This window comes from Seriola aureovittata, chromosome 13 (genome assembly GCF_021018895.1).
Source record: "Seriola aureovittata isolate HTS-2021-v1 ecotype China chromosome 13, ASM2101889v1, whole genome shotgun sequence".
NCBI classification, from domain to species: Eukaryota; Metazoa; Chordata; class Actinopteri; order Carangiformes; family Carangidae; genus Seriola; species Seriola aureovittata.
The window spans coordinates 13200527-13323122 of record NC_079376.1 but is presented as its reverse complement, the minus strand read 5'-3'; the positions used below and the strand labels follow the sequence as shown (position 1 = coordinate 13323122).

Below are 122596 nucleotides of genomic sequence, written 5' to 3'. Positions count from 1 at the left end.
GTACACTTGTGAGCTGCCTGGCCTTCATTATGATTGAGTGCCAACCGCCAGTAACTCATCCACCATTCACATGCTGCTGCCGCCTTCTACATAGATGAGTGGAGGCTTTGTCTCTCCCTGCTCTTTTCTCACCGTCTCCTTTCTCTCCTCTAAAGCGGTACTCTATAGGTGGAGTACCGGTCTGTGAGAGAGAGGCGGTGAGGAAGGGGATGAGGTTGCCATGACAATGCCAACTTAACGAACTGTGTCCGTCTTCATGATTGCGGCTTTTAATTGGATATGATTCGGGAAGGACAAAAACGCATTTCAGTGGAGTGACGTGAATGCAATGAATCTCTGTCTAGCTGTCTGCCTGTCTTAATGTCATATTCTCTCCTCCCTTTGTGTAGTTATGAATGATTAATGGTGATTATATAAGAGCTGTAGTATGAGAAGTGCATGTAGTGATGTAGTCTACTGAGGGAGAGAGAAGAGCTTCCACAGGTGCTCTGCATTTAGATAGATCTTAATGAGAATAGTATTTATGTCATCTCACATGCTTTCAACTCCATGAAGTGTTTTATCTAATGACACATCATTATTCCTTTGTTTTACGCTCTCAAATGTAATCTTATGTAAGTTGCTTTGACTGGCAGTGTGTTTTTGCTGTTTTTTATTCAGCTTTTCTTTAACATTTGATGAAATCTTTTTGCATTTAATATGATGTGCAGCTTCAAAAAAGCTTTGTGATACACCAGCGATTGTTAAATAATTTAATATGCCCATCCCTCACAGGCAGATGCACACATACACACACACACGCACACACACACGCACACACACGCACACACACACACACACACACACACACACACGCACGCACACACACACACATATACACAATATGCGACGAGTCATTCTTCCACATAGAGACAAATTGCTGGGATTCAAAATCAGGTTCACCAAAATGTGTCACAGCTCAGGTTTAGCACTCAATAGCACGATTCAGAGACGCCAGTAAAAGTTCACTTTTATTAAGCCTCAGCAGGCAGAAGCAGACAAGAGCAAACAGCAGGTGTGGTCGAGGTGTGGGCAGTGGCCAGTAACAGGCGTGGCAGATAAACCAGGCAAAAGGAGCAGGCAAAGGCAAAAACAAGCAAAACAGGCAAGAAAAACTGGAAAGCTCCAGTGTGGAAAGCAATAGACAATCTGCCAGGGAAAGAGTGGAAAAGAGCCAGTGTAAATACTAAGAGCTGCTTAGGGAATAGGAAACAGGTGAGTAAGTGCGCGGGGTGGCTGAAGGGCGGGAAGGCGGTTGCATGGCAGGGTCTGAAATGACGAGAGAGTTAGTAATATGGAAAAGGCAGAGAATGAGTGCATGGATGAACTGCGACAAAGATGTATTGCTTCACAGCAAAATGCAGGCAGTTTTGACACAGAGACCTACTTGTTAAAAATAAAAGCTCAAACAAAAAGCAGATTGTTGGTGTGATGCACAATTACTAGTTCAAGTACCACTGGGACAGCAAGCACTAAAAATGCAAGAAACAAAATAAGGTGGGCTAATGTTGCAAAAGCGACGATTGTTAAAGCGAAAACATAAGCCCCACAAACAAGAACATTCCTGAGAGATACACAAACTTTATTGTGAAATGAAAAATGTTAACAATGGTGCATAAGCAGGTGAGTTATGTTTGATCTTGCCTGGTTGCCTGGATTGTTTTCTCTCCTCTAAGACACACAAAGTATTATTGGTGCACTTTGTCTTCCTGAGGTTTCAGGTTTTGTATTAGACTCATATATTTATATGTAAAAAAGTTTTTAAACAGAACTTTGCCTCACAAACAACAGAAACTCAACAAGCAGAAAGAGAGAACACAAGCATGAAACAAGGCCAAGGTGATTCCACAAAATCCTGCCCTTCCATCTTCATGCTTCTCTGCTGCGAAAACCCCTGATAAAATGAATGCAGTGACATGAATAATAAAATATAGTAGGAGTCTTTTTCCCTCATCATTAACTGTTGTTATCATATTTCTAAGGTCACATTCATGACACATCATTTACTGATGCATCTTCACACAGTTGGTCTTGCATTGATTTACATACATAATAAGTGTCACAGCATTTTATAATAGCTTTTATTACTTATTGAATTGCAGTAAAAGTAGTTGTAGTCTAATTTTTGTAGTTTTACCCTGAGAATAAAACATTTTATCAGGCAGTTAAGACATGGTGAATTCATATCCATGTCTACTCATGCTCATTTAACAGATAGACTAAGATTTGAATAATACCCAGAATAATTGAAGCCATGTAATATAATGTAATTTATTACTAATTAATAATTAGGTGCTTAATGTCTCGTTCCTCTCATTTATTATGGTGGAGTTCCACTTCCTCCTCTTTTTCCCCCTTCTTCTCCCTGCTCAGATGTTAAGTCGAGTTCCAACTTAATAACTGGAGCTTGTCCACCAGGACACCTGAAGGTCTTTACTGTTTATTGCTCCACTGCTTCGGTTCTTAATTCTTCATCCTCCCTTTATTCTTGCTTGTCCACTGCGCCCTGTCCCTGCAGTCATTCATTGGAGGTTATGTGTTATAAATTATGTTATATATCTTTCTTTTTTTTTTTTTTTTTTTTTTTTTTTTACAATGTGTCCCCAAAACTGAGTTGATGCTCTTTGTGATAAGCAATGAAAAGGTCAGTTACAGAGCTGTGATAACATTCCTAAGAGAGGAGAGAGAGAGAGAGAGAGAGAGGGAGGAAGTTTTATAGTGTATGGAGTCTGCTGCCAACTCTGTTCTATATAAGGTGAGGGGTATGCATCATCTGTGTCCCTTTTTGAACGAAAAACCTCATTGACTTTGCATGTATTTGGGTCAGAATATTTCCTGTCAGAATTTCCTTGTACCAGTGTCAATACGACAAATCCATCTATATTCATAGCTCTTTATGACGTGAGAGTCTCTCTCTGATCCAGTAATGACTTGGTGACAGCACAGCATGTGATGTAAATATTTCTGTCTTGATTCATTCAACCTCATATTATTAGTTTTTCATTCAGGCATTTTAAACCCCCAGGAAACTGTTGAATGAACAAAAACTGCAGTAAATTCAGATGAGCTGTTGTTGGTTAGTAAGTGCTGCCCTCTATTGGCTGCTGTGACCAGGTGCAAATAACAACCTCACTACTTCAAACAAAACATAAATAGATTATTTCAGTAAAAATAAAAAATAAAATTAAAAAAAGGAAGAAAGAAAGAAAGAAGAGGGTGATCTGTAATCACAAAATATGATGCCAACTTCAGGAAGAAATGTGCATTATCGTAAAACTTTAAACCTACAACATTAACAATTTGATCACTTATGAATACGATTTAAAATGTGTCTGTATATATCCTTAACTTTTAACCCTTTCTTATTGAAGTATTTGCTTCATAGGTGAGGAAATAAGGACATACAACACATGTATTTACTAAATGCAATCTACTGCATGTTGGGTTCTGGAAAAAAGGCTAAAAACCAGTAGGTGGTGCTAACAGACGGTGAAGACTGAAAGAAAAGAAGGGTGTTGCAGGCTACACTTCCACTGCTTATCTGACTGATCACAATTGTTTTTTCTTTTTTGTTTTTTTTACACAAACTTTAGTGCTCACTCTGTCCTGTCTTTGCACCAACTACATTTTCATACCTTTCATACCTTTCATACCTTTCGACAATCTTGTTTTCTGTTCAATGTTTCGGTGAACCTTTGACCTTTAGATGCATTCTTTTCATTGTAACTTCATGATGCAGTGCAGTCAATACTGTGCAGCGTAGGGCAACATACAGCTCCATATCTAGGGCCCTAGCACCAAAGGGCAGTGTTTATTATTATTATATCTTGTGCTTGTTTTGATCTTACAGCCAAACAAAACATAATATACATTTGACATACAGTTAATTCTGGTACATGTAGTGATATAAGATGTGAACAAATAGCCCTAACATTACATTTATAACAAACATATTCATTTGCTTTTTGAGGTATTTGAGGAATACATTTTGTCCTGTGCATGATTTAAAAAAATATCTGCACCATATCATTAAATATATTATCTTCATCGATGAGTATCACATCTTTCCAGATAGCGATGACATTTTTATGCAGATAATAAGATCGGTACAGCCAGTGCAGATCCAGGCCTTGCTGGCCTCATTGTGGTCGCCTTCTCAAACGCATGCCCCTCTCTCTCCTTCACACACACACACACACACACACACACACACACACACACACACACACACCTTACGTCACACTTTTTCTCCTTCACGTGTGGAATGCTATAAACATGTGTGTGTGAATGCGTGTGTGGGGTCATATAAAACAATAGTTTGGTTCAATTTGCCCTGACGTCAGTAATCCAAGACCCCCCCGCGATTCCATTTATAAAGAAGGATTGGTGATGGGTTTCACTTTCTCTACACGATAGGTCAAAATAGATGGTTATTACGGAGGGCTGGGTCGCCATCTCTCCACCCACACGAACACCATTTTTTGTTGTTTCCAAAGGTGCTCAGTTGTCAAGATAGTTCACGCCCTACTCAACCATAATAGTAACTATTGTGTCCGACGTGGGTGGTGTATATATATATAGGCCTAGTAAAAAAAAAAAAAAAAAGTGACCTAAATATAGGTTAGTTGGGTGAACGGCACATTTTCTCTTTCCATGTAAAAACCAGTGAGAATATTAATTTTTGACTCCACCAGACCTACCGCGCATGCTCACAACAGCAGCCACCGTGAACGAAAAAATATCATTTTTGTCGGTGGAGCAGGCTGCTAAGACCTAAAAAGAAATCCTCTTTAAGCTAGTTCAAATACACATATGTGCATACAGCAATATTTGTGAGGCACTCTAATAGACTCCTAGCTAAAAATGCGACTTCCTAACGGGCGTTCGGCGAAAGATGAGGTGGTCGGTAAAGCATCTCGCCTTGGTGTTGTACTCTTTGATTGATGTGTGCTGTGGATTACAACCATCCAGTTCGTCGCAACAGCAGCGGCAGCTGTAGTAGTGTATTTATCATCGCCGCGGCCGAGGGGAGTGAAGTGAACCGGAGGAAGGAGAGAGAAAGGATATAGGGATCCCGACCAAGCATGGCTACCCAAACGACAGCATCATGTACTGGATCCACTCTGTTGCAGCCAATCAGCGAAATTATCAATCTCCCTCTCGACCAGGTATGTTTTTGGATGGAAAAAATATGGATTCGTGAGTTGAAAATGTCCTTTAAGCAACATATTTATCGCAGTTAGCTAGCATTTGTGAGCATAACGTTAGCAGAGGCTGATGATGCGCATCGCTTTTCTTCCCAAACGTTAGCTTAGCCTGTATACATTGCGGACTTACTCAAAACGGCTACACAAAATCACTGTCGGCGTTTCACTATCACCGTGAGCCTGTACCCTGTCAAGCTGCACCACAGCTAATGCCTTTAGTCTCTTCCTTTCGATGCCCAGAGCCTAATCCAGTGGTTACCAAACGTGGGGTCCGAGGACCCTCAGAGATCCTTTGATCTGATTTCCATAGGATCACTAGTTTAATCTGGATTATTGAATTAAATTTCACTCAACATTCACTTGAAGTTAGCCATAAAGCAGAGTGTGAGGTGATTAATCTGCTTCTATTGTAACTGTATTCTCATTATCAACAAAATGTTGGTATGTGTTAGGAAAAAAATGGGCTGTAAATGGATTCTTAGAGTCTTAGGAACCTGTATTTTGATCCAGTTAGAATGAAATTAGATTTCGGATTTGTCATCATCCTAATATGGTTTTTCAGTGGTCCTTAAATTCACAGCCACCTCAGAACATCTAGTTTGGAGAAAGCCATGCAAGCCATATGTTACTATGACGCAAATTTTATATTTTAAAAGTAGGCTACATAACTGTAGGTGTCACAGCTCATGGAGTTTTACATTTATGAACCTAAACCAGGACAAAAGAAAGTCATAAAACATGTGTTTTGTGTTGTCCTTTCAGACACACATGACATTCCTTGACATCAGTGTTTCGTCCTCACTGAGAGAGGGCACCACACCTTCTCTGTCAGTTGGGAAGCTACTGTAGGTGTGGTTCATCTGCAGGATTATATTGGGGTTATATTATGCAGTTTATATTATACACTTTGCTGAAGGAATTCATTACAACTTGTAAATGTTTGCTTTGTAAACGATTACACCGTCAGATTCTCATGCACCACACCCACCAACACACACACATATATGCAAAGTACATTTCCATAGCAATGACTGAGGCTTATACGCTGGAGATGGCTTGTGGTTATGTGTGGAAGCTTCCGGTCCTGTCAGCATGGATCAGTGACTCAGGGTTTGTTTGACAGGCTTCTCTGGAGCCCAGGTACACCCAATCAACACTTCAGTTTCTCCTCTTTTACGCTATTGGCTCAACTGTTGATACTATGATTTCTTGAAGTGCAGCTGCGGTTTATGTGAGGAAAGAATTATCCCTTGTCAACCACAGTGGTTTCCTTCGAAGTACATTGTGATTTCAATGTTTTTACACGGTGGAGGCTGAAATTTCCCTCTGAGTTATAGTTCAAACAGCTAGCCTGTGTTAGGCACATAGTTACAGATATTGTCTTTGTTGGAAGAACATCAGGTGGTGTTCTGTTCTGTGAAAGCACATTGTGATCTCGAATTAAACTTGATTTCCAGGCTTTCCAGTTTATGTGTGGTCAAAACCACTGTCTTGTCCCTCGCCAAATGACAACATCAGTCTGAACAACCCTCTCTAGTAAAGAGCACAATCAGAGTTTTTTTCTATGCTGGTGTAGCCTTAATGTGCATTTTTCCCACATCATCGGCAGGAGAATCAATTGTTGTTATGTTTACTCTTTTCTTATCAGCATGGGGTCACATACAGATCAGCCTATTTCCTCCTACTGCCAAATACTTTTACATGCAAGGCAGAAGCTCCACACTTACTTTATTTTTCTGATTGGACCTAAGCAAAGCCTTTTTGTAGATACCTGAAATTACAAATTTGTGTATGGGAGGATATTTGTATCCTCGGCTCAGATGTTGTAAAGATTTCATGTTTGAAATAATATCAAAATACAGTAAACAACTCTCTACACCCACTTTTAAAAAAGATTTAGTTATCTTGTATACCCACTTGTCTTACAGGTGTGCATTATACTATTTACAATTTTAATGTTCAAAATCGTGGATTTGAAATTTTTCCAATGAACAGCTGTGTGCAAATATGAACTTGACTTCTTTATCAGCAGATCACGTCCACTGCTACCAAACCATGTGATGTACTTCCTTCTCTTGTTGTGGTTCAGGCCCAACAAGAGCTCCATCCTACCTGCATGTGCAGACTGGAATGTATCATTATGTCTCTGCTCTCCACCCTCAAGCGCTCCAACCTCCGACAGGAATGTTCCATGGCAAGAACTGAGCTTTTAAAAGGATCTGGTCTGAATCCTAGAAACAAATAATTCTCTGAACTTGGAAAGGAGTTCAAGTGTGTTCATACCATGCCTATAATAAGTGGAACAATGAGTTGCCTTCTGTTTGGATTTGTAATTGTAATAATAATAATAAAAAATGATGATAAATAGGTATTAGAAAAATCCTGATAATTATAATAATGTAATTTAGAATTGTTTTGTCCAAAACTGTATTAAAAGTTTCCTCTAATGAGGACATACAGTCCAAGCTTATATGAGATCAAACATGTGTTTTGATAAGGCTGCTGACTTTACTGTATCAAGATTGCTACAATTTAGTTGTTAGCTACGTTGCTAAATCTGATCATTTGCTTGACCACAGTGTCACAACTATCAATCATAAAAATATATATATATATTTTTTTTTTACAGTTTCCACAGCTAATTCTATGTCTTGACAGTTTCCAAACCCTTTGCCTTAGTGCCACTGCGGTGTAGACAGAGGATGTGCTTAACAGGAAATGAGAAGTCACCCGCTCTGTCATGTAATTGTCTACTGAAATATTGGTATTGACTCTTGGAGTCTTATGCCTCAGGCTATGCTTAGTTGATTCTCTCTATTTGAATAAATACTGGCTGAGAACGCAAGAATGGCATTGCACAAACAGGACACATAATCATGGGCTATCATGGCCCCCACTACTTTGTTGGACAGGTGTCACCCTTGTGACAATGTGGCTTGTTAGCTTCCTGCCAACTGGGAGTCCTACTGTGCCAGGGCTGCTGTCAACACCACAGAAATCAATACAGCCACTCGGATACAGTATGACCTGTGTGTACCACGGAAAATGACACTTATTTTTATGAAGCTATGATAATGTAGCACCTCACTGTATGTTGTTAGGATTGTAAGTAGCCCATGGGAGAGACAGTCCTCTGCACTAGCCTGTGTCAGAGCTATAATGGGAGCTGTGAAATCTCAACTGACACTATGCTTCTGCCTCTCTCTTTACTTTTCTTTCTCACTCTATCACACATGGCCTGTCCCCTCTTTGTAACAGGCTCTTACTACTTTAAAGAAAGCCTCCTACTATATTTTTGTGTGCCCACACACACACACACATACACACACACACACACACACACACACACACACACACACACACACACACACACACTATGTTCACCCACTCTGGTTGAGGGGGTCTGAAATGAAAACAATGTTTTATAGGCTCAAAATTCCACATCCTGACCCCCAGCTGCGTCTGCCCTGAAGTTGGTTGTATTTAGCCATGCTTGTCACAAACCTTGTGGAGCTAAGGTCATATACAGTATGAAGTGCTGCTCCTAGTCTTGTAGATGTTGACCTGACAGTATTCATCAGGAAAATCCTTGACATTTTATAGCATATTATATGCCCCCCCCCCCCCTTATAGTTTAAACAGCCACTTGTTCAGCTATTGCTTTATACCTTCTAATGCCTGCTGGAGTCCAGGCCTGATTTCAAGCTACCTTTTCTGTCAGCAACTATTTTCTTTATCTAAAAAAAGTTTAGTTGTCTTTTATTTCACCACATAACACACAGACTTACTTTTTGTTTTTTCTTTTTTTTAAATGTAAATGTTATACTGCTCTATCTCAGTCCCTTAAACCTTAGCATAACATTTGATATTAGGCAGCATTAACACTATTATTCATGGCAGATTATGGGCAATGTGCAACCAGTATGTTTTCCATGCTGACTTCATTTGTGGTGTGCCACAAGGTTTGATTTCGGGGTCCACTTTTGTGTTTTCCTTCATATCATCACAAAGCACAATATGCTGTTTCAAAAGGAAAATATCAACAGATATATGACTCAATGCCACAGACTTTGGTACTTTATTTAACTGCCAAAGCTGTGGTTTAAATACTAGCTTGAAAAACTTTAAAACAAGCCCTGGTTTGTCCACCTGAAACATCTAATTTAAGGCATCTCCTCTTTTTGCTGACCTTGGAGGAATTTTTTCCTCTGAGAAAGGACTTTTGTAACTGGCTTGTATTATCAGCTGTGAAGTCATTCTACAGCTGCAGCTGTTTCAATATGCAGCAGCTGGGCTCCTCCACTGGCTCCTTCACATACACAATGAACCTTCACAAAATACTGTTTGTTTGTTCATCTCCTCATTGTCTTGCATCCTAATATATTTCTGAGGGTTTGTGCCCTTACGGTACCAACAGGTCCCTGTGTTTTTGTATCATCATCATGTTATTTGTGTGCAGTCACATGTGTCCTTCAATATTTAGTTTGCATTTTGTAGCTCTTGTTCTTTGTATTAAATGTTCGAGGGAAAGGTGACTTCACTTGGTAAAGTTTTCTGATGCTTGCATTCTCTAGGTTTTCACCTGCATCTGCAGGACGTCTCTTAGGAGCGCTTAGAGTGCCTCTACTTACAGAGAAATGATAGCCAGAAGACGACATTGCTCTCTCTTGTGTCCCATACTTAAATCACACAACAAAAGAAAATGTCAGTTTTCCAGCTTTGCTTTTTTTTAATTTTTTTTTTTTATCTCAGAATAGCAGAACCGTAATGCTTCTAATGCCTCTATTGAGGAATATGCAGCCAACATGTTGGCTCTGTAGCTCATCAATCATTCCAGTGAGCCAGCAATGTTGAATATAATGATGCAGCCTCATAGGTACCAGCTCACAGTGCAGAGGTGGTGCTGCTGTGTGTCCTGCGGTCACAAAAGGCTCGCTGCCCAGCTGTACAATCAGTCTTCTGTTTATGTGACATATTGGATTGCAGTTTGTCAGTCGACAGCCACATCTTTTATCATGATAACAAGCCTTCTTTTGTTGTTGCTGCTGCATTTTCCACCAGGCTATTGTCCTGTAGGCCTGTGAGCCCACACAGTACTGAGGGTTTGACTCCTAGCTCTCCTTTTATCCACTGACAATTCCCTGCTATCAGTGATACAACTCTAATACTGTCATATAATGAATGGGTGGGTCACGTCACTCAAAGTTATTCATAAAATCTCTGGATCCTTGTAAAGCGATCACACTTTTAATCTCATTAGCCCTAATGTTAAAATTTCCATCTTTGAGTGGATTTTTGAAGGGTCGTAAGGTTTTTGGATAGCTGTGCCCGAAGAATCTCATGTTGGCTTCCCTCAAAGGTCTCTCGCCGCTTACTGAGTCCCCGAAGCCCTGAGCTCGGGACCACTTGTCTTACGTTTAAGCCCTCGGGTCTCGTCAGAGTTTCCCTACCTCCCCTTTGTCTTTAATTGGCTGCCCTCTGGGGAGTCTTATCCCTCCAATTGATTTCTTTCCCCTTGGCTCTCTCTAATGGAGTGCTGCTGACTGCTGCCGTTATTGTGGTGCACAATCAACAACACAAGCATGTGTGATTCCTCCTGGGGAATATGGAAAGACTTGGCTATGTTGTTAACATTACTGGATGGTTGACAACGCAGTAATGGTTACAAATAAGCAGTTCTTGATAAAGGTGGCTCAGACTTTATGATCTTGTGTTTAATGAAGGTTGTCTGTTGCGAAGTAGAAGGATTGAACCTTTGACAGTATGACTATGCCAGAGGGTCATGCAATTCCCATGTTTACCCAGTATAAATAACACTGTACAATATTTAATTTGGGATGAAGACAAATAATCTGTATTGATCTGATAATGGGTCATTATGTAATATTGAAGTAGATTTCTTTGTGTTTAGTGTGTGCCCTTAAACTCTCTGGACTTTTTATTCATTTATCTTTTTTTGCAGAGTTTAACACAATTTTATTTTATTAATGCCATATTGCCTCACTGAGCCTGTTTGATCATATTTACCGTGCTTTTGTCCTGTATTGTTAGGGTTAAAGCATTATTGTGACTTCCATGGGTGAGGGTTTATTGCCTGCAGTCATGGTGTTGCACAGCCATTATACTAAAAGCATCAATCACATGCGAAACAAGGCCCGTGTTATGTTATCAGAGATATAGGGAAAAATGTAGTTGATGTATCTTGTTTAGTGCCCTGTAATTGAGCAAAACACACAGGCTTGCTGTTTCACTAGATTTAGATAGGCTGGGAAATCTGTGCATCTGTCATCCCTCCTCACTCTGAAGTACTCACTGTGGCCACAAAAGTGGATGTCCACATGGCTCAGCCTACTAACTCATGAGTTCCATTGGTAATGGTGGGGTGTTTTCAGGGTGATTTGGGTTTCTGTGCCACAAAAAAAAAAAGCCTTGCACTGTTGGACTTGGAGTCCCAGGTTGTTTGCATGGTACAGTGTAGAAAAAGAGGGAATCATCTTAACTGCTGCAAATGACTGTACAGGCCAAGCAACTAGACATATTTGATGTTGCAAATTTGTAGATGAATAACAAGCAAGAGCAGCTTTGAAGACTTGCCTCTGGTTAGGGTCTCCACAGTTCACTTTGATATCTGATAGTCCGTTTCCAAGGCATTTCACAAATTTTGTTAGCTCTTCTATTCAATTTCAGGCCAGGCCAGCTAGCATCTATGTGACCATATTGCTGAGGTCAATGTGGTCTCTACAAAACTGTTAGATTATTTGCGACAGCTGCTCCTTTCTGGTTTATTCACTGTGCTTGGCCACGAGTCCAACAGGATGAAGGAGATGCATCCAGTATAAATGAAAGGACATGAATATTTATCAGTGTGACTTTGCACTGTCACTTGTAACTCCATTGAAATAAGTGAGTGAGGGCATTCAGCTAAATCGCCTTCATAGGAACAGATAAGACTCATTCACCAACCCTCCGTTTCATTATTTTTCAGTGGCTCTCTGCTCCACTAAATGGTCAGTCTGAGTATTGATCATCACTGACTACAAGTTGCGCTATCATCTGAAAAGTTCAGCCACTAAATGCGGAATTGATTAACAGTGTTTACTCCGCAGGGCCATCTGCTATTGATTTCCTTGACCCTGATCACCTGTGCCACAAGTGACCATATAATCCACGCGTAAAGGAGTATACCACTCAGTTTGATGATTACTTCTCTACCCAGATGTAAATTACAGACATCAATGGGACATGGCTTCAGATGAGAGATCTTCCAGTGAGAATTGGGCCTTAGTTGATGTCGTCAGTAGTGACATACAGTATCTGAGCAATAACATAGTAGAACAACCACAGAACATTCACTCAGCCAGCAAATGTCAGTTACTTAACATGCTTATGTAACAATTGCCAAGCATTTTCAGTCTTTTGTGACTTTTGTAAAAAAAAAAAAAACAAAAAAAAACAACTGCCTTTTGCCCCCTGTTCAGTTCTGATACTTGAACATTATTGTGAAGGTTTAAGGTTTTAAGTGGACTTTTATTGTGAATTGCACAGTCTTTATTAAGCCCCAACGCTCCACTCTCGATGTCAACACTTACAACTGGTCATTTGACTACTTGACTGCAGATTCCTGCCAGAGTGCTAAGTCACTTGTGAAGATCTGTTGTATAAAGGTTGTCTCGCCACTCTCAGCACACCACTGAGGACTCTTGGACTTTTGCATATATGCTGCTGTATCATAGCAACTGAGTGCTTTCTTTTTTCATCCAGTTAGTGGTTGCCAAAGCTAGGAATATTGTCTGGAGTCAGTGCCACTTCCCCTTCACTCACAACCTATTGTTAAAGAGTTGTAGGTTTAATTACACGGGCCTTACATTAACTGACGATATAAGTCAAATTTGGGAGCTGCTCTTACGGCTCATGTCTCTTAAGTCCATTTAACTCTTGAACAGTTGACTAACCTGATCTGGCATGTTTGTGTTCTTGAGGATTGGGGCTTCTGAAACACTAAGGTGCTCTGTGCTGCATGTTTTTTTTGTTTTTTTTTTCTTCTTTACTGCTTGTCTAAGTATCTTTCTTCTGTGTTTAGTGTCCTCTAAAAGTTACACACAGGCAGTTGTTTGTGTACTGGAATGTACTGTAATGGTTCTCAGGGAGGCTCAGTCTTCATTAATGATGGCTTATATATTTGTTGGGTGTTCTTGCCTCTGGGTTCAGACCTCAGAGCGACAGGACTGGTAGTCCAGCAGAGAGAGGACAAAATGTTCCGGGATGACCAATTTCCATTTTTAAGTAATGAGTTACAGTCTAGTAACTTTTTCAGAAACATGCAGACTGACGAGTGAAGCATGAATCAAAGACGAGAGATAGAGAGATACTGTATGCTGATTACAGCAAGTTGCACTGCATCATTATTCAAGCCGTTTCAAAGCCTATTTTTCTCCAAGCAAGACTGATCATGCACGGCAACATTTATACACACCATGTTGAGGATCTGCAGCTGTGGCCTCGTGTTCAAACATGAAGGTGGTGATTAAAGTTTGGTTGGAGGCTGTCTGAGATATTACAGGCATAGTCTCATGAGTAACAGGATTTGTGCTTCAGCAGCACTGTGTGAATGCAATGACGTGTGAAGTGACGAGCAGGCGGTAGCTTGGTGTTTTTGCCCCTTGATGAAGAATTTGACTCTGACTCACTTTTCTCTCAGCTGCATCGGCCCCACATGCCACATCCTGCATGAAATCAAAAATCTACACAACTTTTTTTTTTTTCTTTTTTTTTTTAAATGGAAAAATGGTTACTGACAAATTATCTTGCATTTCTGGCTCTGGTCAGTTTTGGTTTATTGGTTGGGGTTTTTTTTTGTTTTGCAAAATGTTAGCGCGTAGTGCTTTGCATAAGGGCCTTGACTCTCGCTTCTCAACTATAAAAACATGATTTAATATCATTCTCTATCAGCATTTACAGCCATCAGCGGGGTGCAGTACGTTCAGGCTCATTCTCTGCGGCCTGTCAAAAGCCTTTTTGGAAATGTAGCTGTAAAATCTGCTTGAATGTGCTAAATATTATGGATAAATAACAGCCACCTTGCTTCTCTGACTGTACAATATCCCTCTTTTACACTTGCATAGACTGCCGGAGTTCACTGTCATTCATTTTTACTGATGTCTGAAAACCAAGAAAATAACAGTAGCATCCACTGGCAAGTCTGTTTGCTCCAAAAATTGTCCACATTTCCTGTTGAGGGCTCTTTTTTAAAAGTCTCTTTCCCTGTGTCTATTTGTGCAAGTGAGTCATTTTATAAATCAAATGGCTGCACCACTGGCATTTGTTTGCTAAGAGTTATGTGCATATCAAAAGTAGATGTCAAACAATGCCACTTGTGTATATGTTAATGCGTTTACTTTATTCAGCACTGTGCTCGCGACATGCATCCACAGGCAGCAGGAATATATCTAAGGCGCGACAACAGTTTCATCAATTTATTGGTTTAGACCCTACAAAACATTCTGTGGAGCGTACTACATTTTTCATTCAGACATACTGCTGATCATTTCATATCTCTGTTTGTCTTGTATCTCTGTAATGGTGCCAACAAATATAAATACATATTTGATTATATACACTTAATGGTTGGCAGTTGTTTGCATGTATCTAAGGGGGTAAGCGGGGTCAAACAAAGCTCATTGAGAAATGTAAAGGGACAGCAGAAGAAGAAGAAGAAGACGCCCACATCGGACTTTTTCTATAAAGAATGTTGGTTAATTACTCTTACTCTGTCACTTACTCTCCTTCATTCTCCCCTTCCTCCTGTTCCTCGTTTGCTCTGTGTTTGTTTTTGCACTGACATGGTAACATACAGTATGCACATAAGCCAAAGTCACTCATCACTGTAATTGTATCCTGCTGCGATAACATTACTTCATCACGAAGCTCTCCCATTGAACCAGGATGACTGCTCAGAGCACATTTGACCAAAAGCAGCCCTATAATCTTTGTGTGGGTCTGTTTCGTGCATTTTTAAAGAAAGCACACACACACACACACACACACACACACACACACACACACACACACACACATATATATTGTGTGCTTGGTTCTGGCCCAGTGATGCTGGCTGCCTTGTGGGGAATGGCTGATTGTTTGGCTATTAATAGCCAGCTTGACCGTAGAGGCTGACTGGGATCTGTGGATCAGCTCAGAGAGGGAGAGTGCCACGCTGCAGGCTTTAACACTCCTGTGTGTGTGTGTGTGTGTGTGTATGTGTGTGTGTGTTTGTGTGTACGCACGCATCAGTGCATGCTTCCTTTGGGCTGCTTCTATCCCCCCTTGGCACTTTCCTCATGATTTCCAGCATCAACACAACCACATTTTAAGCTTTTTTTTAAGTATTGTAGTAAATCTATTGCTGCTTCCACGTAAACACAAAACAGTGCAACAAACTCATCATGCAAATAACAAGAATACTGCTGTTCCCATCCTCTCAGCATGATCTAGTTTCACTGTGCACGCGAACACATACACACATACACACACACACACACACACACACACACACACACACACACACACACACACACACACACACACACACACACACACACACATACACACAAAAGTCAGTTTGTCTTGAGGAGCCATGACCAGCTGTGCCAAATTTGTCAGCCAAGACTAAAGTAGTCATGACATTGCGTGTGTCTTTGTCTGGCTGCAGGTAGTGTGACTACATGCACATGTGTTTGTTTGCTAGAGTGTGTGTGTGTGTGTGTGTGTGTGTGTGTGTTTGGCAGACCCTTCACTGCTCTCATTTCTCTCCAGCTAGGAATGGGGCTGAATGGCAGAGGATGGAGCAGAATGTGCATTCTCCAGCTGGCTTTTCTTGCTACGATCTTCTCTCCCATGTTTCTGATTGAAACCTGAATTTATTGCTTCATAAACAGTAATAAGTTACGGTCTGTGCTTGTACAGTCTCCTGCACGTTTCCTATATTTAGCAAAAATTTTCTAAGCGTTTTTCTTTTCTCGCTCTTCCTTGCTTCATCCGCACCCTTTATAACATTTGCAAACACTCATATCATCAGCTGTTTTTAATCTCTCTGTGGGAATTAAACATCACTGCTCTTTCTAGCTCCCTAAAGAGGATAAGGACCTGCATATATGTAATATACTATCTATGCTCCATAGCCATAGCCCTTAGAATTCAGACGGTGACACTAGTTGAGTTTAACTTCAGGCCTTTGATTCCCTCCCTCCACGCTGGCAGCAGCGCCGTGAATCTGCATGAGTCATTGTGGACTACAGCTGATGGAAATGAAATGAGACTGTGCAGAACGGGACTGTAGCGCCACATAAGCTGTACGGGTGGAGGAATGGGGGGTATGTGTGTGTGTGTGGGGGGGGGGTGCGGTGGTGTGACTTAATGACATGGAAAAAAGGGTTTTATGCTAATGACTGTCTAAATTTATCTCCCACTTTGTGTAGATGCACACAAACAGATGCAGGCGCACATGCACAAACAGGAACCCACCAGTCGTTGTGGGTAAAGCTTGGATAGGGAAGCATACACTGCTCCCTGTAAGAGGGAACTATTTTCGTCTCACTGGGCTAAACACAGACCATGCAGGGGGAGGGGAGAGAAGAGTACTACTTATGAAAAATTATATTACCTCAGTAGTGTGTGTGTGTGTGTGTGTGTGTGTGTGTGTGTGTGTGTGTGTGTTTGTGTGTGTGTCTGTGTGATGCTACTCGGGCTCATTGAGTGAAATTCATTACCTAAGCAAAGAGCTCTCTCATGGGATAGGTGTCCTGCGCCTATAGACAGTAGTTCAGACTGAACAAGCCAGTTTTATTCAGATCCTTATCTGTCTCAGTGCCCCTAGAGAACCTCCTGCATTTTCTCTAGTCTTCTCATCGCACACACACCGACACAGACGGCTAAATAAAAATTAGAAAGTACCAAGATTGGATGTGGATTCTCATTTCCTGCATCATATTGCTCTTATTTAAATCCTGCTCCTGAGATGTGTGTGACCCTTTTCTTTTTTTAGACTATTGAATCAACCTCCATTTCTACCATGCTTCCCAGATGATGATTATGACTTTGGTGTTTCCCAGACTTTTCCTCTAGAGCCACCGTGAGGTTGATATTTTTGGTTCTTGAGTGAAATATCTAGCGATTGGATTGACTGCTGTGACATTTGCTGCAGATATTCAGAGTCCCTCAAGGATAAATAGGTGATTCTGGATCTTCTTTTTATATGAAAGGAAAGAGGAAAAACTGCGCCCAGATGACAAATAACTCATCATCTCTCTGTTTCCTCATTTGTCATCGCTCGTTTCTTCACAACCTCTCTGCCTGGCTGCAGCTGCTCTCTCTAATGGGACATGTCCAGCCGATAAGGTGGACTGAAACACAAGCCAGGGGCAGTTACAGTGGCATTATGACTGTTGTGGTGAAATCATGATTGTGGGTGAAGCCCAATCAGCCTTTTTGGTGATCATTTCAGGAAAGACAGGGAAACAAAAAGGTGAAAAAAATCGGGAACGTGGTGTTAGGATGACAGCAGTGCTCGAGCCCCCGAGGGGCTTGATGTTTCTCTCCCTCACACGTACACTAGACAGAGAGACATGCACACTGTATTTCACTCAATAATGAGCTTCAGGAAACTGGCTTATCTCTGTCTTCCATTGCATCCACAATGACTTCCTCCCTCTCCTTCATCTTCTCTCAGTCTGCCTCTTTCTGTGTGTCGGTCTATAATGTCGCTTCTTAAATCTGAGCTCAACCCTGTGCCACGGCTGACAGGAGAAACTGCCTGACTGCTTTCTGCCCTGAAGTGCTAATCGCTTACCGGCGCCTGCTACCCATCAAAACATCTGCATGCACTCTCTCACCTTCTGTGCCTCTCTGATCCATACACACCGTAACGACATGCGATTGATCTGCGAAGGCTCTCTCCTGCGGCACTGAGAGAAAGTGGGAGCATAGTGGATATGGGTGGAGGGAAAGAGTTCTTGTTTAAGGGTGTGTTCTCAACAAGCCGGTTTGGAGTGGGTCTTATTTAAGCTTTTGGAGCAAATGTTGTGTTAGACGGGTTTGTTAACACAGGTGAGAAGAAAGGAAAGAAAGGAATAATTGTGTGTGTCATCTGCCAAGAAAACCTTGATGCGGCTTTTTTAGAAGTTACAGAAAATCCCAGACTGTTCAACTTTTGTTTCCGGCCCTTGTTTGCTAGTAATTGCGTAGTTCTATGGTTTTTGCACCACAGTTGCACTTGAAGTTCATTCAGTGTTTCTCTCCAATTTAGTCTTTTTCCCACTCTATGTAGTTGTCGCGCCCCCCCCCCCCCCCAAAGGAACATATTTCAGTGGGTTTGCTGCAGTGCATTTATCCAAACTGGTGGCTTTTTCTTTTTCTTTGTCTCCCTTTGAATCTCTTACAAACTGTTCTGCAGCACAGATCTTACATTCTGTACAATAAGAGTGCTTTACCCCAGGGTAAGGTTGGCTTCAGAATGAATCAATAATAGAAGAGGAGATCCATGCATTATGAATGAAGAAACAACGCACCCTGGCACAGGAGCTTGTCTGTTGCAAAATGTTTATTCAGTAAAATACTATTTCTAACTCTGGCGACAGGCTGAGGGAAAACACTTTTAGCCTTGTCTTTTCACAAAGAGTGATATTGTCCCTTTGTTTTTGTCATGCAGTGTATTATCTAACATTCGCGTGTTACCATAACTTGCTGTAAAAGGAGGGCATTAGCAACTGCTGAATACCCCACAATTCTTTGCATATATGTGGAAGGTACGGTGGCCCCGAGAGCTCAATGCACTACAGCGCAAGACAACACATGCAAATGGACAAAAACGCAAGCAAATAAAGAAAACACCTTCACCAGTTCGACAACACATGCACTGCAAATACACACAACACGACCAAATGAAGAAACGCCCTGCAAATACACAACACACAGCCAAATAGATGAATGTGCTGCAAATACACAAAACACGACCAAATAAAGAAACACCCTGCAAATACTCACAACACAGACAAATAGACAAAAAAAGCATTGCAAATACGCATAACACAACTAAATGGACAAACGTGCTGCAAGTAGCATGAGCTAAAATGATTTGAATTGGCAATCAGGGAAAAGACTGAGGAGAGGTTAACAACAGATATCTGTAATAATATCTGAATCACACAATCGAACTTACACCTTAGCTAATTTCCCAACACAGCTGATGAGTAGCCAATTTTATTGACTTCCCAAGGCACTGAACAACAAGGACGTCGCAGCTTAGTTCAAAACTCTTTTTCTGCCCCCCCCCCGAAAACAGTTCTCTTGTTGTCTGTGCTACTTGCAACGTGTTTCTGTTTTCGGTTGTGTCGTGTGTATGTAGAGCGCATGTGTTGTCAAATTGATGTGTTTTTATAAGATGCTTTTGTTTTGTCCATTTTACATGTGTTTTTCTTCAGTTGCAGCGCGTTGAGCTCTCAGTCACCCGAGGAAGGCGTCTTTTCATGTGATGCTTTTGCGTCAGTTCGCAGTGTAAAACCACATCTGTGAGTGAAATGTAGCAAGTCCACTGGCATGTGGTTTCATTGTGTAACTGCTACTCAGGCAAAATAACTGTTATATTTACTTTGACACTTGATCACCCAACTGCTGGCATTCATTTCCAGTGTCAATCTACTACATCACAACATTTTATGCTTTTAGTGATTTTTTTTAGCTCCATTCAGAAACGCAGATAAAGTGATACTTTGGCATTTGTTACTGTGAACATTTTGACATTTCCAGTAGCTGAGGACAGACCCTGAATAATTTGAATCACTCCTGTCATCTACCCAAAAGCAATCATCGGTCTTGACTCCCTGCTGAACTGAAGTGACACATAGCATAGGGTGCTGAGAGATACTGCAAGGCGTTAATTTAGTTTTCATAATGATACTTTGGATTAGTTGACGTATGGTCATCATGAGTACCTAATAGGTGTTGATATTATAAGCATAAACACCATGGGAATGGGAATAGAAGTGTTAAGATGCAGATTGTTGCTTGTTCGTATTTCACACCTGGTATGCGTGTATTATCACATGCATGTTGGGATCGTGTGACAGGGAACAAAATAAGCCTCTCACGTGCTGCCTCATTATAGATGTTTCCCCCCCGTTCGTTAATCGTTCTTGTGTGTCAGTTAATGCAGCTTCAAGGCACCTGAAATCTCTGATAAAGCAGCCAGTAATCAACAGGTCCAATTACAAGCCTGCACGATGAGACAACAACAGCCGGCTGTTTCATGGTCGGACAGGACGATTTCCACGCTTCTCATCAACCACCAGAGATGGCTCTTTGAAAAGCAGGCTTAGCTAATCTTATCAACAAACACATTGGATATTTGAACACTGAGCGGGTTTGTGTTAGTTAAGTCGTATTTTAGCGTAATATTAAATGTGTGTCCTGGTTGCTCTGTCAATTTTGACTTCTGTTGGTTTTTTCATTTCACAACAAGTCATGTTGTGTTCTATAGCTTTTTTTGGACTGAGGTGCGTGGTCTTGGACAAACAGGCAATTTGTTGCAAAATCAACTTTATTCCTCTTTATGCCCCTAGAGTAAATGATGGGTGTATGTCAAAGAGGTCATAACAGATTTTTCACGAAGCCACTTGCTGTTATCGTGTAGTTCCAATCTCTGTTTTACTCTACAGCAGTTACTGTAAAAAGTCAACCACCGCAGTCTTATTCTTATTCTTCATATTACAGAGAGCTCTTAGCTTTTGCCACACGATCAGCTTTCATGTAGTCACCCGTAGCTTGACTTTGCTTGTGCCTTGAACAATACAGTTCCTCTGTCACGCCCTTCCAGTCTCCTACATGAAATTCCTTCCTCACTAAGCAATGTGTAGATATTCAGGGAGGGGCTGATTTCACACCCATTTACTCTCAGGCTGTTGCACAGACCCAAGCTGTACTTCCTCCAGCTCACTCTTAAAGTCATTTGTAAGGACACAAACGCTTGAACAGTAGTTGCTATTAACTATTTATTATATACATTCTTAAAATCTTTTAACAACATACTGTATAAGATATGTTTGTCTTTGGTTTTGTTTGTCGCTGTGGAGGCATGCACATTAGTATGCACATGGAAACAAGCTTGATTCATGCCGTAACCATCTTAACTATATGACATTACTGGTTATTTTTGCTTGTATGGGTCACTTCGATAAACCAGCGACTATAGCAAGTGTGGGCATGTGTGCCGGTTTGCAGACGAACCAGTCAGTCATCCTGTGGGCAGGCACACAGGCTGGCAAGTCAGCTTTTTCATTCAGCCAACCAACAAGCGACGGCTTCTTCAGCAAGAGAGCAGCTTGAAGTAATCAAAGCATGAAATGACATCCAAAGCTGTGGATTTGGTAAACACTGTTTGGAAAAAGAGGCTCGCATGAGAAGAGGAAGCCGGAGGAGGTCTTTCTGATGTGATTCGCTGTCATTACCAAAACATCTCATTTTGTTTTTAGCAGTTTAGGTTTAAAAGGAGGAGTGGGCGATTTGCAGTTGAACCTGGCTCTCATTTTGCCAGATTTGTTACACTACAGATTGCCCAACGCTCACACATTCACATGGGTCAGGGATTGATTTTCGATGAAAACGAGGCCTATTTACTGTATTATTCATGGCTGAATGAGGGAAGTAGCAGTCGGTGTCAATAAAAAATAATCTTTATTGGCGCAAAACTGGGTTGGGTTGTTGTTGATTCATAGCAGATACTGTAGAGAGATAGATAGTCGACTGGCAGTTTGCTTTTAGATACCATAGAAACACTATCTGCGGCTAAAATGACTCACCTTGGTTGAAAACAAATGGCCAGTGGATTACTTAGATTTTGCTTGTTTTTAGTTTGCCTTTGGGCTAAGCTCGGATAGTGGCATCAGGACCAGCACACAGCCTTTTGTTTTAGGTTCTCCTGCTAGATTATTTGTTAATTATACTCATCTTAGTCCCAATTGGGATCCTCCCTTGAACAATACCATTCATGACAATAGAAGAACAACAGAGGCCAGCTCCTGTTATTGAGGCTCTCGTGCTTTGTTTGTGTGTGTTTATTCATGTTTACATGGCAAAACAAAAACCCCGATATTCTGTGCCAAATGCCATCTGATATAATACACTCATACAGGCTAATGCCGCAGATCATTTGTTACTACATCTGTTAGCCGTGCAGACTTAAAGGGCCCACATGCTTAAGGCTATGTCTGTCCCTCTCCCCCTCCCCTCTCTCTCTCTCTCTCTCTCTCTGTCTCTGTCTCTCTCTCTCCGTGTCTCTCTCTCTCTCTCTCTCTCTCTCTCTCTCTCATTAATCATGCAGGTTGCATAGATAATGGATGGTGCTCATGGTGTCTGTAGCCTTTCACTGCTTACTGGCCAGACGGATCTGTTAACATGACCTATATACATGGACGGGCCATTATATCTTCAGACATGCATGACTTAACGTGACATCAAACAATGAAGTGTTCTTAGAGGATAAGTGTTCATTTCACCTTTTTACAGTATTAAGTTGTAATGATTTGTTCGATTAGTCTTGCATCTGCTTCTCCTTTGTCCCAAATCAGCCGTTAAACAGTTACAATATAATCTAGTCTGGGTTTAATAAAAAAAAAAAGTGAACCGTCGATGACCATGTATGACCACAAATGAGACGGGATGTCATTGCGCTGAAATAATAGCTTTTGCATCACAGTTACCAATACACGCCTTGTATGATCGATTTTTCTGTGTATTTGCATTTGTAAAGGGAGATTGAAGGCAGAGAGGACAGACTTAGAGAGGAGATGGAGAAAAAAATCACCAAGCCTTTGTGTTTGTGTTTGCGCAAGTGCACGATGTGATGATAAGAGTGAGGAAAAGATTATTAATAGCACAACACAAGACACATCAAACCCTACCCCTGAGTCATCACTCTGCACAGGCTGAAAGGACATACACATGCCCTCAACACTGTGTAATACCTACAGCAATGATGTCAGTGAGTGATAATTGGAAAAGAAGTGTCTACAGAAGGGGTGTCGTGGTCATGAGGGAGGTTTCATCAAAAAGTCTTAAAATAATCAAATTGACAGGATAACATGATCCAGTCAGATCAATAGGACATAATGTACATGCACTTCCTTCAGGATGAGTAGAGATAAAGTGTTAGTAATCAAACAGAGAGGTTTCCATTGTCCCCTCCTTGATGGATCCAGTCAATCACACTATTGTCTGGAGTAAAGCCTCTTTGCTCTACCATTTGGAGACATTAGCAGATGAAACAAGGTCTCAAACACCCAGTCTAGCCCAGCTTTACTATGACTTGTCATACAGAATGTGTTTGACAATAAGAGATGTAGAAATATAGCATTATAATTATATGCAAATATCAGAAGCAAATATGGAATATGGTTTATAGGCTGGGGCATCTCTGTAGCACCACAATGCATAATTCTGATACGTTTTACCTTTATCTAAAAAATTGCAGCTCCTGCGATTTGGATGTTGCACTTGGCCACAATGATATTTCGATAATATTTCGATTAATTGTCCCTATTTATAATATATTTAAAAAAAAAGATTGTCTTTTGTCTCATTGTTCAAAGGATGATAGAATGTGGTATTTCTTTAAAGGATCATACCTGTGTAGTTGCATCTTCATGTTCAGGTTCATTTCCACACATACTGTATGCTTGACATATACACAGGGAAATTATATGTCATTCCTCATGGACCTCAGTGCAACATGTAATAGACATACAAATGCCACACAGTCTTAAGGGTCAGAGTCAGCACTCTTGCATTAGCAATTGGATGTAAACAAGGTCCTGTGTATTTTCTCCTCAGTAGAAAATTTGACATGTTGGTGGGATTTCAGAAAAAAAGCAGGTAGACTGCTATAGTAACAACAGCGGTGAACTCCTTCTGCAGACAATATGGCCGACACTTCATGATTGTAAGCTCCACCAGCAGAAAAATTCTGACTTAAAATTTGAACCTGTACTTCTGTATACTACTTGCAGTCTTTGTTCCCACTGTGATAATATCCTCTGTATTTCTACAATTTCCACAGTAAACCAGGTCAATTTTGTGGTTGTCTCTCTCATTATTTCTCATCCTTTATTTATCTGCCTTAATGTCGATCTAATCCCAGAAGTTGGCTCAGCTCTAGCTATCAGTTTTTTTGGCTTCATATGTAACAATGTTTTTGTGTGTTCCTCTGTGCAGGTTAACTTTGTGGCATGTCAGCTGTTTGCCCTGCTGATGGCTGTGTGGTTTCGTCTCTACCTCCACCCCAGTAAGACCAGTCCCTTCATCAGACATGTGGTGGCCACTCTGCTGGGCTTCTACTTGGCTCTCTTCTGCTTTGGCTGGTGAGTCACTCACTGTTGATCAGCTTTTCTTGTCAGTGCCCACTTCCTTCCTTCCTTCCTCTGAATTTACAAAATTATTTTAGTAAGATCCTTTTCCAGCAGACTGTGGCCTTGTCCCAATTTCATAGAATTGTAGATATATTACTACAGTTACTGCTGTTGGACTGTTTTAAAAGGATATTGTTATTCTCATGGCTCAGTTATTGGTATGAAATGTTATGTAATGTTTTGTAATGAAAGGAATAGTATCATGAAGTGTCCACTGCTGCCCTGCCTGTCCATTTCTATTTTACTACATTTCCCAGAATGCTTCTTCCTAAACCCCAGAGAATGTGTCTGATCATTTCAACTACAGCTAAGTCATTTCAAGTCACTAATCAGTTAGTTTACTGAGAGATAATTGATCACCAAAATAGCTGAAAATGAATCAATTATCTTATCTGTCAATGAAAAACTTCTCAAAGCTTCTCCAGTGTGAAGTTTTCTCTGTTTTGTCTGACTGTGAACTGTATAATAATCACTCTGTGATGGACATTTTTACTGTTTTCTGACATTTCTTAGACTAAATGATTAGTTTAGTCAGAAAGGGCAGATTTATTGAAAATTAAAATCATCTTTAGTTGCAGGCTAATTTCAGCTGTACTTTATACATACAAGTTAACCCTTTAGTCAAGTGAAAAGTCTTTAGCCAAAGACAGAGTCACATCCCTGAGTCAAAAGACAACAGGTTTTGTGACTACACTGCATAAAGAGAAAAGGTGAAGAGATTGAATAATAAATGAAAGTGCATGCCCTATTGGCTCTCCATTTTAATTTATTCAGAAATTGAAACAGAATAATGAAAAACGAATTATTAACTAACACGTTGGGTAATTGTGTCATTTAATGTAAATTTAATTAATGGCTTCATAGATAGCTAAAGTACCTTTTTAATTATTTAACAATTAGTAACGACTTATACAGTCTCCAGTAAAGAGTATTTCATTCATTACCTTTCTTTTCAAAGGTCACCCCATCGAGTTTGCTGTTTCTTATTCTGCTTTTGTTTTCATGTCTTCATCCTACACCCTTGTCCTTGTTTGCGACTTGTCAGCCATCACCCTGTTTCTCTCCTCTCACTTCTGCCGCTCCCCTCATGGCCCTTCCCTTTTTCTCATTCTCCCTCACCCTGTCCTCATTCTCCTCATCTTTGCCAAAGCAAATGGGTCGATCGGGTAGTAACTGATATCCAATTAGAAAGCTATTGCCCTGTAATAGACAACCCACTGTACCTCTGGCAGAGTGCCTCTCAAAGTGGCGCTGTGTGTGGAGGTGTGTGTGTGTGTGTGTGTGTGTGTGTGTGTGTGCGGGTGTGTGCGCACGCACGTGTATAAGGGAGCAAACCCAGGAAACATTAGCTAGGCATCCAGCAAGCGGAAAATGCTAACCAGGTGAAATGTTACCTGATTATCAGGTTATAGATGATGAGGGGTAAGGTGAGGGCTTCATCTGATAACAGACGACAGACGGTTCATGTACTCGACACTGAGCTGCTGCGGTTGGATGATATCATTTGTTGTGGCTGGGAGAGCTAGTGTTGTATAATTCATTCCTGAATTGGAAAACCAGACTATCATGTAGTTAAATGTCTTGATAAAGGTACATGAAGGTGAAAGCATGGACTGATACCTGTAATAAATAATGCCTTTTTTCTTTTCTTTTTAAGATAAATTTACACCAAATGGTTGGAGCTCTCTCTTTCTGTGAGCAAATATCAGCAACCTTTTGAAGAATCAATTTAGCATGAGAAAAATGGTTTAAAGTGGTGAGGATGTCGGCACCGTTACTGTAACCATACTGCAATCTGGTTTATGGAGTTTTAAAGATTATATTCACTACGTTTTGGCCATACAGCAAAAACTTAGTATAGAAAATGAGGAAGTGAAACATAGAATCGGTCACAAGTATGATCACTGAGCTGTGAGTGGGTACTAGTTCAAATATTTAAATGCATCACAAAGAAAAGGAGGATAGTGTTCTTCTGTACAGACACAGATAGAAAAAAGATGATGCATATTTTCAGAATGAAAACGAAATCATTAATTACACAGTTCAGGTTTCCTACAATTCATTCTTCTCTCCAAAAGGGTCAAACAATCAATACATGAAGTGTGTATGTCTGTGAAAGCTTGCCAGAGAGTTTTATTTGCCACAATAATTAAAAGACCCATATAAATGTCTATAAGTAGATACATTTTACCAAGATAATATATGCTATTTATTGTACTTGGCTCAGTGCTTTATGTCACACTATCTAAATTATATATTAATTACGAGAATAAAAGTGTTATTATCACCTACATTTCTGATTTGCAGTACTCTACCTTATAATGATGCAGAGGTTGAACTCACTGATTCAAAAAGACGGATGAAATTATTTGATGAACTTGCTAAGTGGAGTAAGGTAACAGTAACACGGAGCCATGCACATGTTTGTTGTTTATAGGATCCCAGTCAGCTTCTGCCAGTGCAGCTTGCTTGTGCGTAATGCATGATAGCATCCACACACACTTTCATCTGCACACTTTTATTCACGTGCGCACACACACGTAATAATTTCAACTTCTACTGTACACACACACACACACACACACACACACACACACACACACACACACACACACACACACTCTCTCTCATGCTGTTCTGTCTTAGAGGGCACCTGGCTGCAGGTCCTAGAGGATGCTGTGGAATGTTGGTTTATTTTGGGATGCATTCCCTCTTTGTCAGACGTACAAGCTTGTTGAAAGTCACTGGAGAAAACAATTGGAGATTGTTGAGCTGTTTTCCTCCGTCAAAAGGGGACTGAGTTTGTTTTTTGGCTTTTTAGACATGAGAACAGATTGTCATGTTTGTTTTTATACTTCCCTAGCGAACAGGTCAGAGCTTACAATGTCCTTTTGTGTAAGAATCGTAGATATCTGTTCCCTCTGCCTTCCTCAGATATTACTGCATTCTTTGCTGGGCAAAAAGAGTTCATTTAGTTCACCCAGCCTATCCTCCCTTGTACCCTGCCAACCCCTGATGCCCTTGCCCCCTTTGTTGACTCACTGCAAACACAGTGTGGCATCTCTCCTCTCCTGGAGGGCTTGACGTCGGCAGCATCACACACTGTGCCCTTCAAAGACCCATCTGGTAGCTGCTGCTGCTGCTTTTGAACTGTGTGTTTGTGCCCTGTATTTGTGCTTCACGGGGAGGGAGAGAGGCGGATGTTTGATCAACATGGACACACGTTCACACACAATTCCCTGCAATGGTGCGATCTAAGGAATCTTGCAGGGGGAAGACATGGGAATCGATTAGGACATAGTGTGACGGTGATCGTCACCATGCTGTCCTGTGACTGGAGATGACACATTTCTGGGTAGTAAGAGGGGGGAGGTTCACATGGCTGATGATGTGACTGTGATTTCATAATGCTGTTATTTCCTTGACCGAATGGCAGTACGGGATAACAAAACAGGATGTGGGCCGTAATACAGTGAGGAAATAAAGTCTAATAAAGTCTGGTCTGAGCTAGGAGCATGTGTCGTTTTCCAGTAAATAACAAGCCAAGAATGAACCATGTCAGCAAAATGTTCAGTTTTGAATACAGTGGTAAGCTGAGACAGCATTCAGAAGCTCTCGGCTTAAACCTAAAGAATTGGTGCTGAATCCTGAGCCGCCAAGCGTCAGCCACAGCAAATCGTCCTGTAGCAACACACTAAATGCCTCCCAGCTCCTTTTTGTATTTCTCATTTGCATCAATAATGTATTATTTATGTTGCCTGTCTCTTCGCAGGTATTCCCTCCATTTCCTGGTGCAGAGCGGTCTGTCCTACAGTGTGATGGTCTTCGCTGGCCTCGAGCACATGCACAAGTAAGGTCAAGTGGAGTACAAAGGACTCAAATTGCTCAAATTGTTACGCGACTTCATGGTTCCTGGAAGTGTCCGAAACTCACATCATTTCACACATTAGGTAACCCGAAAGGGGAACTGGAAGCACGTCAAAGGTGTCTGACAAAGCCAGTAAACCAAAATCTTGTAAGATATGTTAGATTACATGTTAGATGATAAAAATGTCACAAATTAGTTGACTATGGATCAGGCTCATTTGTCTGTGTTTTTGTTTTTTGAAGCACATGAGCCTGGGTCACGATGACAATGTTTCTGCCCCCAGGCTTCCATCTGTGACCATGGCTCATGAAGACACACACACACATGCACACACACACACACACACACACATTGCCTTTGATGTTTTTTTTTTTTGTCTTTTTAACCACAATTCAAGGTTATGCATTATAGGTGTGAACAGTAGATGTTTACCCCTGGGGAGGACCCTTTAAATAGATGCTAACAAAACATTAATCACAAAAGCCAAAGACAGAATGACAATGGCATTTCGACATCCAGCTGTGTTTTACACGAAATGTCACGTCACATATCTCCCTCGAGGTTTCACCCTCCCTAAACATTATTAGTGTGCTTTTAGCCTGGTGTTCCGTCTCTTGTGTAAGTGGGTAGATAAGCAGTGGCCACACTCTCTTCCTGTACCTCTTATGAAACTGAAAACTCTGGCTGTAGCCCATGCCAAACCTCAAAACACAGCCATCACATTCAGAGATAAGGTTCACCCGGCCTCTGGATGAAGGTGCAGCTCAGCGGCAGAGAGGAGGGGAAGCACAGAGGAGGGGAAGCACAGAGGAGGGGCGCACCGACATGTCCGTGTTTGCAGAGGGCAGTGAACCCGGTGCCTCGGGTTTTTGCATAACAAATTAACTATTATTGCAGCAACATGTTGAGGTTTAACTCCAGGTTATGTGATTTTGCCAACCGAGTATAAAAGTCATCCCAGTGTTTAACACATGGCCTTTGCTCTTTGAATCACCCTCGAGATAGTTGCATAGGTAGTCAAGGCTTACCAATATTTCAATACAAAGATGTAGGGCATTTTACACTACCTTCTCAGGAAAATTACATGTCTCTTTATTCTTAATTTGTTACTCATCTTTTATTCTATCCAATCTACTCCCAAAAAATAAGCTCCCTCTCTCCCCGTTTTTGTCCCATTCCTTTCAAATTGCTATTGTTACTGTGTCTCTCATCTCAGTCTCTGCGTCAGCCGTCCCTCCTCTTTCAGCAGTTACAATACACATTGAAGGATTTAATCATAGACCACTGCTAATGATAATTCTGCTGAGAGACAAAACGATTCAGATTAATGTTAAATACGCACACATATATACATATACTGTATATACACGGAGTACATTGGACAGATTCTTGTTATTAGACTTTCCTACTGCATTGACAACACCCAGGCTTGGGACAGCCAAACTTGGGGAACATAACTTTGTACAGCACACCACTCCCAAGGCCCGTGCACTGTGGCAGGATTTATGTTCTCTATTTGTTGTTCTCCCACTCAGACATGGGGTCCATAGGGGGGGAAAGTGTACAGTGAGTGCAGTGTGACAGCTTGATGGAGTTGCAAAAAGCCTTTTTTTTTTTTTTTTCCCTGGACTGTGGGATATGAATGTGTGGCTCTAGAGTCACCAGACTAGCTTTTGTCTAGTGGCAGGGCATCATATTTCATACTATTCACTCTCGTGCAGCTCCGGATCTCTCTCCCTCCTCCCCTCTCCCACCCCCCCACCCCACCCCCACTCTCTTTGACCGCTCACCTGTTGAATGTGGTGGGGCAGACAGGGAATGTTCCAGACGCTTTCCTACTTGCCTCAAGTGTGAACACAGCACTGCCTGCTGGTTGACGGGGAGGAGAGACAGAGAACCGTGAAATCGTTAGATATGGCGTAACGAATGAAGAGGGCTGCGACAGTAATGCAAGTGCCCTCTTTAATTGAAACTGTCGCTAAAGAAGAACCATAACAAAATTAGAATATCTCAAGCTGCTCGCACACTCAAGTGATTATTGTATTTCTATAGCTTATTTTATGTTTGTTTTTTGTTTTTTTACAGCATGGCAAGTTAGTATTTTTCAGTGGCTTTCAAACTTTTCGGCTCATTTTGGCAATGTTTAGTTGCAACCCCCTACAACACCAGTTGCGGGGGAGTGAGTCAGTCTAAAAATAAAGAAAAAAAATTAGAGGAAAGACTGAATAATAACCACAATTATAATTATTTAGATTTTCTACTTTCCCATCCTGTGGATCACCTTGCGACCCTTCTGATTTATCTTGTGACTTCTTGTGCGGGCTCCAGCCCACAGGTTGGAAAACCGCAGTTCAAGCTAACATTGCCTACATATGTCAGTTAATTACCTGAAGCAGGAGGGGTGGACTGACTGGCTCTCAGACACAGGTTTGACATGGAGGAAAGGAAGGGTCATTCTGACAGGTGAGACTTCTCCCTATAGCTGTTTACCCAGGCTCACTGAACTTTAGCTCTCTAGGAGGATCTACCCGTCCCAGAAGGGCCTCGCTTAAGGATAAAATTGAGAGTTTTATTCTCTATATGTACCAGAAGCATGCTTATTTGTAATTCAGACGAGTTTTGGTGTGCACGCATGACTGTGAACACGACGGTGACAAGTGTGCGAATTACTGCCTCACAACTGGAAGCTGAACAGATGGAAATTTCCTCTGGATCAGTGTATGCATTTGAGTGAGCATGAAGTCTGCCTTGAGGCATTTACTACGTATGTTTACACAGCCCTGGAGAGAGGTCCCGGTGTGTTCAGACATTTATTTATAGCCCGCGTGTTGTTTTCATCGCCCCCCTGTACGTCGTTTATCAATACCTGCATCTCCTGTGTGGAGCCTTGTCTATACGCGTTGACCCGTCTACCGCCGTCCCACAGTGCGAGGCCAGCCTACTTTAGTCCCAGGCTCCATCTGATGTCTTGAGTGGAAATGAAACACCCCTCTTTGAGCTGTGAATTACACAGACACAAATCAGAGGAGGATAAAGACTCAGTGGTGGGCTGACTGCAGATATAGCTGCTGCAGCACGTATAGCTCATATCCTCACTGATAACTGCAGCTGTGCGCTGCCAGCAGAGAGAGCTGAGCTTGGTGAAATAGGGCTGTTGCAGTGGAATGAAAAAGTTAGTAGAGTCAAAAGAAAAAAATTAAGCTTTGTTGCCCTATTAAAATGTCAACATACTGTATATCATATAGGCTAGTATCGATCATATTCGGGCTTTGGGGCAAGTAAAATATTTGCCAGACATATAATTTTTGTTGCTTTTGATGTAATTTTTTTAAATATATGTTAAGTGTGTTACTTTATGTTATTTCTGGAGTGGTCTGCTACACAATATTGTCACTTGCTCCAAGAAATCTATTGTAAACAAGCGAGGAGACAACTTCTGTAGGCAGAATGTTGGTTCATGTTCATGTCAGTGGATGGGAAATGATCTTACTACATTCACTTTTATAGGTGCATTACAGAGCATTGTGATTCAATTAGGAGACATTTGTGATTGAGATGTAAAATCATTTATTGAGACATGTTTCGGACTCAACAGCCCGTGCGCTACAGTGCTGCAGCAGATGCTAGCATTGATAGTGTTACCCTCTTGGTCTCATGCTGGTGCACTTTCAGTTCCAAGTTGTGTTGGCTGCTTGGACGCTGGTATATGTGTTTGAAGTTCTTGGTTAGTTCTGCTTTTTATGTTAACCAAAATTGAACCTTGTGTCTCTTAAACAGTGGCAAGTTTTAGGTCTTACTTAGAATAAACATAAATGCACCAGAACATTTGAGACATCTATGAAAACCACATAAAAAAATTTGTAGAAAGTAGTAAGGCTACTTGCTACTGATGTTACTGATATAATAAACTTTTGGGTTTTGTTTCCCAATTTGGTTGGCTACAAATCTGGACTTAAAAAAAAAAAAAAAAAAAAACATCCATAGCCAATCCATTAATGAGCATTGAGACTAAATTTAAAGGGCAGATCAAACTATTCTGTCCTCTTTGTCTTCTGGAAGCTGATGTAATTTCACCACTAGGCTATAGTGGACAGTGTTAGAAAGATAACACTTAGGATGCCCACTATAGAAAAAAACAGCACGGTCCCGAAAAATGAACACACACATTTAAACTAGTATGACTGAATGTATCCATGCAGCACCTTTGAATGAGTCCTGTTGCTGCAGGGCTGATATGGGAATAGGGTTCCTATTGTAAAATGCAATATGGTTCCCATATGTGTAGGATGCTGAAGAATGTTGTGTACACTGTTATGCCCATAAAAAGACACCAAGTGTGGGTTGGATACAAACACAGGAATCTCAGAGCACATAAAAAGACTGTATAATGATTATCTCCTCCTCACAGAGCCTTCTCGGAGGGGTTTGTGATTAATAGTCAAGTGTAACACTAGTAGTGAGTTTTTAGAGACCAAGAAAGCTCTTGAAAGGTCTGAAAATATTTCAAATTTCCAGCAGTGTGAGTGGCTTTTTTTATTGTGTGTGTGTGTGTGTGTGTGTGTGTGTGTGTGTGTGTGTGTGTGTGTGTGTGTGTGTGTGTGTGTGTGTGTGTGTGTGTGTGTGTGTGTGTGTGTGTGTGTGTGTGTGTTTTATTCTTGGAATTAAAGATCATATGATTTCTTCGCTGTATCTTGGACTGCAGTTACAGTGGGCTCTCAGAATCAGGAGGTGCCGTTATATCTCCAATGCAGCCTCGCTCTAGCTGGGGTGCTGTATTCCGTCTCAGAGAAGCACAATCCTCTTATTGTTGGCAGCAGAGGAATGCTTCCTAGCTAGCTTTGACTTGGGCTGACTCTGCAACAGCTTTGTACCGCAGGCTTCAGGGCCGCTCTGTCTTTGGTGTTCTGTTGAAAGGTTGTGTTGTCCTCTGTCTTCAGCCACTGACAGAGACACATTATTGGAGCCTCCTCTTCCCTTTTGTCCAATCTTTGACCCCCTCCCCTTTCCATAGCTCTGTGCCGTTTCCGTGGCCTCTGTCTTTTGTACTGTATTGGAAGTACAAAAGATTTGCTTTCTCTCCTCAGAACTGCAAAATTAAAGGTCTACATTGTGTGTATCAAGATGAAAAGCTCCATACCACTGTGGAGGTTAAATTTCTGACAATAAATGCATCAAAATGTCATAGTTATTGAAGTGTCACCTCTGGTATTTATTTTTGATATTATTTCTCCCTTTCTTCTTTTTCTCTGTACAGGTACTGCTTCATCGTGACGCTTGGCTATCTGATCTTGTGTCAGATCACACGAGTCTACGTGTTTGACTATGGCATGTACTCTGCAGACTTTACAGGGTAAGCTACACTCACAACACATAGCTCTTTATAATCAATTGGTTCTTAATTAAAAACTGAAGGCCTCCCCGATGTGAATTTTTAACCCAAATGGAGCACAAAAGATGCTATAAAGAGAAACCACCAGTAAGAGTCGGGGGAGTCTTGCATATGACTCAGCCAGTAACAGTAACAAGAGCTTGTCACACTGCTCAGCTGTGTCCACAGGAGGACGTCGATAGGGACTATAGTTCCTTGTGGTTGGTTCCCACTCCTCCAGACTGTCTGACAATTCAAGCAGACAGCCTGCACTCCCAGCAGGGTGGGGGTGGCTAGTTGCTAAGCAACCTTGTGCAAACCCATACTGGCTCTGCGAGGGCAGAGATTTCACTCTTTCAACCACTGCATCTGCTGTCCCTCTGTTTTTCTCGAAAATGTCAAATTCACGTGTTTTTCAAAATGTCAGTGTCACCCTCACAGTCAGATGTGCTTTATTCTACAGGACCAGGTGGTCTATAATTTTTCTTAAAATTGTGAAAAAATGTTATTAAAAGACCAGAAAATCTGTGGCCTATTGCTTGGTTAACTTAATGCTGCCACCAGCAGTTTTCATGCATAAAAATAGTCACGACCTTGGACTTGCTGATGCAAGTATCAACAGAAAGGTTTTATATATCTAAATGCGGGCTAAAACACATAAGTTCAAACAGAGCAACATCATACATATCCTGCTTTGATAGAGAATGGCTTTATTTAGTCGGGAGGAAGAGAGCTGAGTAGCACAGGACCGGAGTGGGGCCTAAAGACAAGAGAAAAAAAGAAAATAGCTACAGGAAGTTAAAAAGGGCCTTCAATTATCCTGGAGGAAACTTCCCATTATGAAGATGCTACTCCAGCTGATACCATTACCACTGTTACTGGATACATTTTCATCTAAAGCCATTAGTTATAAGCCACAAAATATTTCCAGTCCCTGCCATACAAGACGCAGTGATACTGACTGAATATGTGTGGAGTAGCAGATTAACAGGAAAATGTTTTGACTAAACCAAAAACAACAGACAATGAAGGTCAAGTATGTAATAACAATATTTATGAGAAAATGTCAGCTAGTTTAGAAAAAACGTGAATAGAGCGATGTTGTTTGTATGTGTTGAGTATGAATATTTGTTGTAAAGAGTGGAATGGGTTTGAAGTTCAAATTGTTAACTGACCCATTTCTGTTTTAATTCTTCTTGTTTAGGCCAATGATGGTTATAACACAGAAGATTACCAGTTTGGCATTTGAAATACATGATGGTAAGACAAGTGTCTCTAAAGTGTGTGCGTTTTTAGTGTGTGTGTTCTGTGTGCAAAAAATAAAAAGGAAAAGAAGTGACATACACAACAGAAGTGAAAATGTCGGTTCAATTCTCTTCGGAGTTTAAAAGCAGATCACATGGCCACATTTCCGAACCAGTAGTCACTTCTGACTTCTCTGAACCAGAAAGAGCATAAACACAGTTATGTAATGGAGCAATGACCAAGTATGCACTCCCTCCCTCCTTCCCTCGCATAATGTTTAATGGCTGACTTTGAACACAAGCTGAGTGTTAAAACTTGATGGCAGTCTTTCAACCATTTATTACAAAATGCACAAACCAAACCAAGGTATGTGTAGTAGGCCAATCACGTGCCGTGGAAATACTGTAGCCCCTCTGACTTTTAATTCAGAGCGGCTTTAGTTGACGTGCACAGGGTCCAGTTTATCTTCCACTGGCTGACCTGTATTTCACACGGTCTCGGCTTTTTGAAGTTAATAGAGAGTTATAACTGAAGCACCACATGCGCTAATGAGCAATAAATAAAGATGGAGACTTGACACCGGGGTTAAAATAAGCAAGTGTGATCAAGTATCAGAGGCAAGGAGAGGCTTGGAGATGGAGAGGATGATGAGAGTCACTCACAGCTTTTTAGCTCCACTTGGAGTCTTAAGTCCCCTCAGGATATTCTAGACTGAACACTGTCAGCAGCTTAATAACAATTCCTATATTGGTGTGTGTTGGTGGGTGCATGCATGTGCATGCACTGCGGAGTAGTGTAGTCTTTTAAATTCTGTTCAAATCACTGATTGTCCTTGCAACTGTGACTCTAATGAAAAACTAAGAATGTAGTCCTCATCACAGCCTCACACCACTCTGCTTTTTATACTGACACACACTGCATTGTGTTTTCATACAGTGAAACACTTGAAGATGCACCCCATGTTGCCAGAGCTGGCCATGAGTGTTCAGTCTAATGAGCTCCATAACCGCAGGTCCTCATAAACAAAGAGCAGACTGATTAAAACAAATTTACTCAGATGAATTTAGCCCAGAGAATAGAGCCGACATTTACAAACCTTGTCGCTAATAAAGGTAACCGCTACCTTGGGCCAAGATTGTCCTCTTAGAATATTTATCATTTATGAGGCCAACACAAACACACAGAAAGAACAATGGAACGGCCGGTGTTAGATGATGAGTCCTTATGAGGTTATGCACACAACAGCCTCCTCTTCCTGTTGCATCATCTCTTACTTTCCACTGTTTGCTCTCCCCCTCTCTCTCCTCTCGCTTACTGCTCTCTCCTAACTCAGCTGGTATTATTTACATTATTAGGGCTATTCACACATATCCTTGCTGGCCCCTGAGCCTGTGTGTTGCAAGGTAGCTTTGCACGCAATACCCACAATGCTTGAATGTCATCACTTGTCATTACTATGCACTTAAATTCAGTGTTTTGTATATGAATTAAAATAGGTGTGTGTGTGTGTGTGTGTGTGTGTGTGTGTGTGTGTGTGTGTGTGTGTGTGTGTGTGTGTGTGTGTGTGTGTGTGTGTGTGTGTGTGTGTGTGTGTGTGTGTGTGTGTGTGTGTGTGTGTGTGTGTGTGTGTGTGTGTGTGTGTGTCTGCCTGCCTGCCTGCCTGCCTGCCTGTAGGTTTGACAAAGCGGGAGGGGCAGCTGACTCCCGGTCAGAAATACCTAGCTATCAGGTATGTGACTCAGGTATGTTTTTACTGCTTCAGATGACGTGTTAATTCAATCAGGGTGAATTAAAGAGTTGACATGGTTTTAAATTAGCATTAATGAGCTCAGTCTGAAAGAAATCATGCTCTTTATTTTAATAAATGCTCCATCGCTTTCATGCGTAGAACATCACTGCACTGCTCCTTTTTCAGATTCTCTCTGGTGCTGTCAAGCGGTTGTTAGGCACCCGGTATCTAGGAAACAATGCATTTACTATTCTTGTGTGATCTCTATTGTAGGAATGCCCGTTCCCTCCATCAATCCTGCATTATAACCGCAGATTTTTTCCCCCCCTAATTGTTAGGATTGGAGACGGTAGTTCAGCTGATTTGTGGAGAGAATGCAAAAAAAAAAAAATTGTAGGATTTGAATAAGGAGATGAGTTGCTGCTGTAAGTCAACAGGGACTTAATATGTGACAACAGAGCTGAGACAACATAGCTGAACACAACAGAGATAAGAGACAGGGCGTAGAACAGGTCTGACATAATTCTCTTATAGCCACAGAATAATTTTCAGTCACAAAAAACATTCTAATCTTGGAAATAACACAGTAGATGCAGTGTATCTATAAGGCCCCAAATATGAGGCACTAAACCCTTTGCTGGGCTGCTGTCAGTCAGCTGCAAACTCAGAGATCTGCTGGGAAGAACTAAAGGGGAAGGTGGGGAATTAGCAGTCGAAAGAAGAGCTCCTGTTCAGCCAGTTAGGTCGCTGCCTCACCCAGCAGATTAATGTTCGCCAGGGAAGGGTAACAGACCACAAAATCTCCAGAGTCAATAAAAGCACTCAGAGACCTCCCTCCTGGTTTCTCTGGGGGCTGGTAGTCATCCATACATGTGGTATTTCGTCTGGTATACTATTACACTGTATTTTAATTGATGTCTCAGAAAGAAAGGATTTGGGAGTGATACTCTAAGGCTTGAATCCCTGTCAGTCTTAGATTGTTGGACTGGACTGTTTATGTGAAACTATGTAATATTAAAGCTATGAAAAAAAAAATGTCTTATTATATATTGCTCCTGTTTCTCCCTGTGGCCCTCAAGTCGGATGCCCAGCTTGCTGGAGTACCTGAGCTACAACTGTAACTTCATGGGCATCCTGGCAGGGCCCACCTGCTCCTACAACGACTACATGGCCTTCATTGAAGGCACGTGCTACCAGCCACGCCACCAAGAGAATGCCAACGGCAAGGAGAATGGGAAATACAAGCAAAGTGAACCCTCACCCAAGGTACAGCAGACAGGATTTACAATAAATACACACAGTAGAAACAATCACGTTTTTTTTTTTTTTTTTTTTTTTCGACATGAATAGAGGTGCATGCCTCAGGTGAAGTCTGCAAACACTGTGGTGAAATAGACCCACATTTTGTGTTATGGTATGCAAAATAATACTCCAAAATGCTTTAAACCCTCAACGAGAGTACTTGAAATCATCATGCGTTGTTTTGATATTGCAAAATGGGACTTTAAACTATGTAATTCTCTTTTAAGTGCATATTTGGGAAGGCCCAGAGTAGTTTTAAAGAAGCCCAGGCTAATTATAATGCATTTGGTTTCTTTTAGAGAAACGGAAACTAAGACTTTATTCAGAATTTAATGACCCAAATGTCTAAACCTCAAGGTTATTTCTGTATTCTTACTGCACAACACATTAATAATTTAATTACACTCCAAAATTTGAGTGTGTTTGTCTCATAAGAGAAAGGAACCAGAGTCAAACACAGATGCTGCTAAATATAAAACATGACAGGATGCTCAAGGTCTTGAGTTAACCTCGACTTAACAGAGTTTTTAAAGCACAAGTGTCATGTCTCATAATGTGGTTATTGTTCTTTTTTTGAAAACATTGCAGTGTAACGAGTTTTAACTGGACTGATTTATTTGTATTTGTATCTCTGTCCTCTCCTCTCTACTCAGAATGACGTCATCTCTAAGCTGTGCACCTGTGCCATCTCGCTGGCCATCTATCTGTCTCTGTGCAAGCTGCTCCCGGTGGAGCACTCCATAGACGACGACTTCGTCAGCTCCACACCGTTCCATCTTCAGATTATCTACCTGTACCTGGCCATGCTGGCGCTGAGGCCAAAGTACTACTTTGTTTGGACACTTGGTGAGTTTGGTGTGACTTTATTAGCAGAGTGCACCACCCCACCCCACCCACCTCCACTTATTGATATGAAGATATTTTTTGTTTTTTGTTTTTTTGCAAATAAAAATGTACAGGTATTGGGTATCAGTAGACATTGGCAGCACAGTTCAAATTCAGTGAATTTAGGGATGAAGCAGAACTAAAGCTTATGTGAAATTTATATGGAGGTGTTCCCGCTTTTGGTTGTTGTTTAATGCCTCTGCTTCTTTGAGTGGTATGAACTCACTGAGCTGTTCTAGGTTCAGAGAGTTTGGTTATTTTTAAAGTAGCCCGTGAGTTGCCTAAAAAAGAAGTCCAAACTCTTATTTAACAACATTTCTTGAAGTAACAGTGCCATCTAGTGCTTAACGGAAAACTACAGCTCTTTATTCTTTCCCATGACAAATCCATGTGATGCTGCGTCTCCATCTGTTTCTGTCATTACTTCAAAAACTGATGTATTCTAAGGATGCATAGCTGTTGTCATCCTTCACTGTCGCTGTTATAGCACTCAGAAACATTTGTCGCTCTCTCCTGCAGCTGATGCTATCAACAATGCCGCCGGATTTGGCTTCAATGGATATAACAAAGATGGCTCCCCACGGTGGGACCTGATATCAAATCTCAGAATTCTGGACATTGAGGTTAGGCTCTTTTCATGAGATCTATTATATATTGATAAAAGCCCCTTTCAACTAAAGCCCTTTAACTTAAAGTATATTGTTTACCATCCAATTTCAGTTTGCCACCAGTTTCAAGATGTTCCTAGACAACTGGAATATCCAGACAGCTCTTTGGCTTAAAAGGTAATAGCCTTTCTCAGTATTTGTACAAGGAAGCTCTTGCTGTTGTGGGTTGTTCACTTATCATCATAAATGTATAACGGATTTGTGTATAATCTCAGGTTAAGGCTTGAATGTTTTGATTTCAAAAATGTCAAATGATTATTTTACAAATATTTATCTTCATTATTAAATACACAGAAATCGCAAATTCCCATTACAAAAAACAAACATTTCTGACTTATATTACAATCCATAATGTGATTAACTTTGATGACAGCTTTTGTATATTTTTTATGAACAGTGGCTAGAAATCTGCAGTGAAACTTTTCATTTTTATGTATTTATTTATTTTTCTTGAATTGATGATGTGTGCTATGTCTGTCCTATCCCCAGGGTGTGCTATGAGCGCTGTCACATCAACCCCACTGCTGCCACATTCCTGCTGTCAGCCATGTGGCATGGGGTGTACCCCGGCTACTACCTGACCTTCCTCACTGGCATTGTCATGACCATGGCTGCACGTGCAGTGAGTACACACACCGTGTCTGTCTATACAGTACCTATTGTTGGAGCTTTTCCTGCCAGATTTAACGAAATTGATAAAAATCTAAACTCTAGAGCGGTATCTTGTGCTCTTGCGGTTTAGGAATCCCACATTTGTTGGAGAAATTTTGCCATGAAAATTGATTTATTTGTTTTTCCTCTGCCCTGCCAGAGTGTAAGAGCTCTTTAGAGTCACCACAGCTACTTACGCAGACCAACAAACATGCTACAAAATCCCTCTATGGAAAGTAAGGGGATAATGATAAAGTAGGATACCGCTTATACCTCATTTTAAGTATGAGGCCATTACCACTAATCTTTGCTAAGCCAGACCTCTTCACTCTGGTCTTGTGAAAGAAGGAGCCAAGAGGATATTTATGTAGAGGCAGTGGAGTGTCAGAGGAAACACACTTTTATTCTGGATAATCTACTTGGGAAGGTTTGATTAACTGGAACTCCAGCGCAGTAACATTTTGTTGTGCAGGTGAGTTGTTGCAGGGACATTCTTCTTCTATATCAAGAGAACAACACAGAGACCCCTGACCCAATTACTCCATTAAACTACTGGCCCCATCGACGCTGACATGTTCAGAGATAAATTTCTCTCAAGAGTTACAAGATGGAAAATTACAGAAAGAGACGGATAATAAGCAGAACTAGGCAGTAATGCCTGCTGTCATGATAGCTTACAGTAATTAGGTCAGTTAGCTCAATTCAAGTTTAGTTAACTGTACAGTGGAGTGAGTGGAATGCTATGTTAAAAAACAATGTAAGATGGAGGCCATCTTGGAATATACCAACCATCCTCTCCACAACATTCTGGCAGGAGAGAGAAGCAGCTACAGCTGAGCAAACGTTTCATCTCACTACGCTGCAGAACAGAGAGGTTCAGGAGATCCTTTGTTCCCACTGCCAACAGGCTATACAACACCTCAGCCAAAAAAAGTGGACTAATCTAATTATTATTGTTTATTTATTATTAACTGCTTTTATTATTATTATTATTATTATTATTGTTGTTGTTGTTGTTGTTGTTGTTGTTGTTGTTGTTATTATTATTATTATTATATACAATGAGCTAATGAACACATGAATTTCCCCTAGGAGATGAATAAAGTATCTATCTATAGATTATGTTTAACTTACAGGATGTTTTTTTTTCTTTCTTCTCTTCCAGGTAAGGCACAACATCAGACCGTACTTCCTGGTCTCTGACTCGTACAAGTGCATCTATGATGTCATCACGTGGGCGTGTACTCAGGTTGCCATTAGCTACACAGTGGTGCCATTTGTCCTACTTGCTGTGGGACCCTCGCTCAAATTCTACAGGTATGTGTGTTTGATTGAGCTGTGTGTTGATATTGATGCTGTTTGTTGATTTGAGCTGTATTGCTGACACTGTGGAGTCCATTAAACTTAGTATCAGAATACGAGACAAGAAAACTACGGACTTGTATAGGAAGTTGTTCGCACCCTTGTTGTGTAAAATAATCATGAAATCTGGCTTGTAAATGAAGTCACTGCCTACAGTGTAGAAATGAATACTTTTTCATTAACCTGGTTCCCTCTTGTTGGCTGTAACAGGCTGTAACAGTTAACGAGACAGCTTAATGAGCGAAGGATGTGGAAGATTGATTGAGGAAATAAAATGAGCGGCATTAACGGTGCTCGGCTGCTGCCATGAAATAAAGCGACAACAATGGCCAGTGTCATTCAGTGGAGGACTGCTGTTAAACTGGCACGTGGCAGACTGACAGGCGGTATAAAACAGACTCATTAAAGGAGCAGGGAGGTGGAACTGTGAGATACAGTATATATACCGTATGTATATATATATATATATATATATATATATATATATATATATACTGTATATGTGTGTATGCAATGCTATCTGTGGGTATTGTTTAGGTCAGTAACATAATAAGCATAATAAGCATATCTGTATAGTGTGGTAATGGTAAATGTCTGTCCATATGTAGGTTAGTCTGATAGAGAGCGGTCTTGTCTCGTTCCTGTGTCAGCAAAAAGTAGCTTTTTAGCCACTGCTCTTTTCCTATGGCTAATTATGATGCATAGTATGGGTTTGTCCATCCCCCCACCTTTCTCAAAGCTATTACAATGTGTATATTTTATTCATTTCTGTCCAATGAGTAACAAAACCACCGCCATGCTAGCGGCTTTGTGAGGTGGCAGCATTAAGAACACTGCTAATGCTACTACCAGCATGCTAATAGTAGGGTTGCCACCTTTTATGTGAAAAAATAAGGGACAGGGATTTGGTTTTACTTGACATTACATTATTCACAGCACTTTGAGGACATAACATGAATGAAAATATGGGACAAATTGCGTCCCGTATTGATTCAATACAGACGCAGCATTTTATTTTCAAATACGGGACGATTCTGTATTATACGGGACGAGTGGCAACCATAGCTAACAGACACTGAAACAATGACATCAGGCAGCTGTTGGGACATTTCAGTTTGGATCAAAGTGGTGGACTGACCAGCCCTTCAGACTGACATTGCCATCCCTAGATCCACTTTGCTAGCCCCACTAAAAAACTGACATACAATTCTTTATTCTGCACTCATACTCTTGTTTCATTCTGCTACCAATACCTATAATGAACTGTGTTGAGCTAATTCTCACTTTGGGATGTCTGTGCAGGTCTTGGTGCTTCTGCTTACACCTACTGTGTCTGCTGGTGGTAGTGGCCCTCCCTGTCAAATCGAGACGCGGGCAGGTTAAAGAGCAGCAGGACGGCCTACAGAAGGACAGCCTACAGGACAACCAGACAGAGCACAACAGCACAGACAACAACTGCAACCAGAAAGATAAAGCCACATGAGGCTCGGGGCGGTGACGCGCAGTCCCTTCAGCAGCAGAAACACTGAGACGAACTACAAAACCACTGAGAGCTAGAGTGTGGCGAGTCTGTTTACTTGACAAAAGAACCAAATATCGGACGCTCTGAGAATCCTAACAGACAGAAAACACAACGTCAATGTCCTGTCAAAACTTCCAGTAGCAAGGATGACAGCAATCACACTTCTGACATGGAAAAGAGACCAGGATGTAACAATGGCCACGGTGTAAACTAATGAGTGATAGTGGTTACTTTACATTACATGAGTGGAAATGAAGACTTCCAAGCTGCCTTAAACCCTCTATGTACTCAGATATGATGGCACGCTACAAGAACCTAAATGCAGTTACACCATTGTGGTGTCGGGTTGTACAAAGAGAATAGAAGTGCAGTATGTGGAGGGTTTTTGTCATTGTCTGGATACAAGCCTCTGTTAGGTGGAAACGAAAAATGTGTTCATGTAAAAGAAACATAACCTTTATCATCAGCTGCCAATTTCAAACAGGCCTTAGGATCCTCAAAACATTGTTTGATTTCTATGTCTTTTTTAAAATCTTTATTCTAAGAATTCTCATTGTACGCGTTTTGTATTTAGATGTTTGTGACAACACTATTTGAAAGTCATTCTTAATGATTTTTTTTTTTTTCTTTTGGAATGAATTGAGTGAAGAATTCAGATTTCGTCCATCTCCAGCAGTGGACGAAAAAAAGGCACTCCAGTCGCTAAATGGATTTCTATTTCTTTTTATATTTTTCATATCTGCTGCTCTTTTGACAAACATGACTCATCAGATAAATGTGCGTTTCAAAGGGAGTTTATTTACCCTGTCATGGTTTCGAATTTTTTTTGGTTTGTTTTTAAGGATTTCGGACTTGGGGTTCAGTGGTGTGATCTTTTTTTTTTTTTTTTAAATGTGTTCATATGTTTCACACAACAGGTTTCCTCTGGGTTCAAATGTCTTGCCTCTGTAATACTGTAAGTCTCCAAATCTATTTCATCAATGCAAGTCCTAAAGAATTACACTGTATGATTGGTGAAACACAGTGGGTTAACATCACTGCTGAACACTTGTACAGTTTAATTAATTGTCTGAGGAGGCAACAGAAATCTAATCAGATCACCACATTCACTGGGGACTTATTTAATTGTCATAAGGTTTTGTAGCCATAATTATCACAAACCAAGTGAATGTAAAAGAAAAGTTTCCAAATTCATGCACAGTTCATGATAGCACATATTGTATTCAGGCTATAAATCTTGTGCAATTTGCATTTGTCTGTGAGGAAATCTGATAGGGTTATTTATGTATGTGACATAATAATATTGTACAAAATTCAAAGACATAGACCAGCTGTTGTGGTAAATTGTCTTATTTCATATTGTGTGCTCTTATGTTAGTTTAGGGGATGTTTCAGGGTGCATTTACTGTATGGTTTAGAGACACTGGTTCCTCATGTTCTTTCGGTCCATGGCTCACCTTAAGCCTTTCAAATCATCCAGGTTACTCTTTCCAACATGCAGCAGTTCAAACGGCCGCTCCTGTGATACTTTACTGTATCATAAGACACCTTTAGGGGTTTAGTGAAGAAAGTGTGGTGCAGCGAAGGCAACCTAAAAAGCACCTAACTGTTGTTTAAACAGTCAAATGACACATTTTTATGTATCTGTTAGAGCAGGAAATAGTCTGGGAATTTCAAGCCCACAATATCATAAACACTTTGAAGTTGTGCTTATTATTGTTTTCTAAAAAAAAAAAAGTCAATAAATTAAGTTGGTTTGGTGCATTTGTGTTATATAAAATAATAACAAAGCAGCAGAGGTGAGCTTTGAAGTATGGACCTCTTTCATTTCTTTTTAAGACTTTCTAACATTGCATATTCCTGCCATAACTGTGTGTGTGTGTACCAGTATTCATGTGATCCGTACATGTCGATGTGGTCTCAAGTAAACTATATTTGTAGCCTGGGCCCTGTGAAGGAGTGTGTGGCCCACCTAAGGGAAAGGGATGTCATACTACAAACATAGCGATTATTGCACTGCATGGCCACCCAAACCAGCAGATCAATGCAAACTGCTCCATACGTCCAAAGTGCCAAATCATGAATGGCGCATTTTGTTTTTTGTGTGTGTGCGTGTGTGTGCGTGTGTGTGCGTGTGTGCGTGCGTGTGTGTGTGTGTGAGAGTGTGTGAGTGTGTGAGGTAGTATGTGTGTGTGTGCGCCTGTGTAACATAATGGTTATTTTTGTGTCAGAGGGAAATTTATTGAAAGATTTGTATAACAGTACATTAAAATTCTGATTTATGTGGCAAAATAAAGAGAAATTATTTTTAAACACTAAAATGACATTTGAAATTATGTCTTATTTATGTCCAATAATAGAAATTAATATTTCAAGTATAATGACTTGAAGTGACTAGATGTGTTTTTTATGTGTCACTGGTGAAAATTAACTTTGGCATTAACACCAAATGCAAAAACTTAGCTTGTGCTTATCCTGTTATGATCCGTCAGAATGTATCCTGTGAAAAAAGCTTATGATACTTAATTTTATGGTAAAACAGGTATTTCATTTTGTAAACTTTAGGTTATTTAACAATATTTCAAATTGTGCCATAATGGTGTTCTTAACAATACTTTCCCAAATACTGCAAACAGTATGGAAAATTATCATTGGCAATCACATTTACACATGTTTATGACAAAAGAAACATCTGTAAAGCTAAGCTGATTTAGTGTCAAACACATTTAAAATTGACTTTAAATGATCATAATTCAAATCATTAGATCCAATATAGAGTTGTGGCCTCAAAGACATAACAGGGTATAAGTACCTTTCATGTGTGTTTGTGGTACACCCAAAGATGCCGAAGAAAGTGGGAGCACCTTTTTCAGAATATGTCCTTGGTTAGCACCGTATTGTAATAAACTGGCATTTACTTTTAGGTTAATCAGTCATTGTTCAATATAGGCATAGAAATAAAAGGTTTAATAAGACCACAATACTGTGATACAAATACTCCATAATGATCAAAATTTGAAGTTTTGATTGAGTAAAAACACAGAAGTATCATTGGCAAAATGTACTTGAAATAATAAAAAAAGCCACTGATTATGCAGAAAAATTGCATTTTTTTTTAAAATCACATTAATTAAATGTGAATGTTGTATTATTTTACATGATAGGTTTAGATTTATCAGATTGCGTTATGTATAAGCAGCATTTTACTGCTGTAGCTGGAACTCATTTTATCTACTTTATATGCTCTTGGGTAGTTTCATGTACTGAAAAATAATTATATTATTATATTTATTATATTATATTTTTTATTATAATTAAAGGTATTTAAAATCTGAATCAGAAAAGTAACTATTAACTATAGTGCATCAGGATTGAACAAGATTTGAGAATGGGCACTTAAGTATCATCCACAGTAACCCTGTCAGGTGGGGTCTTTACTATAAAAGTTGGGGGGGCACATACTACGCCACTGTAACCAGGGGTAGTAGGAGGTGGAGCATTACTGTAGCAGCCAGGGAGTAGCTGCTAAACACTGCTCTGTTCAACATACAAGCCAAGAAGCCACAGTATGACATGAAAAAGTACTTTTGACGTTATCCTCCGGACTGGGAAAAATACATACGTCTACAGAACAGCCCGTCCTAGGTAAGATTACTTAAGTTTGTACGCTTTTTTACTTTTAGAGGTGAAAAAAATAAAAGACCTGTTGGAGAACTAGCCTTTCTGAGCTAACGTTAGCCTGTTAGCCGTTGGGAGTTAAGCTAGCTTGTGTTTTGCTGTTGCTTCCTAGTGACAGTACTAAACACAGGAAGTCAAACTGCTTGTAACATGCCCGTCAAAACCTGTCTATCGTAAACCAGAAAAAAAACCCAAAATATATTATTTCTTTCCTTTCCTTTGTCTGTTCACGTTTGAAGCCATGTGATATGTGTGTGTCATCCAGATGTTTACTTTTTTTTGACAACTCGAAGACACGCAGTCTAGAGGAGGGGCGGCTGATTTGCGATAACGTTAGGGGTTTTTGTTACAAATTTTAAAGAAAGTTGCAGATACAGTAAGCAAACATGCTGTATAGACCCGCACCATGTTTATCACCTATTTGTTGACACTGTGTCTTGGCTGGCTGTTTGTCTAGACCTTTTTCTTTCTCTCCAGCAGCCCCTGTGACCAGGGACTTGTTCCAAGTAGTAGGTTTACTCAGTAAAACCCAGAGCCCCCTCAAAGTTTTTCTTTTTAACGTTTTCCAACAACCCTGTGAACCTGTTTTTTTGGAGCAGACCCTGGTACGTGTCAGGGAAGTCAATCCTCAGATGTTTCATACCCACATGACAGGCCTCAAAGAGCTGACTGGTTAAATTTAGAGATCCTATCCAGTGTTGCCTCCTAAGTTCATACTACCTACATTTGTGTGTATTCAGATAATGACCTAGCTGACTACTGCTATTTATTATGATGATATCTAGTGGTCTGTGTTTTTACATAAATACTGGACTACATCTGACCCAAAAGTAGATCTGGACAATTCTGCATGTTGATGTAAATAATACTAATACGCAGTGAAACCAGACAAGAGGTTGCCTGGGGTTTCAGTTGCCCTAAATGTATTTTTGCTTTCCTTCTTTACGGTTATGTGACAAATATTTCAATGTTTATTTTAGTGTTTTAGCAAAAAGCAGCAAATGCCTCAACCTGTTTGCTTATCATATCACTTTACTACTAATTTCCTTTTTCAAAATTTCTTCCTGTGTACCTTCTTATTCTTGTGTGTAAATGTATTCTAAAAGCACAGCCTTCTTTAAAATTGATCTGCAACATTTTTGATAACTGATGTGTAATTTTCTCAAGGAGAAAATCATTTTGAAATCAAACATGCTGAAAATTCACCATTTGCAACTTTTCAACTGTGAACATTTGTTCGTTTGCATATAATTAACAGAATATATTTTTTGTTTTTTTGAAGATATCAGCTTGGCTTCAGGATAGTTATGATATATGCCTGTAACTATTTTCTGACACTTTATTTTACAAAGAATTTATCAAGAAAGTAATAGTCCAAATAATTTATTATGAAAACTATTTTCTTAGTTGGAGCCTTACTCTAAAGCATTCAACTTATTCATAAATGTCAGGGCTTTAATCAAAAATATTGTGATATTTATTTGAATTTATCATTATTTTCCTGCCCATCTGGAAGGTTAAGATGGAAAACAGTAGTGGATATTTAAACCAAAAAAGCTGGAGTGCACCAGGATCAGTTTAATATTTTGGCTTTAACTGATGAGCTATTAAATCATTAAAACACACTCAAGTGAATACAGTGATAATCTGCCAGAGATAGCTTGCCATTAATATATACGCCAAATGTTACTTTATTGCATCACTCATAAAGTGAAATCACCCAAATTAGGCCAACATCTTAATCGTCTCTCCCCTTTTATCTGTATAAATTGGTGCCGAGCCAGTGCATGTATTGAATGGAAATCTGGTCGCATGTGTCTATTGTGCTGGGAAGAGATGGGCGTAGGCCAACCCCCTCATCTAATATTCCGCCTGGAGTGAAGGGGGGATGCTGAGCGTGAGCCTGGCAGTGCTTGTTGATACAGTGTTTGAGTGAGCAAGGGAGAGAAGAAAAGATTGGTGTTGAATAGCCAAATATAAGTTTCACCCTACACCAAGGTAAGGTTATTTTTATCTTTGTATTTTTTATGTGCTTTTTCTTAGCGGCTTTAATTATTATGTTTTTACTTTATTGTTGTTTTGTCTCTGCTGGCTTTTACTGGGTATGTGTTGTGTTAAGAGGATGTGTGTGCTCCCATCTGATCATTGCTCAGCAGAGAGAGAGAGCTAAATGTTTACTGATTGGTTCTTGGTGGTGTTATCGTCCACCCATTGTGCTGAGAGACGAGGAGCTGAGGAGGGTGTGTCAACAAGCTTCACTGTAAACAAAGGATTTTTTTTTCACTTAGGCATGACACTGTGTGATATGGGAGAACAGTTATAGGTGGTCCCTGACTGAAGAAACAGGGTCAGAGTTTAGTAATAAAAAGAAAGAATATGGAGATATTCATTGATTGGCAGCATTGAATTTGACTGAACTGACTGTTTTGGGCCTTTGTACTGACAGCCCAACAGGTATGTGACATTTGAGCATTTATTAACTTGAGCCTGAGCTGCTTGTCTCAGGGATTATGGTGAAATACTGAGCAGCTTATTTGGTAGTCTTAATGTGAAACCCATTGCTGAGACAACTTGCAAGCCATGAATGCAGCTGATGAATTTTTTGTCATTGTGGCAGGAAGTAAGGCTGACCATGATGGAAGAGCCCAACTTGATGAATCATTAATGAGTTTTTCATCGATCGACTGAATCCCTAATACACCGAAAGCAACCACATTTGAAAGGGTTTTCTTTTGTTAGCTTGTACATACATTACATTAAAAGTCTGGGACTCTTTGTCAGGAGATCTTGCCTGAATAGAGGAGGCGGTCACTGCAAAATTGTTCCAAAAATGTAATTTGTAAATATTTCTGATGAATTCCAACTACATTGCCAGTATTTTGCTGTGAGTAAAAAAAAACCTGGCCCAGTTGCCTGCTTAAAAGGGGTTAAAATGACTCAGTAAATAGAGGAACATGATCGTCTACGTCTGGATTTAAAATAATTCTATAAAATGGTGGAGCCTAATTATAGATAATAAGTGGGCCATTTGCATTGATTTATCAGATGCAGACAGTTACCCAACTGCATCTTACTGATATTTTTCCATCAGTGCAAGGCAGTTGCAGTGAAATACTGTGCAACTGCGCACCTATTTTACTTTCGGGCACTTTTCTTGTTTAGTGTACACAAGTTTCACAAAGTCCAGGTTCAGGCAGTGGAGGAGGGTAGACCTGAAGTTGGTCTTGATATAATTGGACCACACAGTCGAGTGCATCAATTGTCCAAGTCATTATTACTTCAAATACTTCAGAGGAAGAAAGTTTAAAGGCTATTGTTTGTCTTCAGTGGTATTGGATGACCTGGTGCACTTTCTTAAGCGGAGCGATGTGATTGCACCGCCTTCATTATACTGAGCAGATAAATTTCAGTTCATGTTTTCAGCATGAGCAGGCAGACTGAACTGAACTGAACTGGACTGAACTGAAGTGCCCCTGTTAGCTCCTGTTTTAATGAGCGCATGTTCAGTGCATTGTCATAACGTAACCTGATTTAACATCCTGGCAGAAAAAGTCTTTAAATTACCACTGAGCCAGACACGTATACAGCATGTGTGTCGTGTCCCAAAAGTTGAGGATTTATTTGTGGTGGTTTTTGTGGTCACTTAATATGTGTAAGTGTGTGGTTTGCAGATGTGCCTGTACAGCAAAATTACACTCTCTCTACCTTTACTTTAACTTTTGAAAGGACAGAAAATTCAAAAAAGCATAGAAATGCTGCACATGGAACTGCATACAAACACACACACACATATACTTGTTCAGTAAATCTACATTAATACAGCAGAATTTTCATGTATTTATTTTCTGTCACTGAGAAATGTGTTGTTTCATATGTTTTTGTAAAGGTGTAACACATTTTTTCCTGATTGTATTTTGTAATGTTTATAGCTGGGCTGACTATTGTAACATCTTCTTTTTTTTTTGGTTTGTATGAGTTAGTCTGTGCGTGTGAGTTGGGTTTGTTTACTCCATAGCATCCCTTCAAAGACACACCACACCCTCTTCCTGACCATGATTTTAACTTCTCTGTTTCTCTCTCAGTAGTGTCGTGCAGTTAGCTGTTCTGGCCACAGATATTGTTGTTGTCCTTTATATAATGTTTGTGCTAATCTGCTTTCCTCTGGCTTTCTTCAGTGGTGTGCAGGTGTTTAGCACTCAGCCATGGATACCACCACCTCCCTGAAGATGACCTCCCTGGCCGTCCAGAGTCTGTTCAGTTATGTGGAGGAGGAGAACCTGGCTGCCATCAAAGCACATTTGGACAAGTTCAGAGATGTGGACAGCAGGAGCGATGTAAGTCAGCCGTATAACAACAAACCCCCTGTTGGCTCAGAATGTTTATTTTAGGGATAAGTATGCATTAATCAGAGTCTCTGTAGGATCATGTAACAGGTGTTTTGTGGGAAAAGGAGTATTAGATGTGTTATGATGCTGTAATGGAAACGATGACATTACTGAAAGTGATTGTGAAGCCATTTACAAAGTGAAGCTACAGTAATAAATCTTCTTAAGGTTAATATTTTTTTTGGCTGTGTATGAATTACAGTGCCTACAAAAAGGAGATACTTTCCTGGAAAGTTTTCATGTTTCATTGTCCTAATTCCTTTGGATAACTTTGTAGAGATCCCTTTTGTCTTTTTCTGAATCAGTGTCAAAAAGCCACATGAAGTTCTCTTTGATGCAGTGTTGTAAACCAATAGAACATGAAAACTTCAAAGGGGGGATAAATACCTTTTCTAGACCCTCTGTACTCATAGAAAAACTTAACACTCATATAATGTACCCTCAAAGAAACAGAGGGAGAGTTTTGAAGGCTTTGTGGAAAGCCAGTAAGTCAGTAGTTTTATGTAACCATAGCCTGATATAGCTTATTATTATGACTCATAAAAGCTTATCAGTGATCCCCATTATTGCACTGGACGTACTGCCTGACCTTTCGTTTCCGTGAACATGGGTACTGTAGTTTATTTTCATGCCAATGCCACATACGGCATTGCGCTGCTATAGATACTACCGAACTAAATCCCCAACTGATAATGGCCCCCAGCAAATGTTTACTCCTGCCAGAGTGCATTAGCTTAAAACTACAGATTTAAGTGTTATGCGGAATTATTCACTATATTTAAAAAAAAAAAAAGTATATTCATGACCTGTTTTTATATTTATGTATTCATTAGGAAGGAATGGACTTGGGGCCAAAAGCCACACACAGGCTGGAGTGGAAATTATTGAGATCAGCACATTATTGGTTTTGGTCTTTTCATTAGATTTGTTGAGAATAAGAAAAACATTCCACAATGCTATACTTACCCCTTAACCTGACTAATAGAAAAGCAATACGTAGGCCATATCTCATCAAGGGATTGAATATCTGGATGTCATACACGGTAGGATTAGAGTTCAGTCATCAAATAGCATCACCATCTGCCTTTTTTTTTTCCAGTGAGTTCTCTCTGAGGGTTACTGAGAAAACAGTACAGTTAATTAGCTTGTGTAAATCCTTATCACAGTTTGAGTTGGTTCCCTCTCTCTGCTTGTTTCAGAATGGACAGACTCCCCTGATGGTGGCAGCAGAGCAGGGCAATCTGGAGATAGTACAAGAGCTCATTAGGAGAGGAGCCAACGTTAACTTGGATGATGTTGTAAGCATGCATACACACTCACATAACATCTCAAACTGCCTAATATGAGCACACCCCTACACACAGGTACATGTGGCATTGTTGAGATAGTGAGAGCACATCAGAGTTAAAGCACGGGTGAAAAACAATGTGGTCTTTTTAACCACATCATCCACTTGACAATGAAGACCGTGGTGATGTTCCATCTTGCTGAAGTCACCACACTAGGATTTAGTCCTCAGCTATTATGAGCCATCATGAGCCATAATGACAACTTATTACACAATTCTGCCTTCACTCTTTTCACTAAATGACAGGATCCACTGGCTGGCCAACACCCTGTGTCTCCAGAAGCCAGCCTCCTCACGCACACACTCACGCATGAATACGTTCTTCCACTTAAGCACACGCATGCTTGCTCACATACCTCTCATTAACATCTCACATTCATATAACCTGCTATTACACCTGGCACACTCAAACTTGTGCTCACTCTTGCACTAACGCAGAAGAGGAAGGAGTAGCATCACATGTTGTAATCGCTCTTGTCTCTCATGCTCTACTCTCTGACACTCTTGTCTGTTCATGCAACATTGTGTACCCATGAGCACCTGGTACGACCAGCTGGTAGGTACAGTGCTTTGACCATTCCCAGGACGTCCTGTGTAAAGCTCAGACAAACATTTGTCCAACTGGATTTCGAGTCTGATGGGAGTTCGCACGGTGACCAGTTGTCTCTGTGTGCAGGACTGCTGGACGGCGTTGATCTCGGCAGCTAAGGAGGGCCACATCGAGGTGGTGAGGGAACTGTTGGAGAACAATGCTAACCTGGAACATCGAGACATGGTGAGAACACAAAAGTCTGCTAAAACTTTAAACTGACCATTAAAATGTAGCATTTAAACAATTTGAAGTATAATAAGTTATGATATCATGATTGTACATGCACATTCATGGTCTCTATTCGGTGTGATGACCCCAGTGCTGGTTGAACAGGATGGTCCATTAGCCTTGAAATGGTCATAAAATGAAATTACTTTCTGTGTGATGGCTCCTCTCTAGTAGTAATCCATTTACTGAGGTCTGGTTGTCTCTGCACGGGGCAGTGATATGATTTAGTCACTGGATACAGAACTGTCAGAGGCAGACAGTCGTCTGCCGATCTCCTCTAGCAGCTTTTCTGTATGTTCATTAAAAGACCATTGGGAACATGAAGATGAGATACACATATGTATTACTGGTGCAAGCATTTCCCATTCAAGAGTTAATGTGCATTTCCAGCAACCAAAAAGCAATTCTGCTGAGTATTTGCCATCAGTAGGTAGCATAAAAGATGCATTAGAATACTATATTGGCACTAAACGGTTACAGGTTTAAATGACATCAGACTTGTAGAGTTGATTTTAAATTTGTAGCCTCTGTAATGTTATGGAAGTGACTCGGGACATTAACTGACTCATTGCCGTGCAAGGTGTGTCTAAGTTGCACAGGACAGATCACAGCAAGTCATCACAGTGGGGTTATAATAAACCACACTGTGGACACTGTTCACTCAGTGGAAAGTGTGTCACACCAGCTGGAAATAGCACATTTTCCGACCACAAAATCTTCTTAGATTTGACCTATTCTGTAAGGCTTGTATTTAATAATATTGTTGCTCTTACACCTTATTATAATGAAGAACTGATAATTATATGTCCAGATTATTAAACATACTGAATGCAGAGGTAGACATGAGCAAATCTTCTCTCCCCATGTGTCCTAGTAATTTCTCAATTCAACTTAACTGTATTGTGTGTGTGTGTGTGTGTGTTTTCTACTCAGGGGGGTTGGACTGCTCTCATGTGGGCAGCCTACAAAGGTTGTACAGATGTCGCCGAGCTGCTCTTGGAAAAAGGGGCCAACCCCCACATCACTGGTCAGGTACTGAGACTGGTCACACTATATTTCCTTTAGCACCATTGGTATCTGTGTTTCATTTATGTCTGCATTGAAAGTTACACAGATAATATTTATGTTTACAGAACATGACATATTTCCATCTGTTAAACAGGATAGGTTTATAATCCTCAATAGGATGTTTTGTGTATTTAAGAGGTGTTCACATGATGTGTTTTATTCTGATTGTTTACTCCACATAAATGTGATGCAGTGTTTCAGTTCACTGGCTGTAAACTGAAAATTGTTAGTTGTAAATATCGGTAAACATAATTTTATAGTAACAAAAACGCAACACAACCACAGCCCTGCTCCGCAACTGCACTGTGTGATACCTGCCCCATCATTTGCTGCTTCAGTCATGTGAGGTGGCTGAAAGTGCCAGTGTGACCTTACGCCTGACACTGATCATTAGTTACTGTCATGGTGACTTCACCCCTGTCCTCTGCCCCAACAGTACAGCGTCTACCCCATCATCTGGGCAGCAGGTCGCGGCCACGCTGAGATTGTCCATCTCTTATTGCAGCACGGAGCCAAAGTCAACTGCTCAGACAAGGTAACTACATACTGAAAGATGTTCATCATTTACTTGTTTTTAATTACATTGAAGATGTATTTAGTGATATGCGCTGAAAAGATTCCAGTCCTTAGGCCTATATCTACCCTCCAGGCCCCAAATCCTTCTCCCCTCTGCCTTTCTTTATTAGTGTTCCTTCAAAATTATTTACAAGTCCCTGTGTTACTTGCCTAAATCATCTCTTGCCTCATGTCTCACGCACTGTCTCATGCACTCTAGTTTATTTTCTTCATTTCTTTGCAGTATGGTACCACTCCTTTGATCTGGGCAGCCAGGAAGGGCCACTATGACAGTGTAATGCACCTTCTGGCCTATGGAGCTGATGTGGACCATGAGGGAGCAGTAAGTGGATTGTAGATTTCTATTGAATGGTTCTTTACTATTTGAGCGGCTTCCCAAAGTTTGACCTTTTTACACACTATGCATCCTCTCTTCCTGTCTTTCACCCCTTTATACTGCCTGCTCAAGACTGGACGTCTGTGTAAAAGGGAGAGCCGGCATGGCGCGACACAACACTGATGTGTTACATGTCACACCTCTGATTCCAGAACACCGGCATGCAATCTAAAATCACACACTGGGGCGGCATTATGCTGGTTTTGTTTTGTTCACGATAAACAAGCAAGGCCAGAATAATTAGGAGTCTTCTTAACAGTGTCTAGTAAATTACTTTGATTAATAGTCAAGCTGCAATTAAGTAGAACTGCAATTTATAATTGTAGTTTACATAATTATTGATAATAGACTAAAACAATATTGATTATTAATAAAGTAATGATTATTATCAATAATTGAAATGATTCTTAAACATGTCTGGAAAGTTTGAAAAGCCTTTAAGAGTTGGAGGTCCGGAAAAGTAACTTATTTTAGTTTTTGAGTGAAGATGCAGTAATTTGACATGACAGTGTAGTATTTGACAGTTTTTACTGAACAGTGGTAACATTTGATTTGGCAGTCTGAGCAAGTACCTTAACAGCAGGTCTAATTTTGTCTTGGGCTCACTTTGGGTGCTATGACACACAAAGCTGCCTGTTCTCACCAGTGTGGTTTTCACACAATCAAGATTTAATGCGGCAAAGCGCCACAAATGTGTCAGTGAACTACAATATTAAATAATTGATCGCACCTATGACGCAGCACATCTGTGCTCCTTCGAGTCATGTTGCATCTGGGCTGATGCAAACTGAACGATGCAATAGTTTTATATGTGGCATCAATAATCAGATGGAACTGTAATAGCTAATGTTGCAGAGCAAGTAATTCATATGTGATTAAGAGACTCTAGTGCCTGGATATAATAAATGAATTATTGGGCTCGCTAAATGAGATGTCAGTGCTAAGTTGTCATTAAGCCTGTAGTGTCTCCCAGAGCTGTTGAAATAAACTGTCAACATGTGGGAAATACAGTTTGTTGTGATCAGCCATAAATGATTGAACATCTGTCATTTGAATGTTTGAACATTAAACAAAATCTTTACACCCAGTCAAATAGTGAAAAACATCTGAGAAATGTTAGGGTTTAGAGGGACCCTCAAATCTGCGAATGACTCCTCTCTGTGTTTTTTTTTTTTTTCTCTTTTTTTTGTTTGTTTTTTTCAGAATTCAATGACGGCTCTGATTGTGGCTGTGAAAGGCGGCTACACAGAAGTTGTCAAGGAGCTGTTGAAGAGGAACCCGAATGTCAACATGACGGACAAGGATGGCAACACAGCCCTGGCTATTGCTGCTAAGGAGGGACACACTGAGATTGTACAGGATCTGCTGGATGCTGGCACCTATGTCAATGTCCCAGACAGGGTGAGGCCTCCTCACCTTTTGCATTACCAGCTGATGTTTGACACAAACAGGATCTTTTAAAATGGTGGATATGATATACAATGTGATACATTTACAAAAAATACATTTCATGTCTCTCTCTGTGTCTGTTTTTCCCTTCTGTGCCTCTTTCACAATCTCTCTCGTTCAGAGTGGAGAGACAATGCTGATTGGAGCAGTGAGAGGAGGTCATGTGGAGATAGTCCGAGCTCTGCTGAACAAATACGCTGATATTGATGTCAGAGGCCAGGTGGGAGTCCTGTCACGCTATTATTGCTGGTTTATTGATGTTTGAAAGCAAGCAGGTGGCCTTCTTGTCTTCTGTGTGAAATGTCACACTGCTACTCAATACTGTTAATTTACCTCTATTGTTCTTTAGTAAAACTTTTTTCTATGGGTGAGACTTGCACAGATGTATTACTGCTATATTAACAGACACATTGTGCACGGTGTTACCAATTTTTGTTACCAGTTTATTTTTTCTAAGTTAAACAAGCTAGTAATTTGCCTTGTCCTTTCAATGTCAGGATGGAAAGACTGCCCTCTACTGGGCAGTAGAGAAAGGCAATGCTACCATGGTGAGAGACATCCTGCAGTGTAACCCTGACACAGAGAGCTGCACAAAGGTAATGCACATTCAGGTGTAAAAGAGCAATATGCAATCGCTCTTATCCTTTGAATTACTTGGTTGCTGCCTCTCAAGGTTCCATGCGTCTGTCTTTATTTTTCATGATTTCTCATATACTGTACTGTGATCAAATTTTACAGTATTTGTGCATTTGCTATAGTTAATAAAAAATAGACACAACAAAAACCTGTTGTTTCTGTAAAACCTGTAAAAATACTGATCAAAGATACAGGCAGAAAACTGAATATTACCCCATAAAAACCTACCAAAGTCTTTCTTTCTTTCTGAAAAACTATTGTGTGAAGGGTGTTGTATCTTTTTTCAACTGTGTAGTGTTGGATTAATTGTAAATATAAGGGTCCAATGTGTATAGACTCTAATGTACAAAATACATTTCAGAATGAATATGATGAAATGTTGTGTGTGTTTGTGTTTTAGGAGGGAGAGACCCCACTTATCAAAGCCACAAAAATGAGGAATATAGAAATAGTGGAATTGCTGCTGGATAGAGGAGCCAAAGTGTCTGCGGTGGACAAGGTACTGTTTAAAACACTCTTGCACATATCTCACACGACTCACACTTGTATAGAAAACCTTCATAACATCATAACAATACATTTTTGCTGTTATTTTTCTGGGGGATTCTTCTTTGGTCCACTATTTTTTAAGTGATTATAAATAGTTACTTTTCAGATTTTCAGCAGACAGAAAATAATCAGTTTGTTTTTTTTTCTTCACACAGAAAGGAGACACGCCCCTCCATATTGCCATCCGAGGACGGAGCCGAAAGTTGGCTGAGCTGCTGCTGAGGAACCCCAAAGATGGTCGCCTGCTTTACCGCCCCAACAAAGCTGGAGAGACACCATACAACATCGACTGCACCCACCAGAAAAGCATCCTCACACAGATATTTGGAGCCAGTATGACCCATATCTACTTGTTATTTAGAAAAGCATGTGTGATAAATTGAGCTAATTTGGTTCAGAAATCAGAAAACGCTAAGCTGCTCTGCTTAACTTCTCTCATTTTCTTCACCACTGTTTATTTTTTTCTCTCTCAGAGCACCTCTCCCCCTCGGAGTCAGATGGAGACATGTTGGGTTATGACCTCTATAGTAGCGCTTTAGCAGACATCCTGAGTGAGCCCACCATGCAGCCACCTATCTGTGTTGGATTGTATGCTCAGTGGGGCAGCGGCAAGTCTTTCCTTCTCAAGAAACTGGAGGGTAAGTAAGCAAACAGTATTAAAAACTGAATTCAACATAGATGAAAAGTGAGGAAGTTCCTTTTTGGACAATGCCTTTCCTCAGTTTCTTCAACCCCTCTGTAATAATTTAAGTAAAGGGTTTGTTTTCGTGTTACTTCATATCCTCACATTGTGTACTATATTTTGATCTGCCCTTATACTTGATCATCTGACTTGAGATTCTTTTTTGACTTCTTTTCCTTCTCTTTTTTTATAGATGAGATGAAGACATTTGCAGGCCAGCAGATAGAGCCGCTGTTCCAGTTCTCATGGCTGGTGGTCTTCCTCACATTGCTACTCTGTGGGTCAGTGGCTGTGGTCCTGGGTTTTACTGTTGATCCCAAGCTGGCAATCGCTGTCTCCCTCAGCCTCCTTGCCCTGCTCTACATCTTCTTTGGTGAGAGGACAGAATATGTAGTGAGAACTGATAACTATGAGGAAGTCCTGTTTTAATTTGAACACTGGGGGAGTTGCAAATAGATTAAATAGAAATGTTTATACATATTTTGACACAAAAGTTGAGAATTTTTCCTATATTCTCATTGCACTATGAGAAGTTTTGTGTCCTGAGCCTGAGTTTAAGAAACTGGTACAGACAGCTACAGCAATGCCAGTCGATTCAATCATCAGATTGTTAAGAAAACAACAGTAATATAGAACATAATACATTTTCCATTTATACAAAGAAAACCTTTTATTTATGATACTTTTGAAACTGCTCACTAGAGGGCGCCATTATACAACCAATATCAAACAGGATGAGTTGAGCTTCTTAATTTACATTGTTGTTGATTTTTAAGAGAACTTAATAATATTTAAGAATAGAACTTAACCATTTTTATAATAATAATAATGTTAATAATAATAATGAACTGGTATTATTAAAAAAAAAAAAAAAAACAATCCTCGGTTGACAACCTCTACTCTATCCAGTGTTGGTGTACTTTGGAAGCCGACGTGAGAGGGAAAGCTGGAACTGGGCGTGGGTCATCAGCACCCGTCTGGCCCGCCAGGTCGGCTACCTGGAGCTACTGCTCAAACTGATGTTTGTCAACCCTCCTGAACTTCCTGAGCAGACAACCCGCGCCCTGCCTGTCAGGTGACAATGAGACAGACACAGACTCTTACTCTATTTTTTTATTTATTATTATATTGATTTATATTGATATTAAAATAAAAGTCTCAGAGGACAAAAAATACATTTGTTAACATTTGTTGTTGTTCTTTTTGTTGTTGTTGTTGTTGTTGTTGTTGTTGTTGTGGCAAATAATCAGTTTCCCATCTCTCCCCTGCTCAATATGTTACACAGGTTCTTGTTCACGGATTATAATCGTCTGTCCAGCGTTGGAGGGGAGACCTCCATGGCTGAGATGATTGCCACGCTCTCAGATGCATGTGAGAGGGAGTTTGGCTTCATGGCTACAAGGCTCTTCAGGGTTTTCAAGAACGATGAGATCCAAGGTGACGTCACTCTTTGGTTTTAGATGTCAGTCATGTAGTGACCTTTTAGCCTGCACGCACACAGTCACCATCTGTTACTGAGATTGAAAAGAATCTGATGTTTACAACTGTTGACAATTGACTAGTGAAATATTTGATAGTGGTTTTGAGGTGATATCAGTATAATAAGTAGTTGCTGGGCAGTTCGTTTGATAATGAAACCAAAATAGAAATAGAAAGAAGAGAAATGCATCCATGTTTAATAGCACAATAACCCAGTTCTCTAAATTAGGTTTTCTATATTGGTATTTACTTGCATCAGTGCAAAATTAAATTTTTGGGAATGGGGCTCTTTCAGCATAATGAAGTTTTTGTAAGTATAACCAGTGATTAAAAATAACTGTTTAGCCAGTGTTTTCCTCATTAACTACATCCTATATTACCAGATAATGGTAATCCCAGTCTGTGTAGAAAATGGTAGAAAAAGGTTTTCCTAATGTTTTACCCTCAGTGTATCTCCCTAACATGACATGACATCCCTCTCATACCCCAGGTAAAAAGTGGAAGAAAACGTGTTGTGTTCCCTCCTTCGTGCTGTTTGCCTTGACACTAGGGTGCCTGATCACCGGTATGGCCCTGTTGGCCATCTTTAAGGTGAGTCAGATCAACGAACTGGGGTCCCTGTGTTAAAACAGTATGCCTTCTAACCACTAGGTCACTGAATGCCCCAGTTAATAGTGTAAATCCTTTTATTTTCCAGGTGGACCCAGAGAACTTGACAGTGAATGCAGTGCTGATAGCTATGGCCAGCGTGGTGGGCCTGGCTTTACTGCTCAACTGTAGGACCTGGTGGCAAGTGGCCGACTCTGTCCTTAACTCCCAAAGGAAACGTCTGCACAGTGCTGCCAATAACTTGCACAAACTCAAGAGTGAAGGATTTATGAAGGTAGACTAATGCACCTCATTGGACCTAATCAAGGACGAATGGAAATCCTATGACATCCTGTTGTTGTGGCTGAATTCATTTGCTTATGAAGTTGTAGTTCCTAATAAACATGAACTATTTAATCGTTTTGAGCCATTGATTTCTTCCCCCCCGTCTCTCACCAGGTTCTGAAGCACGAGGTGGAACTCATGTCAAAAATGGCCAAAACCATTGATGGCTTCACTCAGAACCAGACACGTATGGCCGTCATCATCGATGGGCTGGATGCCTGTGAACAGGACAAAGTGCTGCAAATGCTGGATACGGTGTGTATTCGCACGTGATTGTGTGTATGGGCACATGGATGATGAGTGCAGTTTTCTCTTGACTGATAACAAGACAGAATAAACAAATAAAATTTTCTCAGGTAAATTTATAACCATGAAACAGACTCTTGTAAAGCAGCTGCCATGTGGCCTTAACCTGCAGTGGTCTTTTCACCTGTGCACACAGAGCCCACACATCTCTGTTGCAGTGCAGCCACCCTGGTGTTCCCAGCTGCCTCAGCTCACCTCCAAGTTTAGATTCCTCCTCCCAGCTGCTGTAATAGAATTTCCTTTAGCCAAATGTTATTATTTGGTGAAGTAATCCCAGAGAAGATGGCAACCTCCTGTGTTCTAATGTAATCTTCTCATCTTTGCAAGCACCTCCCAGTCACTCTGAAACCATCTTCTGTTCAGAGATCAAACACACTCTGAAATCCATTTTGTAGGTTACACAAATGACAAAATCAAATCTATTTTTTTCTTCAGTCTGTGTACTTTTCCTGCCAGACATGTCTGTATTAAAGATGCAGACATCATGTGATGTTGCCTTAGTTGATGGTGCTGTAGAGACGGAGGTTCATCATCCTGTGGAGCGAGCCTGAGGGTGCTGGCCAGTGGTTAACAAACCATGTATGCATTTAGCACAAAGCAAAGTCCTGTGATACTTGGACAATGTCCCTTAGTCAGCAGAGTGGAAATCCCCAAAACCATGTGCTGCAGACAGTCAGCTCTCACAGTATTACAGCTGACTGTTGACTCTAGTTGTCATGTTGTTGATTGATTAGATTGTAAACCATCCATTTTGCCATTTAGGTAGTAGACACTCCACAGAGGATTCTGCTGTGCTAAAAACTTTTTCACATGGCTGAACCTAAGTCCACATTCAAAACCCTATATAGATAATAATAGTAGTTCAACAGGCTGATAGCATAGTTTGGAAAATAAACATTTTATGGAATATCAAAAAAGGTCGTGAAAGATGTCATTACACACTAACTTATGGTCCCTTTCTCATTCCAGGTGAGGGTACTCTTCTCCAAAGGCCCCTTTATCTCCATCTTTGCCAGCGATCCCCATATCATCATAAAAGCTATCAACCAAAACCTCAATAGTGTGCTGAGAGACTCCAATATCAACGGCCACGACTACATGAGGAACATCGTCCACCTGCCAGTGTTCCTCAACAGCAGAGGTCTCAGTACGGCCAAAAAGCTTTGCATGGCAGCCCCCGCCAATGGAGAGGCATTGCCTGTTGAAGGTAAAGAACAAGGGATTATATACAACATATTTTAACATAAGACTGTATATGTATATGGAGATTTGCACCAAGTTTTGGGCTATGGATTGACAGGTCCAGAAGCTGTTGTTCTATTTGAATAGACATCTAAATTATGCTGTTCATTCACAAGCATTGGTCAGCTGCTGTTAACTTTGTCTCTTCCTCCCCCTCTCTCCAGGATGGCATGAAGACATGGAGAGGAAGATGTCTCAGAACAGCTTGGGCCAAGACCAGGCCAAGTTTGGCAGCAAGAATGCCCTCAACCGCAGGGTAATAGCAATTGAAGTCAAGTTTTTTTTTAATAGGCCATGCAATGTTTTGTTGGGGTTTATAGCCTCACATCAAGGCTTCCTGACCCCACCAAGCTCTTTAACTTGAGAAGACAAGGACGAACCATGGCACGTAAACAAAAGCCCTTGGGGAAGAGGAGAGGAAATTCAAAGAGGGATGCCCCTGCTGAGTTGGCAGTGGATGCAATAGAGACAATCAATATGTGAAATACAAGTCCAATAGTAGGACTATAGTAAATCAAAATTCAATATACCAGGACCAATATATCAAGCACATTATATTCTAATTGCCACCCTAAATATTTACAGTTTATACCCCAAGCTAACCTTATAACAACAAAACAAAAAAGCCTATAATGACACATTTCAGAGAAGCTTTTGATACAAAATCAAAATGGAGACAGATGTTTTTTTTATACAATGGGGTAAAATGAATTTGTTTTCCACCATACTTATTCCCACAGCACTCATGTTCATCTGGAAATATCATAAAGCTGAAAATGAATGTTTGATGTCATCACATTAATCAAACAAAATTAACATGCAGTTAGTTCACAACAACTTCAATAGAAATAACTGGGTGAGGGTGAGAGATACTGCCTTAGAAACCCTCACTGCTCTCTCTTTTCAGCCTCCTTCCTGAAGGGGGTGTTCAGTACATGCGCAGTGTTGGCAGGCATCTCAGAGGCCAGAGGACAGAAGGAGACACACACAAACGAAAAGAGAGAGGTGCTCGGTGTGCGGCCAAGGTTCCTGGTGTAATTGATGTAATGGCTGTTTATCCTTCCTGCTGCGTTGCCACAGCCTAATGACAAGGCCTAGCAGCAGTGGGTCCCTGTGACAAAACACTGGCACCAGGTCTGCTGGCAGGAGGCTAAGTGACTCTGCTGTTGTCGCTGATGCTTTCCTCCCCCCTGCGAGACCTTCCCACTACCCCTCTTCCTTCCCGCCTCCCTCTCTTGTTTGTTTGTTTGACATTTGTTTGTACCTCGGGTTTATCTAGCACCGTCAATTATTGGTATTGGGCCTTTCATTACGGGGTGGCATGCTCTTTTTATTTGCCCTCTGCCACTAGCTAGCTCTTGGCAGGAGGGTCCTCTTTCTACAAGTGGAGATTAAAATGAGGGCAGGAGGAGAAAATCAGTTAGTGGCTCTCCATTTTCATTTGGCTTCTTAAGTTTTGGATGGCATTATGGGTATCTCCATTTATCTACCATCTTATTTCCATTTATTGGCATTAAACAAATCCTCTTTTTAAGGAAAATAATTATTACCTGAAACTCAGCATTCAGTATTTCCACTTCAAAGTATAACCATTTTGTTGACTGAATGATTGAACTTGTTTCACAAAGGAAGCAAAAACAAAAACATATAAATGGGCCAGTAAGATGTAGAACTACAGTAAAAATCAATACATATTGGACAGCCAGCCACACAGGGCTGTCTGTATGATAGACCTTTTCAGGCCTGACTGAGTGGTGGCCATATGTTTCATCTCTCTGAGAAAGAGGTCATGAGACTGGCGTTACGACTTCAAAGTCAACCAAAAGCCTTGCCTTGGCTCATGACCATGGCAGCTGTCTGATATCATCACAGATGTTCTCCGGTATATCTGTGTCAATAGCTCGCCTGTGTGTCATGACTGTTCAGCTTTGGACAGTGGCTCTTTGATTTTTATTTGCAGTCACACAGAATTATATGTTTGGCTCATGAGGAGATGATATGGAAGGGGCTGAGAGTGTGAGAAAGAATACCTTTTGATTGGTTTCTCTCACACCACTTCACTTACTAATAGTGCAGACCTTTGCTGGGTTATCTTGACGAATCAGAGCAAAACAGACCCAGAAATGTATACGTGGACGGCATTTAAGTACTATTAAACACTGATAGGATCCATCCATGTGTTCCTCTGTACATTCAAACATAAGGTTTTACGATGACATGATTTGAGATTACATGTTGACCCTGAAACATCTGCTCTCTCTAAATCTTCTTCAGGGTCAGGAGAAATGTTAAGGTGGTGTTTGACTTGTCATTTCAGTTTGTCATTAGGGATTTATTTTAAGACTTCCCTGTAGAGTATGTTTCTGTTGAATGAGTACTGTGGCTGTGTTAGTTTTAAATCTGTGGCTTTAAGGCAGATCCTGCTTTTTCTTTCTTGCTGTTACACTAGTTTTATTGAGACTATAACAGGATTTTTTCATAGAAATATATAAAAAAAACAACAATAAAAGTTTGTTTTAAAATTTAGATTTTTCATGAGCATCACGTAAGCATCACCAACATCACTAAAACAACAAGTGAAACATGAAACACGCTAGATCCAAACATATATTCCCAGTCTTATGCTAACTAGATTTTCTGTTTGTCGTTGTGCACCCGCTGCCTGTCAAGGACACATACCGACGTCGCCAGATGCAGAGGACCATCACCAGACAGATGTCATTTGACCTCACCAAGCTGCTGGTGACTGAAGACTGGTTCAGTGACATCAGCCCACAGACCATGAGGAGGCTGCTCAATATCGTTTCTATCACAGGTAAAGAATAAGCCACTCTCTGCTTTGGCACCACCCTCATCTCTTAATGGTAACAAATAACATTTTGTTTTTACAGCAACATTACAGTTGTTTAGCCTTAATTGAACCTGCCCTAATGCTTTGCTTTTTAACTTAAGTCAGCTGTTGGGGAAAGATTTGGAGGAGGACACACCCGCAAAACAAAGCTCTGATGATATTTATTCCTAAACCAATAGAGGCGATGATGTGGCTGCAGAGGCAGTTTATTTGATCAAGCATTTTAATGAAGAGTACATTTTTCGTATAATCATTATATGTTACAGATATAAATTATACTGCACATACAATTAATCAGATGCTGACAGGACATGACCACAGGTCATGTAACAACAATATCACAATGGTCAAACTGATAACTTTGCAGTTACAGGCCCACTATTCTTTATGCCACAACTTTGTACCCATTATTAATCGACTGTGACGATTAAGGAGGATGAACAGTCCTTAGGGGTTGGTGTTCTCAGCTAGACTGGGATTAAGAGTAGACCAGTGACTTCCAAGGCCATGAATCCTCTGCATCATTGTTGACAGGCCGTCTGTTGCGAGCAAATCAGATCATCTTCAACTGGGATCGGCTGGCGTCGTGGATCAACCTGACAGAGGAGTGGCCTTACAGGACATCATGGATCATCCTTTTTCTGGAGGAGACTGACGGAGTGTCTGACCAGGTTGCTCTCAAGACCATCTACGAGAGGTAAACACACACACACATACACATACACACAGCGATAAAATAACCCCTTTCTAAAGTTACCTATCTGATCTAGAAGATGTACAGGCTTATTCAATGCACCTTGTTCTTTCTCACCTTCCTTCCCTTCTTGTTTTATTGTCTTTACTCCAGCCTCTTTCTTACTTTGGCTACAGCATTGGCAGACTGAGACCACTTTTAACATAAAATAAAGTTTAAATTACCTCAGTGGAAACTAAGTCAGAGGAATTCAGCCAAGTGACCGAGCTCTTCTCAGTACAACACTAAATCCTCCCTGACGAAGTCCACAAACCAGAACACAGTTTAAGTGTCACTTTAGAATCATATTACTTTTTCTCTCTATGAAATGTGTAATTTGTAAGTAAGATGTAAGTAATTTTGACCAACAGGTGGCAGTAGAGGATTTTCTTTTACATGCGGGCAACATTAGTGCACAGTTAGTGCCCTGCCTTTGAGTGCCACACTAATTGGCAACTGACAGACAGATTTTGTAACTGCTCATTATGCACAAGGCAAATGATGACTGTATTGTAAGTTTGACTTCTCTGGATTCGAGAAAAGACACATTTCCTAAAAACTGGACAAGAAACAACTGAAGGTCAGATGTCTTTATTTGAGCATTAAAGGGAAAGCCTTGGCTGTCTCTCCTTCTCTCTTTCTCTCTCTCTCTCTTTCTCTCGCTCTCTGTGTATACAGTATACAGAGTGTTTATGCCTTTGTATGTGTGTGGTCACGGACTGCTTTCAGGCGCACTCACCGCCAACAAGAGGAGGAGGCCGACACAGGCTGAATTACTGGGTTTTTGGTGCTGTTGTGTATCAGTCGCTGGCCTTTAAAGGTTGCACTCTGTCACAATACACTAGCGCCCACGACTCCTGCGGCAGGGAAGTGTCACAGACAGTTACTGTCAACCAGTCAGCCAACTAGATTCAGCAGACAACCCTCCCTCCCCCATTTCCAAGTCAAACTGCTGTCTCATTAGCTGTTCGTTTTTCAAAGGACAATAGGCAATACCTTCCATTTTGTTTTATGGTAGTCAAGTGTTACGTGTGAAACGTATAGTATGGGGAGCAAGGGGCATCATGGTCTCTGTCTTTTACAATTGTTAACTGAAGTGGAAAAGATTTTGTGACCACACTTCTCTGTCATATAGCTTTACCATATTTAAGTATAGTGGACACCCAAAAAAAAGTGTCCATACTTTTACCATAATTATTGTGGAAAATAAAACTGGCAGATATAATTATACACTAGGCCTGGATTCAAGTAGCTTTACCGCAGCATGATATTGTGCTTACACTGCTCATTAGACTTAATATAGCCATCATCTTGCTTTTGACCAACGGTCCTGTCTTTCTTTATCTCCCTCCTCATTGGGTGTCTTTCCAAATGGCTGCTCTGTTTTCCACAGTGGCTGTCGGAGAAGCAGCCTTAATGATGATGACAGGAAGCCTCAAACAGGCTAAACACAACGCCTTGCCTAGAGGCCTTATCTCTTGCGCTAATCTTCCGCTGATAAGACTCTGGCCTCTGTCTGTGTATCTTTTTCTGTCTCTCTGCTTGCTCTTTTCTTCCTCTTTCTTATTATGATCTGAAGCTCTTTAGGTCGCTTTTTCACTCTGGATGAGTTATTCTGTCTTTTTCTCTGAGCGATAGATGGGCACTTGACTGGCTTCTTGGAACCTCGGGCCTCTTCTCCCAACTGTCTGTCTGTTTGAGAGAGAGATAGCTACCTCTCTTTGCTTTCCTTTTTCAGCAGTATATATGAATACGCACATGCACTGGACATGTGCACACAGGCACGCATATCACATATGACGGAGGTTCAACCACTAAACCGTTTCCTGTATGTTATAATAAACTAATAGCTGTAACACTAATTCTGTCACCGCAAGACTATCATGCGTCAGACTACATGCATGTTCTTTGTGTTTTAGCGTGCATATGTGTGCATGAGTTGTTGTGCTCAGCCATTTTTTCACAGCGGAACTGCACATCCCCTGAGCGTTACTAAGTGAATATATTAGTGGTGAAGTGAACGTGGGGGTGAGTCAGCCCCTTATAGGTCAACTGTCGCCCTGCATCTCAGTCACAAGGCAGCACGCTCTTCCTCGTCTCTCCTTTTTGTAAGGGTTTCTACAGCACAGTGCACGGAGCATCAGAAAAACATAACATTTTATAAATCATTCAATGGAGTAACTATACAACTGTAGCGTGTACAAAAGATGTTTTCTGTTTCCATCTCCATCAGTAAAAATAAGGTCCAGGTTCGATCGTCGCCTGAGGTTCTTCAAATTCAGCCAGAAGATGTTTTCAGTCTGGATTGTATGTCCTACCTTGCCTGTCAAATGAAAATGAAATTACTAAACCACGTGGAAATATTGTGTGAATAACAGAGTGCCTCTCAGTGTAGAAGGTGACAGCCATTCTCTGAGGCATGTACCTGAACTCCTAGAAGAGCGAGGAAAAAATAGAAACAGTCGCCCACCTTCCCTCATATCTCACACAAACACACATGCTTTCAAAACGGCTAAAAGCTGTTTTTAGCAACTTGCCTAGCAATAACAAACGTCCATGAAGGGCTGTGAGGTGTCATTGTAGGACACGGCGTGAGGAGAAATGTGTAGCGCTAATTCCTGTAGCGGGAGCAGGCCCGTACAGCCCTCCTAATCTGATGGAGAATGTGTAATCGGTTAATAACCTCAGCGATTTCTATCATTAATGGTAAGACTGGGAGCTGCCCAGACTAATGCAAGGTAGCAGGGGGAAAGCACTGTGTAACAAAGATGGCACTGTCTGTAGGAGATACTGGCTCAAAGAAATCAAGCTCACACTCAGAGCATAGCTAAAATGTTCTGTTAGTTCAGTAGGGAAAACAAATTACAGCTCAAGCAGTTAGCCAGCATCGTGGCCTGCCTGACACACTGACAGAAATTGAACAGAAAACAAAACAGGAAGTGTTTTGGACTGACCCTTATATTAATTAACCACCTCAAATACATGCTGTATTTTTTTGTTTTTGATCACTGGTAAATTTAACTTGGAGCATTCAGCCTTGTGACTATCATTTTCAGCTATATCACTTCTTCCTCCTCAGTGTTATCTCTCTCAGGAGTCAGTTGTTCCTTGTTTTAGCTGCCAATAGAGACTTAATGACTCTTGCTAACCTAACTCCCTCCTGCTTCATGGTTATTGCTTTAAAGCAGCCATGCCATTTCTAAAGACTGTTAATGGGCTTTTGTATGTTTATTTCCTTGATGTTGTTTAGAATCATTACATTACATTCAGCCATTATGTGGAAGCTCTTCAAGTGACCTAAAGTAAGTGAGCAAGTGCAGCTTCTGGATCTTGTTCAAGGACACTCCTGTTGGACACATTGCTGTTGTTGTGACCTTTACTATGTTTTTGAACATCTATTAACCTTTACTGTTTTTACTCCATACTTGGATTTTCATTAGCTTTTATAAAATGCTTGGTCATCTTCCTGGGGGCCTGCATCTTTTAAATTCAATAACATTTAAATTTCCCTATTTAAATTGGAGATGTCCCCTTCCAAGAGAAAGATCTGATTAGATTTTGTTGCACCTTATTGCACAAATGTACTTTAGTTTTTTTATGATCAGCATTTATAAGGTAGTTGAGAATTAACAACAAAGCATATATATATTAATCTTGCATTTGATATACACTCAATTTTATATTCACACTTTATATACACATAAATGTTTACAGGAGGTGCTCATGCAATAGTAATGGCACACCAATCAATAGGATACAAGTTAATTACAGAAATGACTAACTCAGCAAAAAGAAAGGACAACAACTAAAAAAACAGACAATTAACAGAGGCCAAACTAATCTTCTTTTGTAATGTAGAGACAAGGGTGTAAACATTAGACGGTTCACTTGGTTAACAGAAAACAAAACAAGACCGTGGAATAGAAGTGATAGTAAAATCTAGAGCTGAAACTATTAGTCAGTTAATGGATTAGTTAGCAAATAAAGATTAGCTATTTCTCTTATTTTTCAAGCTAAAATGATTTAATTTAAGTGACTCTAGCTACAAATGTAAAGATATGCTTTTTTTCTTTTATTTTCTCTGATAGTGTCTTTGGCTTTTGGACTATGGATTGGACTTAATAAGCTATTTGAACATATAAACATGCATTCTGGGAAATTGTGATGGTTATTGTCCTCTATTTTCTGACATTTTATAGAACAAAAATAATTGAGTGATGAATCAACAATAAAAATATTTGTTAGTTGCAGCCCGATTGGCGTGTTTTACAAGACATGCTGTAGGAGAGAAAGTTCGGACAATCAATCACATAGACTAGCACTGAGATATAAGTGAATCCAAGATCAGGGGATGTGATCAGTCAGCTCCTGTATGTCTGGATATACATTAAAGGACTTCAAGGACTGTAAAATCACTGTTCATGCAGTTTGTAGGAATTCTTTCACAGTGTCAGTCAGTGTCTCAAATTATTAGAGTTTTTCTTTTTTTGTTTTGTTTTGTTTTGTCAGTGGGGATTAGTTTGAAAGTGAGTTAGTCCTGTGTTTTCGGTTGAGGGGTTAACATATTTGGACCTAATGATGTATGGGGGCGGGTTTAGTCAGCCCCTCCGAGAGTTTATTCCTGGACGCCCAGATTCCGTTTTCAGCTCTAAAAAAAAAAAAAAAAAAAAAAAAAAAGTGTCACTGGTCCACCGAGCAGGTTCCTGCACTGCTCTGACATCTGGTGCCCTGTCTGTGCCAGGATGCCCCCGCCGCACTCAGGAGTGTGTTTCTGGCGTTGCACCTGAATCTTCTGTTCATTACACACACACACACACACACACAAAAACTATTGCATGCCATGCACTTATAGACACACGTACACACAGGGATTTGTGAGAAAACGCATGCGTGTCGTAACTAAAACAAGCATACGTACAAACAGTATTAGCCACTACAAGCATTTGAGATTGAACATATGTATGTGCACGCATAAAACTTGTGCATGTGGTACACATGCAACACACACTTATGTACACACTGATTTTCACACACACACACCTAGCTCTCACACCAGTGCAAGAACATATGTCACCCCCAACTCCTCTGAGAATCAGTGTAATTAATCAGACCCTGAGATGCAGGCTGCGTTCAACAAACGCGTATATGCGAGCACACACACACACACACACACACACACATACACATACACATTCACACAGAGCGCAGGAAGCAGAACACAGCAGAGAAATTGTTGTTAGGTAAGGTAGTAGTGTCTAGAAGTGCTCTTAATTGCAGAGTCGCTGTGTTTGCCTGTATTTGCATGTAAATCAATTTACAAATCTTGCTGCACTTTATGCTTTTGCTCTTGATGTCACAGTTTGTGAAGATTCAACTTATTCCTTTCTTCCCTTCATCGTCTCTTCCTCTCTGTTTTGTTGGCCTGACCCTGCATTCATTTACCAAACAATCCCCCTTTCAGGGACGTGACAAGAGCCAGGCACTTCTTGGACACTTCAAAACTTTTTTTATTTTTTTTTTAAGTGCTAATTGCACTCTGAATGAATATGTAGCCAGGCAATTCAGTCTTAATTAGAGAGACTCTTATCCCAAGTACTGAAACATTAAGATGACACTCTCTTCATTCAGGATTACTTTAATTGGCACAATTATTGTAATTTGGTTGCAATTATGTGCCGGGATAAAAGCGCGTTCCAAAGCTCATGCGGGTGATTCCCTTTATGTGGAATCCTTTAATAAGCTCTTAAATATCTGGCCGCAAAAAAAATGGTGAGATCCTATTCTTCTCTTATGATAAATACTTTTGAACTTTTCCTGCCCTCAAATGAAAAGTCTTTATTCTTTGCCACGCAGGCTATTGTTCATGCGAATTCCCGTCGAATTTGTGACACTTTCTGTAATCTGTGTGCACTGCAAATGCTCAAAAATAGTTTTTCTTTCTCTGTGTCCTCTCAGGGATCCTATTGTCCCTGTGCTAAATCCCTCCGGGAGGTTTTTCAGTGAAAGACAGAGTAAAAACTGGTAATTCGATCGCTCATTGCACTGCCATTTGCCAAGAGACCCGAAAACGTGTGTGAATTTGTAAAGGCTGGTGTGAAGCCACCTATGTCTCAATAGAGTTCAGGCTCTGTCACTGATAGGACACCAGCATTGAGTCTACACACACCAGTCTGCTGACAGACTACCTGACAGACGAGTAGATGAATAACAGACAGAGTCAAAAAAGAATGCATGGTAGGTGCGAGATAAAGATGGAAAAGGGAGAGGGGTGGAAAAAGATAAGACAGGGCACAAAGAAAGAGAGAAGAAAGTCCAATCTCAGGCGGAAAAATGAGGTAAAGGAATCAAAATGTGTGAATACTGCAGAGGATCAGACTAGATACCAGCAGGATTAGTGCTAGACGAATTTGCCATTGGTGTATTCATGTCTCAGGTGTATTCATAGCCTCAGGTGATGCTGCTGCTCCAAGTGAGATAGTCCAGGTGGTGGACGCATACAAATTCATGCACATGTCCCACATGGCTGTTTACATTAGTGAAACTGGTCCTGTGCTGATTTCAGTTTAAGTGTGTGTGTGTGGGTCCGGGGGTGGGGGGGGTCCGGCCTGCATTGTCATTCCACCCCTCAGGTGTTTGGCGGTGGTGACTCAGGCATGAATCAGCCTCAGCCAGCTCCACCAACACTCAACCCCCACTGAGCTGCTCAAAATGTAAAAAAAAAAAAAAAAGAAAAAAAAACATGGCAGCAACTGTGTACAGGTGACACAGGAGGGTGTGTGCTGTGTATTTGTGTGTGTGGAGGCTACCACGTGAGGATGGAAAGAACGTCATGCAGCATTCTTTGTTAGAAAATCCTTAAAGCCCTTTTCATTTCTGCCTGTAAGCCGAGGTTGAAGGATTAGACTAATTGGTCTGAAACAAGAGAACTGCTCTGTTCCCTTTTCTGTGCAAGCCATAAGGAATCATTTCAAATGTAATAAAAGCTTCAGCTATACCTCTGACTGGCCTCTGCTCTTTAGTCATAGAGTCGTCCATCAGTGATGACAAGTTTTTGATTAACAATTAAATGTGACACCGAGATGGGAGGAAAGAAGTGGAGGGCTGAGAAGCAGACATCTGCCCGATACTTTGGTATTTCTCTGGTGTTGAGCACTATCGCTGATCTCTCTTCAGCTCTGCCGTTTCTTTGTGCTGGAACTGCTGGAAGGTGGGTGGGTGGTGGGGGTTTGGGTGGTGATTATAAATAGCAGTGCAGGGTTGCAAGAGGGTCAGTACTGACCTTTAAGTGGACAGTGAGATTCGCCACTCAGCCGCCACGGGCACACTTGATAGTCTCTCTCTCACTCACACACACACACACACACACACACACACACACACACACACACACACATATCCGGCCCTTAACTGATGTTAACATCCTGGCCCTTCAGAAGTCAGTGGAGGTTAGGCCCTTTTTAGGGTGTGTGTGTGCGTGTGTAGAAACCACACTAAAATGGCAAAGAACAACTAGGCAAGCGAGCAAGCCCAGAGAATGTGATTTGAAGATTTGGCTTATATTGGGAGGAATCACGAGTGTCCTTTTCTATCTTTGCTCTTAAAGCAGCTCTTGATTCGGCACTCATGCTGCCACCCACAGCATAGCTTAAGGATTTAGTTATCAGATTTGTCTGCTGGGGTCTCTTGAGCAATATGCTTCAGGTTCTAAAGAAACTTCTTAATAATCAGGGGAGACTTTTTCTCGCTGCCTTTGACTCAGAAACACATTGGAGTTGGTGAGCTTTGAGAAAAATCAGTTTTACTGCACAGCATTTTCTTCTCTCTCTCTCTCTGTTTAGCTCTCTGTCTCTCCAACGCTGACACCCTCAGTAATGTTTTCGTATCCCTCTCTCATCATATTTCTCATGCACACATCCCACTCTGTGAAGTAAACTGGAGCATTACTGGTTCAGCCTGAGCATCCCCAGCTTTTTTGTCACATTCGTTACTCACTATGTTGATTTTAGTTCCATAACAGACTTATTCCAGATGTATTATCTGCTGCAGAAGAGCACATTTGTCTTCACTTTAGAAGTCCATCCCACTTAACTCGGCAGCACACTGCCTATCAACTGGCCATTACAGCTATCAAACAACCACATGCGCTGATATGAACTTCGCAGTGCAATTAGTGTCATGATGAACGAACTCTGCCATGGCCCTATGATGCTCCAAACTCTCCTCTTACTCATAAATCACCAAGCTGAGGTTTAGTGTTTAACTATTTGTCAAGAATGAGGCCTTAGTTACTGTGAGTGGAGGGTTCAGTTAAGGTTTTTGGGGTCTGGAACAAGGAGGCTCCGTTTCGGCGCTACACATGAGTTTAATCAACATTTCAGGGAACCACTGAGTCCTGAGCCCGTCTCACCGAGAGGCTGCTCGCTCTGAAGCTGCTTGGTTTTTATCAGCCTGGTGTGTTTCCCATTAGCCTGCTTGTCTCTGTGGTTTGCTTTGGGATGCACAGGTCCAGCTTAGTACACGAGAGTTTCAATTATTGGACTAAACCTTGCCACAAATGTATATGGAAAGCAGACGCTGCCACAAGTTGTCAGTTGGCACTGCCAAGACAAGGAAGCAAGAATGAGAGAATGTTAGAGACAGAGGAAAGCAGAGACACAGGGTGTCCACATTACTTGAAGCATTTGATTCAAATCAAGGAAATACGTCTGGATTTTAAGGAGACAAAGAACATGGCGTCATTTAAAGTGAAAACATATTTATGCTCTCCCCCTCTGCCTTTGGGGTGGTGGAGTGCTTGGCAGCTTCCACTGTAACAATAACCTCTCTCAGCATTGATGCTGCGAGTCCACGCGCCAGCATGCTGGTCTGTCCGCCTGTCCACTGTTTTCCCAGAGAGGGCCTCACTGGTTTCATCCACGCGCTTGGCAGACAGTGTGCCAGCGGTTCTGACATGACTCTGACCAGGAGAGGAATGCACCGGACCCGGGCCTGGTTAACTTCTTCACCCACACATTGTTTTACTGGTCACACAGTGCCTCACACTGAAACTCTTGAGCTTCTCAAACACAATGTGCACAGGCGTTTGTCTGTTCTGCAGGCATCTCTCTGTCTTTGGGCCCCTTTATGGAAATGTTTGGCAGTGAGACCACCTCTTTGTGGCATGCATGCGCATGTCATCTGTAAAAGCACAGAGGGCAGCTGTAAAGCAAAGTCAAGTGGCACATTCATAGTTTCAGTGCCCAAAGAGAGGTCGGAAGGGATAGAGTGATGAATTCTGCTCATTCCCCTCAGCTGCAGCGTGTGGGAGGTTGACAGGAGAAGAAAGGCTATGCTCCAGTCAGCTTTGGGACCTATTAGCATTTGGATAAGCTCAGAAAGCTCTCAGTGGCCACACCACACAGAGTGGTTGGACCTAAGCGCCTGTGCTGCTGCAGCAGCTATAAGCTGGGTCCTGTCAATGGGCCCATTGTGCAGGAACGGCTGCTGGGATGCCTGCCGGCCTTTATCTCACTCGTCCTCGGTCTGCTTGAAAGTAGCACGCCGGCTTCCTTGGCGCTCCAAACCGTACATCCATCTTGTCATTTGGCAACTGATTGCTGATAAGAATGGCTTTGTTCATTTTGTCTCTATCGTCTGTTCACTGTGAGGATGACTAAGTCTGAAGTGATTTGTGTCAATTGCTTAATGCCAAGGCCAACAACTCATCATTAGTTATCTGCAAAGGATGTCATTTAAAGTGGTTATACCTCATTGACAAACTGCTGCTGGCATTTCAGGGGAACTGTTTGTTCTGCAGTTCAACATGATGTCCAAAATCACTCTAATGAATTATCAGCTGTCAGGGTATTAGTATTCCAATAATACTGCGCCTTCTCTATAGTTCTCTCCTTCCTTCTCTTGCATTTCTAAAATTCTCCTCATCAACCATCCATTGATTGGTGCCCTCCATCTTTACCAAAGATCTTACAAGGCCAGTAGTGTGTGAAGTGTGAGCCCCATGTTGTGTCTGGGCTGCCTCTCCTGCAGACATGTCTGACCAGTCAGCTGGGAACGTCAGGAATGGACCTCTGACTCTCCACTCTGTCCTTTTTTCTTTCCATCTGTCTGGGTATAACTCCATGATGGATGTCCTTGATTTGTTCTTCTCACCAGCCCCTGGTTGTCTTTGGAAGTCGCAGTAGTCTGCACTCCATGTTTTTAATGGTAGACAGCAAGCCAGAGCTAACATGCAGGGCAGCGAAATGGTTGGAAGTTGGAGGTTTTTTTGGGGGAGGGCTGGGGGGGTGTTGTTGTTAGATGGCTTGTAACTTGTGCAGGCTGTTATAGTTACAGTTTAATCACTTATTGGGACAAAATGACAAAACTGTGTGGACACACCACTGAGCTATGTTAGATAGTTCTATAAAAAGACTCAATACTCCTTAGAAAGTCTTTGGAGGGTGCTCTCTTTATAGCAAAAGGAAGTGCCCTGTGTGTGTCTGTGTGTGTGTGTGTGTGTGTGTTTGTGAGTCACTGGCTCCTGTTGGTCTGTGTCTTCAGACCCACAAATAAACAGCAGTAAGCCAGCTGGAAATTGGGAAAAGCACAGGCTTCTCCCAGTCTATATACGGGTTAATACAGTTCATGGGAAAAGGAACCAAACACACACACACACACACATACACATACACACACACACACACACACACACACACACACACACACACACACACACACACACAAACACACACACACACACACACTGTGCATGTATTTGCACGTGCATACAAACACACACTCCACTCTTCATCCGCGCCTTTGAATGTCCCCATCCACACTGCCCAGGTGTCTGCAGTGGACATTACATACCGCTGCTTTTGTCAATGTTTGAAATCATTGCTGGTGCAGCTTATGTATGTGTATATGCATGCAGGTAACATCTGTGCCTTCTGTGTCCTGCTCATCCTCCCTAGCAGAGGTCACATGAGCGGGGTTCATCTGTGTGCCAACATGGAGCTTCCTCGACCTTTTGGGTCTTGTTAAAGGTTCTAATGGAAGAAAACACTGAGAGGGCTTTGTCCACTGGAGCCCAGCTGTGCCTCTGCATCCTCCCCTCTCACAGCCTATTCTCTCTTCTTTCAGTCAAAGTGTGTCTGTACTGGCAGTTGGGTGGGAGCGCTGGGGTTTGGGTGACCCACCTGGGCTGGTCTGCTGAGAAGTGAATCTCTGCAGGAGGAGCACTCAGGACTGGGGAGAGGTTTACGAATGGAGCACAGATGCAAAAGTGTAGATTTAGTGTCAGTTTAGATTGCAATTCTTTGCCACCTAAAGATTTACAGGTAATCGTTGTCTTTTTTTGGACTTGGAAAATGTGCAAAATGAGCAGCTTTCCAGTCAGACTCTGTCATAAAATGATAATTTCCACACATTTGTGTTACAAATTTTTACTTCTTAGCATCTACAACACCTCCTCCCTGTATTTCTTGCCAGACTCGTACATTTGGTGAGAGACATCCCGTAACCACAAGGTCACAGGTTCGAGCCCTGCAACAGCAGATGCGTCCATCACCAGCCATCTGTCCTGTCAAAATGTCCTTGAACAGAAGACTGGACCCTTACCTGTTCACTCGCTGTAAGCAGTCTGGGCAGGAGTATCAGCTAAATGCCTAAAATGGAATTGATGTAACCTGTGTGTTGCAAATGTTCTTGTAAAGTATGGTTTTCGTCCAATAAGAACCTCACTGGATTGGGCTGACACGGGACACTTCAGCCAGCATGTTAACTGGAATAGGTTAGCTGGTAGTTTGGATTATTAGCTAACAGTGTGCTGCGTTGAGTCTTCGCCAGATGCTGACCTCACCCTGACTTAGCTAGCGTGCTGCAGCAATGGTACTAATCATCCAATCAAGTCACAGAAAGGCCTGCCTGTGTTCACTCTCAAAAACAGATCAGGCCCAGGGAAAAACCCAACTCATCAGCCAGCGTTTCTCAGCAGAGCATACCAGTACACAGACTGGGTGATGTATGGGGTGGGGGGGGGGGGGGGGGTTGAGTAAGGGTTGATCTGAGAGGAGGGAACGTTAAGCAGGATGTAGGGAGAGAAAAGCATCTACTGAGAAAATGATGAAGGGTTCGGATGAGAAATGGAGGCAGAGATGAGAAAGATGTCTGCTCCCTGCTGGAGTCTCTTCATTCATCTGATAAGAGCGGCATATTCTGGTGATGAATGGCCGGTGCCATAAGTCACTCAGAGTTTCATATTTTCATGTCTGAATGATGGGATTAACGAGATGTACTGATTGCTCTGGGTTGTTGGTGTTTGCTTCCCTTGTAGCCTTGGCCACATGTTATGCTGTCCTTGATTAAACTGATATCCGTTTTAACCTTGTGCAGCTGAAATTGAATTGAAATTTCCCACCTCTTAACACTTCAGTATTTGTATTTAGTATTCATAATTTCAGAGATGCTGGTGCCACCTCTAAACCACTGGTTTAAGCTTTAATTCATATTATGTGTCAGAGTTTGTGCAGTTTTCGAATGATTTTTAATGTAATATTCCATTAAGTGAACACTGCACCGTTCTTAATATAACGCAAGATGGTTTTCTCTGCAGTTTACACAGGAAAAACTATATCACGCAATAACGGAACAATCTCAAACACAAACATGGTGTTTACTTAAAAGCCTGTGATAACAAACATCATGTTAACTGTAGTAGCGCTTCATGACGTGCTTCCGTCTGCTGCTTGCTAAATTACCCTGATTGTCATCTTCTCAGGTTTCCTCCTCTGCTGAGAAAAGATAACATCCCTCACTCTATCTGTCCTCGAACATCCCCCCTTTCACTATCTTGCCTTCTCTAAATCCAGTTATCTCTCTGCTCTCATGATGATGATGACCGTTGCATATCTCTTCAATCTTAACAGTACTGCTTGCTATTTCCTCTTTTCTTTTTTCATCAGAATGTTATGCTTTGTGTTTACAGCTACGAATGCACCAGTCAGAACTTGTGTAAACTGACATGTTGACATATTTGTGTCTATAACGCTGAACAAATTAATGTATTGTTCTCCATAACCATTCGGTTTTCCACAGTGAAGAGTTGTTAAATTTTGTTGTATAGTAACTTGTTTTCTTTGTTTTTATTTCCATTCTACTGAATTTGAAAGTCCCAACAACGGAAAAGTCTCCAAATCATTAAGATTAATATTTGTAAATAGTTATCATGATGAGTGGATCTAGCCAAACTATCACTATGTTAACTTGTGCGAAATCCGCCTTCTCTTTGTCGTCTTCCTTTTGAAGAATCTCCAAGAGCATCCCCACCACTAAGGACGTGGAGCCACTGCTGGAGATCGATGGAGACATCCGCAGCTTTGAGGTCTTCCTGTCTTCCAGGACACCCGTTCTCACTGCCAGAGACGTGGAGATGTTCCTGCCCTGCACAGTCAACCTGGACCCCAAACTCAGGGAGATCATAGCAGGTTCATACACACTCACCGTTTCAGTGCAGATACTTGAAAAACCAGCAGAAAATGTCTTTAGGCTTGTGTTGGACACAACTAGCACATCTCGTGACCTTCCACAGCACATGGAGTTCTTCAGTCGTCATGGAGCTGGTTTAATTGTTATTGCATGACAACAAAACAACAACTAAACTATCTTCATGACAACAATAAGATGTGTGTTTGACACAACAAATAGGTTGGACCTTTTGTTAGGATGTTTTTTTTCATGTTAGAAAGACAGAGCATATGATTCACATTATTTTTATACCCATCAAATCGTTGAGTGACTTGATTTTTAACAGAAGCATCTTCAGTATCTGTGCTGACATTTACATGCGGTTAGAGCCATTTTTATTTTTATTTAGCTTTACAGAGTAGAACAGGGTTCCCACACGTTCTAGAAATCCTTTAAAGTTTGTGAATTTGAGGAAAAAAATCTAAGCCTTGAAAGTTTTTGAAAATAGACATAAATTGACATGGATCATTGATAGTGTTTGAATTTATATATTTTGTGCAAAAACAGAAATTGGTACAAAACATTAGTAAATAGGCTACCTGCTGCTGTCTGCATTTCTCCTGCCATTTCTCAGCTCTTCAACTCATCAAATCTCTGTCTCTGCTCAACTTTTTCAATATTTTGTTTTACTGTGCTGTGTTAGAGAAGGCAAGACACCATTTAGGCTGCCATCACTGTAACAAAGCACAACTGAGAAGTGTTCACACATTCAAGCCTCTCTCTCTTTTTAATTGTTGTCTGTGAGCTTCTGCAAAGCCTGCTAGTTGTCATATATTATAAAAATTCTTAGTGTTTTAACGGTAATTAACTTTGAACCATGTCTCAAACTATGCCGTGTCGGGTCCTTGAATTTGAGGCAATTGGACACAAAAAGTCCTTGAATTTGATGTTTAAGAAAGCATGGGAACCCTGGTAGTAAAGCTTAATATAAATAACTTAGAGTGTAGCTCATAGATACTAACCAGTATCTCAGCATATTTCATTAACTTTTTTTTTGTTCAGGTTAGCTCAAGATGAAACTGTTATCAGGCTTTTAAAATGTCATCACTATAATACGTGTGAGATTCTTTGTGTGTGTGTGTGTGTGTGTGTGTGTGTGTGTGTGTGTGTCTGTGTGTGTGTGTGTGTGTGTGTGTGTGGTGTGTGTGTGTGTGGGTGTGTGTGTGTGTGAGAGAGTGAGAGATAGGAAGAGGTTAATCATTTTACAAGTACCTAAAAGCACTGAGTATACAATAGCTTACAGAAAGAGAGAACTGTCCTCTATGAGATGTGTTGAATTCAGTGCCAGCTCATTTGGCAGTGACATTACTCATAACATTGCAGCAGGGTTTGCTCTAAAATCGCCCACTGCAGGGGCTCTCAGAAACCTACAGTTTGCTTATCATTTCCGAACAATCAAATGTCGAGCAGGTTTTCACTACAGCACTGTGGGATCGGGACAGTATTTTCACTCGCTGTCACCAATTTGCTTCAAGTGCTGCACCAGATTTCACAGTTTGTAGTTACAGTGATGTAATACTGCATCAGTATTAAACTGTAAGCTAGAGTGGCGCTGTACTTTTGCTACCATGCGTCAGCGTCCATTCAGTCTATACAGGAGTGTCAATGACGCCTAGTGTGAAGCTGCTGCATCATAGCGCATATGAGACCACACAACACACACACACACACACACACACACACACACACACACACACACAAAATCTGTTCCATTAAGCCAAGGTTGAGTCATGGAGGGCGCAGCTGACCAGGCTCTACAACCAGACGTCCAGTTAGTTAAGTACAGCACTTTTTTCCTAAAAGTGTTGATGTGTATATACTGCACGTATCCACCAAACATGTGTTTATTTGTGTGGGTTTGCTCAAAAGTGTATAGGTATTTTCACCTCCGCACGTGTCCCCAGGGAGCGGAAGGCGACCAATGCTCTTACCCAGTCATCCCGCTCCCTCCACTCCCTCCATGGCCAGTCAGTACTTGGTGCCCAGTGTCCTGTGGCCAGCCAGTGGGCAGTGCTGTCAGTGATACCCGCCCATGAGGCTGACTCACATCATAAGGCCCCCATTGTGTTCACAGGCTGGATTGGGTCTCACTCAGCGTGTCATTCAGCAGCCACTTGTATAACCAGGAGACATTCTGGTGCCTGCTTCTGTTTCTGGTTCTTACTTCCTTGCCAGCCACACAGAGCCACTCTGTTCTGTCTCTGGGCTTATTTAACTTTAATTTGGGAGGTTTTACCAAAGCTCCCTACTCAGCTCATACTCGACTCAAAGTCAAATTGATTTATGTGAAAACAATTGTGGCAAAGCACTTATGTGACAGTGTCTATGAGTTCACATGGTCTGTTTTGTTTGTTTACATGGGCGAATTTATTTGTCAGGGACAGCAAGGGGCTCCATGTGCCAGAGTTGTCACATGGCTGGTATATCTATTGGAAAACACAGAATATCAACACGCCTGCTGGTTTGTGAGCAAACAGAGTAATAGAAATCAAAGTGAGAACTGAATTCACAGCTGAAGGTCGTTGTAATCGTAACATCTGCGCTGCTTTTCTCTCCAGCATTTAGTTGTTTGATTGTCTTCTATTTTGGATAAGGAGAACATGTTCAGGAACAAGGTTCTTGTTGTATTCCCCACAGTGCTTTGAGAATCAAGGAATTTTACTCTTGCGTGCGTTGATCGTTTGATATGTATTTTTCTCTGTGGATTCACAACTGTCTAAACTCTCTAGAGATGATGAAATAAAGCTAAATTATTGATGCGTGGGTGGATCTGAAGGGTCTTTATAGTCATCGCCAAGACATGATCAGCAGCATCGCAGATAAACAGTTCCTTCTCTCTCCCGCTCTTGTTCTTGTTTTCCCCCGGCTCTGTCCACTCTTTAGATGTGCGTGCGGCCAGGGAGCAGATGCACATGGGAGGAGTGACCTATCCCACGCTGCCCCTGCAAGAGGCAGTGCCCCGTCCTCAGTCAGGTTATGGCCATCACTCTGCTGCTTGCTCCCCGGCAGCCTCCTTCACCGGATCCCTGCCTCCTCAGCCCCACAGCTCCTACTTCAGCGGGATGACTGGCCCGCAGCACCCCTTCTACAACCGGGTGAGACAAAACAGGGACTCGTATGTAGATAACAAGTCCTGTACCTAATGTTTATAGTTCATCAGGGGCCTGTGTTGGGTGACCCCAAGTGAAAATGTGATCTTCTTACGGGTCCAAAAATAAGTAAATGTTGGTCAGGATCTCCACTCCATGAAACAAAATTGGAATCACTGGCTGCTTTCTGAAAGCGACAGAAGAAATTGTTTCTGCCCCTGAGTGGCACACACTGATCCACACATCCACAAACAACCACACAGCACTTGGCAGTTATATCATGAGTAAATTGTGCAGTTAACAGATCTTTGTATGTAGCATACAGGATGACAATCATATCTTTTCCCCACTGCATTTTTGTTATATGTGTGCCTGAGCCCCCTCCTATGATTTTATGATTTCCATTTTGTTTTTACCTCCTCTCCACGTCCTCCTCTCCTTAGCCTTATTTCCCCCATCATGTGTATCACCTGCCACGGCATTACTCCCACCATGTCCCCCCATCTTCGCGTCCCTCCATTAAACCACCTGGCCATCCTCAGGACACCAGTGGACTTGTAAGTAAAGAAATAGTGCTATATACACTGAACTTTTGCTTTCATCTTGCACTAGAGCAGATATACTACTTGTTGTTGCAGTTACATTATATAACAACACTGTCTGTGTGATTGGATTGATTGAAAGCTGTTTCTGTCTTCTACATTACACTAAGCAGTTTCCCAGCAGTACCAGTTAAGGGAGATGTTATTCCATTTGTATTAATAATTTCCTAAATATAATAAAAACTTACAAAGACTCAGGCTCAGGATATAATGCTATTATATCACTTAATGTTTACTATGCCATCAGGTCCATTGTTTCGGATGTACAGCAAGTCTGATTCCATTTCTTCTTTTAACACCTCCTTTTCTTACATCTACGTCTCTCCTCCATCCCTCTGTCTCCCTCTCCTCAGTGTGATGTCATGTGTTTTAACTTTACATTTTCCATTACCTCCTGATGTTTTTAATATCACCCCGTTTCCACTGCCCCTGTGCCCAACCCCTGTCTAGCTCCTGATGCTGCCGGGGCTATTTCTCTTCTCGTTTATGAGCCCAAACCCAGAGTAAAGAAGTGAAAGGTTATTCCATAAATTGAGCGTTCATGAACTCTACCTTCATTAGCCCATGTCTCCATTCTGTGCCCATGTCAGGATGTTATTGCAGAGGATGCCAGAGAAAACCTCCCCTCCTGTCCCTCTGAACCCGCCATGGTAACCTGACTAACATGAGCTGACGTATAAGCACATGCACTGCACACTAACACATATACATACAGTTCTGGAGCACTACGGATATGCAAATATGCAACTGATTCTTCATTATCTGCCTGCTGACCTGATGCTTAAACCTCATTTGTCATTTATTGTGTTGCATGCATAAAATGCATGTCTGTATGTTTGACTGCTGTGAAAACCAACAGCAGTCAAGTGATCACGGTTGGCTGCTCGCTGCAGAATATGTAGAGTAAATACACTAACTACAGCATTAATTACAGCAATAAATATAACATGCTGAGTGAAGTTAACTCTGATATTGGCAGAGCAGCACTTTCCATTTTCTTATAAATGGACATTAAAGTCTCGTTAACCCACTTGAGGAATGCATGGAGTTACACTGAAAATAACCAAAATCTCTACACCCAGATATTCACACATCTCAAGAGAAGGCAGCCACAATTAGAACAATTTAATGATAACACTATTCAGGAGATTTCTGCACCACAAAGCCACTTATCAGGGCACTGCCAGCAAGCATTTTAAGGGAGCTGTATGAAAGATTTAAATGTAGATCACCATGTAATGTTTCTTCCACGTATCTCTGCTCAATCTGTATTTCTTGTCCGTCTCAAAACATTTTTATAAATCCTTTGCTTTAAACCTTCGACACTATCTTAAATTTTTATATGGTTTTTCATTCCTCACATCTTCCCCTGCTCTTTTGTCTCCTTCCTTCCTCAGTATAAATTTCCTCAGTTTCCTCCAATTCTGGCTTTTCCATGTACATTAGCCCATCTTATCCCTTTGTGGTTCACATTTTATCTCTTTGTGCAGTGCTCATGTGTGCCTGCATTTCTACAAGTCTGTGAATGTGGATGTGTGCGCACACTCGCTCATTTGTGTGTGACTCTTTGGGTATGTAAGCGGGCCTAGCCCAGTGTAATTGCCTCGCTGATATAAGTGTGAGTATGGATTCCGCGGCCTGTCGGGATTATCATCAGAGCAACTGTTGGGGCTGGCAACACACACACACACACACACACACACACACACAAACACACAAACACACAAACACACACACACACACACACACACACACACACACACACACACACGCGCGCACAGACGCACAAACGCACGTACACTGACAATGAGCCCAGCGCTGGTAGAGCTTATCTCCTTACCAAGACGCTTCCTCCCTCACAGAGCTCTGTTTCCTCTTCCCCATCCTTCTGCCCAGCCCTGAGCTCAGCCCAGCTGTAATTACGGTCTTATCACACACACACTGGGAGGGTTCACACATAAACACACACACACACACACACGCAGACACACCCGCAGACATTTACGCTTTTGCTCACATTCTTAGAACACACGATCGCAGTCTGAATCGAGGAGTCATATTCAAGGCCTTAGCTGAATTGAAACTTCTGCTTTTTCTGCACGGAGCAAGAGATGTCTCATTCTCTTACTGGGTCTTTCTCTCTGTCTCCGTCTCGTCCGCAATCCATTCTGTCTGCAAAGATTATGACTGTAAAAGCCCGCTGACTCCAGTGAAAACAAAATCTCCTTGTGTAATAATTCTACTTCCAATAGCCTCTTCCTTTCCAGTCTGACGTGGCTGGCTGGCTGCACAGCTTCTGTTAAGGAGCCGTCTCCTCCCCTGCTGCGAGGCAGATAAATGTCTGTCTGCGCTGTTGTCAATGTCTCTCCTGTCCTCTGATGATGAGTTCAACATATGTGCTGCTTGTCTGTCTTTTCTGTCTTAATCCACCCCCCCACCCCCCTTCTTTTCTCACAGGTACAGTCCCGGGTTTATAATGTCATAAATGTCTGTGTGTATTTTTGTCTGACAATTTGTCTGTCTGCTTCCTTTTGTCTCCTTATGAAGCATTTAAAGTCGCTGCCTTACAAATTAAAGCAGGTACACCTTTGGTTTCATGGCTTCTTTCTTCACCACATCCAACCTTTTTTCCATCTTCTGCCTCACGTCTCTGTTTAATCTTTAACACTAACACACTGGTTCATTAAGCATGCTGTAGAAAGACTCATCACTTAGACATCAAAACACATCTAAAGGTCCTGGTCTCTCTGTAGTAGTTCAGTAGATGCACTAACATAGTTTCATTCTAGAGAAAACTCTTTATTATGTGGACATGAACAGTAGTTAAACTCCCTGAGTGCCAGTTTTCATCCTCTTGCCCACAACTACAGAAAGTTGGCACCTACTATTGTGTACTGTATTGTGTGAGCTGCTTATTTTTTTTTGTCTAACAACCACTCACAGGCCGACTAAGCTCTGCTCTCCTCTCCCTCGAAACCAGAAACAAAGCCGGGGGGCTTAGTCTGAAGCCATGTCTTAATGGTGTTAATAGCTAGGAGAGAGCAGAGATGACGAGGGAGGGAGTAGGAGGAAGAGATTGGGGAGAGAGAGAAACAGTGATGGAAAAGAGAGTAGGAGGTCAGTTCTGGAGGCTGAGAGGGAAGGAATGTGAGAGAGAGGGAGGGAGGGAAGGAAGGAAGGAAGGCAGGAAAGAAGGAAGTTAGAGCAAGGGTTCAGTGAGTGAAGAAAGGGAAGGGAGTGGGACGAAGGAGGGTGGATGAGGTTTGTTTAGTTTGTGCGCCAGCGGGGTGGCATGTAGACTGTCTGTGAGGCCTTAGACAGCATCAACAGGCCACTGGTATTAGTCACTTCAAGCCTCGCAGCTCCTTAGGCGGCCACCGCTTCAGTTGAGGCTCGGCTCAAGAGTGGCTCACAGACTTACAGACTCCAATCCTTAAGTGTTGTGCACACACTTTAGTTGCTTATATATACACTGAGAAAAAGAATAAAGCAGGTAACAGTGTATTTGGATAGGTTGGCAGCTTTGTTTACTTTTACACTTACACTGTGTGACTGATAGAGAGAATTACTGTGTGGGATTGTGGTTTTGCAACTCTGTGTGCCTCGCAGTAACAGGCCTGCACGTCTCTTTGCCAGGAATTGTTGCTTGTTTTGCCCTAATCAATAGGTTAGGAGTGATGAGTTGCTCTAACAGAGTGTGCGAGTTTGCCCTGGAAACCTTAACTCACGAAAACCGCCTGAATAAGTCGTCTGTTTTCTAATTAGATATGCATGTGTTTGTGTAGGTCTCTCCTGCAGTCCTGCTCAGCTCCATGAACACAGATGCAGTTTCTGAGCATCTTAAACAGATGGATGGAATCGACCCCAACATGCTGCCTCATTACACCTCCACCGTCAAGAAGGTGCGTCCATTAATAACACTCAAAATTTGATCCATGTCTCTATTAAACATGAGCTTCTTGTTTTAGTAGAAAAGACCGAATAGGTTTTCTGATACTTTGCATATACTTGATGTATGTTTGCATAGCTTCTCTCCAGCCCCCTTTGCACTGCCTCCTCACATGATTGTGTTGTACGCCCGATTCTAATTTACACACGTTAATAACTTCAATCAATCAGTGAACAAACCAGTCTGTCCTTTCCTTTTCCATTGCAGGCTAATATAAATGGTCGGGTGCTGTCCCAGTGCAACCTGGACGAGCTGAAGAAAGAGATGGAGATGAACTTTGGTGACTGGCAGCTCTTTAGAGGAATGGTGAGACTACATTACTCTCTCACTTGCCTCACAGCCAGGTTTAATATTGTTGCTCTGTGGGGTTCTTATGTATAACAGCTAAAGTTTTAAATGGCATAAAAGAAGATTTTTATTTGTTGAGTCAAATCAAAAGAAATGGGCCATCAGTACCTAAGTGATAAAGAAAGCATCAGTCCACCTACAACTATAACCCCTTCATTACTCTAGAGTAAAGGCCTGAAATAGATTTACAACAGCACACATTCTCCTCTGTGATACTTTGCAGACACTTAGCCAGCCAGCGCCTTCCTGTTGATACATGTCAGCTCTTGTTTATTCGAAAAAGAAGCAAGACAGCATCACATAATATGACATCTTGTTCTCCGCTGAGATATTAGGATAGGAGATTTTATAATCCGTATTACGAGAAGGGTGCTCGTCATTCAGCCAGGAGTCCAGTCGGCTGAGCCGGGGCTGAAATCACTAACACATGTAGCCAGCTCCACTTCATCAAATGTCAGTCTGTGCTCCTAATACCAGACCACAGCCCCAGATTGGTCATGTTTTACCGGAGATCTGATGCAGAGCTCACATAGGAGCAGCAGGAAAGTGCAGCAGCCTGAATGCTCCATGTACTAACTAGTGTTGTGTTGCCAGGATGCAGCCAGCGCAGCCATCTGGTTCAAGATGGCTGACTGATATCTGGATGAAGGGAGGTTATTGTCGGGTGGTAGTGGACAGCTGAATAGCTCCACTTAAGGAACAACTCACAGTTCTCCTCTCACAAACACATGCTTTTGTTGCTGTTGCTGTCTAACATACTTGTTTTGTATACCACATGCTTTGAAAAAACATGTTGACGACTAACTCTGAGTCCTGAAACCCAAATCAAATGACTTATTGATCTGAAATATTGAGTTGTGATGTATTTTTCCAGGTGATGGAACAACGTCATGCTGAAAGCCAGGCTGTGCTTCAGGATGAGTCCCGAGCTGTTAGCGAGCAGGGCAGCAGCGTGCACCACGGGGAGCCCAGCAGACGCTCAGGGGGAGCCCAGCATGAATCAGGGGCCTTCAGCCTCAACCTCAGCTTCGAGGAGCTCAGTGGAGCAGGGCTGGAGGAGCCTCAGAGACACACCAACAACTCACACTGGCCGGTCAGTCTTCCTGTCAAGAGCTTAGTGTAAATATACCACTACAGCAGATACGATCACACACAACCAACGTGTATCTGCACATTTTACTCACCCATATACATGTGTAAAGCAGATAAGCATTATAAAAGCTGCTGGTGCATGTGAATGTGTTACACTCACATAAAGGATCGCAAGGTCACACACCCCAAACTGTCACATGGCTACGTGTCCTCTGCACCAAGCACCCATTTAGCCAGTGTGTTAGTGACCTCAGTGGTTTCACATTAATGTGGTTTTGAGTGAGAACAGAGAGCAGCAGAGGAAGCTCATGGTGCTCTTGAAGATGGCAGAATTAAAAATACACACACACAAACTGCAGTGCACTAAAATGTGTCAAGGGGCCCCCTGTTTGTTATTTTCACCTTCCCTATTCCCAATTTGCAAAAATCTCTGCGACACGAGCAGACACTCACACGTAGACAGCTGGCTCCGCTGCTATTTTATATGATCTCACTTTGTGATGCGTTTCAAATTCAAATCATCCAACACTGAAAACACACCCCGGCTTTCATTGCCACTCAGTCTGCGTTCTTTGCCAGCAACTTTTTCACTGTATCCAATTTTCATATTCTGAATGTTTCATTTGCTACTAATGTAACTGCAACATTTCTACATTATTAAACTGAGGCGTGTAGGATAACATCGTTGTAGGTTAACAGCCATAAAGCCATCTCACTCTGCAGTCTACAGCATGTACATATTCCTTAACAAACTCGCATGGATGTTTACACACCAACCCAACCCTTTCTTGTCTTGTCAGGTGGCAAATCACCGGACCTCAAGCATGTCCAGCCTCAACTCCCAGGAATCCTCTAATGACATCTGCAAGCTGACAGACAAGCAGCAGGCTGAGTATCGTGATGCCTACAGGGAGTACATCGCTCAGATGGCCCAGCTGGAGATGTCCGGCAGTGGGGGAGAGAGGCCGGTGCAGCCCCACCCCGGACAATTCCTGCAGGCTGCCAGCTCAGAGGACAAAGGGGTGGGTGGACAGTCACAAGTACACTGTCAAGTTTTTGTCAACGCATCACTGACAGCATACATACTTTGGTCAGAGTAGAGGCTCCCACTGTCAGATTACAGGAAAATAACTTGTGGTAACCGTCGTCATTAACTTGTGTGGACGTGACGTAGGTCAGTCTCTATGTTGCGTTATTTGAAAACTTGTGTTTTTAAATGTTTTATTTTTCTAGCCTGTGCAACGGGCAAAGTTCTTATTCTGGGCCGGGAAAGGGGAAATCTCTGCTCTTTGCATTTCTTAATTATTGGCTTATACTCTTTATTTTTCTTGGCACATTAAAGAGGGACATGAATCCACTCTTCAGAGGCCTCCCTGCCAATAGCACAGGATACTGTATATTTTCATGTTATTCTCATCGAATTCTCTTCCCATTCCTCAGGCCAAGGAAGGAGCTGACCAAGATGGCCGCAAGTCTTTCACCAAGAGAGGGTCCAAGACAAGCGATGCCACAGATTTCCCCTCAGGGACCGATGGCCAGCCCCTAGACCCCATCAGTGAAGAGGATGAGAAGCTGGACCACAGCTCATCCTCCAGGACTCCGGGCACCAGGAAGAAGGGAGCTGGGGCGTACTACCACAAGCTTCCCAACGATGAAGACTCAGGCCCAGACGAAGCTGACAACACCACACCTCTTCTCCACAGAGAGGCAACAGGAGGTGTTCTGTCTACCCACAGAGCCTCCCAGCCCACTGGGCTGACCAAGCCTAGCTTCCTCAACGAAATCCTCCTGGATAAGAAGGAGTCGTCCGACTCAGGGATGCGCTCCAGTGACAGCTCCTCCGACCGCTCCTCCGACCGCTCCCTGGAGGAGGCTGAAGGAGACGCTGACAGGGAGAGAGATGCTCTGAAGCCCAGTCTGATTGAATTGGAGTTGGAGGGGTTGGTGAAGAAGAGAGGCCTCCTCCCCAGCAGCCTTAGCGGCCTACAGGACGCCACAGTGGCCCGCATGTCCATCTGCTCCGAGGCTCCGTCCGAGGCCAGCCTAATGGCCAGCAGCCCAGATGAAGGGTGGCCGTCCAGTGGGGTGAGCAACCTCAACCGCACCGCCAGCAACACCACCCTTAATAACAACACAAGCAGCCCATCTGACAGCACCACCAACACTAACACCAACAACAGCCATCAGCAGCAGGCTAACATCACAGGCACACAGTCCTCCACCTCCTCCTCCGGCTTCAACGACTCGCCAGCTGTCATCATCACCCCCGGCAGCAGCAGCACTGCCAACACCACGGCTGACACCATCCACAACCAGAACCTGCGCACCATCAGCCTGGGAGATGAGAGGGAGAGTGTCCTTTAAGGAGCCATATGTGTTCGTTATTCAGAGAAGGGTCATGTAGGCTGTTGTTGATGTTGTTGGTTCAGATAATCTTGCTGTTGATTGTTGTGATGTGTTCAAAAGAAGAGTAGATATGTGTTCTACTGTTAGGAAGAAAATGTAGGAAAAATTGGCTTTGAATCAAGAGTAGTGAGATTAAAAACTTTAATTAGTTGTGGTTTGTAAAAAAAAAAAAAAAGCACAAATTTGATACATTCATAATTACATCTGGAATTTAATGATACCAAATATGTTTCAGTCAGGTCAAATTTGGAGAGCTTTAACTTCTTGTTACAAGGCCTTTTGCTGTCCCATGTGTTTGGATAGTTAGTGTGATGATGAAATGTTCATTGTTGTGGACATTACATGTTACAGGAAAAAAATGTTGCTTCAGGAAATGTAGTCATGAGTGAAAAAAATCAATGTTACTGAAGCCTTTGTCTCAGGTGTTTTGTGCGGTGCTCTGTGTGGTAGTTTTTAATAGATGCCAGTGTACACAGTGGTACTTTGTAGTACTTGGTGGTGTTGTTGGTACTTTCTGTGGTAGAAGAAGTGCATGCACCTGACTCCAAAGTGGCGATGGTATTTTCCAAAGTTCCCTAGTGAAACTGTGTTTTGTGAATCAATAAAACTTTGCTGACTTTGTTGACCCTTGAAATTGGTGTCATGTTTTCTCCTTTTTTCTGCTGCTTCATGCAGGAAAATCAAGTGTGTATAGTGAAGTCCGTGGAGAAAAGGATTAACCTGGTAAATAAATTAGAATAATTCAACTAAAAGTCCTCTGTTTAACCATTTGATGTTTTATCCTTCGCAGTTGAATGGAAAACTAACATGTAAGTGGAGGACGTCATTGGAAAGTTTCATATAGGCCGACAGATGGCGCACTCTCCATACAAACGTGCTGATGGCTGCTGGACTCTACCTGTCAGTGTTATAAACTACTGAGAGTAACAACTTCAGCTCAGTGACTCTCAAAGTTGGGTGCTGCGACCTGCTGAGGATTATTTTAAGGTACTTTTTTTTTCATCTAACTGTAAATGAATCTTAATTGGACTTAATATATAAATGATCATTTGATGGTTTTTTTCATAGTTTTCACGTGGTGTGTTAGGTAAAGAGTGAGCTCACACTTGGTGTAAAAGATCCCATTAAATGGTCCTTGGGGTAAAATCATCACATGTGGGTCTGAAGTCTAATGGGCGGGTTTGTGGTGTGAAAGAATGTGAGAGGCCACGCTGTGGACTTGTAAGGGCGATGATGATTGACAGGTGGCTTTTCTCTACAGGATAGCAGTCTTGTGACAGTGGCCTGTATCTCACTTATCTGTCATTTTTGATCTTCAACTCCTCAGTTGGCCGATTTGCCAGACCCAGATATATTTGTTAGAGTAGTTGACCCCTCCATTGTTTACTTCTATGTGTTCATATTACCTGGTTAATTGTTTGGCAACAAGCAGCAAAGTTTACTGTCCCTAGGTGCTCTCACTCCCTGGGGTAACTTACCACTGTGGGTGGTAGAGTCGGTGCTATCTGGTCTATCAAATGACAGAAGAGGTACATTTGTCAACGGAAAGCAACACAGGGCACAACCAAAATACTGTTTTAAAAAAAAAAAAAAAAGAAAGAAAATGAATTACTACTCCCAAAATATTACTTTGGGAGCAGTAACGCATCACCGGCCCAGTTTCACCTCAAGTTAAATTTCCATAATTGTATACTTCTTTTTTTATAAAACATAGCCTACAGCACAGAACATTAATGGCTCAGGCTGTCACGCTAAACCATTTAATCCTATTTACTTTACATAGCATGTGAGAAAGTAAAAGTGCAGCCATTGCGCCTTAAATAAGCTTTTACGCAACTGTTTGCCTCTAGGTCTTGTTGACGCTGTGTTTCAAACTATTATAGGTCACATACACTGCAGGTATGATAAGGACACTTTGTTGTGAGATTTGTTTAAGTGTGTCACATGTTCACTGTACATACAGCGCGGTCATGCCCCTATACTTTATAGGAGGGGGAAGTCAGCTGGATGCACAGCTGGGGGAAGGACTTTACGCTCTGGTTTGACGTCTCCTGATCCACTGACAGACACTGAATTCTCACCACCACCACCACCACCACCACCCCTCCCCCAAAACTGGACTGCCCCCAAATGAAACATGTTCAGATTGTGTTTTTGATTTATTTTTTGTATAAAAAAGGTACAATTTACATTACTTTTATAAAAAGTTTCAGCATAATTAAGTACAACATTACACTTTTGCAGAAGTTTCAAATTCCTGCAACTATACAAGATAAACTCCCGATAAGAGTTCACAAGGTTTCATTCTTTCATTTCAACTTTTTTTTTTTTCTTTCTTTTTTTTTTTTTTTTTTTTAAACAACGTCCAGTCCTTCATGTGCCAACAATTCTGACAAGACAAGACTAAACTTTTTACAGTAACTAACCAAGTTGTCTTTTCTAATCACGTTCCCACCTCCGCAAAAAAGCGAAGACTTCAACAAGGAGAAGGACAAGGGGTGAGGGGGGAAATAATCCTTGTGACAATAATCTCGTTTTTCCTCCCACTGTAGGGAATATAACGCGCCTTCCATTTCCAGAAAGGACCCACAAATAAAAAGTCTTAAGTTAAATAATAATGAAGTGTCCAAACAGAAAACACATCACATAAGATTGTCCCATAATAACCAAAAGTCTCTTGATTTCAGCGTCAGAAGAAAAAAAGAAAAAAAAAAAATCCAGGCCTGGAGGACAGAGGTTGGAAGGGGTGGTGGGTGTGTGTGTGTGGGGGGGGAAAGTCCTGCTCCCCAGGTCCTGTGTGTGTTTTTGCGTCTTGACCAAACACCTGCAAAAGATTGAGAAAGAGAGGCGTGTTTAGAAAATGCAAACAGGGCAGAGATCCGGACAGACTGGCGCCAGGGAGGAAGCCGCAGTTTTTAACATTTAACCAAACACTCCCAATACTAAGCAAACCCTGCGCTCCAGATGTACACACACACACACACACACACACACACACACACACACACACACACACACACAGCTAGAGAGAGGGAGAAGAGAGGACACACATACACACACTTTTCGCACAACTTCAACCTACAATCTGGGGAAGAATCAGCGTAATTGCCGCTCAGCTGGCGCCTACCCACTTCTTGTACCAATTATGTGCAGACATCGTAGTAGCAGTAATCCAAACAGCCATTATTTTTCCTGTTGCAGATGCTCTTCATTATAGACACAAGAGGATATAATACAACCCTGACGACTGCTACTTATGTACAGTAACCCAAGCAGCCTGGAGCGAATACCGTCCATTTTATTCCATCCAGAAAAAAAAAAAAATATATATATATATATATATATATTTATATATATGTATGCCTTTAGAAACACGAGATGAGTCAGAGAATTATATTTGATTATAAGGCGATAAATCTTTGGATCTGGGTCACCTTACTGACACACTCGCGTCCTGAAGAAGCTTAAGTCTCTACTGCGATTCTAGAAAAATAAAATAATCATATGATCAAAAACTGGATTCAAGTGAAGCCAACTGTCCGTGTCTTTTCATAAACTGACGCCCCAGTGTTGCAGCACATTCTCATGACAAAAAAAAACAAAAAAAACAACAACAAAAAAAAAACACATTGGGACCATTACAGCAACGTGAGACGACCAACCACATTAGCGAGGGAACAAATGGATTGGTAAATGGTAATTCTAACCCATTCTGCTTCAGCAGACTGGGAGACAGGCTGTAGCGGAGCCTGAGAAGCCCTGGACAGAATGCAGCAGCAGACATGAGGACAGCCTACTTACCGCTTTAACGATGCAGAGTCCGGCTGTCATCTGTCATCAGCTCTGATGGCAACTCCGGGGACTGAAAACAAACAAACAAACAAACAAACAGACCAAATGTTAATTTCCTTACGCAGCATCCGATTGAGGTGCCTTGCCTTTGCAACAGTGCTATATAGGTCGAATCTCTTCCTCATCTGATTGTGAACACAAAAGAAAAAAAAAAAAAAACATGCCATTTTCCTTTTTTCCAACAAGCCATTTTGTGCGAGTTACGCATAGGCTACAAAGGCGCAACGGCTATGCGCACAAATAAAAACCCACTAAATATCTCCCACAACACACCAGGCTTTGGTTTTTCTAAGTAGGATGCTTATTTAGCTACGGCGTAATTACCTGTAATGACAAGATGCTGATATCTGTGTTGAGGGTGGTCAGAGGGGTCCTGGATGGAGCCTGCCCCGGCCGCGCAGGGTGATGCAGGCTGGTTAGTGCGACACTGGAGTCCAGCGCAATCTGCAGGTCCAGGATGTAGTCGATGACATGCTGCAGGATTTCCATCTTGCTGACGTTCTTGTTCTGGGGGATGCTGGGCACCAGCTCCTTCAGCTTGGAGTAGCAGTCGTTCATGTTGTACAGCAGGCTGAGCGGGTCATCCACCGGGGTCTTGCTCCGAGAGATTCCCAAGGAGTGCTCTGATAAATTCGCGTTGTTTTTCCGGAAGGACCGCACTGGGCTTATTGCTTTCATTTTGTCAGTGTTCAGGTGAGCGAGAGGCTTTGCCTGAGTCGATTTCTTGGTTCTTTTTAAGTCCTGTTTTAGCCAGACGATCGGCGATCAGACTGGATTACTAAACTGTCAGTGTGCTTTATATAGGCAGCAGGCTGGGCATGCGACACGGGCGGGTCGAACGCGCTGATTGGGAGCGGTCACGGTGTCACTCAGCGCCGTCCAGCTCTACTATTGGCTCTTTGTGCCGAAATCCCTCCCCTTATCTTCCGCGTTACCAGTGGCAACGCGAGTTGTAGGCGGAACCCAGAGGTCGCTTCAGCAGCTCCGGTGGGCAATTTGGAAAATTAAGCCCTTACCTGTTTCTGATCAAGAAAATGAATGATTCGCATGGCTGTCAATTGACTATGGCAAGGTGTGAGCACGCGCCAGCGCCTTTGCCCACACGATTTAAATTTGATCTTGTAGTTTTGTCATGGAGATCAAGCAGAGATGTATTTGGAAAAAATGAACTTAAAAATCAAAAGGCGAGCAACCAAACTAAAAACAAATTTACAGGCTACATATACAGGATTTATGTCTAATAACTTATCTGACTGACAGAACAATAACACACCGTCATCCATCATTTATTCCTCTACTTGTGCCAATAGTAGGCTACCAGTTTGGTTGAGGTGCGGTTTTGGAGGTGTGGAGCAGTGATGGTAGGTAGCTGCCATATCAGGCGCTCCTGATGATTCTTAATTCACACCAGCCCGGACCGGTGTGAAGGCAAGTTTCAGAGTCCGAACAGCAAACTGAGAGAGAAAGAGCTTCCAGCAGGAGAGTGTTTGAGTGGCAAACTGAAGCAGCTTCCAGCAGGAAAACGGTCAGACCGAGACAAGAAAAATAGAATTGAGTGTTTTTACGCACGAGGAAAAAAATGTGTCCCTGTGCACTAAAGCTTGTGGATCTGTTTGAGCTTATGTGATAATACTTGTCCGAAGTGTGTGATTCACTACATTGACGCACATATATATTTTTTTATTTGCTGTTACCAGCGGTGTCTCAAATTTAGCACAGTTAAATGTGCTGTGAAATGTGATAATCACAACATTTAGACATGGTGCGCCACAGTGCCGATCAGAAAATCAATAAATTATTAGATGATTTACAAGTTCCGTTTGTTGTTTTTCACACACTTTTACTAGCCTATATAAGAAATATAACAGAGTCATTTAGTGCTTTGTGTGAGCACCATAGATTTGTTTCACACAATACAGCCTTGCACCCTTTCATGGTTCTGAAGTGGTTTGTCTTGTCTATCTAAATGCATCAGTAAGGGTCGCGTGCTCCTCAGTGTTAATTGTCAGCTGAGTGTGCTGTGTGTCACTGTTAGTTCATTTAGTCATGGCCTACAAATGTGGCTTTCATACCTGAGCACGTGAAGAGCTGATTAACTACTATTGACACTTTAATGTTTCCAGAATGAGTCATTTAGTTGTAGGAATTACACGCTTCATTCTTCAGCTGGAGGTGATGAGAGATGGCTGTTTGATGCTGCACAAACTAATTGCCCCCGGGGGCAGTTGTGTGTCTTGTCATGTGCTCCATTTTTTAAACGCTTTGTGAATTAAATTTCCTTCAATAATATCAAATCAATGCATTTTTAAAGAGGAGAGGAGAAGGTCGCATCAAAAAATCAGGATGGATGGAGGAAGAGGTGATCATTTTTAATGTTTATTTTCATGAATTCATTCTGCAGGACAGTTCAGCTGAGAGACACACGCAGGGGGAATCCTATAAAAGCCGAAGCGATCCTGTGTTATGGACAAGAGGAGAGGGAGTTTAGAGAGCAGAATCTGCAGAGCAGGTATGAAAAACACACGCAAGCTGTTCGATTATTGTGAGCAGAGATAGTGAGGAAAAAGAAAGTTGCTCTAACCTATTATAATGTGTAGGCTATAATGGTGATTTTGCTTCCGGAAATAGGCTACTAGTCAAAAAATATATCAGTTATTGTTTAGCACTATTTGTACAAAATCCAGCAAAACACCATCTGTGTCATTGTTTATACGCGCAGTTCTATTCACCAGGCACGGACAGCTTCTCCTTCAGCTGTCTGACGATCCTGTTTTTTTTATGCATTTCTAATATAATCTGCAGCTCCTGCAGTCTGTGTCCACATCTGGTGCAATAGGATTTTTCCATCTTCTCCCCTTCTTCCTTTCGCTCCCACAGCTGTGTACATTTCGCGCGACGCCCCTGACTGATGCCTGACAGACGGGTGATGGATCGGCGCAAGAGCACGTCGGTGCAAAGCCGAGCGAACCACCGGCAGCGGCAGCCTCACCCTCACCTCTTCCCTGTTTCTCTTCTCCTCCTCCTCCCCTCTCTCTCTCTCTCTCTCTCTCTCTCCGTCCTTGGAGCAGACTCTCTGGCGCCGGCGCCGTGACGTCACCCCATTCACAGCAGCCCTCTAGCCAGCCCTCGCGGCGCCGCTGAGGCGGTTTCCATAGAGACGGGGTTTCGGGGTTGTCAGTCAGAGGTGGTTCTCAGCTGATCGACCCGGGACGGGGTTCGGTTCGCTGCTTGTTTCTTCCTCGGTTGTGGTTTCAGGGGCCAGTAAACATTTGTTAGGACGCAGGAGAAGAGCACATGTAGCCACTCTGCGTTGACTAACACTGAGGCCGAGGAGGAGGCGGACAATACAACTGAACTTCACCAGTGATGGAATGTAACCGAGTAGCTACATTTATTCAAACGTATGGTGCTTGTACTTGGAGTAGCCTACTTACTGGACTATTTCCATTTCATCCTACTTTATACTTGTAGTTCAGTTCAGAGGGATATATAACCATACGTTTTTACTCCATTACATTTATCTGATATATAGGCTATAGTTAGGCTACTAGTCACTTTTCAGATTTAGATTTTACATCCAAAACAAACGATGATCTTATAAAATATAACCTACTGTTGTAGATGAAACTACCCAACAGTTCAAATGAGCTCCACCTGGATCAGTTTCAACATTAAACTGCTACTTACACCACAATGTATCAATCAAAATAACCATTTAATTTAATTATATAGCCTAGTATGCCTGGTATACAACACTCATAGGGGCAATCTTCTGCATTATGAATACTAAAAAGTAGATTTTAGTAATAAGTGACCATGTCAATGCAGACTTGTAATGGAGTATTTTTATCCTGCAGTATCCTATTCCTCATTTTACTTGAATACTTCCGCCACTGCTGAAATCCACCAGTTCCTTGCCTTTATTACTGCCATGATCTTTACTTTATGGTGTGAGATTAATGGCAGGTTTTTTTGTATTCTGAAAGAAACCATTAAAATCCCATTGTCTTAAACTCAGTCAGTTAGTGTGTGAGTCTTCCACCGAACTTGGAAGAAATCAGTTTAAGGCACATTTTCACTGATGAGTAGGTCTATTTCAGAAAAAAATGTGTACTAAAAAAAGCTTAATTGGAAAAAATTTGGCTCTAAGAACATTGCACATACTATAATGAGAGTAAAGTTTAACCAAACTTGTTTTCACTCAGCTTGTTTGCTATGGGAGAGCTCTGTATACTTGTTTCCAGATGTGGAAGCATGATGACCAACCTCAGCTACATTTGACCCAAGGCTGTCAAATAGAATGAATGGTCAAGACTTGTTTATTTATTTACCATAAGTCTTGCAAGTTTCAAGTCAAACTTTTCCCATGAATCCCACACACTCGAGCAAAGAGCCACAAGTCATTTTTGAAGTTTCTCTTTTGCCCCTTCAAGACTCAAAGACATTCCTCAGTCCCAGTGAACAAATAAAAGCCTCCATATCCCCCCTTCTGCTCCTGGTCACCAGCCTATTAGTTTGGGTTCAGGAGATAAGGTTTAGAAAACAAAGCGGAGCTGCCAACCAGCTGAAGTGCGCCCTGCAGCCCCGGCGTCGGACTGTCTGCTCCGGTCAACTTGTTGATCCTCCTGCCTGCAGTTGCACTTAGCCCTTAGAGTAAATATTGGCCTCATTTGAGATAATTCACCCGTTTTCTCCTCATGACGAAATAATTTTCACGACAGCATTTCCCTAATAAACTTTTTGTGTGACCTATCCTGGAGTTTACTGATGCAGGATATTGAAATAAAACGTCCCCCTTCGCATAAAATGTTGCCAGGTTGGTGGTTTGTCCGCAGTTTCTATAATAATGATTAATTAAACGACAAAATACTGAAGCTAGTCTGGTTAAGGTAGCAAATGAATAATATCCTACTATTAAAGGTCAGAAATGAAGACGAAAAGATAAAAACCACCAGAACAGGTTTGATGAAGTCGCTTTAAACACCGTCCTTGCAGAAGTTTAATAGCAACAGTCTGGATGTTTTTGTAGGCCTACTTGATTTCAACTCACTGCCTTGAATTGAACTTTTTATTTCCCAATTTTAAACCTGCCTGAACAAACCGCGCACTTTTACACAAAATAGTACACTGAATTCCGCTCGTTTCACAGTCCGTCTCCGTCGAAGTATCAACACCCGAGTGCCGCAGACAAACTTTCTGCTCTCCACCGTCCCGCAGCGCTGAAATGTCTCGCGCTCTGCTCTTCTTCTTCTCTGTGGGCTGCCACGCGCCTGTCGCGTGCAGGAGTGTACGCATCAGACAGTGTCGCAGGGACTCTTGTAGCAGCGTCGACCCTGTGGGGCGTGGTTTGCTATTATACACCCCCAAACAGCTTCAGGAGCGAGTGGGGTGAACTGTGCTCTCCACTGGGTGAACTTCAGCAAAATCTGACAAATTCTTTATATAACACACACTGGGCTACAACTAAGATCATTTTTACTATCTATCAATCTGCACATTTGTTTATCGATTAGCTTAATTGTGTTGTCTATAAAATATAAGTTAACAAGTCAAAATGCCCATTATAAATACCCCGAGCCGAAGGCAGTCAGTCTAAAATCTAAAGATATTTAGTTTACTATCACATATGACAAAGAAAAGTGGTAAATCCTCATGTTTAGAAGCTGGAACCAAATAAAGTTTAGCTGTCTTGCTTGAAAATGGACTGAAACCATTATCAATTATAAAAATAGTAGCTGATTCATTTCCTGTCAATCAACTCACTATTTGACTATTCTATTCTATAGGCAGTCAACACTAACAACCTCATTAGTGTGGAATAATGAAGTTCCAATCTCTGCAAGTAGTTTGAGTGATATTGCGCACGTTTTATGATCATTAAAAGTTCTGCCTGAACCAACCATCACATAAATTTAGCATGAGCTCATCTGTATGAAATGCACTTTTTCTTTGTGAATAGAGAATTAATGCATCAAGGAAGTAAATAGCTTTGATTTATCCAGTCTCTGGCCTCGACTGAAATACATCTGGTCTGTCGCTGTCTTCCTCTCTCTGTCCACCTCCCGCCTCTCTTCAGTCTCCCCTTTGGTCCAGATGGGACTCTCTCTGCTCTCTGAGCAACAGCCATTGAGGCCTGGCTCTATTGTAACGTGAGAGGCTGCAGCAGGCACACGGGTAGGCAGGAAGCACTGGGAGAGATAGATGGATGGGAGGGATGAGGTGGCCAGATTGGACTGGGAGACAAAGGCACCATGGCTGCCCGAGTGCCTCCCAGGCTGGTCATGAAGTGGCCACTCCAAGCCTCCCTGGAGGCCGGCCCTCCTATGGCCTGCACGCACACTGCTTCTCCACAACACACAGCTGGCAGCAGGAGATGAGACAGGAGGTTGGCTGGAGGTGGACAGCTGAGCCATGGAGATATATATTATGCTATAACCTGCATCTATAATGTAAACAACTTATGTAACTAGTCATTCAAAGTTGCTAAAAATCCACTTATTTTCTTTTAGAGCTGAACCACTCAGATCTTTTGGCCAGCGTGACAACCACCAACCAGTTGGCAGCGTGGAAAAGTTGGCTGCAGTTTAACTTTTGGGCAATATTGCCCGTTGGCATACAATCACACGTTAACATTGCTGTGTCGCCCACCTATCACTGCGGCACAGCTGTCACTGCAGCGAGCAGTCTGTACCCCTGTAATCAGATATCTGCATATCTCCACTTTCACACAGGGAGTTCGACAGTGTGGTTTCTAGTTGAATGTACTGGTAGAAGATGATTGTTGAAATCAGATTTTTTTTAATGCAGCAGGGAGAACGGAGGTGAGGTGGTGTTTGTGTGTAAATTAGGAGCTGGGCTGTGTTATCTGTCACAGCGTTATGTTGCCGAAAAATTATCAACATTAGCATTTGGTGTTAACGACAACTGAGTCAGTTATGGTAGGAATGTGACGGGTGCTTTACAATATAATGTAATTTCGCAGGGTCTGCGCTTGTCATCACTAACAGGAGTTATAGCAAGTAAATTGATGAAGTTTGTGTTTCATTCCCAGGGTGCAGTTTCTGAGGTTCCTCTATTCCAAGGGGAATTGAGAATGTGTGTAAGACCTGAAACTAGTCTCTGATACCACCTTTGCCTGAGACTTCTTGGATCCTGTGGTGACACCGTTGTGTCTGCCTGTTTCTTGAAGAGGCTGTGCGTCAAACAGTCCACTCTGAGGTTGCATTTCATTTTAGGGAACTTCACTTCATTGATAACTGCTGTTTTCACATTTTTTTTCATGACCAAAAATAGTTTGTGTCAGTTAAAGAATCCAACATGGACAAGAGATCCATAAAGTTCTCAGAGAAAAATGGAAATTTGAACATCGTCAATTCCACGACAACCTGGGAAACTCCATCTGCTGAGGAAGATCATGTGATATGTTTGAAATCTCCAGAACAGCTTTTAATTGAAGCTTGTAATGAGATTTTTTTGTCAACTACTATCATCAATATCAGTCATGCTTTATACTGTAATGGTACAGTTGTATAGTTGATTCTTCATACAAAACATCATAAAATATGTTGTTTTTGATTAACTTCATCCAAAATGCTGTGCAAGTATGAATGTAAATACACATTGTTAGACCCCAGTCCTTCTTAAGGTCTTGGTAACAACTACCTAGTATTAAACTAGTGATTTACTTTATTTGTTTGCACCTTTAATATGTAAAAAAATTCATAGTGAGTAAACATTAGTGTCGTGTAAATTGTAGTTACAGGAGGCCAAATGATACAATTAACTGAAGAGCTCATTCTTGGTCAATGTAGGTATAACTTTGTTTTATTTTCATCATCATACCTAGAAGAAACTTATTTTTTTCCAGTAAAGCGGAAAAATACAATTACAATTTTTCTAACCTAGCTAACGTTACTAGGGCATTTAAGCTAACATTATTGGGGCACTGTAATTTTGTTATTTCAGGTATGTTATTTTCATGAATAACTTTGTATTTCAAAATCCAAGTCATTGTCAGGTCAGATGTGTCAGCCATGTTTCATGTTACCTCTTTAACTCTCTTTAACAGGTCACAAGCTAGCAAGCTAACATTAATTTTGTCATGTAGCTCAGTTACGTTAACCAAGCAACAGCTACATCTGAGATACAGGTACAATATTTAATAAGAACTAATATATGCAATAAGAAAATCATTACCATGTTTTCATTTAGTTTTGTACTTGCAAAATACCGGCTTGTTACAACCGAATCCAGGACCTTAACTATAGTGCTCAGGTCATGATCTGCCAGTGTGATCCTCTTGGACCCATGCAGACAGAACGTACCAAGAAGACAACAACATTTTGGACTGAGCTCTGGACCCAGCTCCATCAGCAGAGCTCTGTTTCCTTCAACTGTATCTTTTTTTGCAGCAGAGCCCACTTCCTTATAACCCTAAACCCTCTGACCACAGTCATCTCGCTCTTACTCAATCTTCATCTATTTATACAGCGCAGAGGGAAGAGAGAGTTAATGTAGGAAAATCACTCTTCTGTGTTTCGGTGAAAACAGAGAACAGGTCAGAGAACAGGTCTCGCTGATTCATTGCTGTGTCCTATGCCATCTCTGACCACCCATACCTGTGTTATTTCTTAAATTAATAAAGGTAAATTATGTGTCCGGTGTTTGAGGAAAGCCTGGACCTGTGTACTCAGGAGCTGCTGGTGCTGTCATAACACATACAATATATTCTGTGTTTTTGAACAAGATTAAATGACAGAAAAAATAAATCAGTTATAGTGTCCTTTGCTGCTTTGGTGGGCTTTAATTAATTTTAAATACATTTTCTGATCATTTCGTAAAAGTCCTCCATCCATACTGAATGCCAAAACAATAGAAAAACACTTAAATCTACTCTGTTCTAAGCCAACAGCCCTTTACCATCTCTGCCAAGCTGCTTTCCATTGTCTTTGAAGTGTTATTTATTGTTTACAGCGCAAGTGTGAAGATTTGGCGTCCACCAGCAAGTCCAGATTCTCAAAACTCTAGATCACATGTGAGTGAGAGAAGTGGGCCAGTGTCAGAAATCATGCACGATTTCACTGCACATTGTATGTATAGAGGACGGGACAGAGACCAGGGTTACTCATGTCATAAGTTGACGTCCATCCAAGAGACACCCAAAATAAAGTTGCTGGATTGTTTCAGTTATTTGGATTTTTTGTGGTTTTTCACAGTTACATTTCCTGCAAGCTTGCAGAACTTGCTGACTAATGCTTTAAAGGAAATTCCTCTGGAAATCAGTAAATCAATATAACGAAACTATATTTCAAATAACTGTCTCCTGGGTTAATATTTATTTTCCCTTTAATTAGTACCACATTACATTGTTCTTTCCAGGAACTTTCCGAGGAAAACATTGGACCAGTAAAATAAAGAGTTACTGTTTTTTTCTTCATCGGTTTTATTCATCAAACATGAAGGTCGAAATGCTCTCTCAAAACTCTTTTCATACTGCCAGGAATAAATCTGAAGTGGAGAGAATGTTGAATCTTATTTATTTTGTTGGCTTAAAAGTGGTCAAAATTTAAAGCTGGGTTAGCTTTATATAAACAATGGATCAAATGACTGTGAATGTGAATGAAATGAATGTGCATGTAAAAGGAGTCACTTGTAGTTACAAATCCACTGATAACTATCACCCACCTCAGTTCCCCTCAGCTCTATGGAGAGTTTCAGCATGTTTTAACTCATTGTTTTGGTTTTAGGTCCACAACTTTACTGTCATGGTTCACTCTCACTGCTCTGATCAGCAGTGTTTCCACAGCAGCCAGGTGTGTTCAGCAAAAAACAAAAGAAATTAATACTTAATTATCAATACATTATGTCAAAACTCTAGAATCAGATGACAAATGTGTGTGTTAAACTCTCCCAAGGTCACAAAACTCAAACTAAATTCCTTCAAAAAAAATAACGGACATGTCATCAGGGTTCTCAGCGGTGCCCCCTGGTTAGAGGCATGTGGATTGGAACACATTATATAGTGGGATATATAGTAAGTAGCGTTTTCTTCATTCACAAAGCTACAAAATACTTTCATCTGCATATTTATCTCCCCAAGATCTTTAAAAAAAATAATCAGTGTTCAGAAATGTCAAAATATGTCCAAATTGCATCGCTGCTTCTGTTTCAAAGGGGCAGCTGAAGGTGTCTTGTCGTCCCTCACATGCAGATTTGCTGCTGTAAGCACGTTGAAGTGGTCAGGTGGATCATTGAGAGCCAGTGCTTTTAACTGATCACAACAACAAAGGTTCTCACGGCCCTAATCCTCTTTGGCTCTTATCTCTCACCCCTCCTCACCCGTCACCCATCTCATCGGCTCACATAGGATCAGACCTACCAGCACAGACTTTCTCATGCCTTTCTCTTTTGGCATGCTCTTAATATCCCTATTACTTTCTCTTTCTCATACCTCTTAGATTATCTGTCTCGCGCCTTCGTCTCTCTCTCTCTCTCTCTCTCTCTCTCTCTCTCCTCTCTCTCTCTCTCTCTCTCTATCTATCTATCTTTTCTTTATTTGTTTTTTTGGTCTCTGTTTCTTTTCTGCTGCTCTCACTTTTACCAGTTTATCTGTTCTTTTACACCAAGGGCATCTGGGTCCTAAAGGACCCTCTTCACCCTTTGACTAACAAAGAGCTGAGTCACTTTTGAAATGAAGAGCAGGGTCTTTGAATGACACTTGCTAAGCCCCATTTGAAGAGAAGCTTCAGTCTCTTATCAACAATAGCGTCAGCCTTGTGTGTGGACTCCGATCAAACATAAGGCGGTTCATTCAGGACGGTGGGAAACTAAGCAGCAGCGGGAGAGAAAAAGCATTTGAATAAAAACTTTTTTTTTTTGTGGTGGCATCTTTTAAATCTTTGTGATGTAATTATTTTAAATCCTTGAAACCTGCTGTGTTTCATATTGCCATCAGTTTTTACTTCCTCTCTATGACGAGCTGTGCTATAGTTAGTCCCAGCCAGCACAGGTTAATATGGCCATTTACTTTGATATCAGCAGAATGAATCAACCTTTAAGGGCTATTAGTGTTATTAAAAATGCCCCAGAGGGAGCAGCTATGGCTCGTGTATTTCCTGAGTCTGTGTATGTGTTGCAGTTAGCTTTAGATTATTGGGGCTTATTGGAGTAACAAGCTAATGGAATTAAGGTGCTGGATTTCATGCGCCGTTGCCAAGATTCAGCATTAAAAGGATGTGTGCTGAATAAATAGTGCTTTAAGTAGATGAGATTCCGACACGGGAGAGATTCGCTTGTCAGAGCAGCATTGTTTGCTTGGCTCCTGAGCCAGTGAAACTGTCAAGTGTGCTTCTGGCCACAGATAGATGGATGGATGGAGAACTCAGAGAGTGGATTTCTCTTCTTAAAGTGCATTTATAGAAGCTGAAGTTGACAAACTCTTCAAATGCTGAAAGCAACAAAACTTTTCCCCTTATATCTAGTGTTCAGAAGGGAAACGCATGAAGCAGTTCTGAGAGGAACTGCTGGAAGCGCACCGAGAAACACCAACACCCTCTTGATGAAAAAGCAAGGATTTCTATACAGATCTATATTTGCCAGCTAATTACGTACATGAAAAGCAGAATCAAAATGAAATCCAAATATTTACCAAAATAAACTCATGTTTTGTTTCATTTCTCCATCAGCGGTGCCAGAACAGAGTCCTCTCCATTACAGATAATTCATCTGATGTTTGTGTTTGTTGGTGGATTAGCTGGGAGGCGTTGCTGTTGGCCCAGGCTGTAAAACGCTCTCATCTGTATTTTAATGGACTAAGAAGCAGTGGGAGGATGTGGCTCCGTGCCACAATTTCACAGTGAAAGAGGGGATCGTATGTAGCAGGTAATCTATTTGTGAAAGTGTTTTATCCGTATAAATGGAATTAGTGGATGGTTTGACGACACGTTAAAAAGGCAACACTGAGTGTGTGTGTGTGTGCGTGTGTGTGCCTCTGTGCTCGAGGATCCATATTGGATCGACCCTAATTGGGATTTCTGTGCAAAATTTTTCTACACTTTAATGAGCTGGGGATGTGAGGTAAAATAGAAAATAAAATAAAAATAAAAAAACCAAAATGAAATGCTTTGGTATGAAATGAGTGCACGCAGACTCACACAATACACATGGCATGAAATCAGTGCTGAAAGAGATAAGGGCTGTATGTAGATGTATGTGTGAAGTACATTAGCTACTGTAAATGAGATATGAGTGATTATGTTGTGTAGCATCACGGCTATGGATTCGATTCAAATGTTGGATCACCCCTGCCACTTCCCTCTGAAGATGAAGGAGCTGGACACAGAACCTGCAGATGCTTTATTTCCTGCAATTCGCGGAGAAATGTTTTTAAAAGTTGAAAGCAAAATGACAGCACGCGTGCATCATATTCAGCTACGCACACACATACAAATACACACACAGAGCTTGCAGATGGTAGGGTCTCTCTAACCCGGCTCTGTGTGGCCCTTTCACAGTGTGAGTGGAGGAAGAAAAGGCTTGTCTTTTATCAGGCTCTGAACGCAGCAGTGTTGACATTGGGATGGCACCTAATTAGGTTAGGCCCAGCACAGCATGCATGGTTAACTAGGCTGGCCTAGGCCTCAGGCTCCACAGATCCCAAGGTGACTGCCACGCTACAGCTGAGGAATGATACCTCCGACTATTAACGCACTTTTAACGTTATCAATCTTCTAAAAATATTGCCACAACAAATACTCACAGCCATAGTTATTTTTCCTCTCCCTCTGCAGTGAGCAGGTAAAACTCTTGGTGCTTGCAGTGTTTGATGACCCATCAGTCTGGTTGGGGAGGTGGCACTGAAAGTTTTGTCCATCAGAGTTACAGCTCCTGTTATTCATTTATTTGTTTTATGAATCAGTCTAAATGTACTAAATGGAATGCTCTTATTTTCTTAACATTTAGATGTTTACACACTTCCTGTAGCAAGAGGTCAGAGCACGGTAAACCTCGGTTTGATAACACTAACACACTTTTTTCCAGATTAGCTACCAATTTATTTGGTGGTAAAAACCAAGCGTGAGTGCATCCGTGATATTGCTAATAATCCATTACCGCACAGGAAAACCAGTGAATTAATTGCTATGACAAGTGCAGGGGGTCAACGTTGAAAGATCTGGTCAAGATGGCAGCAGAAATGTTGCAGACAAAACAAGACAACAGAGGAAACAATAGTAAAACAGATCACAGTACTGAACAGGCTAAAATCAGAGACCGTTAGTGAAGGAGTCATTCGCCACTGAATTTTAAAATGGTCTTGAATTTGTCCAAAGATATCAAAATCCACAATTTTAATTCACTATTCTGTTTGTCAGCAGCTGAACCCATGAAAGTCTCTCTCCTCACATCAGGGACAGACAGCAGATAAATGTGAGCTGAGACCATTTGTGCAAGATGAACTGTGTGAAATAAATTTGCAGAGATGTGATGGAGGTTTGTCCAGAATGGCTTTACAAATCAAAATATGACTAATGACTCACTCAATAACACTGGCATATTTGTAACAAAGCCTTTCAAGTGCAGTTTCTTCTTTGTCCACCGACTAAAGGACACAGTGGGACAGAGGGAAGCTGACAGACACTCTGTTTGGGTCCAGTTTCACAGTCCCTTACTTCCCCCAAGGGGCTGTGCTTTGTAGCATCATTAACAGTTTCCTTGTGTGGAATCCCCTTCTCTGATTCCATTTCCGCTTTATTGCCAGTTTGGCCGTATTGAAGTGAGATGGTCAAGCTGGAAAGGGGATGTGAGCTTAAAAAAAAGAGGATGTAGTCTGGGAGTATCCAATCTTTGTGCTGACATGTGACACTGATGATTAAAAAAATCACATTTTGACTGATGTCTGCTTCAGTATATCAGTGTAATGGATGAGTGCCGGTGGGGAGGGAGATGTTCATGTGTATAGTAAGACTGGCAACAGAACATCTTAAGGTCACATCAGCTCTTCACAGGTGTCAGGGAATGAAATGAGATCGTTTGAATGTCCGAGGGCGAGTAAAGGAGGGAGAGGACAGTGTCTGGGCTGCTTGTAAAGAAAGACACTGGGAGAGAACTGCAGGAGCAGGATGAGGGGGGAGAGTTGTAGGAAGAGAACAGGAGAGGAGGAGGGGTGGGGGGTGTCCGGTCATGCTCAAGCCCAGCGTCTTTTTTGAGAGAGAAGAGGGGAAAGACACAGGGAGAAAGAGGGGGAAAAAGAAAGGAGAGCGCTTTGCAAGCCACCCAGGCTTCATTACCATGTCAATCTGAAGAGAGAGCGATAGAGAGGGAGAAACAGGCCGGCCAGGGCCCAGCAGTGGGGCCGGATCCATATGGTGCTGCCGGCTCTGGAATGAATAGTGAATGGAGCGGCTGGGCGCTGGGCTGCTGGAATCTGCCTCCAAGCCTTTGTGAACAGGATGACCAAAGACAAGAGGGAGCTCTGCAGATGGCCCGGGCTATAAATAGGTAGCTAGTCTATCTCCGTGCTGTCACTCTTCTTGTCTATCTGCCTCCCAGCTTCCCCCCTCACCCCACCCCACATACTGCCAGGCCCCTGGACACCACGAAACCCAGGAAATAAAAGCCCATGGTTGCATGCCTCTAAGATATCACCACCGGACTGAGTCTGAGTTGTCCTCTGTTTCTTTTTTCTTTCTTTTTTCTTCCAGCCACCCCCTGTCTTCAAACATTTATCATTCAGATTTGTTACAGATGCAAGAGAGGTATGGGACACAGTGTGTGGGAAAGTGTGTATGTGAGTGAGTGTGGTGCGAAGAGAGAGAGAGAGCGAGCGAGAGTTGCTAAGTTGCTCAAACACAAGCTGAGGAAGGCAGAGAGATTGAGCAGTTGTGTTTTCAGTCCAAACTTCTCGCAGATGGACTTTAAAGTGAGTGATAAATCCGTGTCCAGATTGAGGGTCCTTTTGTCATTAAACTAAGCCTTAGCACTGCTGTCCATCTGGCTCTGTGTATGTGTGTGTGTGTGCATGTTTATGTGAGTGTGTGTGCGTTTGTGTGTGTGCAGAGACTGGACATGATCCGGTGGCGGAAAGCGCACTACAAGCCTTCCTTTTAAAGTGTTGCTGACTGTAGCACACTATAAGCTAGCCTTCTGCTCTTACTTCTCATACATTTTCGGTCTCACGCACTTAACACACACACAGACACACGCTTTACCCCCTCCCCACTTCTTGTAAACACATCTCCAAGCCAGCGTGTGCTTCGTCTGCAACAGCCCCAGACTGTGAGGTGCCCGATCTGTGAGCTAACACCAAAGGTAATTGTTAGGAGTGATGGAGCTCAGAACCAGACCTGTGGAGACAGAGCGAGAGATGACGTGTGCGTGCGGGACTGTGTGTGTGTGTGTGTGTGTGTGTGTGTGTAAGAGGTAACCCACTAGTAAACAGAGCAAAGCAAGTGGCCTGGATGACTTATGTCTGGACCACACAGAGTAAAAGGCATCAGTCAGGCTGGTGCTGTGTAAGAGCTGTGGCGTCGAGGCTGGGTGGCAAGACAGACAGACAGACAGACAGACAGACAGACAGATAGACATAGAGCTCTTTCCAAATTTACCAGCTTTCTGTACCATCCAATGTGCTGTGATGTTCCAAGTTTTATTGTTTTGTCCAGTTGGAGTTGCATACCAGCTGCTGGCTCTATGTGTGTGTGTGTGTGTGTGTGTGTGTGTGTGTGTGTGTGTGTGTGTGTGTGTGTGTATGTGTGTGTGTGTAATGACTGTGTGCTCTAAACACCCTTCTGACATGTAATGGCTCTCTCGTGGTGAAAGCAGCCAGGTGCTCACCACAGGCGACATCACCGGGTCAGCCGCTGATGTGATGCACCGGCTTGATGACATCATCGCCGTCCTTCTCTTCGACACACTTGCTTTGGCTGACCCAGCAGCTTGTATGTGTGTGTGTGTGTGTGTTCGCGCACTGTGAAAAATATCTTAATTAAGTCATTAAGTCTCGTATTGAGAATATTAAAATCATGGTTTTCCCAGAACAAATGAAAACGATCTTCCAAAAACTAATTAGCAGATAATTTCACTTGTTTCCAATATGAATCAAATTGGTTCAAGATTTTCCTGGGGTCAATAATATCTTGAACATATTTTCATCTGTGTTGAAGTGCTTTGGAAACAATTACCTCTCCCTAACAGCAGGTATTGTTCTGTCTCTAAATGAAACCAAGACTTTGATATTGAATATTGGAATAAATGGCTTGTTAAGACAGACATTTTGCTGTGTTTTTTGAGGGGGGGGGGTAAACTCTTTAAAAACCCTTCCCAGTAGAGGCCCTCCATCTGTTTAAACTCCAGCAGACACTTTTTATCTGTATCTTTACTCCTATAAGACGTTACAGAGTGGAGACAGATGAATTTGTGCAAGTTATCCAGTCAAACAGTCAGATATGCTGCTTTGAAAATAAAAAAATACAGAGTTTATCAGCCTGGGTACGTTTTTTTGTTTTGGTGCGTGGCAACAGTCAGTATCCATCACAGTTATGTTGTGTTGTGTCACAGTAACCCAGGGGTTGTTAAATGTCTGCTACTAGTGCTGCGGTGTTTATCTCTGAGAATGTGCTATTATCAAGCATGCTCTACGCAGATGGACATAAAAATATCTGCGCTGTGGCGCCATGACATCACAAACGCTCCGTTTGGGTGGAGAAACAGGTCATGTCATTGCAATAAACTTTGTCATTAGAAGGGCACAGTGTCATTATATTACATGAGTTATTATAAAGATAAAAAAAAACAAAAAAAAACGCATTCTTCTCCTGCTTTAACTTCACATTACTGCTGGTGCTTTCCCGGTTTTTCTTTCTTTCTGTGTATATCTGTCTGTCCGTCTGCTAAAAGCTTCAGCTCCCAGCTGGCCAGGGTGTGATTCAGTGCACCTCCGTGCTGTTCAGGCTTTAGGACGGTGAGGGAGTTAGTAGGTTTAGACCAAAGCAAACAGGAGACCACCATAGAGGGACGGAGGGATGAAGGAGATAGAGGGAGTTGTGAGAAGCAGGACAGATGGGGCAGGGATCAAGGCCCTCCGTCCCTCTGTCCCTCTGCCTCTCTTACTCTCTTACTCTCTGCTACTCTCTCAACTCGTCTTCTGTTTTTGGTTCAGGTCTTTTAGCCATTATGTGGGACCAGATGACAAGCAGCCTGTGAGCTTCTCTCATTAGGACTCCAGATGTCTTCTCACCACTCCTCTTAAATTCTTACTATATTACTATTACTATGATATTATGACAGTCTATTTATAAGATAGTGTGTTTTTTTATTTATTTTTCCAACTACTTTGGGCATAAAGGATTTTACCTAGAACAGCAGAGGTCAACCTACTTTTCCCATGACCCCCCTTCCCCACCACCGCTGACACGTGCAGACAGAAAGCACCAGAAAATGACAGACAGTGAGACAGAAGTTGTTTTTGTCTTTTCCCTTTTCTCCCTCACTTCCGCATATGGTCATCCATTCTGCCTGTCTATCTGTCTGCCTGTCTGTCTATCTGTCTGTCTATCTGTCTATCTGTCTGTCTGTCATTACAGTAAATCAGAGGGCTCTTCGGCTTTATCCGAGCGTCCTTCTGGCTGGGACGGCTGCAGCAGATGTTGGAGCCTGGGACAAAATGGATTTCCCCCCAGCCAAGAGCAGCTTTTCTTGCCCTCCTTAATGGAGGCTCCTTGAAATGCTAATGCCGCACCATTAGTATAGCAGTGGTCTGGCATAGTGATGGTGGGAAAAAAGGGAAAGACCACAATCACCGGCTGAAAAAACCTTTGTCGCTGAACAACCCCTGGAAAATATACTTTGCTGATCCAGACAGACAAGCGTCTCGTAGAGGTCTGAGAAAGAGAAAGTAAGAGAGGCAGATATTTGTTTCACCACACACAGAGTTAGGGTGTGTCATGGCATCTCATCCACTGGCCTCCTCCCCTTTGCGCCATTGCTTCCTCAAAGTTCAGCTCAAAAGAGGGATAATGATTATCAAGCATTTGAATGGAGCGGAAAAAAAAAAGAAAAAAAGAACCAATTTCTACTTTGCACCAAACTCTGGCATTTAAAGGATCAGGCAGCGATTCCAAAATTAGGAGGCTTAACTCTTTGAAAACATTTGATGATCAGCCGCTGCGAGCTGTTATCGGAAGAATCAAACGAACAGCGAAAAGCAAAGCTGCTTTGCTGGACAGCATGTACCACATGTTTTCACCCCTGGAGGCGTACTGCAGGTACAGAGGAGGAGGAGGACAGCAGTTGTAGGAATTTATTTTTCTGTTTTGTGCAAAAGAAAAAAAAAAAACGACTACTACAAGATGAAAAGTTTTGCAGGTAGGAGTGAGGCAAATTTTGTTGAAGCGGCTTTGACTAGCTTCATGTGTGCTATGCGATGACTCCTGCACAGCGTGTAAGGCTAGAAGAGGCTTTTTGCTCTTTTGCTATTTCTTGCTTAACCCCCCCCCCCCCCCCCCCCCCCCACACACACACACACACACACACACACACACACACTCACACACTCACATGCTCACAGATTTATCGCTCTGGACACTCTTGTCCCTGTCAGCAGCTGGCGGGCTGAGTCTTGTTTGAGCTTGTGTGTGTATGAATGCTTGTGCACGAATGTGTATGTGTGTGTGTATGTGTGTGTGTGTGTGTGTGTGTGCAGAGCTCCAGTAAAGCCTGCTGCTCTGCTCTGCTGTGCTGGCCAGGCCATGTGGCCACTTTAAAGCTCCTTTCTGAGAGGCCTGTGAAGTTGTTAAGGAGCTCCACTACACTAGCAGTTGGCTCTGGGAATCCCTCTGCCAGCTGTAGCCTGCACACACCCCTCCCTTGCTTCACTTCCCTCTCTCTGTCTCTCATGTTCCCCCTTCTCATGCGTACACTTGCTCCATTTCTCTGTGTTCGCTCCCGTCTCTGTCTGTCCTCTCTGTCTGTCTGTGTTTGTTTGTCGCCTACTCTCCGTCTCTCTGTCTGTTTCTCGTGTTCTCGTCCTCCCCTCTCTCTCCGTTTTCCCTCTCTCTGTCTGTTCCTCGTTCTGACCGCGGTATCTGCATAATCTATGTAGTGAAACATCATTGCGGACCTTCTGTCTCTTCTGGCACCGGTCCGGCTGCACATGTTTTCTCCTGTATACCTGCTCAGATCGCTGGAAATGCACTTTGGCAACCATCATAGAGCCACGTGTGGCAATGATGGCTATTTAGAAAAAAAAAAAGAGGCTGTAGTAAAGATGGTTATAGAAAAAAAAGACGGAATAGATTGAAGCACTAATTCCGCAAATAATAGAGTTAAATCAATAATTACTGCGCATATCCAGGCTATAAATTCACCATAATAGTTCTTATGCCACTCTTTCATACTTTCAGCTTTTTGTACCGGCTCACTAACACACAAATACTGGAAGGTTGCATCCCTCTCTGAATTTGGCTGACCTTTCATCGAAAGCAGGTGCACCTGTGTCCTGTTCCCTGGCTCATACTCCCAAGGTCTGCGGTGCACATCTGCTTGAGTGCACTTGCTTGTACACACAAGGAGGACATTTGCGTGTATTGTTATCAACTCCATTTGTGCTTGAAGTCCCTGGCTGCAGGGTTATGGATGAATTGTTGAAGAAGGCCAACGTCTCCAATATCTATTCACTGATCATGCTGATATTCACCGAAGGCACTTGTAAACTGTTTTTATGCTGTGCTACTTTTTATTCCGCCCAAATCACACAGTGGCTCTTATTAAAATGAATGTATGTTGTCTACCTGTGCTTGAATTGAAGGTATGGCTTTTATGTTAAAGGTTTATGATCTCTGAGTCGTCATACAGAAGTGTATCACCAAGACATCACATACATTATCTAATCAATATGAAGGGTGAGGAGTAGGGAAGGGAAGAACACTGAGAGAATGTTGTGAAAAGTCTGTAGTGTTGTGTTTTTTCAATACAAGTGACAGAAACTTCTCAACTGATAAGATAGCAATAGTTAGTTTCATTTCTAGGGCAGTCTTGAAATAAATAAAGTGAAATAAGATTATAATTTGGACTTTTTCCTTGATAAATTTGGGAACAGGCTAAGTAGGGGCATATTTGCTCCCTTTTTTACTTTAAGACTCAATACTTGATTGAGCAACTTCAGATGAAACATTTTCATTTCAACTAAACTAGACAGGACTTCTCCTCTAATTAACAGTTGACAAACAAGGTTTGGAGCTCCTGCCGACTCTCCCCCATTCTCCTGCCCGTACTCTCTCCTCTCCACTCCTCTCCTCTCCTCTCCTCTCCTCTCCTCTCCTCTCCTCTCCTCTCCTCTCATCCTCTGCTTTCTCCAGAGACGGCCATGCAAGCTGGCGTCTTTTCACTCCACAGATGTCTCTGTTCCTATAGGGCTCTCGCTGCGAGGAGATGTGTTGGCAATTCTGTGAAACACACCTAACACACGCGCCCGGGCACACACACACATTCACAGACGCGCGCGCACACACACACACACACACACACACACACACACACACACTCACAGAAACACCCAAACACACGGTGTGATACTGCTGTTGTCGCTGCTGGAGTCGATGTCTGTGAAGACTCTCTCATCTTCGCTCCCTCACTCTCTTGTTCCTTCCTTTTCCTGTGTGTCTCTGTTCAAAAGAGAGACAGAGAAAAGTGAAGAGGTGTGTTGTGTGTGTGTGTGTGTGTGTGTGTGTGTGTGTGTGTGTGTGTGTGTGTGTGTGTGTGTGTGTGTACACACAATACATCCTGTGTGACAACCTGGCATAGCCTAGATCCGCCAGAGCTCTCAAGTTGGGTGTGAGAAGGTTGTCACCACATACCTGAGGCTGGCAGGATTAACACCTGTTATGAGCTTGAGTGTGTCAGGTATCTTTGTCAATGAGCATCGCACTTTATTCATGGTGGATTTTGCATTTTAGGCATTTAGCTGAGAAACTTGTAGACAAATGAAGTTCAGTTCCTTGACTGAACCACGGGAAGAACTTCGAGAGGCCCAGGATGCAGCTAATGCTGATGATGTCTTGAAGTGAACTACGGCTTCGACAGTTTTGTTTGCTTGTTTCATCCGTTTTTCCTCAAACGCCTGTTTAGGCTAGCATGTTGGTGTGTTTTTCTGTTTTCAGCAGTCGTGCTCTGATATGTTCTCTTGTTGGCTGTTCTGTTGTGTGTCACTCTCCGCGTGTGTGTGCGAGAGTTTGTGCGTGTGTGTCCACAGCATGGCAGTCCATCTGTCTCCAGGAGAGCAGCTTCCTGTTCTCTCCCTCTCATCTCTGCCACTGCAGGAACACACAACCTGGTCTGACATCCGCTCATGCATACACACACAGACACACATGCGCGCACAAACACACATGTATATATACCTTCTGTCTGTCTCTCTGTCTGTCTGTTTGCCGACACACATTTGTCTGTCTGTCTTTCCGCACACATCCCCATAAAGCTCATCAAAGCCAGTCATCTGCCTTCCTTCTGTCTCTCTGTCTGCCCGCGTGTCTGCCCATCTATTTGTCTGTCATCCAAATGGTCACAAATGATGGGATGAGGTGGGGGGGCGGGGAGGGTGGGCAGTGGGGAGGGGGGGTTCACACGCGCCATTTGGCATCCCCAGCTGAAGCTCAATAGAGAGCTAAATGGCAGGGACACAAAATGGCTGCAACAAAGTAGCTGCTGCAAAATGGCGACAGATGGGAGGTGTGACACTAAGTCAAAGGTTTCGAGATCTCTCCGGCCTTCTCTGAGGTTGTGATTATTTTGAAGTCTGAGGGAAGTTCAAGGAGGATGCAGCAGCCGTGTTGACTTTCTGTATGAGACGGGCGGATCGATCGTTCTCACTGCTGGCTGAGGTGGTTTACAATGATTGTTCCACAGATCCTTGCTTGCTGGAGAACAGCGGTGCCTGGGGTGTGTGCGAGCGTAGCATGTGCATGTCAGTGAGTGCGGGTGTTTGTGTGTGTGTGTGTGTGTGTGTGTGTGTGTGTGTGTGTGTGTGTGTGTGTGTGTGTGTGTGTCCGAGGGGGACATTGATTGGAGCTATTTCTGCTTTGCCACATGACAGATGCAGCCTGTTCACAGCAGAAACGTCAATGCCCACACCTGCTTGGGTGGTGAATGTGAGGCATCACTGACGATTGCCTCTGTGGAGCCAGACTGAGAGACTGACAAAGTAGGAGGAAGGACGCAGATATCTGCTAGAACGTGAATTATCACTGTGGCACACCATCAGCACTTTATTAAAGATGAATATCTGGTGAAAATGCAGAGAAATTTTAACAGGCGTGCCTGTAGTCGCTAAAACAGTCACACAGCAACACAGGCTTGCGAGATATCAAATGGAGACTTGTTTATTGTTGCTGTGATTACAGTATATAGGCAATACAGTGCAATATTATGAAAATAAATATTATTGTGTATGACTCTCCTTTACAGTTGGTCAAAATTACCGTACACCGCATGCTGCTTCTGCATTTCCATCCAGTACTATCAGCTTCCAGCTCTGCACCATCGTGGGGCAATCTGTTGACTGTTGATTTAAAGGAAAGATAACCCTATATCATATTATCCCTGCACATATGTGTCGACCACGCAGTTTGTAGATTAAAAATACAGAGAGTGATATTGAGATGGAGAAAATCATGATGAGGACTTTTCTGGCACATAGAACAGTTTTAAATGAGGCAAAAAAAAAAGAAAAACTAAAAAATAAGAGAGAGAGCCAGCCCTAAGCGTCGGGGCGTGTTTGACGCAGGTAGGATTATAGGCCCTAATAAGTTATAAATGATAGTAATGGCCATCTGTTCGCCTATAGGGAGCTCCTAGCCAGCTCTGATTTGGCACGCCGAACCGCGGCACGACAGACACTCCTTTGAGCATTGGGCGTTTAGAACGCAGCCACCTCGTGCCTGGGCATTTGCTAAATTCAGACGTGACACTCTGACAGCAGATGCTCAAAGCTAGACTTCAAGATGAGGATAAGTAGAGATTTTTCCCTCCTCACCAGGAGCATTATGAACACTGTAGTTATGGAACTGTCAAATGTGCTTCCACGATGGACGACTAATACCAACCAATTAGGACTGATGGTTGCAGCATAGGGACAGAAAATCCACACTCCGCAGGAAAATCACAGTTCCAAAATGAAAAATGTGGTTGTGAACAGTACAAAAACACCTGAATGTCTCCCTGCATGGGCAGTATTCAAGTGACTGCTTTGTCCATGGTAACCGTGGCCTCTCCATCTGTGTGTGTGTGTGTGTATTTGTTTGTGTGTCAGGGCTCTGGTCTTAGCCCTGTGGCAGGTGTCTCATCCCAGTGCAGTGTTTGCAGTCTGGCCCCTCTAAGCGCTGTAGCCTGTCTGAGGCAGATTACACACACACAAGAGCAGATGGGTGCAGACCTCAGCACCCACAAATACACAAAGCAAGGCCAGGCCAGCTGAATGTATTGGATCCATACAAGTATGTGTGTGTGTGTGTGTGTGTGTGTGTGTATTAATGTATATATATGAAATTATGCATGCACAACACATGTCTGTCCTTTTATCTATGTTTGCCTATACAGTATCTATGTTATGTGTACGTATTTGTGTGTGCTTCTTGCACCAGAGTAGCTAAAGACATTAGCGGGTAAACATTCTAATCCTGCTGCCCAGAGATGAGGAGGAGAGTCTCTCCGCTTTTTCCTCTATCTCCCACACATCAAGGCTAGCTTAACTGGCATGGCTGGCTGAGATATTTCTCTCGTCCTGCTTAGGTTCGCTCATATCAAAGCAGGAATTACTAGCATGGCTGGCTAAGATGCTACACTAATGCACCACATGTCTTCTCTCCCTTATCAGACCTTGTGTGGCTGGGATAAAATGCTACACCATGCTAAATGTTAAAGAGCCCCAGGCTAGAACTGCACCAAAGCTTGCTGACACAAGAACATGGGTGGAAATGCTCTTGTAAATCTAGACAGGCATCGTAAGGGTCATATATTCTTAAAGCTACACCAGAGCAAGATTTTTATGTGAGGGTACTCCAGTCAGATCAGAGTAATTCACAAAGAGCACATAATTCCTGTCGCCCTATTTCCTATAGCCTTTGTTATTTTGGATGTTGCCATTATGGACAAAACTGAAGAGAGGAAAGCTGCACTCACATAAATGAGTCTTTGATTGATTTTTCATTGTTTTATATCTCATTCCAAAACCATGGGCATTAATTCGCTGCTATATAGCATCCAAACCTCCAGAAGGGCTTTCAACAAGATTTTCAAACCTGGCTGTAGAGATTTGCACCCATTTGGCCTCAACAGCATTAACTAGGTCAGACACTAATGTCAGTGGATAACGCCTGGGATGCAGGCCTTCAAGTTCATCGCAAAGGTGTTAGATAGTGTTGAGATCAAGGCTCTGCAGAGTCCGATCAAGGTCTACGCAGGAATAGTTCAACATTTTGGGGAAATACGCTTATTTGCTTCCTCGCTAAAAGTTAGATGAGATACTGTTACCGATACTCTCATGTCTGTACAATAAATATGAAACAAATGCCATCAGCAAGTTAGCTTAGCTAGGGGGAAAGAGTTAGCCTGGCTCTGTCGGAAGGTAACAAAATCTGCCTTCAGTCCATATTTTAAAAGCTCACAAGTTAAATTACATTATGTCTTGTTTGTTTAATCCACACTAAAATCTAAGGGTAAAAACAACAACTCATAATTTTATTTGGGTTTATGTCCTGGACTATTTCTTGGTCAGGACCAGTTAACTTCCTGGAGTCGCCGCTGTTGTTGAGCAACTGCTCCCAGTCATGGACCTCGCTTTAGTATCTGAGAATAGTCATGCTGTAGGAGAAAAAGGAGTTTTCCAAATTGTTCCCACAAAGCTGGAAGCCAACTATTGACTAAAATATTATAGTATATTGTGGATTTAAGATTTCCCTTAACTGGAACTGTGGGTCTAGAACCAAACCATAAAAACAGCCAGAGGTCAAAAGTACACAAAAGCATGTGGACATGGGTTTGCACTTTGTTTTTGTCCTGAAATGTACAATATAAGACATGCACTACACAGTCAGTAATGTGATTTATTATGTGATTTGTCATGCCTGTTAAGCACTGTGCCATCATCTGGGTATTTCCAACTAGACAAGAGGATAGTTCTTTGGGAAGTACAGGAGTTTGATTAGCATAAATTTCACCTCCCAAATTGCAACAAACTGAAGATGTAACAAGAAAAATATTACATTTTAATCCAACTGCTCCAAACAAGCAGGTGTGAGACCTTGCTTTATGTTTTTTTGTTTCCAGGCTCTGTGACAGTTGACTCAGTCTGCTCAGAGATGCAGCTGTGGTTTCACACTGATTTGTTGCATTTTTTCTTGTGTCAAAGTCATTTTCTGGATACAGTACTTTCACAGAGATGACAAGGTGATGTCAGAGGAAACTTGTTTGGCTCAGACTAAACTGACAAGAACATGTACACATACACACACAAGCATACATACATATTCACACACCCATGTGTATACACAGATGCTCCTCTGTGTGTTCCTCACAGCTGGTGTTAGATCCTCCATGTGACCATGGGCCGATGGTCACACATGAAAAGGAGAATGTGTCACCAACAAGGCTGATAGATGGGACCTTATAGATGACACTGTGGTGTGTGCATGTGACTGTGTGTGTGTGTGTGTGTGTGTGTGTGTGTGTGTGTGTGTGTGTGTGGATGCAGAGAGAGGGAGCTAGCTTTGTCCCGTCCCCAGCTGTGTGTGTCCTCAGGGGCCTGATGTCCAAACAGGAAGAGGTGTCAGATGGCCCGCGGATCCATCTCTGGGACACAACAACTGGAGAACTGTCTGTCTGTCTGTCTATCTGTCTGTCTGTTTGTCTGTCTGTCTGTCTGTCTCCTACACTTACACACACAAACACAGAGACACACATTTCCACAAACTGTCATCTATACGACACAGCAGCAGTTTGTCTTCATTTCCCCAGCGCCCTGCATGGATGCTCAGTTGACAGCAGCCTCCTTCCTGCCTAGTATGTGCCTGCCTCCTGTTTGCATCTGTTGACACCTACTCACACACACACATATACAAATCCATACACACACACACGAGGAAGCTCTGATAATGAGTAATTAGCTGACCAAACAGGTACTGCCTCAGCTAATGGCTGGGGGGTGCAGTATTGAATCTAGGAGGCAGGAGGTTGTAGGGGATAAGGAGGGAGGAGCAAACTTCCTTTTCCAGCATCCAGTTGAATCTGAGTTTGACCTTAACATCGATGAGATGATTGGTTGAATGATGTCTGTCATCCACCAGAGGAGCAGTGTCCTTTTGTGACATCAGACTCACATTGTTTAATATCACAGTTCATGGCTGTCATGTCGAATTACTGTCACTTATCACCATTTAGAATTGAGATTGGACATGGCTATGGCTTATTTATGTATGAGCATGGATGTTTGTGTTTGTGTTGTTTTTTTCTTGCTCTTATATTGTTCCGCCTCTCTTATCTATGCTCTGTTGATATTGTGTTTACACCAGTGGATGTAAGGAAGAGTGTGTGTGATCTGGTGCATGAGTGTATCCTTGTATTTGTGTATGTTGGGACAAATTAGTTTTCAGCTTGACTGCTTGTGTGCGTAAATGAGTTTGAAAGGCTATGTAATCACCCAAGATGGGGACTAAGTGTGCCCTGTGTGTGCGTGTGTGTGATGTGTGTGTGTGTGTGTGTGTGTGATTGTGTGTGTGTGTGTGTGTGTTGTGTGTGTGTGTGTGTGTGTGTGGTGTGTGTGTGTGTGGATGCAGAGAGAGGGAGCTAGCTTTGTCCCGTCCCCAGCTGTGTGTGTCCTCAGGGGCCTGATGTCCAAACAGGAAGAGGTGTCAGATGGCCCGCGGATCCATCTCTGGGACACAACAACTGGAGAACTGTCTGTCTGTCTGTCTATCTGTCTGTCTGTTTGTCTGTCTGTCTGTCTGTCTCCTACACTTACACACACAAACACAGAGACACACATTTCCACAAACTGTCATCTATACGACACAGCAGCAGTTTGTCTTCATTTCCCCAGCGCCCTGCATGGATGCTCAGTTGACAGCAGCCTCCTTCCTGCCTAGTATGTGCCTGCCTCCTGTTTGCATCTGTTGACACCTACTCACACACACACATATACAAATCCATACACACACACACGAGGAAGCTCTGATAATGAGTAATTAGCTGACCAAACAGGTACTGCCTCAGCTAATGGCTGGGGGGTGCAGTATTGAATCTAGGAGGCAGGAGGTTGTAGGGGATAAGGAGGGAGGAGCAAACTTCCTTTTCCAGCATCCAGT

General features: G+C 41.9%; 3 protein-coding genes and 1 long non-coding RNA gene across 9 annotated transcripts; 2 read left to right on the top strand and 2 right to left on the bottom strand.

Moving 5' to 3' along the window:
* Window positions 1-4896: 4896 nt before the first annotated feature.
* Window positions 4897-45634, top strand: mboat2a (membrane bound O-acyltransferase domain containing 2a). The gene is made up of 13 exons (XM_056393194.1): window positions 4897-5207; window positions 24504-24649; window positions 28470-28547; window positions 33820-33915; window positions 35138-35193; window positions 36853-36907; window positions 37987-38173; window positions 38863-39055; window positions 39614-39717; window positions 39815-39879; window positions 40252-40384; window positions 41579-41730; window positions 43078-45634. The coding sequence occupies exons 1-13, from the start codon at window positions 5124-5126 to the stop codon at window positions 43256-43258; spliced, it is 1530 nt and encodes a 509-aa protein (XP_056249169.1). The 5' UTR covers window positions 4897-5123; the 3' UTR covers window positions 43259-45634.
* A 1166-nt stretch (window positions 45635-46800) lies between these two features.
* Window positions 46801-92031, top strand: kidins220a (kinase D-interacting substrate 220a). 6 transcript variants are annotated; one of them, XM_056393191.1, is made up of 32 exons: window positions 46801-46942; window positions 51151-51309; window positions 52560-52658; window positions 53385-53483; window positions 54462-54560; window positions 55033-55131; window positions 55396-55494; window positions 56752-56949; window positions 57119-57217; window positions 57495-57593; window positions 58034-58132; window positions 58338-58515; window positions 58656-58820; window positions 59058-59237; window positions 59774-59939; window positions 60150-60301; window positions 60834-60934; window positions 61041-61226; window positions 61391-61531; window positions 62552-62789; window positions 62989-63080; window positions 65495-65639; window positions 66210-66372; window positions 79693-79871; window positions 82795-83006; window positions 83444-83557; window positions 86150-86182; window positions 87388-87504; window positions 87759-87857; window positions 88774-88992; window positions 89792-90013; window positions 90432-92031. In XM_056393191.1, the coding sequence occupies exons 2-32, from the start codon at window positions 51178-51180 to the stop codon at window positions 91353-91355; spliced, it is 5148 nt and encodes a 1715-aa protein (XP_056249166.1). In that variant the 5' UTR covers window positions 46801-46942; window positions 51151-51177; the 3' UTR covers window positions 91356-92031. The 6 variants fall into 6 exon arrangements, with proteins under 6 accessions (XP_056249166.1, XP_056249162.1, XP_056249167.1 ...); XM_056393187.1 differs by lacking the exon at window positions 86150-86182 and adding an exon at window positions 84193-84252; XM_056393188.1 differs by lacking the exons at window positions 46801-46942; window positions 86150-86182 and adding exons at window positions 48862-48973; window positions 84193-84252.
* Window positions 92032-93543: 1512 nt separating this feature from the next.
* Window positions 93544-96032, bottom strand: id2a (inhibitor of DNA binding 2a). The gene is made up of 3 exons (XM_056393195.1): window positions 95574-96032; window positions 95199-95259; window positions 93544-94221 (listed from the first exon to the last, which is right to left on the bottom strand). The coding sequence occupies exons 1-2, from the start codon at window positions 95925-95927 to the stop codon at window positions 95203-95205; spliced, it is 411 nt and encodes a 136-aa protein (XP_056249170.1). The 5' UTR covers window positions 95928-96032; the 3' UTR covers window positions 93544-94221; window positions 95199-95202.
* A 1580-nt stretch (window positions 96033-97612) lies between these two features.
* LOC130179969 (uncharacterized) lies at window positions 97613-98135 on the bottom strand. The gene is made up of 2 exons (XR_008829352.1): window positions 97979-98135; window positions 97613-97705 (listed from the first exon to the last, which is right to left on the bottom strand). It is a non-coding gene; the product is annotated as an uncharacterized LOC130179969 (long non-coding RNA).
* Between the last annotated feature and the right edge of the window lie 24461 nt (window positions 98136-122596).

Excerpts from the sequence above, each read along its gene's own strand:
- id2a (XM_056393195.1), bottom strand. The coding sequence starts at position 95,927 with ATGAAAGCAATAAGCCCAGTGCGGTCCTTCCGGAAAAACAACGCGAAT. Across the intron at positions 95,260-95,573 it reads TCAGCATCTTGTCATTACAG|TCCCCGGAGTTGCCATCAGA; the intron begins GTAATTACGCCG and ends GTTTGTTTTCAG.
- mboat2a (XM_056393194.1), top strand. The coding sequence starts at position 5,124 with ATGGCTACCCAAACGACAGCATCATGTACTGGATCCACTCTGTTGCAG. Across the intron at positions 39,056-39,613 it reads CTACTTTGTTTGGACACTTG|CTGATGCTATCAACAATGCC; the intron begins GTGAGTTTGGTG and ends TCTCTCCTGCAG. Across the intron at positions 41,731-43,077 it reads CCCTCGCTCAAATTCTACAG|GTCTTGGTGCTTCTGCTTAC; the intron begins GTATGTGTGTTT and ends ATGTCTGTGCAG.
- kidins220a (XM_056393187.1), top strand. The coding sequence starts at position 51,178 with ATGGATACCACCACCTCCCTGAAGATGACCTCCCTGGCCGTCCAGAGT. Across the intron at positions 83,007-83,443 it reads AGCACCCCTTCTACAACCGG|CCTTATTTCCCCCATCATGT; the intron begins GTGAGACAAAAC and ends TCCTCTCCTTAG. Across the intron at positions 90,014-90,431 it reads CCAGCTCAGAGGACAAAGGG|GCCAAGGAAGGAGCTGACCA; the intron begins GTGGGTGGACAG and ends CCCATTCCTCAG.